This window comes from Magallana gigas, chromosome 10 (assembly GCF_963853765.1).
Source record: "Magallana gigas chromosome 10, xbMagGiga1.1, whole genome shotgun sequence".
Taxonomy (NCBI): Eukaryota; Metazoa; Mollusca; class Bivalvia; order Ostreida; family Ostreidae; genus Magallana; species Magallana gigas.
In genome coordinates, this window is record NC_088862.1 from 32,838,959 (window position 1) to 32,960,802 (window position 121,844).

Consider the following 121,844-nt stretch of genomic DNA (forward strand, 5'->3'; position numbering starts at 1 on the left):
GTAAACAATTTTATAGATAAAAATTAAAAGAAAATATATAATTTTTATCTCAAATCGTGTTTTTATCGTATCACATATGGAATCACATATCAACCTCAGTTCCCTTATAGAGTATTGGTTGTAAGAGTCTTTTTCTAGGAATCAAACTCTCAATTCTAATCTCAATTTCTAGCGCCTCTTTCAAGCCAGATTCCGTAATCCAAGGGCCATGTTCCAAGATCTCCCACATCCCATCTCATCAAAAATGTTCATGAAACTATTAATAAATGATACAGTTCCAGAGGCAAGACGTACTGGAAAACTACTGGCAAATAACTACTTGTTTTTTTTTTTTATAAAAAGCAATCTGTCTTACGAACTTGACTTAAACCTTCCATACCAAAAGTCGCCTAATGTTACATGTATCAGGTGTACAACTTGTCATTTGTTGACCAGACATCCTCACAAGAAATTCAAACAATTCTCCCTCCTTGAACCCAGTGGAGAAGACTTCCTTGCATCCAACTCCTTTATCCTCTTGTCCAAGACTTTAACTTTAACACTTATACTCCCTACCTAAAAAGGATTAAACAAGTTTATTCTCTGAAAGTGTCAACCTGAAATCCTAGTGATCCTTTTACACCCGCTATTTTACTTTATTACACGTGATCATGTTTTTCTTTGAAAATCTGAGTATCTGTTCAAAATAATCGTCTGTATACACTTAGGGAATAAATGTAATTTATTTATGGGGAATGGCTTGTCCCTTGTCATTTCAATTGGATTTGAATTTGCATTTAAATACTTTTTACGTTCTAAATATGTAATTAAATTGTCCTAAATTTCATTTTGAAACACGCATTAAGATTATTGGAAATAACTTCCATATACACACACACACACACACACACACACACACACACACACACATATATATATATATATATATATATATATATATATATATATATATATATATATATATATATATATATATATATATAAACAAAAGCAATAATGCCAATTGGTGTACGTGTCAGAGCAAGGGCGTCTTCCGCATTCTATTGATAGCCTGCGCAATGTGTGAGAATCATCAATCTGAACATCATTTAAACACCTTCAGATACTTAGCAATAATTAAAAACGATACCAAGTGCTGGTCAGTAAAGTACTGAAAGTACTGGAAAAAGATTAGCGAGCTGGTTTTCATAATGTTTGGAATACGTGCGTTAAGATTTCATTTTTGTGTTTTATGAAGTTTAAATATAAAGTTTTCAGTTAAAGTTTAAATTTGAATTTTTTATAGTGAAATTGTGGTCAACCCGGATGGATTTATATTGACTTTCTACCGAAATACTACCTAACATTCTCGAACTTATCTTGCATTTGATTTTTATTGTTAATTGTTATATCAATGTACTTAAATTTGATGAATTCCAAAGAAAGCACTATTTGTTATACTGTTTTAAATAAACGCCGAGTAAAAATTCAAAACGAATGACCAAAAATCAGCAAGATTTATATAAAAACGATATTTGGTATTCCAATGTAACCGAGTTTTGGAGTTCCAACGCAACAACTAGATAACGTGTGGAAGTTCCCAAATTGAAGTTTCTTGTAATACTAGTACTGTTTACATAGTAGATACTAAAGAAATCAAACTCAGACCGACATCACAAACTCTATTTTTTGCAAGTATTATACCGAAATGCGTATCATTTGTTACTCATTTCATAAGATGGGGACATGTTCTACCGGTGCAGACGTTAACATTTACCGGTGCAGACGCTATATTTATTCATTCTGGTCGTATTTTAGAGGGTAAAACATAGATGTTTGATAGGCTACTGAGTCATCACATGTAGCGGCTTATAAAAAACCTAAACTGCATATCAATTAATATTTTCTCCGTTAATGAAAACCTCGATGATTTGCGTACTTTAGTCATGTTTTATTTTCCGGATTTACGTATTATAATTTCATGATACAGGTACCAGCTCATATCATATTACATGTATACTAGTATTTTATGTGTTCGTATTTTCATTGAAATTTGCGGTTTTTGTGACGTTAATGCATTTGTAATATTATTATCGATATCCGTAGAGCATAAGTATGTTGAGAACAGTGGCATATATACTGTATATAAGCGGAGAAAAGAATATTCAGAGTGTATATATCATACAAAATTAACGTTATTTTTTTTTATTGAAAATCGGCTTCGATATACGCTATATACTGAACCTTGAATCTGAAAACACTTCTTTTTCAAAGAATTCAGAAATGATAATGGATGAATCACATGTAAGGATATAATGCAAGCATTTACATCTAAAAAGGTGTAAAGAAATAAATCCATTCGGTGTCAATTGTTTTTAAATAATAAATTCGCTGAAAATTAAATGGGTCATGCTTTATTAAAACAAAATTCATCATTAATCGGTAACAAGTTTTAAATTTACTCTATAATTTTTATTATGTCAATCATTATATAGTCAATAAAAAGACGGTTTAAACTAAGTTTGTGTCGAGTACAGCAAACGCTCAGGATAAACAAGTATTTCTTTGAAAGGAATGATTGGCATGTAATAACATTGGTCAGCTCTGTTGATGTAATGCTAAGCATTAAGCTTCATGCAATGATTCGACTAGAATCATTATGTATGTAACTGTATAAATGTTTTATTTTCAAGGCAAACGGATAAGAGTAACTTTTTTTAGTAATCTACCTATAACTAAATAGTTAAATGAAGTCGTCATTGCATAATAAATAAAGTATGACACGGTGCAATTGGTGTGCAAATTGTAAAATTTGTTTACCAAATGAATGTGTATTTTCTAGACTGTCTCAGGGAATATTTTAACAAAAACCTGTGAAACTTTCGTTTTCATATAATGGACGAAAATGTCTAAGGAACGCCTCTGTGTTTAAAAGGCTCAATGGTTAAGAAATAGACATGTTTGCTGTTTGTATGCTTTTATAATATGAATGTAAATCCGAATACATAGTAGAATTACGAAATTTTGATCAAATCTTTATGAATCAAATATTTTTGTAAAAATTCAATTAGTGGTTCAAATAACGTAAAATAATTTAATCACAAAATATGTGTCTGTAAATGATATCATGGCACTTTAATTAAAGACAATAGCAAACACAATTATTACGTTATAAAGCATGAACAATTAATAAAAATGTCCGCTTTTATTAAAACATAGTTAGGCGCTTGTTGACAATGAAGGATGTAATTAAGACTTAACATAAAACGATTGATCTCTTCAATAGTTACCACGAATATTACCCAACTTACAGCGCTATAGCAAAAGTATTCGCAATTTTTCAAAATGGCGGCCGTAAACAAGTATAAAACTATTAAAATTTATGTAAAACTGACTTACTTATCTCAATATATCGCGAGATGACCTTTGAATCTTTTAACGGCTCGGATCTGACGGGGAATTGATAGGTACAGGATTTTTTTTACGTGTTCAGTTTTGCCAAATGTCAAGTATATCATTAAAAAGTTCATATCGGTTAGTGATGTCTCAGGCAATGTTCTAGAGTAAGCGCCTCATTTTCAGCCAAATGTTTTCAATAATATTAATGTTCGGGGACTATGTCACCCATGTGATGGAGGAAATGATATTTGCCTGATATTCACATGTTATCCTGGCTCTGTGCACGGGTGCATTGTCATCTTGGAAAAGGTAAGGTTTATTAGAAAAATGTCTCGCTATATGTCAATATGCTTTTAAGCAGTCATGTTACCAAACACCATCATAAGTTATGTATTACCACACCATAACTGCAACTCGACGCTTACGAGGGGGACACATGCATTGATATAGATACGCCTCGTTTGTCTTTCTCCAGACATAAACTCTGTAATTTTCAACAATAACAACTTGACTTTCGTCAAAAAATGTTACTTTATTTCAAAGCTGTTCTACTGTTAATCGTCGTTTCTCTAACACTAAGATAATCGATTTTTTCGATTTACTTCACGAACAACCATGCGTTTTCGCACAACTTTTTGTTTATATCCCTGTTTTTTTTTTTTTTTTTTAGAAATCTCTGGACTGTCCATTTATGGACAGTTTCTGTACGAAAATGTTTTCCTTCGTTAAAATCCAGTGTGATGTCATTTAAGGTCCTGTACCTGTTACTTTTAACCACACGCATTATCCAGTTTTCAACTCTATGAGACAACTTTCGAGGTCTACCAACTCGATGTAACTGTTCTACACTTCACCGTTAGATATACTTATTCCAAACAGATGCAAATGGTAGATTCAATAACATTCAACAGCCGAACAATTTCACAAGTTTTGTGGGTTTTTTTCAATTTTCAAAGATACAATAAGTTTTTAACCTCATTGGTAAGTTCACCAGATTTTCGATCCATTGTTAAACTCTGTATGTTTACGATCACAAAGCAAGGTGCAGACGACAGTATATATGAAATAATTTCACTCTCTTCATAACGATTACTTAGTAAACAAATGAACGGAAAACTCTAATTTTTCGTAGATTTATGGTTCTTTTCCCAATCGAGACGCGCAAAGAAGGTTGACGCCATTTTGAAAAAATCGCGAGTACTTTTGCTATACCGCTTATGTCAGATTTTTGCATTATTGCATACAGATGATATTTTCTTGTTTCATACAAAATGGAACACTTTGCCTAGTTTGACGGTTTTGTGGAATAGATCCATTTGAGACCAGTGCATATTTAGTCAATAATGTTCAAATTAATTCAGAATCTACAGTAAAGATTGAGCCAGAAAGGATTGGAATCAGTCTACTTACAAGAGTTTTTGTTGTAATAATGTTTATGATAATTTGTTTTTATCTTACATAGAAATATCAGAGAACGAGATATAGACAGGAGCAATATTTAAAAAAAAACACTTGCTTACATAAAATGTCATGGTTTTTTTTTATAATTTAAAGACAATAACAAGCAGAATAGTGACGTTATTTAACACGACAAAATTGTTTTAGAGTGTTCAATTATTATGTAAACAATTATGCGATTTTTCACTAATTCAGTATATAAATCGGACTCGGAATAAAGATTAGAATCTGAATCTCAATCTCACTAGCATTTAGAAAAGAATTCAAATAAATTCCAATCTTCTCTCGAATTTTAAGGTTTTGCATACAAAATGATGACATTTTCTTGCAGACGAAATCACAAACTTTGCCGAGTTAATCATAAGAGAATTTTGGCAGAATATCGGGGTCAAACAGCTTCAGGTTACTGTATAACTATTGGCTAAACACAGAGGGGTTAAATATATAATAACTACTGTACACAGCCCTTTTTGACAATTTGAAGTAAATGGCAGAGGGCTTATGAACAATGAGGTGACATACACACGTATATAATGTACAAGTATATACATACACTTCATGAGATTTGAAGGTTCGGTATTGCTAAACAATTATGAACTATACTGTTTAAGCACCCCTTATGACTTTCTTTCCCTGTCTGTCAAGGAAAGAAGACAGATATCTTAAATTTTGTTTTATCAGTTATAAGAATTTCAAACATGAAAACAAAGAGTTCTAAATTTGCAACACAGTCATTTTAATATGAATTAAACTATATTGCTTAGCTCCCAAATATTTTTCGTTTTACAAAAATGTATGATATTTTCTAATTTAAAACCCGGAACTTTGTTTAAAGATCATTCATGCGTGTCTTTACGTTACCCGTTACCAGTATTTGTATACATGTATTTAATTATCTATGAACTCTATTATCGCTTTACATGTATATTTACGATAATAATTCGCTACAATGATGCATATATATTATTGAACTGGACAGCGTACACTGATAACAGTTAAAATCGTCAAAGGACTACAAAGGAGCTACCCCTCCAAAATATTCAACTCTCTCTCTCTCTCTCTCTCTCTCTCTCTCTCTCTCTCTCTCTCAGGGTAACTTGCAAAGAATGTTGCAGAATTTCCGCACTCATTTTCCACTTATTTTTTCCCTACCAATTACAAAACACGGTAATTTGTTTTAAATTTTCTAAAACAAGCCATTTGTCTATATACATGAATATATTTATTGTGTCAATGCTGAGTAAGAATTATTCACGTTTGTTATAATATTGCCCTCCACAAAGAAAAAACAAGCACCGTCGACGTCTAAACCAAGAATAATTGTCTTGCTTTACATTACCTTAGATTTACATTTCCAACTGTCTTTCTCTGTAATATCACCACGAAGTAATTTTTAAGTGAATAGCACAATAATTTAAAAAAGGGTGAGCAACACAAATGCTATAATTTATAGTATACGGAAAAATGGTATTCACTGCGCTGCGTAGTAATACATAGTATTTGCTCGATGAAAAAAAATCCTGGTTTTAAATGTCGTTTTTTGTGTAAAATTGGATATAATATAAATATAAGTAAACAATGCACGTTTGGGAAATACAGTTGTTTACATAACGGGGGCTTACAGGGGGTGACAGAGGCTTACAGTGGCACACAGGGTATGTGTCCAGGGGCTGACAGGGGATCGCAGGGTGTACAAGGAATGCGACAGTGGCTGGCAGGGGATTACAGAGTCTACATGGAAAGTGTACTGGGGCTGAAAGGGACTGCACAGGGGATGACAGGGAAAAGATTGGGGTGACAAGAAAATATGGGCTGATTTTCATACGGACAGGGGTTTTCAGAGCATGTAGTGTATACAAAAAACAGTGCGCCCGTTGTTCTGCATCTCCATCAAATCTTTTGTTTAAAAAAAATAGATACCAAAGCTTATACCAGCGAAAAAAAGTTAGGTACAAATTGTATGGATTTTAAACTCTTCTAACCTTTATTCATATATATATATAGATATATAGATTTCTCAAAATCTATGTCTACAAAAAGATACAGAAAGGATACTGATTCTTAGAAAGCGCTACTGAAATCAACCAAATGAAAGGTAGTATGGTAAAAAATAATAAAAACACAAACACAAATTAAGTTGAATGATGCTTCATAGCAATAACTTGTTTAAAAAAGGTGTATTAAATCTTTATGTTTAGGTAACTGTGATATCAAACCACGTTCTATTCTGTGATTAAAATGCAAAATGAAGACATTCAGTTCGAAGTCTAGGATTTTGTTTGACATTTCGGACGAATTAAATACACAGAGAATGCATAGAATTAAAATAGTATTGGACATATGAATCCGGATTTCATTTGGAGTCGTTTAAATTTGAATACATGGAACATATCTTATCATCAAATTAAACACTATAAAATAGGTAAAGAATATATATAAAGTCATTTAAGCTAATCTGGACTTTTTTTTTCACAACGAATGATAAACATACCTCTCGTTGGCACGGAGGTTAGCGCGATGGGAGTCATTGATGTATGAAGCAGGTGTGCCCGGAGAAAACCGTTGTGAACACTTACACTCATTACATTTTGTATTTCTTTCCACAATCTGAATCTAAAACACCTTCTTAATTTTTGTCATAAAAGATGCTTAAAAAAGTAAAATTCCGTTCATAATGATGCTTAATAGATAATGATGATGTCAATATTGAAAAAAGAGAACCTAAAATGATGTGAATGTTTTCAGTATTAAAATGATTCCAATGACATTACCACTGCCAAATCTTGTCATATAGAATAACGTTTTGTTTTTTTTACTTGCATGCACAAAATTATGATGGTGATTCCAAAAATAATCATAAACACACACAATACAAGAAAAAAATGCACTAAGTTAAGGTATTTAAAATAAAATCAATCTTTTAAGTATGGGTTTATCAAACGTACTCTAAACACCTACAATTGAGATATATATCTATAAAACAATACTAAACATGAAAAGAAGGTATTTCCGGAACCGTTACATTCGTGATTTGTGATCGTCTTTCGCGTCGCCGTAACCTAGAGACATATATTCATTACCAGACAAAAAGATACTGCTTGATAAGAATACTAGATATAGTAAAAATAGCTCAAGGGAAAGAATGTCCAGCAATTATCAAATATTTGGATAAGTAGCTGTTTGCAAAACCCTTGAAATTCAGGTAAGAGGACTGAGAGGGGGAACGTGTGGCAAGGACAAGAACTTTTATACGTAAGATACATACATCGTAATACTTGTAGCATGTGGATATTACATAGAAAGCTTATAACCTGTATATAACATATAAATGTAATCAGGGGTATATTAAACATTATAAATATGAATGAGAAATTCAACTTGTTTTACAGTTATGTCTTGGAAATGATATATGAATAAAAAACCCATATATTTACATTACACATATTTTTTGCATGTAACGTGTGTTGACAGCTACTGCAGTTATAACGCCGGAACACACACAGGATACTAAAAGGTTTAAATGTTGAGTTTCATTATGACATTACAATCGTTGAACGCTGCAACGTCACAAGAGAAAACCAAAGTTTACGTTTGTGGTTGTTACAGTGGCTTTTCCATTTATATTAACTTACCCTTAGTATAAAATAAGATTTTAAAGATATAAATCACAGCTGTAAACAAGGAAGAAAATAAAAAATATGCATATAAGCATTGAATCATTAAATTTTTGAAAAATAGGCCTCATAACTGCAGTGTTGTGCGCATACCAATTTTTATAACGCGCTAACGTTATTAGATTTGTATGCACATATCACTGCAGTTATGAGACTATATACAAATATAATGTTTCAATGCTTAAATGAACATTCGCTAATTTCACAATTTATAACTGCAGGTATATTATTATCTATACATACGTTTATGTTTGAATTTGCAAATTGTGTGGCAAAAAAAAATAAGTGCATCAAGTACCAAATTTATTTTAAGAATATGGAATCACTCTTTGAGTATTATGAGGCAATAATTTTTGTCAGACATGGTCAGATCCAATATAGCCCAACAGGATTTATAAAATATTTAATCGCGCCCCGGCCAAAAATATTCTTAAAAATATTTGAAGAATGATTTTTCTACTTATATTCAAATAAAATTTTCAGCAATTTTACAATTGAAAATTAAAATATTTACATTTTTATGTAATTTTTATTTCTTTTAGTCATGCATAGCCCGCTTGCCCGACGATACGTCATTTGAATTTATTGGTCTGTTCATTACAAAATTGATTCGTAGTGTTATCACTTACACTGACAGTAAAAAAAATTAAAAAGAATATTCATTATTAAAAAAAGAATTATATAAATCCTGTTAACATACACCACTTAAAACACCACTTTAATGTACTTTAGAGATGACAGCACAGTCAGTGTTACAAAGATGAGTGTTTAAAGAGTGAATTGTCGTTCTTTTTTTAGTTTTCTTATTAATAACATGTTTTAAAAACAAGACTCTGCATTTTGGACACATACAATGCCCATGAATTTCCATGAAATACTTTGCTGCGAGTTGAAGAAATGGGGATGGAATATATAACATTTGTTGCAAAATTCAAGGCAGCAACTGTTGAACTTCTTTTTACTAGACAGACATATATTTGTTTTTAGCCGCTTACAAAATTTGGTCGCTCTCTGACGCTTTGCCGACATTAAAAGCATGAGAGAGAGAGAGAGAGAGAGAGAGAGAGAGAGAGAGAGAGAGAGAGAGAGAGAAAGAGATTTCATTCTTTTTTACACAATATGCATAAAGACACACCAAAAGAGCCCAGCTTTCAGTACTTCAGTACTTTGATTCTATATGTACTAGTAAACCATTTTATGCATAAAAACTGAAAAAAGGATACATGTAATTCAATTTTTGTTTTGTTTAGGTCCCTTTAGATTTGTTATACGTTTCATCCCCTTTTTTTTACTTTATTACACGTGTTCATATTTTTTTTTAAAAACATAACGTGAATATTTGTACAAAATAAACGTTTACATTTAATAAATAAAGTTTATTTTAAAGGAATGGCTTCGCAGACCCTTGCAATTTCAATTGCATTTGAATTTGCATTTAAATACATTTTTAGCTTTAAACATTCAATAAAATTGTCCTAAAATTACATTTTGAAACAAATTTTTAGATTTTTGAAATCAACTTCCTTATAAATACATGTAATTGAACACAAAAGCAATAATGCCAATTAGTGTACGTGTCAGAGCAAGGACATCTCCAGTTGTATTTTATTGATAGCCTACACATTGTGTGTCAATCATCATCTGAACATCTTTTAATACTCAGCAATAATTGCAAACGACACAAAGGGCTTCTAATCAAAGTACCGATGTCATTTTTAAAAATCTAAAATCAATATTGATATACGCTTAATTCGGAACCTAGATTCTAGCAACACTTCTTTTTCAAAGACATCTGAAACAATAATGGATGAATCTCATGTAAGGAAATGATCAAAGTATTTACCTTTAAATATGTGTAAAGAAAAATTTCTCTTAAAATGTGTATTGTTTTAGAATGATAAATTCTCTGAAAATTAAATGGTTAATGCTTCATTAGTATCACAGAATGCATCGTAAAACAGTAACAATTTTGAAATATACTCTTTAATTTGGATAATGTACAGACCCTGAAACGTACTACTACACCAAAAAAGCGTGCGACTTTCGTGCGAGAAACGTTTCGTGTAAACCGTTTAGCGTTTCGTGTAAACCGTTTAGCGTTTCGTGTGAATCGTGAAGCGTTTCATGTAAACCGTTTAGCGTTTCGGGCAAAGCGTGCAGCGTTTCGGGCAAAGCGTGTAAATCGTTTCGGGCAAAGCGTGCGAGAACCGTGTGAAACGTTCATTAGATTTCATTCGGAACTCTCTGACAATTTAATTGTTTCAAAATAGCGCTCATGTTAAACATTACTTTAAACTGATTGGCAAAACTCCGTTGAGATATTCTCGTGAAAAAAATCTATAAGAAATAATATACTTATCTTTTTACAAAATTGAATTAATTTTAAACAAACAAAAGAAAAGTACGCATATTGAAAGAAGACTAGTTATAGAGACTATTCGGCTGTGTACAACGAGTACACATAACCTCGGACATCGGGTAAGACCTGCACCTGGCTGAACCTGTCAATCAAACTCTGTGTATTCGTTTTCATTGGATGGTCACGCGTCTCTTTTTTTGTCAATAGCCAATAGAAATTTAATGACTTCAAGGTAGTTTGAACTCAAAGTGTCACGTGTAAAGCACAAGCTGAAAAAGTTGTGTAAGACAAGTCAATGTCATTACTCTTCGATACCAAATGAATGTGAATTTTTGAAGCCCGTTTCAGAGAATATTTTTACAAAAACTGTGACGCATTTGTTTTCATATTATGGTCTAAGAAACGTCTTTGATGCGTCAAGGTCTGCAATCACGCAAACGGACGTGGACTGCAACCCGACCAAACAACATGTAATAATTCGAAAACTATATATGTAACAACTCGTGAAAGGTAAATCCTTATGTGCAAATGCAATTTATTTAAAATTGAATGCATTTATTTCTAACATGCAATTAAATGAGTCCAAAATAAATTGTGTAAACTCATGCAATTATTGTTGACTACTTTAGAGTTATTCATTGACTTTGTTACACCCATAACAGGACAATTATCTGGCCAACATCTGGCTTATTATATATTAATTTCCTTAAACATATTTATACTGCAGATAAGCAATAAATAAATGCTATTTTGTGTACGTGTCAGTGCAAGGAAGCATAGTCTACTTTTTATTCTAAACAACAAATTTTCAACTATTGCATACATTCAGCAATAGTTGCAAAATATATTGAGTGTAGATAGAAATGGAAAATAATGTAAAGATAACCAAAATTCATCTAATGTGGATTGGAATAATTTTTCAATATGGGTGTCTGAGTTCCATTGTTGCGTAAGTAAATCTATTTTCTTTTTAAATCGTTTACTAATTACAAAAGAAGTTTCTTAACATCCACATTTTATTCAATGTTTTAGAAAGAATGCAGACGAGTGTACTTTAGGCTATAAGTGGAACCAAATAATCAAGCAATGTATACGTGAGTACATTCATAAATAACAACTAATTTATTTCAAAGTTCAAAGTTGAAAATCAAATCATAAATTTGCTTTGATGAATACTTAGCTTTTCCACACGTTGTTTCCAGCCTGTCCTAGCGGATATCTTAGTAAAAACTGTGAAATAGAATGTCCGTTTCCATACTATGGACGGAACTGTATAAAGGAATGCAATTGTGATATCGAGGACTGCCATCATGTAAACGGCTGCAAATTAGTATCAGAGCAAACCAATCATTCAAGTATTTTAACAACAAACGAAAGGTAGATACATTTTTTAAAATTATGAATATGTTTGTCAGATGTTATATGTTTGCGGGTTTTTTTTTTTTTTTTTTGGGGGGGGGGGATTAAGATTAAGAAGTTATGACTATTTTACTATGCGAATATTGTATATCAATAACTTCAGTCAGTGATTTGAATTAAGGAAAATCACGGAAAATTGGTACAAAATATTTGTTGACAAAAAATGTAATGTTACTTCATAAATAAAAGACAATTACATGTATTATAACAAGCAGAATAGTGACGTTATTTAACACGACGAAATTGTTTGAGAGTGTTCAATTATTATATAGACTTTATCAAACAGTTACATGTTTTTTCAATAATTAGGTATATCAATCAGATTCAGAATAAAGATTTAAACCTCTAAGCATTTAGAAAAATTTCAATTTCCTTTCGACTTTTCATCTTTTGCGTACAAAATGATGGCATTTTCTTTCAGACGAAATCATACAATTTGCCGAGTTAATCATAAGTGGAGTTCGACAGAACAAAATTGCATTCGTAAGTGTAAATTGTTTTAACATTAGCTATCAATTGTCAATAAAGTTTTAATTTAATTTTTAGCCTTTTTTCAAAATTTTTAGCCTGTAATCCGGGAAACTTCGGAATAAACTGCGACTCAAAATGTCCGTCACTAAGTTATGGATTCAATTGTTTATCAAAATGCGACTGTAGGGAGCACCACTGTCACCATGTTTACGGATGTTCTCAAGCTTCTGGAGGTACATGTTTGCTTTAAAGCCTTACTTAATCAATTGCAACTTACGTTAAAAAAAATCATATGCATGTTTTTCTATTAAGTTTTATGTTGAAAGTGTGATCCCCAAAATGTATAAGTCTATTATTTTGATTTACTTAGATGTTTTCATGGACATTACATGTTACACATGTAAACCCATTTCATCGGCCATAGCAAAATGTCTTTGATGATTGTTTGCCTGCAAAATCCTTCAAACAATTGAATTCTCTAGCTTTGATAAATCAAATCCTTTTTTTTTTAATTTTACTGAAAAACGTGGAAGCATGATTGATTTTTTTTAGCTTAAAGTAAGCGTATATTATTACCTATGCACATTCACCACTTAAGTCTGTCCCGATATATCTATCCAGCACATTTGGTCGTTTTTTTTTATGAAAATATACATACATGTGAAAGAAGTGCAATTAAAATCGATGAAAGGGAAAAATTTTGAAGATATCTTCATTGACACATTATCACTTTTCAGCCAAAACAAATCCCGATTGATTTCTTACGGAGATTTACAATAGGAATTGTTTACATCTTTCCCTATTTGGAAGTCATTCGGAATACCTCGCACAATTTTCAACGTTATCATCCTAACTAATTCCCGTAAACATTACATTTTAGCCTTGTATTGAAACCTGCTTAGCTAACATTGGCGTTAAAGCTGAATAATATTGAAAATTGTTCATACTTTTGAATGGGCATCGTTTGACTCCTGAGGTATTTATTAATACTGAGCAATTAAGCATTGAATGTGAATTGAGGATATCTTGGGATAGAGTTTAATAGAGTATGAGTGTAAAACATTTTGCAATGTGTTTAATTTGCAGACACTGCATAAGTCGAAATAAGGCGTTGAACGTTTCTTCGTATTAATTTTGTAAAGATAGGTTGAATTATTTTAGAGAGACGTCATTTTTTCTTCTGATAATAATAAGTAATTACATATACACATTGTTACATAAATGTAATTAAATACAGGTAATGTAATAACGTATCGAGCCGACGTTAAATGAATGTATAACTATTCATGTCTCATATGAATGCAAGTTGTTTCACGCGGAAATACAGTGTTCCAGACAAACAGTAACGGAGAATTTGTCTAAAACCAAATTCTAATATAGAAACGTATGCTATCCCACACCTACTTTGACCAACTAAAAATAAACAGCTAAAACTATATCCTTTTCTCTTGGAAAAATAACATTTTGTTTGAATTATTAATCGTTTTAAATTCATGATTTTTGTGAAATTCAAACAAAATCTTCAGTGGGGAAAAAACTGTATTATTTACTAAATTTCATTTCCAAATAAATTGAAAATACAGGATAATATTAAAACTAATGATATAAACAATACTAATTACAAATGGTTCTATTTTTGCAATCTTAAATATATCCTTGTTATGATATTCGAAAAAGGAATGGGCGATTAAAATGGACTACAATGATAGCGGGATAAGTTTTAGAGTGTTTACAGTGAATATCTGTAGACATAAATTTTGTGTTGATACAATGCAATAAGCGCCTATTGTTTAAACATAAATAAATGTTTTCTACTTGATGAAATGCTTATATTGATAACAAATATCAAATTATATAGCAATGTGAATAAACGTAAGGTACAAAAAATATTGTTTTAAACACACTTTCATTTTTACATGCATATAGATTTCCTTTCCAGATTTAACGAGGCTCGATGGTCAGCAAATTAACCATAAAATCTGCCTTTAACTTTGACAAATGATACTGACAATGATATATGGTATTTTTGGCCATCAACATACCTTTTGTAAAGAAACAATCAAAATAACTAAGCTTACAATTATTTTTCCTATATCTTTGTACAGAGGTCTTCTTTTTAGGAGATTGGTACAGTTTAAAATCGCGACGACCTTCAAGCTTCCTCAAGACTTTGAAAGATATCTATAACAACTAATATCAAATCTTATTTTAGATTTTTCCAATGAGCTATCAACTATTAAATATGGGTATGGCACTACATTGTTACTTATCACTATTAAAAACAGCAAAAAATAATGATTAGATGGATAAAAAAAGCAATGGCTTTATATTCATGATTTTGCTATTTATGAAAAAAAATTAATAATTTCAAAACAATACTTCCAGATCAGTAGGATCAACTTTATCAACTCACATCGAGACAACAAGAAATATTCACGTTTTAGTGGTGAATAGAGAGACTCCAGATACGGTAGACGGACATAAAGATATTGAAATTAGACTGGAATCTAAAACAAAAATAAAGTCAGCCAGGATAGGAATAATTTTACTTTCAATGGTTTCTGTGGTCATAATACTGTTAATAATCTGTACTTATCCTCTTGAGAAATATCAGATCATGAAATACACCCAGAAAGAAGATCTTTGTGATATCTAAACGAAAGGTTGACCCAAATGCATAATTTAAATAACAATGTTTTTGTTGTGGTTCTGCGTAATATTGACTGATTAGTGATTTTAACAACATTGTAATGTGTCTAATTGTACAATTAGTCTTTTTCATTTCTCTCTTTGGTTATTGTTTTCATTATCTTTTTCAACTTTCTCCTTAATTATGTTCTAAAAGCGACCTTGGAGATAAGCAAATGAAATATGAAATGCACAACGGATACAGGTAAAACGTGCTGGTCCTGGTTTTCAGTAGAACAGTAAATTGGTCCACACTGCAAATATCCTGTGGATCATTGTTTGTCACGGACCAAATACAATTAAAATGCATTAAGTCTCAATGATGATTTAGTTTCGTATTATTTAATCTTATTGTTTGTTTTTATTTTTTCCTCCAAATCTTCGTTTTTATTATAATAAGTAGATAGTATTACATTGTCTTCACATTTTAGACCTTACATGAGAAAAACTTTCCCTCTTTTTAAGAGCATTATTTTCAGTTTATACAGCATGAATTAAAATTTTATAATGTTTGCAAAATTAAGATACATGTCATGGAAAAAGAAAAGAATCGGGTTGTTGTATATCGTGCATTTTATCTAATATGTATAAATGAATCTTGGTATGTCAAAAATGTTAAATGTTAAGTTGTTTTTAGAAATTGTGATCATGCCAAGACTCATTTCCCTTTGTGCAGCAAACACAAATTTGATTTAAAATGACTAGTTTCTTAACGTTTTAAACAGAAATATGTATGAACTTTTCTGATTTTAAATGAATAAAATGTTAAAAAATACAGTATGTGATGTAATGGTGTCAGCATAGGTATATATATGCTGAATACAAGGCCGAATTTAGCTTACATGTTTTATATTACAAACTAAATTTCTGTACTTCGTAGACACATGATGAATTAAAATGTAGCTGCAATATCATAATCAATGAGTCATTTTGTTCATAATAAATATATCGATATCCTGTTTTCAAGACAAATGATTTCCTGATTAATAAAATCTAGATTGGACCAAAAAAAATATTATTTTTTTAAAATATGATGATCATAAGAAACAATCAGATTAGAAAAAAAGCATCCTGGTCTCAAATGATTTATAGCTTCAATTTAATTTGAAATATAAGAAGGAAATGAAAAAAAAATCGTAAAAAATCCTTTCAAGGATTTGAATGATGAAGACGGAGAACAGGAACCTGATCTGATAGGTACAAAGCGGTATTCTTTATGACCTAAACATCTATTGCTTTTATTCAAGATCGCGAATTCAATTTTGAAGCTTGAATGTAATTTGCCCCGATAAACCAATCAATTTACAGCAAAAGGCACTGTTAATCATTTGTACAACTGATGGTTACAAGGCACTAGTATCTTTCAAACTTGCAAAATGGCATCTGGTTCATAGATTTAAAAATTAAGACTAGAACCAAATCATCCATTATTTACTAATAAGGAAACTGAAAATATATCACATATATTCTAATGATGACTATGTCTACAAAATCTGCAACGATTACTGGCAAACACATCAGGTAATCTTTAGTTTTAATGGATAACAAAGTGAACGACTCGCTACCACAAGACTTCGCACATGAGCATATATATATTTCTCTTTCCCAACAGATTTTGATTTGTAAAAACAAGTTGGTTTCTGTATGTTAAAATAATGTTGTTGTGTAAATATTTAGATTATTTGTCGAAAAAAAGTATGTACTATTCTTTTTTTTTTTTTTTTGCTTTAAATGCTTAAATGTACATAAAACTAAAGAAATGACTCGGAATATTAAAATACCTTTTTACTTCAAAAGCAATCGTTTGATTTTGATATTCTTAGCATAAACGTATCTTGATATTATACTGGTAACACGGTTTTGTGAAAACAAGTAAACTATAAGAGCGTGTATCATTGGTTATCATGTTTGTTAATTAAAGATAACTCAAATACTGTGGTGTCATCAATATTCGTTGAATACTAATTTTCGTGGATTCATACATGCATGTATATCTAAAAAAAAGCACCATTCTTCGGGGAAGTACATTAAGTTCGTAAAACGCAAATTATTGTAAAGAGGTATATCGCCTTTTTCCATTATTTCGATAGATTCAGGTACTTAGCTGTCGCAATATGAAACCTAGTTACATTGTACTGATTTTATTATGGTGTCTGTAGCAACTGATTTGTCATGAAAGCGGTAGTCTGTGTATAATATCAGTTGATATTCTGAACCGTTGTAGATTAAAGCAAAATGCATTTATTTGGATCTAAGCGTTAATAGAGTATATGTTTTGTGTTAAAGAATAAAAGTGTTTACACTGAGTGCCCCAATATTCAGACCGAATTAAAAAAGGATAATTTAAAATAAACCCAGAAGATAAGATACATGAAACTTAATCTCTCAATTCTTTAATTTTTCAATTTGTTGGAAAAAATATTTAGTACTTGCAGGATTAGATCCAGCGACCACAAAAAAAAAAAAAAAACGACCTCCGCGTTACCACAAGGCCATGCATCTTAATTTTTAGAAGATGCATTTTCAATAAATATGGCTATAAAAATAATTGCATTAAAAAGACACTAATTGAAATATTTGTCTATTTTTCATAACGAAGACCACGTTTAACCAAAACTAATTCAATGTTAACGTGTACCACAATACGTAGAACATTAATTTAATAATCTAATGTCCTATTTAATTATTACAACATACATTCAGTAAAGCAGTTAATATATGACGTTGTTCCTTACGTTTAATATCAACGTCATTAAATCTTTTTCTTCAAGTTGCTTACTAAACATTACATTGCGTGTAAACTGTTCCATGTCATTTAAACACGTTTTAGTACGAACTTTATTTGAAGAGTGTAGCATTATTGCTAAACAGTACCAATTTTTATTACTGATGTATATTATTCATCATTCATCATTTAGACAGGAAATGATAATTACATGTTGTTTCGAATTGATGACGCTACGTAAAAATGGTATTAAAATATTTTATCTAAAATTCAGATAAACATTCTTAAAGGGCATGATCACCATTTTTAGGTCAAAACATATTTTTCTGATTTTAGTGTTTACAATGCTTAAGTAAGGCGTTTTTAATATGCAACCAAAATTTGAGTGTTATTCGTTGAGTTATACGCAAGTTACAGAGCTCACAATTCCTTACTATGTAAACAATACCTTTGTTTACATTTTGAATGTTGAAGTGAAAAGTCCTAATTTAACCCTTAAATGAAAAAGTTAAACGTTATGAACTGTTTATTTATGATTAAGATGAATAAAGAAAAGAAAAAAATCAACTTCAAAAGATTTTTACTGGTATATTGAACCTATGTAAACAAAAACAGGGCACGAGCCTTGTTTACATAACCAAGAATTGTGAGCTCTGTATCTTGCTTATAAACTAATGACTGACAATCAAATTTCAACTGATCATTAGAAATGCAAATCTAATAAAGTATTGTAAATATTAAAAACAGAAAAATAGAATTTAACAAAAATCGTGACCATGCTCCTTTATACTATTATCAAAGAAGGAAATGTTTTCGCTGAAATGGCTTTTGTCATGGATTTAAAAAAAATCAAAATAGATGTACATCTCTTTGTTGCATGATTCACAATACAAATGTAAATTTATAGCTTGTGAATAAATTGTTAAAATGCAACAAGTCACATCTTTATTTTTCAAATGCCTTTTTTGAATTATATCACCGAAGAAAACATGGATATAAATATTGTGTTTATTTAAAATTGTTGAATTTTAATACTTTTCCATGCAAATTTCAGATTTATTCTTTATCAAAGATATAAGTAATGGCTTTTAAATTCTACAAAATCAAAATTTATTTTTCGCGTGACTTTTATGGTATATTTCCACATCAAATTTTAGATTGGTTTAATAATGTAAATAACACTGTAAGAAAGCATTTTTACGCCATTCTAGAATAGCGTCTGTGATGGGAATTTTAATTTTACAGCGTTTTCATGCTAAATTCAGTTTAAAACTTTGTCCTGACTTCTCACTGTCTGCTTATCATATCATTCAGTATACATGGACGACAAAAACTAGTTGTGGTGTAAAACTACACGAAAAAAAATTCTTAGTTTGCATTCGGTTTTCCTGCAAGATCTATACCAAACAGTAGAAAACAGGACTTAGCTTAGACACGTCTCATTGTTAGAATATTTGATTTCGTTAAGGTATCCTTACTTATACTAAAAATATATTCAGCAGTAGTAAAACGAATTTTAATTAATCACTGCATCAATGATGAGAAAAATAAAATAAAAAGTGCGCTTCTATTTTTTTTTCTGTGCTATAATAGACGGGGATACTTACTTATGAAAGTAAAATAGTATTGATTTAGCATTTAAATCGCCAACGACACAATGATGTCTTTTATTCAGTACATGTTCACTACGACACCTAATAAACTTGACGTAACTCATTTCCGAAAGCAGAGACGACTGTTTTTGTAATTAAGACACCTCATCAAGAAAACCAATTAATCTAGTATATCAATATTCCGGTAATCTGATCAAATGTATCTGTTAGTGTGTTCATAGAATTCGGATTAAAATTAAATCGCAGTAAATTTTTGCCTTATAAATACAAAACGTCAGATATTATTTTAGAACATTCTTCTGTCTTTTGATGTAATACATGATTGATCAAGGTAAGTTGCTGTTACATTAAGTAGTATAAAAACATAATACTGATATATATTTTCGAATAATCCAAAAATAGTGCAAACAGTTAACAGCATAGGAAATTCCTAAAACAAAAATATAATGTATAAAATCAATCAATTTAAGAATTGAACATTGTTTTTTTAATTTTGTCTTAGACATTTTTATCAATCGTTCTTTATGGAGGATTTCGTTTAACGAAATTTTCTGTTTAAAGTAGCCTTGTAAGCTAAAAACTCTTAATGATTATGTTTCCATATTTTATTTTCTAAAATTCTTAATTTAGGCATTTCTTAGTTTTTACTTAAATCTGATTTTCGGCGATGGCTTTCTGATTATCTCGCAATTGTGTGTAATGTAAATAGGAAAATGCACTGTATTGTTTATATACTTAGGGATGAATTGAAAATTGTTTAAAACAACGCGGGTATGATAAGACAACTCTCGGCGATCGGATGAGTAACAAGTATTTCTTTTAAAGGAATGATCGGCATGTGATAGCATTCGTTTGCTCTGTAAATTCAATGCAAAAGTATTTCAGTACATGCAATCATGATGTATACTTGTAAGAAATTTCGCAACTTTTTGTTGATTTCGGAAATAGCAAAGAATAAATAAACTGCACTTTTATTAGGCGGCGAATTGTACTCTCGAATAATATTCTTACGCATGTAAAAAAAATATACCTGATTAAAGGTCAAACGACACGTTCCTTGAGCATCTTTTTTGTATCTCCTCTTAATAAAGAGTTCCAATTAGAATTATCATTTGTATAATGATTTTTAAAATGATTAAAATGGATGTATGCCTATATGGCCGAGTGGTTAGAGCTGTGGCTGCTCTCTGCCAGGAGCGAAGGTTCTAGTGGTTGTGAGTTTTAAGCCCGGCCCAATGTAGTGAATTTCGCTGTGCTGTATTATTTTTTTTATATCAGCAATTCAAGTGTATTTTCAAGAAGGTTTTATAGGAAATTGCATTCTATAGTATTTTGAAAAAAAAGCCTGGTAAGGTATCCTATTTTTTTTGCAAGAATGCTTGTCAGAGTAGTAGTAAACCATTAACAAATTCCTGAAAATTGTTATATAAAATTACGGAACGTGTCATCTGACCTTAAATTCATTTTTTGTGTAACTGTATAAATTTTTTACTCTCACGGCAAACGCATTATAATTACGTCTTTAGAACTCTACATAGAATTAAAGATTTATATGAAGCTGTCATTGTGTATAGTAATTAAAGTAATGCAAGGCACAACGCGTGCACAAATAGTAAAATGTCCCGGATGCCTCATATGTACGATCACAAAAATTTGTCTGATCAACATGATATCATATTTTACTCAGGAACATGTCAATTCTAACTTTATCTCTAGTTTAAACTATAAAAAATACAGGCGTTTAATGTCACTAGAAACTTTTCTAACTAAACATAACTTTGATTTGTTAAATTACGTGCAATTATCATAGATGACATTACAGGCATGTTTAATAGAGATGATCAAAGTCTGAGAAAAATCATCGGAATGCAGTGTAAACAATGCCGAAAAAAGACTCATTTAATAAAGATACCAACGATTTAGATGAATATAAGTTAGAATATAGTCAGCATAACACAGACATGGGTATTTTGTTTTTCAAAGTGTGTTATAAAGTAAGAAAATTGACATTTATTTGGCTTGACCAGGCTTTCCTCTGTCAGTGTGTACAAAAAGGCAGAAGTGTAACACACCCCGTATATTATGAAAAATGAATTTAGCAAATATGCCCTAAGGTACATGAAAAATGCTGCAAGAATTCTGTGTTTTGTTGTTGTAAACACGTAGTATTTCAAATAAAATTGATGAAGTTGTGGGGGTCCGATAAATAAAAAACAATATTTATTTTATGCAATTAACAATAGGATTCTAGAAGTAATACTAATTAATTAACATGAACTAGTTGCTGATCAAATTATTGTATGATATATACCATTAAACTTAGAAGGATGTAAAACATCTGACAAAAATTTCCATCAACAATGCTTCCAAATGAAAGTAACACTACACAATATGAAAAAGAAATGTAACATTCTAGATCGATTCTCTTTAGAACATTGTTGTCAATATTATGAAATGTGCAATGGTAGAAAATCAACAATGCTTTTTCAACTTTCACCGCAATACGATACAAAACGTACATACATGTAAATGTGCGTTTCGTTTTCGCGGTTTTAGCTAAATTAATTAATTCGATCGGTCTAAACTTAGCAGACTGACAGGGCTTTGTGATTTAAAAAAGAATAAATAAAACGTGTATACTAGCCACCTTGTTTTAGTTTATCTATAAAAACATATAAACATAAAACTTATTTTAAAAGTTGACAAATATGGCAAAATTAGTTTCTATCACAGTCTTGCACCTTTTCAATATCAGGTCAGCACTATATTATGATCTTTTAGTTGTTCGCTAAAATTTTAGGTTTCATAGTCCTTTAAAAATAACACTTCTTCTAAGAAAAAGTTCAACGCGAAACATTGATGACAAATAACCTTCACAAACCCGTGTCTTTTTTACGACACATATGACATGTACTCATAGAATTAAGTGTGTAAATGATACATGTTTGCTCATTTATCTAATTGTAACGTATCTCTTGATTACGTTTTTAGATGCAGTTCACTATGGCGCCATCAATAGCAATATGCATGATATTTTTAAATCTCTACATATCTGCCGTAAAAGGATATGACTTAAACATCACCAATCTGATGCTTATATATATGAACATGTGCGGCGAGGAATATCTCTGTAACAAATGGCCCGGGATGGTGGGATACACGGTCAACCATTTGCATACCAAATGTCCGCCATGTTCTTGCGATGAAGAATGTACTAAAAACAGGACATGCTGCCCCGATGCCTTTTTCATGATGAAAAGAAAAAGACACGAAGTTTTCATCACACCATTTCTTTATCGGTCAATGACAGATGAAGGTTTATATGATACACATTACTCCATAATAACAGAATGTCCGTCGGAAACCCTGAAGACAAGCAAAGAGTTGTGTGAAATATTCTCTTATGAAAACCTTAAAAGGTTATTTCCAGTGACATCTATCAGGTCAAACTACACGTACATTAATCAGATGTGTGCCCTTTGTCATGGTGAAGACGAATCAGATCTTATTCGATGGCATTTAAGTTCGAGACCCACAAATGGTCTCCATATCTCCTTGATAAATATGATATCTTCCTTTCAATCTCTCTTTAATTTTTCAAAAATAGCGCATCACGTCTCTGTTCAATTTGTTCCTCCTGAAAGTATTTTGCCACATATTTACTCCGAATATTCTAGAGAGTATAAACAGGTCTCATGCCCAAGTTATTTAGATCCGGACATTCAGCGAGCATGTAGTGCTGCATATGTTAGACCGTATGGAGGTTACAGAAATATATTCTGCTATGTTTGCGATTTTTACGAGTATTTTAAGTATCATTCGTTTAAAGAGAAAATTATTGACACATGTAATGCAAACTTTGATTATTCAGGAAGTTTTCTTTCAATTCAAAATGCTTGCATGAAGAACCAACCGACCATTGTCACATATCCTTTCAAAAATATTTACTGTTATATATGCAGTACGAACAGAGACTTTACGAGAAATTTCAATGATATGGATTCTTCTTCGATGTGGCACTCTACAGAAAGTTTTTCTTTTTCTGTTCATGAATTGTCTAGAAAAACCTTTATCTGGGAACATCATTATTTATTTGATAACATAACGTTTAACCTAGATATTGTAATGGAACAAATTAATAATGTCAGTTTGACTGACGTGGAACAAAAACATAGAAGCAAATCTCAACACAACATTACGGATATCGTTTTTAAATTAGCCGCTGTGTTTCCAGATAGGATTTACAACAGGGACATTCTTCCGATATATATTCAAAATCATCCCCCTATGGAGTGCAATAACGAGTTGTCGTGTATTTTTGAGGGGCAATGTGATTGCTGTCTCGACACAGCTTTTACCCGTCCGGTAAGCTGTCTTGAAAATTTTGCCGAGGGGATAAAGACTGAATCGGTACCTATGGTTGTGAGCGACTGTCTTAATTTTACATCTTTCCATTCTGAAGATTTACACGTTAAGATTCGACACCTTTGCATAACAAACACCGGCCCTTTCCAATCAATCCCTGTTCAATCAAAAAATGTAACATTTAAAAATGTGTTTTGTTTCCTTTGTAACAGTAAATTTATAGAAAGAAACGGTCAGATATTCATGGAGGACTATCATATTGTTCCTTTTATTATTGTATGTAGTTCAATTTTACCGTATCACTACACGACAAACTTTTTTCGAATTCTTGAAATAGCAATGACATTACACTGTAATATTGCTTTAGATTTGCGTCAACTACCGGTATGCTACAAAATACATAATAAAAAATCACGATGTCTGTCGTCTTTACCTAGAGAAGACGACAACCATTGGGCCTGCAGAGTTACAAGCATGAGTTCTTTTACATGGATAGAAAGCTTAATATGGGACTTCTGTTTTGACTGTGCGCTCGAAAGACCAGTTCCTGTACATATCAACCAATGTTATGATTCCAGAGACTTAGAGGCGTGCAATTTGCTTCCCATGGTCACAAACCACCCACTAGTATCGCCTTACAAAAATATTTACTGTGCATCTTGTGCGTTGAATTGTTCTAACTGTTTTGGTAGAATAACACAGCCACAGCCCGAAATGTGCAAAATACCGAAAGGAGAGGGCTACAGTAAAATAGAAGAAAACTACAGGGACTTGTTTCTCCCAACAGTTTTCCAATTAAATCAACGTATTAAAGGACCGTTAACAGAGGTATCATCTGTTTTGTTCTCTTACATCTTAAAAAAATCACTATATGATAGTCATTATATTCATAAAAATATTGTTTTGTTTCAGTCCTTAAGCTATGGATGTTATCCGGGAAGGGTCTTAATTGACGACAATTGTGAACTTCTCCTTCCTGTTGCAGAGAACCTGAAATATGTATTGACCTTTTTGGTTGATGTCAAAGTGAACTCAGAAGATCACCCGGCTACATGGAGATCGGCTTTACGGGACTCGGCAAAATCACAAATGCAAGCTTATTTCGGAAAAGACATCATTTCATTTTTCTTCCTTCCAATTGATTTGTTTAAAGACCAAAGCACGTATTTTTCATGTTACTTGCATATGGAAGTAATCTATGTTCATGCATATGTTCGCAATGTAGTTGAGAACAATTTTACAAAAATTTCAGAGTCTCTACACTTTTCTGGTATTATTTTTAATCATACTAGTTATGAGATAAAAGGGATCAAATTGGTATCAACTAAACATGCTATAGAAAGGGCCTTAAATGTAAAAGACAATTTGTTTTTGGATGAACACAATCGGTTTTTGGAACACGCACGAATAAATTATGAAAGTACAATCGCAGCAATTAACATGATTCACGTCTCCAGCCTTCTCTTTTGTCGTCACCAAATACTATCTGATAATTTTGGCAAAGATTTTGTTTTCAGCACATTTCAGATTACTCATATTTCATCAAAATTATCATATGGTATTGGCGAGTTCGTTTTGCATTTCAATGGTAGGGTAGGGGTTTGTGAAGGTAAACCTTTTTTAAACCTTTTAAGTCAACACCTTAAACTGATGACTATAGTGTTTAATTGTTGTAGCATGTTTTTTCTATTCTTTCTTTTCTTGACCTACATGGTATTTCGAACATTGCAAACCTTACCTGGTCTTATTCTGATGAATGTCGTGATATCTTTGTTTTTTACACAACTTGTCTTTACCATTTCATTTCTTCTGGAAGTTCGTACATCAGCTTGCATAATCTTCGGAGTTCTTCTTCATTACTTTTGGCTAACCCTTTCTTGCAGTCAGTTCACCTGCTGTTTACATATGTGTCGAGTTTTTGGGCTATTCAGTACATCACAATTAGGATTTTCCATGAAAACATTCTATAATTATGTTGTTTTTACTCATTCAGTCCCAGTGTTACTTGTAGGATTGTCGATTGTGACAAACATTTACAGAAACAACAATATTGGTTACGGAATGACCGTTTGTTTCGTAGAAGATACTTATTCAAATCTGCTAACATTTATAATTCCTGTTGCGACTTCTTGCCTGGTAAACATCGTTCTATATGTTTCTACTGTTTGTACAATTATTTGTCGAAAACATATTCAAAAGTCTAAAGAGGACACATCCTATATCATAATTTCTCTTAAGCTGTTCTCAGTTACAGGAGGTATTTTTGTTTTCACAATTATTGACGCCTTCCTACATCTATCGGTTTTTTCCTTCATTACATCCATGATAACTTCCTTGCAAGGAGTCTTTATTTTCATTAGTTTCTTCACATCCCATCATGTTCTCTCTTTATTTAAAAAACAATGGAAAAGAAATAATACGAATTCTTCTTTGAAGCCAAATAGCTCTACTGCGAACTAATTGTATGTTACAAGAAGTGATTACACCAATCACAATCAGGTACTCTTAACGGCGCTGTATTCAAAACCCGGCTGGGTATAACTTACAATTCTATAAAACGTGATCGTGTGTGACGTAGTAGAGTCGAGCCATTTTCTCAGGTGTGTGGTTGTGTTGCAAGTGGGGCGCACGGTTTATCTACTAGCATGCCTATGTACATAGCTGCTTGACTTACTTCATAACACCGGCACGAAAAACAGACCGTGATGAATAATATACAGTGCATTCGATATGTATTCTTGTAATTGTTGTATATAAAGTTTAACTTTAACCTAATTCTAAATTTAGCTAGGCTAGCATTCACAAACAACTGTGTTGTTCACTCCAGTGTGACAGTGGCGAGAAAGTTAAGATACACCATTCTTATTTCTATTGATAACTTTAAACGTCTTTGTATTTGTATTTTTTGTCTTTTGAGAGAGAGAGAGAGAGAGAGAGAGAGAGAGAGAGAGAGAGAAAGAGAGAGAGAGAGAGTAGTTGTTAAGAAGGGAATTTAATTTGGGGAGTTTGAATTGAAGCTTTTAGTTTTTGAACGAGAGTGAGTGTGTAAGCGAGAATCAAAAAAGAATTGAAATTTGTAAATATTTTCTAATGATTTATTTTCATGTTATAAATTCAGTAATTGAAACTGTCTTCAGTGTTATTTTGAGATCACGGTAGAAGTAATATATAGTGAATGAAAAGATAACAGGATACAAATTTGCGATAGTTTTTTTCCATCTTGCTAAAGTTTGATTTTTTGAAGAGTTATTCTAAACATAAATATCCTTTTTCTAATATACTGGTAACATTGAATCTACAAAACTATGTGTATTGTACATTGTATTTTAATGTTTCCAAGCACATGACATCTAGCTGAAATTTGCTATGTTATTGGAATTTTTGTTGTTGCTTTATTTATTGTTTAAATTTGGTAAAAACGCTTTAAAGTGCGTATTGCTCAATTTCGTTGAAAGCTATTTAAGAATTGTTCCATGTATTCTTCTTTAATTTCCACGCTTTAGATAAAGAACATTGGTGTATAATTATTGTTTATATCAATGTGTTGTCATATTAAGGCTTGCCAAGTTTCTAGGTATGTGATTTTAATATATATGATTCACAATTATCCTTTGACTGAAGAACTTTATATCCAACGATTTTGGTTTACATTTATATCTGTTGTGCATCTGTAAGCAGATGGCTTGAATATTTAGTTGTGTATTACAAATTTATGTTATTGTAAAAATGTAATGTTCTTTGATAAAAACATCTTAAATTAGTTTTTTGTGTTTAATTATACAATACAAGCATATATTTAATCTACATCACTTAAAACAATTATTAAAAAAACATGATACGTTATAACTGAGTCTGTTCAAATCAAACTCCACTCTAGTAAAATACCATGACTGTTACACCATTGCGGTAGTCGAAGAACCTTAATATTTCTTATAGCATTGAACATATAAAGATCATTTAATTTTAATTTTTAAAGATAAAAGAGTGAAGGCTTAACAACCCTACCACCCCAAAAACACATATATGTTCATTTAAAAATGTGGTTTTATCAATATTCGTTAAATACCATTGTTCGTGGTATTTCGTTACATATATCCATGAGGCTGTAAATTTCATTGAAATAACAAAATTCGATTCGTACGAATATTACTGAAACCACAGTACTATTTACCCCAATACAGTTTACAATTAGAATATTACACTTACAATTTCTCAATTCTATGAAACTACATGTGCACTCAAATGAAATGGTAAAATATAGTTTTTGTAAAAGTGAATGAAAGTGGTATATAACAGGAAAACTGCATAATCTCTATTATATCAAATAGACTGTCATTCGATCGTAACATCTGACACATGCATTAGGTATTTCAATGCCACAAAGGGTGATTGGTCATTTCAAGTAAAACCTTACAGAGAATTTGCGTTGCTGAATCAGATAAAAGGCATGGAGTGTTTAACTATGATTTTCAATTTTTAAAAATGATTTAAATGTAATACCGAGGTCCTGATGAAAGCTAAAATCATATTGAATTCAATATGTACAGCTGTGTTTGAGGAAATAAGTAGATGCCCTGTGATATAATGTTAAACATCTGCCTGTGAAAAAACCTTTGTCAGGTATTTATTTCCGTCGAAGGCGGAAAACAGATACAGTATATTACTCTATTTTTATAATGGGAAGATTTAAAGTTCTTTGTCGATTAACTGTAAACTTCCTTACACTGCATAGTACATTTATGTCAGAGTTCATTATTTTAGTGATATTGGTAAAATATAAAACCAACGAAAAATTAAAAAAATATTTATATGAGCAGCAACATTTTCAATATTTGTTTTCAAATATCAATTTCAATTTTCTGGTTTTATTTTTGTTTTACTGCAATTGTTAATATAATTTGCTTAGTGAATGGATATTAATATTTCTAAAATCTTATGCTAAAAGACAAAAAATCATTCACTTTTAAGGATTTCAGAATTAACAATTTTTTTCATTATAGAACATTCATAAAAAAGGCGAATTTTGACATTTTTGCGCAATTGCTTAAAAATGCACCGGTATGTTTTTGTTCAGTAACTTAAAATAGAAAAGATTCAAATATTCAGATCTACTATACTGTTTTCAATAAAAGAATCGCCTCAATATAACAACTTTACCACAACACGTGTGTTGTTTATGTCATAATTGGGGTTGTTAGAAGCGGATTTCACAACAACTTTAATTTTTATTCAAATTTCCACATATGTACATGTAGATGATTAAATGACTAAAACTAAGCGTCACTTAAGCGCCTATGCATCTAATTACAAGGAAGATGATACCATGTTTATAGTCCTTATTTGACAATTTTCCAAGTTTTACCGGAATAATAATATTGCAGTTGTTTAGCTCATACTGGGACATGCAATAAACACATTCAGAAAAAGAGGCGCTATGTTTTGTAGTCTTTTAATAGTGCTGCCTCTTCTGGTCATACAACTCGTCAATATGACAGGGTAAGTATATATTCAAAAACTTTTAACCTATAATAGATGAACGCTTGCGATAAAATATATTAATTTTATGTATTAGTAGAATTGAGGGTAAATGCTTTGTGAATCACAAGTGGGATTCTGAAGAAGGACAATGCAAGCGTAAGTACTGCTTGTACCTACCCAAAAATCTCCTTCAAAAAAAAATTAAAAAAATGAAAACTTATAGCGCAAGCTATTATTGTGATAATTAATGCTAAAATTGTTTGTTTAACTTTATTTGTCAGCCTGTCCTCAAGGATATTTTGGATTCAATTGCACATCAAAATGCTTGATCCCATTTTATGGATTGAAATGTAAATCAAAATGTAATTGTACCCATGACAAGTGCCACCATATCCAAGGCTGTAATCAAATTCCAAGTGGTGAGTTTTATGGTCAAATTTGATAAAACTTGATCTTTCAATATATTGGACCTTTATTTAATGATTAATATTAATTAAGTTTAACATGGAATTTCCATTTGTTCGTGACAAAGAACAACTTAAAAATATGTTATTAAAAAAAGATTCTTCAAATGCCTATGAATAACGTATTTCATTGTCACTACAATAGTTGGAAACAGTTTATTACAGAATACTGATATTTTTTCATAATTAGTCGCTCTCTTCAATATTTGTTACATGTAAACTGATATTCAGTATCTATGATGAACTTTTGGATAGGAATTATCGGAGTGTTTTCATGAAAGAGTGAATATTTTCAAAAAATGAATGAATTATTTTCATGCATAATACTCAGCCCTTTTCTTAATGCCCAAGAGCCTAGTATAAGTTTAGATGCACCTCTTGAATGAGTGATCATGTTAAGATTAAGAAAAAATTAAGCTAATATACAGCAATTCTTATCAAGAGTGTTTCTATGTTCATGATCCAGAATCAGTATAAACATGAACTCCTAAATTCTCTAATATATATATATATATATATATATATATATATATATATATATATATATATATATATATATATATATATATATATATATATATATATATATATATATATTCTACGTTTTGCAGTTTTAGTTACAGACAGTAATGGCAGTACAGTAAAAAACGACACTAACATGAACGGCCAAAGTTTTACCACGGAAACAGAAAGTAAGTGGATGTGTCCCGTTATGTTTGGAGTTTTTGGATTAGCAGGGCTGTTGTTTTTCATTACTGTGATTTACATGTATAATTTTAAACATCAACAGATAAAATGCTTAGCTATTGCTGAGACCACTTAACATAATTATATTCCTGTAATTAATTCTTCTTTTAGGTTTGCAAAGATGTTTTTCCCTCAAATTATCAATATCTTCATAAAATTTACTAACATAAACAACTGAAAATATTGAAACAATTATCCGAAATAATTCCTAGAAGATTTTAAAATTTTGAAAATAATCTTAAAAATCCAATATTTGCATATCTGAATACAGAAAACATTAAATCAGTTTAGGCATATATCGATTCACTATTACTTTTATAAGACAGTTTGAATGGCCCTTTAAGGATCGCTGACACTTGGTATTGTTAGTTCGTTTCTGTGTTTGTGTGTGAGGGCATATTTTAAATTCAGTTTTCGTTATATACCTAGCTGTTTAAATATAGTCGTGAGTTAGGGGTAGTTTGAAAAAAATATACATGTACGTGTTTATGAATGCAATAATTTATGCTCTTGTGATTTTCGCCATTTTGTTAATGTCGAATGCATGACGTACGTGGATTTCTAACTGCGTTAACGTCAGCTTTTACGTATATATGTAATCTAATTTGTTTATTTCATAGTATACATTTATATTTTTATATATTTTTTTCTTCCTGTTACAAGTTATATACTTTTATAAACTTTTATAATTTTAAAAATGATTATTTTTTTTTCACACTGTTTCCTGTGTTTCAAATCAACAAATCAATTCATAATAAATATATTTACTCACTGCTCAGAATCTTGATGCTATTTTAAACAGAACGACATTGACAGTGTATACAATATTGTTTTATATCTTTATATTAAAACATGCTCATGTTTGTTTTCATGATTTCTATCTCTTCCCATCTCGGAGTTCTGGATGGCAACAGAGTTTGAGTTTAATTAAACCTGAATGGTGAGTAAACGCTGAACGATTGCTGAGCGCATAGTGAACGCACTGTGGACGCTTTAAGATCGGAGAGCACAAACAATGCAGAGCGGAGTGTTAAAATGAGCGGAGAACGCACAGTATGCAAACGATGAAGGCAAAGTGAGCGAACAGTGAAGGCAAAGTCAGCAAACAGTGAAGGCAAAGTGAGCGCACGCTGAGCGAATGCAAACATGGGAAAGTAGAACGTTTAGGGACTGTACATTTAGCTCTAACCCCAGTGCCCGATTAATAAGCAAACTGGTTATTGAAGCTGGTTTCACTCTGATTATATATCTGTGTCATTTCTCTTAATATGTTAATCGTTTCCAACTCCACAATGTGTGACTTATCAGTCTAAATGAAAAAAAAGAAATGTGTTTATTTCAGAAATACCAGGTGCTGAAGAATCATTTTGTTCTTATATATTTCTTTCCTGCACTGAAAGATCAATTCCAAGACACTATTTATTCTTGAAATTCAACAGATATTACATAAGAATCATACACAGAAGTCTTATCCAGTTTTCTGAAGAATTTTTGTTGATACTAAAATACTAAGACTTCTTTGTTTAAAATTAATAATGTTATTTAAAGTTACCTACCAAAATACATGTAAAACTTGTTGCACGCTCATTCATTTATAAAACATGTTTATATCATAATTCCTATGCATATTAACTAGAATCAGTATCTTAAATGCTTTGAAAAAAGCATTTTATTACAGAAAATTGGCGTTTTATAATTCAAAATATTGTCTAGGTCATTTAAAAACTATATTGTCTAATTTTTTTTTATAAATAGTGCCTGTTTGGGAGGATAACAGTTGAAATTGACACCCCGAGAAAACCATTGTCAACCGACGCGAAGCGGAGGTTGACAATGTTTTCTTAAGGGTGTCAATTGCAACTGTTATCCTCCCAAACAGGCACTATTTATTTCATTATACTGAATGTCTTAATCTTAGAGAAATTTTATTGCTTTTATGTAGAAATGACGTGAATTCTAGGCGAAGCGTATGCGCATAATTTACGCGCATATAAATGTTCGTTGTGTTACCCGTTACCTAGTGTGTTGCTAACACTGAGGGTAATAGAATGAATTATCATCTGCGTCTAAACCAATCAATATCTCCGGTAACGACAAAGAGCACACGACGGGTTTGATCGGTCAGCAAAGGACGCTCACTCCTCCATGGCACCTGATCCTACCTCTATCTTTTAAGAGGTCCGTGTTTCTCTGCTTTGAATGTGTTTTTCGTTTTATAGATTTTTGAGATGGTTAACAGTTTGTTATTGTCATTTTTTCATCCATTTATATTCTGCTTGATAACAATTTCATTTAGAAGATTGCATGGTAAACTAAGTTGGGATCAAATACTTATGAAAACTTAAATTTGTTAAATTTACTTCACATTCATCATAGTCCTTCCTTTTTCTTAAATTAAATAGCAGTTTGTGTTAAAGCTACATTTATTCATTAAGAATGGCTGAATCATCTTTTTCTACTTAAAATTAGACATTGCACCTTTTTATTATAAGACGTACATGAACTCTGGATGGTACAAATCATATGCTATTGTGAAATAAATATGCTTAAAGTGGTTCTTAAACATTATCGAGTTTACAAGAATATTCCGTTTTCAAATGATTTCTAGGTTTTCCTGATATAAAAGGCAGCAGAAGAAATACAATCCTGGTGTATAATGAAAAAGTGCAAAGTTCGTTTAAAAGGTACAGACAGGAAACAAAAGCAAGACATTTAGCAAAAAATGATAGTTCACTGCGTAAAGCAAAAAAATCTAATATTACTTTCATTTATTTTTGTGTGGAGTCTTTTGTTTTTGGTATTTTTTTCTCTGTCAGTAAATTGTATTTTAACTACATTAAAGTTCTTATATGAATCTTTTTTTTAGATCTTCAAGATGTGATTATACTCTGTCCCGAGTTTTTGTTTCCACCACATTTTGCTCGATCTTTCGATAATCATAAATACTTTTGTGCTCAAACTTCTTTCATCCATTAATATGAAAAATATCCAGATTATCTATTTTGAAAAACCCCCTCTACCGCTTCAGTTTTCAATACACATCCCAAAATAGAAAGCTTACGGAGATTTTGCATTACATCAGCCATTGATAAGCCATGATGATAACGTCAAACGAGTACTTCCGAATTGAGAAAAGATGTAAACATTTCCATTGAAAATCTCCGTAAGAAATTTGTTTTCGTTCCTGTGTACTTTTATGAGTGAAAAATGATAATTTTTCAATGAAGATATATTTGATATGTTCATTTACAGGTACGTGTATTTTTATTGAAAATCACCAAAACGTGTTGGAGGCAATAACTTGGGACAGACTATAGAATTTTATGCTTTGTGGAAGTTTGGATCATTCTTAGTAGTAAACAAATGCATGGACATATGTTTGATATTACTTACATGTATTTTGAATATGTTATACAATACAATATGGCGATGTTTTGACCACACATTAAGAAAGCACTCCAGTAGAACCCACAGGGAGAATATTAAAGATTACGCCAAAAACCTCTAACAGAGGATCAATATAGCAGAGATCGAAAAAAGAGAACAGGAATTTAAACTAAGTAAAGATTAATACGATTTAAACTAATGTGGTAAACTCTCTTCTCTTTTCCAAGTATTTTTAGACATTTGCCAATACTTTTGACAAATATGTTTCATCATAATAATTTTAAATTGTTATGAAAAATGGCATTAACAAACTTTTAACCATCTCAAAAATCCATAAAATGAAATAAAAATTTAAAGCAGAGCAACACGAACCACTAAAAGGATAGAGGTAGGATCAGGTGCCTATGAGGAGTGAGCATCCTCTGCTGACCTGATATACATGTACTATATTCCTTACTTATCAACATATTAAACTTTGAGAAAATAAGAAAGGGATTGTCTGACTATACAGTACAGAAGTCAATTATTGGACCATTTTTTTATACGTAACAAAAATGAAGTTTGTTTGTGCGAGGTAATATCAAGTTTTAAAAAACTTCACTCTCAACTGTCATTGCAAGGACCATTTATATAATATCATATAAAAATCTTATATAAAAAATGACATAACAATTACAAATTGATAAATTAAATGAAATAAAAGAAAACTAGAAAGTGAATGAATTTCCCAACCAAAAACCTTTTTATTGGCTAAAGTTGAGTTCTTCGTCATCACGTTAGGCTATGGTTAAGAAAAATTATCCAAAAACATGATAGAAGATAAACATATTTCAAATGCATATAGTTTCATTGATAGAGACCCTGTTGAAGTTATTACAGTACTAAATATACAAAAAAGAATAATAATACGAAAATATCTCGATAATTTTGGATACCTTTTTATAATGCGTCCCTTTCGAGCAGTCCCACATGCACTGAATTAACTTTTTAGTTTCTTAGAAAAAAAGGAACAATAAATGTATTTTCAAAAGACTTTTTTGCATTTTTATTTGATTACATTTAATTCACTCGTGAATTCACGCAAATGAATTTCGAAATATCTATGAAGACAATTATGCATTCGGTTAGCCTGCCGGATACAAAACAGCTGAAAAAGGGGACTTAACCTAGACATGTCTTACTTTACATTCAGTGGCTAAGATATCCTTGTAAATCATGAAAATGCTCTTGGGATTATAATAACAAATTTAACTGCATCACAATGCATCAATGCTGAAAAAAATTAAATGCGCGGTTTGTTTCTGTTTCATAAAAAAGGGTGTACTTTTACTAATGAAAATGAAATTGTATAACCTTTTTTAATCTAACAATCCGGAGTTTTCACAAAGACACCTAATTAATTTGATTGAACTCATTTTCAAAAGCAAACAAGGTTATTTTTTGTAGTTTGATACCTATGCAAGGAAACAAACGTAACTTGATGAAATTTATCTAATGATGAGTTCACAACACGAGTTAAAATAGAGTCGAAATAAATTTTGCCTTATAAATACAAAATGCCAAATATCAGAATAGAAAGATTTTCTGTCTTTTGATGTAATCAAGATTATTTGTTTTTATATCCAGTAGTATATATCAATTTTGAGACACTAGCTAGATCTGTACGAGTTAACCATTTGCTTATCCGGAAGCCCCTGCAAAACCCCATAGTTTCATTGAGTCTTAGCAGAAAGCACGTGTTGCCTTTTAGAGCAATTATATAGTAATTTGTGTTTTCAGCAAGTGTTAAATAGCATTCACCGTTTGCTATGGCCCCAAAACGCAAAGCAATGCCAGCAAAGCGTAAAGCACCCATAGGGACGCCAGCCCGAGCGCCAGGGAGAAAGGTTCCCCGCCATTCCAGAACAGGCCCCACTGCGGACCCGCCACAGGCCCCAGTGGAGGTTTGACCACCACCCTAGGCAATAATTAGTTAAATATCTGCGCGATATCAGAATAGCTGCCAGTCGTTCACATCACTGGTACAAATATGATGAACAATTCCGTCTGTGCAAGGTGTCCAACCCAGCTATGTCTTGGGTGTGATTTACATAATGAATTCTTGCTTCTTTATGTCACCAATCAATCATCTAATTTTATGTCACAGCAAGTTTCTGATTCTTAATTTCAACATCACAACAAACCTATTACACATGGGTCTTCTCAAATCTTAAAACAAGCTGATGTTAAACAAACCTGCAATACTTACAATAGGGGTAACTTCTGCCCTTTATTCCCTGGATGCCGCTTTAATTTATGCTTGCAGTCATTGCGGAGGTAAACATCCCAGAGTTATTTGTGCACGAAAATAAACATTTGTATACATCAGGACACACTCCCATAAAAATTTAGGCACTACAAAAACACTTACAAGGTTATGAAAATGCAAATTTCTTGCTCAATGGTTTTAGTTTTGGTTTCAGGATTCATTATCTGGGTCGTAGGAAGCTCGTAGGGAAGTCTGTATAAACATTTAACCATAGCACTTGAAAAATCAAGAAAGAGTTACAACTCAACAGAGTAGCTGGCCCTTTTCCACAACCCCCTTTTGTAAATCCAAATGTAAAACCAAATGCATTCTGATAATTTTGGCGAAGATTTTGTTTTCCGCACATTTCAGATTACTCATATTCCATCAGAAATATCAGGTGGTATTGGCGAGTTTGTTTTGCATTTCAATGGTAGAGTAGGGGTTTGTAAAGATAAACCTTTTTTAAACTTTTAAAGTCAACACCTTAAACTGATGACTATCGTGTTTAATTGTTGTAGCATGCTTTTTCTATTCTTTCTTTTCTTGACATACATGGTATTTCGAACAATGAACTATTGACGCCTTCTTACATCTATCGGTTTTTTCGTTCATTACATCCATGATAACTTCCTTGCAAGGACTCTTTATTTTCATTAGTTTCTTCACATCCCATCATGTTCTCTCTTTATTTAAAAAAACAATGGAAAAGAAATAATACGAATTCTTCTTGGAAACCAAATAGCTCTACTGCGAACTGATTGTAAGTTTCAAGTTCTGATAGTAATACAAAATGAATGTACGGATAAAAATTATATAAATTTGCTTTTGTTTTTAGGGTTGCCCCCCCCCCCCCATCTTTGCTAGAGAAATATCATTTATGTAAAAGCTATTCTATACATAGATATCATTTTTCTACAGATTACATAACGTAACATTTAGACTGGAATATCATACGTATTGTACATTGGTTTTTTTCCCCTAAATTTGCTGAAATTTGTGTAAGGAATGAGTTTTTTCTGGTTTTCAACCTGTCAAACGTAAATTTGATTAAATGTTCATTAAATCAAGATAAAAGGAAATTAAAATAGTATATTTTTTCCCTCTTTTACTATCATACAAGCATAGAAATAGAATCAATGTTTAGAATCTAACAATGACTACTATACATTTGTTGCGTAACGTTGGCGTAGAAAAATACCAAGTTTCGCAATTTAGAACTGCTGTAGATTAATGAGACTTTATAATAGGTAAAAATCAGAAATATTTTCATTTAAGAATAAAAAAAAATCAAAATATCTTCAAGATATAAGAACATTAGAAGAAATGCGGGCTAAGCAATATCAGTTTTAGTTTAAATATTTTTTTTTGATTAAGTAGTACAAGCTATAAATAGACATTTTGATTTTCAATCATTCCATAGAATCTTCATATCTTAAACAGATGTCTAGAAACGTGTGTTTTATTTGATGCACTCTAAATATCTTTTTTTTGGTAAACATAGCTAGGATAGCTTCTTTGTTATACGAAGAGCCAAAGTCGATTCCTAAAAAAAAAACACTTTGTTTTATTATAAACCATAAACCAATGACACGTATTTAATTTTCATTGTACATGCATTTGATTCATGATTATCCTCTGATGAAATCAATGTATGTCCATCAATGTCAGATTGCATTCATTACTGTTGTAGATATGTACGCAGACAACGCTCGTATTTGTTACTGTATTACAGTTTTATTTTACGCCATAATGTAATGTTACTTGTATATAATAAAAACATTTGAAATTAGAAGTTTTATTTGATTATAAATACGATCACAAAATAATCCTTTTTTCGAATTGAATTTGTACAGTTTTCGAGTAAATCAATTTGATACATGCATATTTTAATGCATATTTTATTTTACATCATTTTCAACTGTTATTAAGGTAACAATTGTACCCTTTTCTTATAATCTGGTAACACGCCATTGATGTTTATTATTAACTCCAACGGTAGTTGAAAACCCCTAAATTTCTTAATTGTTTTGAACAGTAAGGGACCAGTTCTCAACCTCCCTAAAAAAAGACAACCTACCCCCCCCCCCCCACTAACAAAAACAATAATCTTTTACAGTGTCGAACACATATATGTTATTTAATTTAATATGATTTTACGCCGTTTACGACCAAAGTATTATAACGTACGACTCCTTAATTCTAAAAAACTTTATGAGCAATCAAAGTAAATAGTAAAATCCAGTTTTTCTAAAAATGAATGAAAGTTGATTAACAGGAAAAAACTGATATTAAAGTATTTGATAATCACATACTTGTATATGAAATAAACTGCCATCTTATCGTACCATCTGATATATACACGTAAGCATTTCAATAGGTTTAGAAGTCATTCTAAAGGGAAATAATATATAATTTTATTAACAGACTGGGTTTTTTTTCCTATCTAAATCAGAAAGAAAAAACTGAAAGATAATCTGTGAATATTCTTTTTTTTTCTAGTTTCAAATGCTAATCTAAGGTCTTGATCAAAGTTGACGTTATATTGTGTTCATTATGAACAGCTGTGATTGAGGAAATCTGTAGCTGCCTTTTGTCAGTGTTCTGTGATATAACGTTAAATTTCTGCCTGTGACACCCCTTGTCCGGCACTTATTTCCGTCCGAAAGGGATGGCAAATAAAATTGTCGCTTAAACCGTAAATTTCCTTTTACGCTAATACCATTATCTGAACTTCTATATTAAGCAAATTGATTGTAATGTACAGTGCTTGATAATGCTGAACACGCTTTAACCATTTTGTATTGGTCGAAATCTTCAGCTGCGTAAGAAAACCATCCAGCCTGAATCACCAAAAAAAGTATTATAATCTTTTAAACGTACATTTATATCAAAATACGTTAATTCATTTTTTTTCTAAGCATGCAGCTTCAACAAAAAAAATAATAGAAAAATAAACAACAACGACGTTTTCACGTTTTTCTCAAATATCAACTTTGATTTTTGAAACTTGGCAGTTTTGTTGTTTATGTGATAATCGGAGTTCCTAAGATTACTTTAACAATAACTTGATGTATATCAATTTCCTATAAACACATTACGCATCCACTATATATTCAAGGAAGAATATTCACTGTATATAATGTTAATGAACGGGTTTTTTTTTCAAATTATACCGTAATGAGGATATTACTGATGTTTTAATCATTGACATGACATAGATACATTTTTGAAATGAGGCGCAATGTTTTGCATTCTTTTAATATTGCTGCTTTTCAATATGACAGGGTGAGTAAATTATTCAAATTATTTATAACAAATGAACACTTGCGAAAAGATATAGTAAATTTATTTATTAGTAGAATTGAGGGTAAATGTTATGCGGATCACAAGTGGGATTATGAAGAAGGAAAATGCACGCGTAAGTACTGTCTGTATTTACACAAAAAAGTCTTATTACTAAGAATTAATAGCGCAAATTATATTTGTAGAATAAATGCATTAATTGTTTGTTTTACTTTATATGTCAGCCTGTCTACGTGGATATTTTGGAATAAACTGTACATCTGAATGCCTGCCTCCATATTATGGATTCAAATGTACATTCAAATGTGACTGTTCCCATCACGACTGTCATCACATTCATGGCTGCATTCAAAAAGCAGGTGGTGAGTTTTATGGCCAAATTTGATAATATATATATATGTTCTTTCAATATATCAAACAATTTATTCATACATGATATTAATAAATTTTACGATGAAATTTAATCCTTAATTACAAAGACAGTTTAAACAGTGTGTTTTTTATATTATATTTTGTCTAATTGAAAATCGAAATACAAACCTTTAAAATGAATGCAATTTTTGATTGATTACAAATTATATTTTGATAGATTCTTCAAATGCCTATGGAAAACTTAAATCGTTGTCAATAACAACAAATGGAAACAACTACTTAGATGGTACTAAAATTTTCACAATTAATGTTAATCTCTTTATTATTTGTTACATGTAAAAAGACATTTTGTACATATATGAAGAATTTTTTTTTAAATAAAATGAAGTAAAGTTTTTCATGAACGGAAGAATATTAAAAGGCATGAATTATTGACATACCATTATATTCTGTACATTTCATGGCTTTGAAGGGCTAATAGTATAAGTATGAATCCAACTTTTGAATGAGGGGTCCTGCTAAGGTGTAGAAAAATTAAGAATCATTATTTTCCTATCCAAAGTTTATATTTGATCATTATCGAGAAACACTATTGAGATGAATTTATACTCTTTGTTAAGATATATACAAAATATATACAAACATATAAACAAAATTTTATGATAAACGCGATGACTTCACTTTTTTCATAGTCAACAGTCCTTATTTATGTAGCAAGATACCTGCATATGGTGTTTTGTCTTTCGGTAAATTCGAAACGCAAGAGCATGATCTTTATATGAACAATGTTTAAGGCGAGGCGAACTACAGACAAACAAGTTGATGAAACAGGACAATCAACAGTCTCGTTTGATTATCTTTTCGTAAGTTCTTTGGTCGATACAACGACCTTGTCAGCAAATACAATCCTATACTTGGTCGCCTGCTGACTGACGTTTTTCATTCTAATTGTTAGACCATAATTAATCACCCAATATTGTATGGACTTTTCGGAGTTTTTTCCCCCCGATAACGACAAAGAGCACACGACGGGTGTAACCTGTCAGCAGAGGATGCTCACTCTTCCTAAGCACTTGATTCTATCTCTATCATTTTTTTATTTTCGTGTTGCTCTGCTTTGAATTTGTATTTCGTTTAACAGATTTTTGAGGTGGCTGACGATTTAATTTTGTCATTTTTTTTATCGTATACCTATATCTATATTTTATACATAAATCTACACTTTTATTTTTAATTAAATCCAACGTTATGTGTATTCTCGTGAAATTGCTTTAATTATTCGTATATTAAGGTCATCAAGATTGTTTGACCTATCTTAATATGTATGATATTATATATTTATTAAACGATTTTAATTACAGATAGTAATGGAACTACAGTAAAAAAAGATGACAGCATCAACGACCAAACTCTTACTAGTGAAACAGAACGTTGGATGCGCCACGTTATGTTTGGAATTTTCGGATTAGCTGGACTGTTGCTTTTTGTTACAGTGATTTACATTTATAGTCTTAAACATCAGCAAATTAAACGCCCTGCTGTTGCTAAGACCCCTTAGCATAATCATGTCCTGGTAATGTTTGTTTCTTTTGGGGTTCATATTATAGATTATTTGTATACAACGAACGCTAGTTATTAATGTAAACCAAAGAAAACATTTCCTTGTCTTATATTGTCTTTCATTTATAAAGTATTTATAAAAAGCAAACAATGGAAGAAAAAAATATGGAAAAACCATGCCGAAATAAATCCCGGAAGATTATTTTTCGCAAAGCTAAAAAACATACATGTAAGTTTTGAAGCATTGTTTGCATATCTGAATACGGAAAACAAAATCAGTGTAGGCTTACATTGATAAACCATTATTGTGTGAATAGCCTTATTAACCGTTAAAAGATCGCTGTAATTTGATTTTGTTAGTTTGTATGTTTAGTATTGTGTATGTGTGAGGTATCTTTTTAAATTTAATTTATATTATATCTAACTTTTTTTATAAAGATATGACAAAGTGTGTGTTATTGAATGTAATTATTTATTCTCCGTGATCCTAACCACGCTTTTCTGATCACATTTTGTCTATCGTCCGTCTGTCCATCCGTCTGCCAATCTGTACGTACACTTTCACATATTTAATATCTTCTCCAGAAGCTCTGGCCTATTTCAACCAAACCTGGTACATTTGCAACGCACCATAAGGTGAAAGGGATTCAAAGTTGTTAAAATAAAGGACCACGCTTTTTTGCAAGGAGAGATAATCAGGAATTATTGAAAATTTTATTATAAAAACTTCAAAACTGTTTTCCCGAGAATCATTTGGCCAGAGAATTTTTATATGGAGGCAGTCTCAGCTAGTGAAGATTCAAAGTTGTAAAAACCATGATCACCGGGAGTTGTATGGGCCACAATGAGGGGTTTGAAGTTTTACATAGGAATATATAGAGTCAGACTTTAAAAATCTTCTCCGAAACTAATCAGCCAGGAAAGCTGAAAATTCAGTCGAAACATCCTAAGGTAAAGTAGGTTCAAGTTTGTTAAAATCATATTTACCGTTGTATGGAGGGGTCACAATTGGGGTTTGAATTTTTACATATGAAAATATAAAGTAAATCTTTCAAAGTCCTTAAAAAAACGAGTAAGCAAGGAAAGCTGAAACTTGTGTGGAAGCATCCTCAAGTAGAGTAGATTCAGGTTTGTTCAAATCATGATCCCCTGGGTAGTATTGGTTGACAAGGGGGCGGAGTGGAGGGGGGGGGGTTACTTGTGCATAGGAATACATAGAAAAAATATTTTAATATCTACTCAAAAACCGATTCTAGGAAGATTCAAGTTTGTTTAAATCATAAACAGCGGGGTTAAGATGAGGTAAAAACGGGGATCGGGGGTTGGGGAATTTTTTTACACAGGAATATAAAGAATTAATCTTCTTCTGAAATACCATTTGCCTAGAAAAGCTATAACCCAAGTGAAAGCAACCTTAGGTAATGTAGCATCAAATTCGATAAAATCAAATCTTGAGGAATAGGGTTGGGCAATTTTGCAGATCCAAATCAAAAAAGAAAAATATTTTAGTCCACAAACCATAAATATTAAAATATGAATGGTTTTACCTGTATGCAAGCATTTTGACATTTTGCTGATTCTTTAAAATGGTATGGAATTTAGCCCCGGGCGTTTCTTGGGCTTCACAAGGAGTTTAGAGTTTGAGGTAGGTTTATATCCCATATATAAACAATTGTTAACGATCTTCTTAAGATGCTCAACAATGCTCAACATGTGATATGACTATAAAATTACGCTGTTAATTTGTTCGCCATCAAGCTTTCATAGGGGTAGTGGTTTAAAAGCGGATGGCGTGCATATTTGGTACTTTATTACAGTTTCATCTTATTGTAGTTCTGTTGGAATTCACAAAGGTACTAATTGCGAGCGCAATTACCATTATTACCATTCAACAATTGTTTTTTCCAAACTAACGTTGACTCGTTATATCCTGGAGAACTTGAAATAAAGGAATACCACAGAATTTACGTCATTTGTTTCATATTTAGATATTTTACTGGGAAAATACATTATTGGTAACCTAACAACTTAACTTGATGACAAACGTGATGACTTCAAATTTCTTAATTATGTAGCAATATACCTACATAACCTGCATATGAAGCTTTTGTCTTTCCGTCTATTCGATACGCAAGAGCATGTCAACATGTACTGTATGTAAAATATTTAATAAAACAAAGTTTTATATTTTTATATGATATTTTCATTTGATTAAACAATGTCTTTATAAAAAAAAACTATCCTGATTCAAAAATAGATTTCACCTATATAGTAGTAACTCAGTTTGATATATGCATTTTACAATTAACCTCACTTAAAAAACCTTAAGTTACCATGTTAATATGTACGTCATAACAATAACAGAGTCTGTTCAAATCTACCTCTTCTCAGATAATACGCAAACTACGTTCACCTCTTTCGGCAAACGTAATAAATATTCTTGCTAGTTCTGAACATATTAATATCATCAAACAACCCTCTTCGAAAAACACCAAATAACAGAGGCTTATTCCCCAACATAAAATTCCTGTACTGTGTTAAACATAAAATTATATGTACATTAAATAGCACTTGATTGAATGCCGCTTAGGACCAGAGTAGTGTACTATACAACTCCTCAATTCTATAAAACATTAAATAGTAAATTTCAGTTTTTAGGTTTCCTGAGTCACTCAGGTGACCTATTGCAATTGGTCTTTTTCCGTCGTCGTGCATCGTGCATCTGTGCGTTAACAATTTTACTTTATTAATTTCTTCTTGAAAATTATAAGGCCAATTGTTACAATTTTTAATGTGAACCATCTCTTTGGTAAGAGGAATGTAAATTGTGAAATTTAATGGCTCTACCTCCCCCGGGGGCCACAGGCAGGTCAAAATATGCAAAAAGGCCATCTTTTCAAAAATCTTCTTCTCTTCTACCACACATCTGAGTAACAAACTGAATACATAGTTATGATGTCCATGAAGCCCTTTACCAAATTGTGATGTTCACGAACTCCTCTATCTAAATTGTGAAATCCAGGGCCACTGGCACCTGGTCAGGGGTTTAGGTTGTAGGGATTGGGGGGGCCCTATGGTCATATAGTGTTAATACACATAATGTTTAAAAATCTTCTCTACAGCCACAAAAAAACGGAATAAAAACCAACTGCATATTTAGAAAAAAATTATCCTGTCATTTTTAATAATATTTCATTTTACCTGCATGTAAGACAAGGGTTATGGCTGGTAAGATGGGGGGGGGGGGATGGAGGCGGGACTTGTGATATGTATTTGTGAATTATGTATATGTATTCCGCTTAGGAATTTCAATAAAAGAAATGAGTTTATTCTCATGCTTAGAGGAGAAAAAAAATGAAGCTGTCCATTTAAGTCATCGATATGATATTGTGAAAGCATGTGAAAAGTGTTCAGGGAAGAGGAATATGACAGTTAATGGAATAATTTTCCCTTGCTTCTTCATTATTGATTTATCTTCCTTTGCTTGAAAATAATTAGTAGTTTATCATCAAATATAATGTAATTAAGAAGTCGCATGATCAAAATAGTTATGATAGTATTTCAATCATTTAAAACAAAAACAGGGTTTTTTTTTTTTTATAAACAAGTAGAATCATTTATAGTTAAGTAACAAGAAGTATACTAGCCACCCTGTTTTAGTTTATCTATGAAAACATATAAACATAAAACCTATTCTGAAAATTAACATACCGGGAAAAAATACTTTGAATGGAAGCTGTGCACCTTTTTCAGTAGTACACTCTGCTACGAGATTAAGGCCTTGTGCCAAACTATAGGAATACGAGTCCTTTACAAAAGATTTCAGGCAGGGAGGTGGATGTCATTACAATTTTATAATTTTTTACTCCAAAATGAAACTCAATTAAATGCTTTTAGGAGACAATTTTGTGTATGGGCTATGGTACTCAGATGACTGTTAAGGCCTATTGGCCTCTTGTTTTTAAAAGTGAATTTAAGTGGATTTACAGGAACAAAATCATTTAAAAGACTTAAAAAATCATGTACTTGTTAATGAAATAAACTGTCCTCTCATCATACAATCTGACATACTTACTAAATAGTTTAATGCTACAAACGGTCTTTAGTCATTACATGGGTAACAATTAAGGACTATATTAACAGTTTGCTTTGATGAATCAGGAAAAAAAGTGAAAGATAGGCAGTGATTTTTTTTTTATTTCAAATGTAAATCTAAGGTCTTGATACAAGTTGACAGTATATTATGTTCATTATGAACAGCTGTGCTTGAGGAAATATGTAGATGCCTTTTGTCAGTGTTCTGTGATATAACGTTAAATTAAAGTTTTGTCTGTGAAATCTTTTGTCCGGCACTTATTTAAGTTCGAAGCGGAAAGCAGATGAAATTTATCTTTTTATCTTATTATGAGAAATTAAGATAATTGTAACTTCCTTAAGTGTAGTATGATATTTACATTCTCTGTGTATTTCCTCCAAAATTTAAAAAAAAAAACTGATTGTAATTAACAATTCTGAAGCTAACAAACTATAACAATATATACGAGGGTCAATCATAAAATACGAAGACAATTAGGCTGTCTATCATGAATTTTTCATAAAATTCATAACTTACAGATTATGTTATGCAACAACACATATTTTATTGATATACGAAGTTTAATTCCATTTGATAATCAAAGTACTGAAGTACTGACGGGAGTTGATTTTATCGATTATCATTTATTTTAAAATCAACTTATCTTGCATGGTATTTAGTTTATAGTCTCTACTTGAATTACGCATTTTTTATTATATGAATTTTTAGACTCTTCCGACAAGAATTTCGAGAAACCCATATCGATCTGAATCATGTTGTGTAATATTTAAAGATAGATTTCAAACTATGTATTAGTAATCGAAACGTATGGATCCAGGCAATATTGATATCGAACTCTAGTCTCGTTCAACCAGGCGCTCGGCTGTCTCCATTAATCTCCGACAAGCAAGAGAGCCTCTTAGCTTGTCGGAGATTTACGGAGACAGCCGAGCGTCTGGTTGAACGAGACTTTATTAAACTCAAGCGTAGGAACACATAAGACTACAAAAATATCTAAATTGTTCGTATTATATAAAATCTGACTATTTTCAAAGTGTATATAGATAAATTTCCTTGAAAAACAATGCTTCAGCATACATTACATCGAATTTTCCTATTATGTTCAAGAACTAAGTCTTGTCAGCGGTGATGATTTGTGCTTAGGTCCAAACACTGTTTCACTTTCGGTTTGCCAGAGTAACTGCATAGGAGAGTTGATTAAAATCAACTCCCAAAAAGGTATTTTTGTAACCCGATTTTAAAATCAACATGTTCTGTTACTACAGCGCACGGTTACGTTGAAAACACGACGCCAAGGTGACGCACGTACATTTAATAGAAATATCACCTTAGTCTGTTGTGCTCTTCACCAATCAATTTAATTCGGCACTATATCACTTGACGTCTAACTTGTTCACATTTGTTCAAAAATCATTAGTTTGTTCCTTAAACTTTTCTTATTTTTTACCGTATGTCTCTTCGTTTACAGTAAGAAAATCCCTAAATGTCAGATAACGTTTCTCTTTCGTTCTGTTTGATGTCCAAAATACAGTTGTCACAACCCCCACAAAACGTGTAAGAGTTAAACATGATTGTGAAAATAATTTTTTAATTATTTTTTCCACCATTGAGCATTTTTAAAGTTTTTATCGGCTTTTTCCCGAGTTAAATATATACTGTTTATATTTTTCGTTGCGCCGTGACGTCCGGCGACGTCAATGTTTAAAGTCAATTTTAAAAAGGACTATCTGTCTTTAGTTACTAACATCTGCTTAACAAATCTATGTATCCTGTCATTATTTGGTACATATAATATCATGACAATTCTAAATTTTAGGTTTCAATATTATTTAGTTTAAGCCCAATTAATGGAGATATTACTTTCAACAGTATACGGTTTATTGTTGACAGAACACTAAGTTTGACCGAGCGCCGTGACCTCGTTTTTGCAGGATTAGATTCTAAATTGTTCTTACAAATAAAGGAATATATTAACTTTTTTTTTATTTCAGATTGTTGGAAACAATTGTTTAATTATGTCTACAAAATTTAGTAGTTATATGACGTTAAATAATATAGCTATGGCAAAAGTCTTAGTATTTTTGATTGGCCCTCGTAGCTATCTAACTAGGGAAACTGACAGGGCTAAAAATCTACTTGCACTTACCAGTTTTTCTATAAGTCGAAACCTTCAGCAACATGAGAAAAATATCCCACATGAGTTATTAAAGAGAGTATTTCCTTATTAAAATGTGAATATATGTTATAAAATACTTTTATTTGCTTTTGTAAAAAATGAAAGCTACGAAAAACGAATACATTTAGATAAACACATCTTCAATTTTTTTTTTTTAAATATCAATTTTTATTTTTCCGATTAGTGTTTCGATTACATACTTGTAAATTTCATATCTACTTAAAAACTCCTTTATCTATAAAACAATGAAATTTTAGTAATTTTAAGGAATTTAGAAAAGATTTCTTTTAAAAAAAAAATGCCGTTTTGACATTTTTGCGAAATTGCTTAATGTATACCGGAATGTCTGTGTTTATTTCATTGAGATGGCTCGATCGGCGTTGCCATTTTTTAGCTTGTAATAATGTCCTTAAGAATAAGAGCTCGTACCAACCATTGTCATATTTCGGTGAACTCATTCCGGTCGGCAGATTCTAGATCTGGAAACGAAAAAGATTCAAATATTCAGTTCTATTATACAATTTTTTTTTATCTCAAGAACTGCCTTACCGTAACATTAGTACCACTGCATGCATGGTGTTTGTGTTGTATTTGGAGTTGTTTAGAGTACTTTAACCTTCCATGTATTTCAGTTTCCCACAAGTGTTCATGAAGGTTAAATGACTTATATCTCTAATCTACTATCTAGCATTTAATTACAAGGAAGAATATACCATGCTTAAACCTTCATAAACGTTTTTTAAAATTATATCGGAACAGTTTTATTTTATACTCGGACATGCAATCAACACACTTAGAAAAAGAGACGCGATGTTCTGCATTCTTTTAATAACACTGCTTCTTCTGATGGTACAATCTGCCAAAATGAATGCCTTTAGAGTGTGAGTAAATTATCCAAAAACTATGTAAGAATGTTATATCAGTGATTGCTTTCAGATTTCTTACTTAAATGTATTAGTAGAAATGCGAGTGACTGCTTTGCGGATCATATATGGGACGTTGAAGGAAAAAAATGCACTCGTAAGTATACTTGACATTTATAAAAATTATATTAGTTTGCGAAATTAAAACAGTCATTCTCAAAATGAAATACGCCATACATAATTTTTTTTCAGCCTGTCCTATAGGATATTTTGGGTTAAGCTGTACAACAAAATGTGTGTACCCATATTATGGTTTGAAATGTGCATTCAATTGTTCATGTCCTGAACGGAAATGTCATCATATTTACGGCTGCAACCAAGGACTAATCGGTGCGTTTTTTATTGTCTAAGAACTCATTAAAAATATATCGTTATGTATGTTTTGTATTGTTTAAAAATATGTATTTTTAAGCTTTTAACTTAATATCGTTCTCTTAAAAGAAAATATCATTAAAACTATGTACATCTAATCAGTTCAATTTTCAAAAAACTGTATATCTCTCATTTTTGATGTCCGTTATTCCTTTAAAGTAAACACATGATAAAGGTATCACATTTGACCGTGTGAGAATGTAACTTTGTATAAAAGAAAGGATACAGTGTTTCATTCTAAATTATCTTGTGTCTAGTTGGAGCTAAGATTCCCAACCATTAATTGGATATTAATTTTGTTTTTAGATACAACTATTAAAGATTCATCAATAACCTATGAAAATTCGACTACATTGTCTTATATAACTATTGGAAACAGCAAATTGAAAGGTAATAGCGAAGTTGTTAACAACTAACAAACTACATGTATTTCGATATTTGTTATCAACATTGTTATTTTTTTATTGTATATATAATATGCAGAGGCTTTGGTGTGCTCGTTAAAAAAAGAACAGATGCGTAAATATTTACATATTCCAGTGTGTTTGTCTGTGCTAACATTATTTTTTTTTTTGGTAACTTATGGTCAAATACAGTTAGTTAATGAAGCGTACTAATGGGACACAAGCGTAGTTCCCTTATTCGTCCGAAATTAAAGTAACGTAAAAATGCAAGTAATATAGTATTTGATTGAACAATAGCCGAATTAAATAAATATACATGTACATGTAAGTAATAAGGAACCATACTTTAAATGTTATCAAGTGATCGTATACGGTTGGGCGTGATCAAATATATCATAATACCTTTCGGACTTTATTGGATTTTATCACACGCCGGCCGTACTCGATACTTTCATAATATTCAAAAATCAATTCTTAATTCCGTAAATTGATTATGATCCATGAATCACTTTATCATTTTCGTTGTTCAAGGGTTTCGTAATAATTTAAGTTTCCAACTCGTAGATGAGGAAAACCCATAATGTTAACAAAAAACAAAATTTAAGCCGGGCAGCATACCTCAAATTCACAGTTTATCAATATACATTGGTTCTTGAACTCATGTTCATTGTCAAAATAACTTATCATATTCCCGTCTACTCTTCATCATATATACATAATTTTACATGGACCTTAAAAATAGGCTACACTAACGTACCAAGCTATGTTTTTATTTACAGAAAACGATGACCTTACAGTCAGCAAAGATAACAGCATCATCGGCCAAACTGTTACCATGGAAATAGAAAGTAAATGGACACGCCCCGTTCTGTATGGAATATTCGGGCTAGCCGGACTGTTGTTTTTCATTACACTGGTTTATATTTTTACACATGAACAAACTCAACGACCGACTGTTGTTGGGGTCCCTTAATTTACATATTAACCATATCCGATTAAGACAGCTACTTTTTGGGGGTTCTTTTTATTAATAAATTAATTGTATTTTTTGGACGCTAAATATCAATATAAACTAAAAACAAAGTTAACATGTTCTTTTCTCAAATTGCCTATAACTTCAAAAAATGAATTTTACGAAAAAAATAAACACTGGGGAAAAAAATGAAAAATAAAAAAGGACAAAACTATTCCCGGAACATTATATTTTGCAAAGCTAAAAAACTCAGTTATATAAGCATTCCCTAAAAACAATGTTTGCATATCTGAATTTTACTTAAACTATTTAAGAAAAAATATAAACATTTTGTAGAAATATTATCTAACTCTTTAAAGAATGCCGATTGCCGGATTTCGATTTTGGATTTTAAGTCGTTTTATGTAGATATGCGTTAAAGATAGCTTAATAAAATTTATGATAATTACCGCAATATTCTCTTGTCATTTCTGCCATTCTATCTACAAAACTGTTGGCATTCCCATTGATGCTCTATAACATATAAATCTCAATTAGTTTCATCAATGATGTGTGCGTACATAATTACCATATATTATTATTTTCAGAAAAAAGGACTTTTGAACAAATTTTGATTCGCACAAATGGAACAAAAGGAAATATATTAAATACATGTTAAGACACCAAATCATCATTTCAGTAATGTGATATCATTTTTCATATGAATTGATCCAACTGTATTGAAAAATACAAAGTAAATGTCGCTTATTACACTTTTACACTTTTAATAACCAAAAAAAAAAATAACTGATAGTTTTGCGAGTCAGTGTTCTGTTTTATTATAATTATAAGTATATGTACAATGAGGATATCATTTATGACGATTTATAGTGAATAGTGGTCTGTTAAACCGTACCATAACATGTTCGTTGAAATCTAAAAGCAGAAGTTCTTGTGTCGCGACGATAAATAATCTCCGTTTATGTTTTAGAAATTGCCAACATATGCCAAATATTGTAGAAAATGATTGTCGTCGTTATTTCGACACGGTAATTCCGACTTTAGAGAGTGTATTCCAAACATCCCGATTACAATTATAACATACTTTCTAAGTTAGCAAATAACTTGACTTGAAATAAAAATATACTCGAGGCCATTTTCAACTTTCAATGATAGCAGATTAATAGATGACCTTTATTTGATAAGAATGCATATATTTATGCATACCTGTATTTATTCTGTTAGTGTGGCGGCCTGGGTCAAAATTTCAGCAAGATATTTCACTTGTGGAGACAAGCACCAAATTTTGCAAGAAGATCCTTAAACATTACTCGATCAAAAAATATCGTTGGCCATTCAAGCTTTGGTCACTTTCAAGAAGGCCGCCTCTTATTTCAAAATTGCGTTTTTTTTCATAATGTTTTCATAATATTGTAAATATTTCACGGTAATATTTTTATTTTCTCTGAAAATATGAAGAAAAAATTGTTGTATGATATAATTTGAGGTTCATTCTATATGAACACTGCGCATGCGGTTAAAAACATGCTGCAGTTCAATTTTGAATGTACGTGATCTAATCATCTGTGCAGTTGCAGTTGCAAAGAGCTGTGCAAAATAATTCGGACTTGAAACATCTGCAATTTTCAGAAGAGCTAGTAAGTAGACGTCATTTTGGAGAGAATTAACGCGACCAAAATAGACTATCGGAAAAACATGACGGCATGATTTATTAACGTATCAATGCACTGGCTAGAAATGGTACTTTACCGCAATTGTCGAGAATCGGTCTTGGTCCAGTGTAGATGGCTTCACTCTGATTATATGTATTTTTTAAGTATGTTTATAGATTCTGACATCACATATAAGTGACGTTATATGAACGACAATAGTGAAAGTTGACATTTGATGATTGCTTATATGATTTCAATATCCCGGTCTAGACAAAAATATTTGCAAGCACTCAATAGTGCCCACAATAAATACTGAACAGATCTCAGATGTCGGACATTACATTTTATTCAGTCTTGCAAACGCTTATTGATAAGCAAGACTGATCATGGATTTCCGGCGATGCTGTGCATTCTTCTGTCTTTGCGTGTGCATGTATCATTCGTAGTGCTCATTTTTAAATATGTTTTTATCAAACTTTAAAAAATATGGATGTTAAAATGAATTGTATTTGAATGCATTTACTTACATCGATGGATCTTGAATTACATGCAGAAAAAAATAAATCAAATGGCTGAGTAGTGCTTAAAATGTATGTGTATTGCTTCAGATAAATTTAACACCATTTAAGCTTGAAAAGTCTGCACTATTCAGCATCAATGTATGACTTGGCGATGAAGTTTTGGGACAGAATGATAAGAACTTACTGATCAAAATAGCGTAGACAAGACACATAACTTAAAATCTGTTCATTTTAATTTCATTAGACTTCTATGTTTTCTTCAATGACCCTTTCACAAACAATACTGAAAAATTCAAATCTGTACCTTATCTGTTTCTTGAAAAAATTAATAATTAGTAACAACAAGTTTTGTCAGGCGGCGCAATGTGCGACGTCGAAAATGTCCAGTCTTTACGTTGTTGGTAAACCTCCACATCGTTAAGGATGAAATTTACGTTTTATTTCCGAAATGTCTTGAAAAAAAATATTTTCTTTGAACATGTACCATGAATGCACATTCAACATATATTTCTAGATTGTTTTTCCTAAGTATAAACAATCTAATGACTCCAAACTTGCCTTGTATTACTTGTTGTCTAACGTCCGTCTTATCAAAATGTGTCGGTTAGCATTTTAACGTCCAGTGAGTTTCTTTTTTTCAACTATTGTCATCATACTCGAACAAATATGTTCAATGTTGTTAAGCTACTTATTCACAAAACGCATTTTTTCTAATCAATTTTGTTACTTTTATTTACTTCAAAAGCCGCGTATGATTTGTTTCAAGGTCTATACAGAATTTTATCAGTTACTGCTGCGCCGCCATATACACTGACATCGTCATTTTATTACGAGTTAACTTTTCAACTTGTCACAAAACGCGCTATAAAATAATTAAAAGTTTTGTTAAAGCCAAAACATTTTCTGAGTAAATGATAAAATTATTATCAAACATAAATGTATGTTTTATATGTATTTTTTCACTGGAAAAGTACTTTTCCTAGCGATTTTTATTTCATTATGTTGATTTTTAACTTTTTTGACGTTGCGCCGCATGTCGAATTTCTGATCTAACATGCTTTCATTTCACTAATTTTATCTCAAGCAATATTTGATTTTATTAAATGCAAATTACTTGAACCCTATCTGGCACAAATTTCATCTTCATGTGTCTTCGATTAACTGAATAACGCCACTTGTCTACGTTATTTTGGGACAACCCTCGTAGATTCACAAATGTCTGTTTTTAGATATTAAAAGCTGTATTTGGGATTATTTGTACTCAAACTTAGGTACGTACACATTCATTTTGTTGCTTACTGTAGTTATTTGAAATGTATTTATAAGACTATTTACTGATGATGTCACTTCATTTTGAGCAAATTGAGTTATTTCCCTTTTCAGTTTGGCAGTTTATCAAAATTGATCAATGTGGCAGCGTTTGGCTTAAATCTGTGTTGCCTCAGATCAGATGCATTTTTTTTTGGCGTTATCTGTATTTACCTTGAAGAATGAATATGTTTCAATCTAAGATTGTCATTGTTTCCTGTTAACAACATTAGGGAGGGCATTGTCACGAATTCCTGTAACAGGTACGATAACTATTCTTAAGTGACATTATCAAAAGTAAATGTCTTGAGCACTATTCGGTTTCAATTATTTTGAATAAAAAAACCTTTCGGGAATTGTTTTTAACTCTTTAATTTAAGTTTTTTAACAGCTCTGATTCCACACAGTTTGAATTTATTCAGGTACAGATAACTGATCATGAGATATACGTTATTTGTAACAATATTGCAGTGTCCAATTTTCTCTAAATCTTCTTTATATCTAAAGAAATTCTGACTATTTAAGGTCAAGATCTAATAAATGAAAGGTGCCTACAGGTTTATAAAAATTAAGATATAAATTCTTTCAATGATGCTTCATAACAATAGCTTTGTCTCATAGGGTGTTCCGAGGCTAAAATGTTTGATAAACACAATGAAAAATCATGCTTTAAACTGTCATTTTCAATAAAATATGAAGGAATTGAGAAACAAATTTTGGAGTTTTGTCAAGTTTTGACATATAAAACTTATCTAGAATGCCCACAGTCTCCCAAAAATTAGATTTAAACAAGCTCTTGACCCCCTTTTTTAAATGATGTCAAATTGAATATCGGGATTACTTTTCCAATGATTTAACATAGAATGACAAGAAATTGTTTAATTTTCTACATAACAACTTTAAAGCCGTAAAGCACGGGGAAAAGATTCTTCAAATCAATTATGATGTCATAATAGTTCAAGCGCCAAAGAGACACTCTGAAATCATTTACTAGATCTTGACCTTTTTAGGCAGATTTCATTGGGTATAGTTTGCTGACACTCCTACCTCTTTAAAAAAAATCTAAATATTGTTCTGGATTTCCGATGGCACGGATATTATGAGATAAATTTTAGACCATCAAAAAGCTCAAAAACCACGCTTCTTCCATTTTATCCGGAAACTTTTTTATTAACATCAAAGTGATAACCTGTCCGGTTAAACATTCAATATCCGGAAATCTGCTCTGATAGAAAGAGACTGACGTACAGAACAATATTTTTGTTTAGAAATATAAATGTTTTAATTTCTACATCTTTAAACAGAGCTCTTCTTCATTTGGAGATTGATACAAAAATGGTCACGATAAAAACAACTGTCTTATAATGTTGATATACCCCAACCCTCCTGTTCGTGTTTCTGCATCATTTCCATTCATATTATGAAATTCAGTTGTGGATAACTTGATTGTTTGAAACTTTGTGTGCATTTTTTTTGGACAGCTTATATAAACATGTCTGAAGATTTTAGTGTCTCATTATGAACACATACAACAATATGGTAAACATCCGAAATACAAGGAAGCTAGAGGGAATAACTGCTGCACTGCTTGTTGCCATGGAGAGTTCACTGCTGCGCAGCTTGTTTCATAGGATAGATAACTGCTACACTGTGCATGTGTTTCCTGGGAGATAATTTTGATAAAGAGGAAGGCGGAAAAAAAAAGAAACAGTGAGAAGGCGAGATATTGGATTGATAAAAGGCGAATTGTTGTTGGTGATGATAAATAAAACGCAGTGCACAAAATGGATACTTAGCTTTGACCTAATGATTACCTTGTATCTGAAGAAAGGAGAGAAATTATCGAATATTTTTTTTTGTGTATATTGATTAATGTTATCAGAAATTGTATGTCCTAGCTTAGTGTGTGCTTTGCCTCTAAAAGAACTTTTTTCTTTAGAATTTTCTGTTATACAGTTCCTTTATCAAAGAATATATGACATGGGTAAATGTTATGCATATTGTCGAGTACAAATTCATTAACTAATAATACACCAATGCATTTTTGATTTTGTGTTAAATTTTGATAGGTTCAATTGTGTTTTAATGTTTTAATATATATAAATATAATTCATTACTTTTTTTATTTTTTAACATATTATTAATGTGTATGTTGTATAAAAGATGTGTATGATCTCTTGGTCAAATCATACGTATCTACTTTGCATTTTTACGATAAAAAATATGAAAAGTTCAAATATTTCACTCACTCATTTGCCTTCTTATTCCGATTGATTTGAAAAATTATATCAAATATTGTTATTGAATTATGTCCAGGTACAAAGTTGTGAAATTCATTTAAAAAAATCAATCTTCTAAACTTAATCCATGTATACATTATGTATATTTTCATTTGAAATATGTATGGGGTTATAGGTATAATACTAATGACTATTATGCTTCTTTTTTTGCTTTATAGAGCTTTTGTAAAGTAAAATACATTTGAACTTCAATTTCTTTGACATTTGTTTCTCAATTTATCAACTTGCTTATATCGAATTAGTTTGAGAGTTGAGTCAAACTATTATTCTTATGCATTTTGCCCTTAGTGTATTCATTTGTTTCATATTTCAATAATATACCTATACCCCATCGACTTATTTCCATACAACAATCATCATTATGATTTATTGACATTTTTTATTTGTTTTGAGAAATGCCAAAAAACAAATAAAGAAGAAGGTATAATTATTTTCTTTCAATATTTGCCGTAAGATTCAAAAGTTCATTAAATCTCACAAAAATACTCACATACTATCGTGAACATGTGTGTATATAAAGTACCAAGTTATAAACTTTTATCTTGTTTCAAAAAACAAGCATATTTTGATTATTTTCATAAGATTACACACATTGTACAGTCTTGTTTTTTTTTATTAAGTTGTGAAATGCATGTTCATTATGTATACCTGTGAAAAAAAAAATTAAAGAACAACGAGGACCTTAATGGTATGTTGTATTCACAGTGTGCACATAATGCCAAATACTATCATTAAGATTTACAAACATTAACTGCCAGCAGATGTTGTGCTTGCTATCTTTATAAAAAAAAAATAATCCAATATATCACGAAATGATTTTAACGGAAAACAAACCTTCCAATCAAAAGCCCACTTATCAATAAAAATAACCCACACAAAAGTTCTTTTCGCGTAAAAATTCGTCTGAACGACGTTTGTTTTTCTATTGCCATTTCCTGTACAGTTAAAACCACATGTAGAATATCTGGTAATACGATGTTCAAACTGCGAATCCTTCTGTAAAATGGCTCTTGAAGGAGAATTAACTGTGCAAAAAACTGATCAATTCCTCCTAAAATAATGTGAATCAATCCTATGACTATTATAGACATTGCTGCCACTGGTTCCACCTTTGAATCTTTCGCGCATAACCGGAAGACATTCCATGTCGAAAATAGCTCCGTTGTCGTGAAGAATAACTGGTGATATACTTGCTTATAGAATCCATCGTTCGTGTAGTTGAAATAAACCCAATATGAAAAATAATTCGGATAAATATCTAGAATGAATAGAAGCAACATCCTCCATCTTAAATTTCCCGCGCTGTACAGGTTAAGTAAACGCTTGAAAGCCTCGTATGCTACAATGATTGTTCCAAACGTCATTATCCATATGATTAGCGTGTCAAATGTGGCGTTGAAGTAAATGTGTTTGTAACCAGTTTTTCCTGGACTTTCATATGAGCCTAAAATTGTTTTCAAAAACAGAAACTTAATTGTATAACATGTAAATATGATGAAGCACATGTATACATTATAATAAAAACAATGACATATTACAGTGGAAATATTACAGTTGGCAATGGCTAAATTTTCGTGTGTTTTTTTTTTCTTTTACGAATTATTTACAACCCCATTAAAATAACTTTCATTTTCTTACATATTCGTCGTATAGATAAATTCACAAACTTAAGTCTAAAACACAAACATTTAGAGAATTGACAATCCACAAAATTAAACGATTCCACATTATTAGACCCGGAAAAGGGGGGGGGGGTTGTGCATGAGATGCATTAAAATTTTAGAATTACGTTTTTTATTTATATTTGCATGGAATATGTTGGATTGATCGTTTCGTTTTTTTTATAATAGTGAATTAAATTGTCAAAATATAGCGCTATCGTGTATACCTTCTTTTTTGGTATAGAAATATTAAAATATTATATGCATTTGTCTTTTGTTCTACAATTAGCTATTCGACAGTGCAATCTTACCTTTAAATACCGTATCAAAACAGGAACATGTACACGATGTCCTGTTTACGGGGGCCTTATTGGGGACCCAAAGCATTTTGTTCACAACACCTTGAATAGAATATAAGTAATATTATATTAATTAGAAGTTATAAAAGTAAAATGTAATGTCATATCCTAGGACGCATATATTACGTTCCTCTCTCTCTCTCTCTCTCTCTCTCTCTCTCTCTCTCTCTCTCTCTCTCTCTCTCTCTCTCTCTCTCTCTCTCTCTCTCTCTCTCTCGCATATTATATAAAAAGAATAAAAATAAATAGCCGTCCCCCTTCCTTTATATAAATGTATAGTGATGCATGAAGTTTGAATATTCCGGCTTTAACCAATTCACTAATTATATGATAATTATTTGTATAGTAATATTTCTGTAATTTTGTAAATTTTGAATTTACAACATGACACTGCTACTAACAGACCAAGATCGTTAGGTTGAAGTAATTGAAAGAAAATCCTGATAAGCTTGTGCGAATCTAGAATGGGGGACCTCTTGAAATTTCGAACTTATCAAATTTCCATAGTGAAATGACTAAAATCAGGCCTATAACCCCAACCTTAGGGCAAACAAAACTATCCCCCGTACCCAGTAAACAAAATAAATCAACATATAACTCCCCTCCGCCCTTCAACCTTTTGATATTTGTTAGATCCGCACGTGTAAAGTTTAACAAACAAACCAATATGAATGCATGGAATCAGGAACACAACGAGAGCGGCCATCCATTTCTGATAGTCCCCACACAATGGCGAGTTTCTCCAACCAGAAATGTCCGACATGATTTTTTCTTCATCGGAGGATTATTCAACACATCAATGGAGAATCCGGGGCGGCGGTCGATGAATGGTAAGACAAGGCCACTTTATACGTATCCTGTTTGATAATGAGCAGGATTTGATAACTGTCTACATTGTAGAGAGAGAGAGAGAGAGAGAGAGAGAGAGAGAGAGAGAGAGAGAGAGAGAGAGAGAGAGAGAGAGAGACTTTCACCGGTTTCGAATTTTCAATTTTTTACCAAATTTGACCCCAGAAAAATTATTTTTAACATTTTTGGACAGAAAAAATCCCCTGCGGGATTCGAACTCATAACTTACAGACTCGTAGTTAACGTTCTAATTCAATGCGCTAACGCCGAAAGGTAACAATATTTGGAAGGAAACCATTATAAAATTATACTTGGTTTTATTGTTTATTTTGATTGGAAGTACCTCACGATATGGAGTTGGTGTACTATGGAATGCCATAGCTGCCTTAAGGTCAATTTCATATTATATGAATTGGTATATTTTTTATATGCAATAGTAATATCATTATATGCAGTGCTAACATCATTATATGCAGTGCTAACATCATTATGTGCAGTGCTAACATCATTATATACTATTATTTCACCATTATATTCAGGGGTAAAATCTTTATATGAAGTGGTAACATCATTACGTTATGTCGTAAGATCATTATGTGCAGTAGTTTATTCATTATATGCTATGAATAAATCTTTATATGATATGATAAACTCATTTCATACAGAGCTTAACTCATAATTAACTATTGTTCAATCGTTATGTTATATGGTACACTCTTCATGTGCAGTTGCAAAATCCTTTTATGCAGTGCAACTTATTGACATTAGGTGATAAGTTCATTATATGCAGTACTAACATCATGTTATGGTGTATTAAAACCATTATGTATGGTGGTAAACCTTTATGTATTGTGGTGAAAGCTTTACATGCAATTTTTCTTAAAGTTAATTTGATTTTTAAGAAATAATTAAGAAATTGGTTGGTCTTAACCTCTTTTTATGGTTGTTTCATCCACTGTATAAAATTTAAGCTCACCGGGCATGCATTTTTGTATTTTAAATCCTACAAAGAAGGTGTTGCAGTTCCTGTGCTATTTTCCATAAAGCTTTTGCAGATATCTTCATATCATTTTTATAGGACCATTTTATACGCAGATCAATACAAAATTTTCGGAAGGGGGGGGGGGTGCGATGAATACTGAAGTTTGTCGAAGGGGTGGGGGGAGGTGGGTTCGAGGCAAATTTTTAGTAATTTTATGGAAATTTTAAGAAATTTTAATTTTTCTGGGGCGGGGTCCTCCCCGCGACCCACCACCACCCCCGTTCAAGACCCCCATGCATTAAACAAATTGTAAAATGGTTTCACTGAAAAATGTGACTGGTTTCATGGCATATCCGATTTTTGTTTCAAAGAGGCATATTTTTAAAGATTATAAACTTCGAAAAAAAAAACCGAAGTTAAAAAACGGTGTTTTAAATCATAGCAAACTTCATCGTGACTAGTATAGCCGAGTGGTTACGCAGGATGTCCGAATAATCACCGAGACTAACTGCTTGGTATTTTTTAAATTAATTTTTGAAAAGGTAATACCCCTTTCCGATGGTTTTGAAAATAAATGATGTCGGGATAAATAAGTTTCAAAACGCTTGTCATTGTAATATTTTACATGTGTGCTGATTTTTTCAACGTTACCGACTTTGTTCACATTATAAACATTTGTAGCTGCAAATTTGTAGCTCTCTGGTTGAAAAAATTCGGATAGACAAATTGTCTATCCGAATTTTTTCAACCAGAGAGCAACAGATCTGCAGCTTGTCTATCCGAATTTTTTCAACCAGAGAGCTACAGATCTGCAGCTAAAACATTTGCTGCTGAACGAGGAAGTAACGCATTAATCGATAAAGTTAATGTATTTTTTTTTTGTAAAATATGTCGTGTTCAAAATATATATACATATTGTTCGACATCGTTAAAAGCAAGCTGTGCAATAATGTATGAATCAGCAAAATACGTATAAGTTTGTTCCAAGCACCACGTTTATATGGATGCTATTAAAATTATTTTAAATAACAATCAAGAGCAAATTAACTCCTCAATTTAAACGTTTTTGAAGAGACAGAATTAGATTTATTAATTCAAAAAGCTCCAAAGAATTACATACATATTTAAAACACAATAGCAAGTAGATATCAAATTGTTCTATGTTAATATCAAGATACATAAAGTGATCTTCCTAACTGTATGCGCGGATCTAGAAGCAGAGGGGGGTATTACGTTTAAATTGAGGAGTTAATTTGCTCTTGATTGTTTATTATTGGTACATAGTGTACCATCTTAATGCACATGTGCTTGAGGACAGGACCATTACATGTACCCTCAACTCTACGGGATAGTTGTCTCTTTGTTTATAGACTTTGAAATTCCTGAAATGTGCATAACTCGTTGCCTTTTTAAGTATATGAAAATTATAGTAAAAAAAAACGATATTTTTAAAACAACACCCATACCTGCATTTAAAAATTTCTGATTCAAATAAAAAACGGTAGTTTTTGCTTCGTGGAAAAAATTAATCGCCCAATTGCAACCTACGAAACTCATTAACCTGTCTCTGCTTGCAAACAGTATGTAACTGATGAAATTCATTCTAGCTTTAGTTAATCAAAGTTACAATTACAGGTTACAAAACAAATCCATGTAATTTGTTGACAGTTTGCAAAAAATAGATGTAATACGTACCTGTTCTTCAATCGTATTTAACCCATCACAGCAATTTGACAGCAAATATAAGACCGTGTGTCATTTCAATGACATAAACAGCTAGATTTAAATGTTTGTATGTTGATACGGAAACAAGCAGATTTACTTGACCTCTATCTAGCGGAAACAGGATTGCATCTTATAAAATCACCCATTTCCCTTTGTCAGTGATGCATGAAAATTAAAATGTAAAATAAAAATTAAAAATGTTGCGCAAACATTGTGCAACATATTTGTATGCAATTTGCAGTGGGCTTTATTGCTTTTCTGCTGCCCGGCAGCGATACCTTATATGCATATATATTAATAGTGCATCAACCACGTAAGATTGCTATATATCTGACTCAATGTCAATTCAAGGTTACGCTGTTTTATTTGAAAATGTAAAGAAATCGGCGACAATGTTACATAGTGGTGGTTTCACTGCTAGGTAAGCATATACCGTGTCATTACTGGCACGTAGCATCGGGGGGGGGGGGGGGGGGGGCGCCCCCTTTTGAATTAACATGGAGCCCCCCCCCATTTTATTGGGCCATGTAAAAGGTTGAATTGAAATAAGAAAATAAACAGTGGAATTTTAATGAAAGATATACATTGTACTTGCCACCCGGCCTCCTTAAACTGATCAAGGATAACACACGGGATAAATGGAAGTTAATCAGGTAGAAATAAAACTGTGTATAGGCGTCGGAACCGGGGGGGGGGGGGGGGGGCTAGGGGGGGCTTACCCCCCCCCCCCCCACACTTTTTTGCAAAGTTATACCTAACCATTAGAAACATAGCATAATAGAGGGTTCAGCCCACCCACTATTTCTCGCAGGAAAGATTATTGTTCCTAAATTTACCTTGAAAGATTGAGAAGTTGGATTCGGAAGCATACTAGCCCCCCCCCCTCCCCCCTCCTACGGATTAGGAATTTTATGATTTTGGAAGAAAAAAATTTGGGTATATAATTTTTTTTTTCTCTTGGAAGTATAGGTATTGCCCCCCCTCCCCCCCCCCCCTCCCCACGGATTAGGATGTCCATGATTTTGGGAATTACTTTTTTCTCAATATTTCTGAGGATTAGTCTAGCCCCCCCCCCCCCCCCCCCCCACACACACACACACTTTCAATTTGCTTCCGACGCCAGTGCTGTGTATGCTGTGCCCCAGGTAAACTTCATCTGTTTTAGGGATTGGTGTAAGGGATAAACAAGTGATCCTTTCAAAGGAATGATCGGCATGTAATATCATTGTTCGGCTATGAAAATGTTAAATGCGAAAGCAATACGGTACATGCAATAAGCATTATGATTACACGGCCGTAGCGGAATGGAGGTAAATGAGGGGTATATTAAAGTTGGTTTTTTTTATGTCAGAGTGAAATCGCCAAATTTCCAGTTATGAAAAAATTAAATCACAGAAAATATCATAATATCTTGAAGATGACAACATAATGTTCAGTTCTGATCCATATTAAACCCACCAGCTCTCAACTTTCCAGCTGCTACCCTCCCCATACCTTTAGATAAACTATCCAGATTACAAGAAAATGCCCTCTGAAGAAAGAGCAAGACATTCAATTGAATCCCATTGATGTAGCTACAAAACCACACAATTCAAAAGACAATTTATGAGATAACCGAAAGATAAACTTTTATAGTCTTATACTGCAAAACATATACCTTTTGCCTAACTGCAAAATGAGTGCGCTACAATGGCACGCGGTTGTTGGTTTTGTTAACAGAATACATGTATCACCGGGGAAATTAAGGTGTTTCTATATATCCGGCGACAATAAAACTAAAATGCTCTAGATGGTAAAAAGCACTTTATTTGAAGTTTAGGTCGGTATGGGTGATTTCTGGGAATCCAAAAACAATCCGAAACCTAATTCCCCTCTCCCGACAATAGTGTATAACACAATATAAATAAGAATTGAAAACAATAGAAATTAGCACTTAAGCACGAGTGACACATGTCATAGAGTAAAACTTCAATATGAGTGAGTCAATTAAATCAAAGGTGAGGGTAAGAGTTAATAAAATAATTAAGCAATTATAACTGAAGTGAATTATTGTCTTGTACAAAGGGAAAGGTATATTTATGAATAGATAACAGTTACTCAAATTTCACTCCATGATAATTCCCTCGCGCTTCGAAAAATGAGACGTCCTCGTCTAAAAATCATCGGAATGATTTGTAGGGAATGTGCAGTCTGTATCTCAGCGTCGTTTGCTTAGGTCTTGGCCGGAATATGCAAAATGTGTTCTATATTGCGGAGATCCACAACTGCAACACGGCATTCTGGGCTGAACCATATTTAAAACGAACCTTTGTCGTCGGTCCCCACACCAGGAAAATATTCCTAGGATTCGAATGCAATAAATCGGTCGCTTAAAAGAACATATCAGCATAATGGCAAAGAAATCCACACACGAAACACACAGAACGAGAACAAGTGTTCGCAGGATGACGTCATCCCGCTCTTGTTACATGCTGGATGGAATCCAGGCGTAGAGTATGTCCGTGCAAGTCCTGGGATGTCCAAAACTCGAAAAGCAGCGACGTTGGTATATGGTCGTAAAAGGCGGTTGAATCTTCTGCTCTTGGGTTGTATTATCGGCGTTTGTTGATGCTCTTGGATAACTCGCTCGGTTGCTGGTACGCAGGATCTAACTGCTACAAAGTATATGTAGCAGTCCCGGGTAAAATACCCTTAGGATATCTCCACCAAACTATCACCGGGGAAATTAAGGTGTTTCTATATATCCGGCGACAATAAAACTAAAATGCTCTAGATGGTAAAAAGCACTTTATTTGAACTTTAGGTCGGTATGGGTGATTTCTGGGAATCCAAAAACTTCACCCGAACAATCCGAAACCTAATTCCCCTCTCCCGACAATAGTGTATAACACAATATAAATAAGAATTGAAAACAATAGAAATTAGCACTTAAGCACGAGTGACATATGTCATAGAGTAAAACTTCAATATGAGTGAGTCAATTAAATCAAAGGTGAGGGTAAGAGTTAATAAAATAATTAAGCAATTATAACTGAAGTGAATTATTGTCTTGTACAAAGGGAAAGGTATATTTATGAATAGATAACAGTTACTCAAATTTCACTCCATGATACATGCAGAGTAGGTTATGGATACGGTGTATGAATGATTTCTCTTAAATTTAATTAATGAAACAAATTATATTTGATTATTACTAGATGAATGAATAGACTGAGGACACTCAGGACAGGAAATAAAATATTTTAGATTTAGATAATCGGTCCCTTAAAACATACATAACTAACAAATGGCTGCTCTAAAAAGTGGTAATTTTGCGTCTTTCTTGTAAAAATTTTCAAGGGGGAGGTCCCCTTACCCCCAATCCCTTTAATGTGTGACCCCCTTCCGCACCTACCCCCACCCGAGCTACGCCCGTCACTGAAGCCTTCGGCTTCGATTGTTCCCTACACATATATATGGGGCACGCTACGCCCTTGGATTAATGTATATCGCACCGTTTTGTTGATTTCCGAAATAGCAAGGCATGAATAAATTTTACTATTAGTCGGCGATTGAATTTTTGATTTCTTATGCATGTAAAGAAAAATGTGATTTGAAGCAGTATGTATTGTACGCAACTGTATAGATGTTTTACTCTCAAGGCAAACGTATTAGAATACTAGTAATATTTTAGTCATCTACTTATGATTTTGTATGAAGCTGTCATTGCAGTGCAAGATGCAAATAGTAAAATTTGCCAGATGCTTCATATGTACACATCTGTGATCGGCCCGAACCGATCACAAAAATAAAAATCGTTGCCCGAAATTTTCCACACAATGACTTTATCGTTGACGATGACAATACACCAGTAAAGCGATCAAGATCTGTGCTAAATTACCAGACTGGGAATATGAATCGAGAAATGTTGTGGCCTGTCACATCACCGGATGCTAATATTATTAAAAAAATGTTGGTTATTGTTCAAAAGTCAGCTGAAATAATGCGCAAGGAAAATAAGAATGAACTAGAGCAAAGCTCGTTGCAAAGCAACGAGTGGGTCTTCCGTTAATGTCGAGAGAAAAGCTAGAAGTACCTGTAAGAAGCAGAGCTCTTAAGCCAATAACAAGAGTAACTAAAACAATAAGAAAAAAATCGAATAATTCTTGGTACGGCTTAACAAAATCCAAATGATTTTAAGTACGACTTAACAAAAACCTTTTGGATTTCAAGAATGTATTAACAAAATAAACCCGAATGTGTTCATGTACGACTTGACAGGATTATTTTTGGTACGAATTAATTTTACATTTAACTTAACGCTATTTTTTAAACCGAGAACGCGTAATCAAAATTTCCGGAAAAATCAAATTTTAACCCCCAATTTCTCTGTAGTTCATGGTCCGATTTTAAAACGAATTTCAGCGTTAGATTAAGCTTAAAAAGTTTTTTGTTTTTGCTTAATGAAAAATATCAAATTATCGCTTACAAAAAAGTTATCACAAAAGACTTACCAGCCCTTTTAGCCCCTTATTTTAGGGGCCAGCCCTTTTTTTATATATAAAATACAGGTATTGCAAATGTTAACATATTCTGTTCACATGTATTCACGAATTGTTAAACGTTTTCGAGATATCTGAACAGCTTTGTTTTAGGGGCCGAGCCTTGAACTCCTTATCGGGGTCACCAACAACAAATATTTAGTTGCCATATTCTTTAGAACATTATTCTCAACATTTTTGTTTCCTACATTGCTTTTCAAAATAGTTTTCCTTTTTCAGATATTAATGATCAATGTTTTGAACTTCTGGCCCCTTGAAACCCCTAATTACCTAAAATATGACTTAGGTATGGTACTGTAAAGATAAACAGCTGTACAGTGAATAATTTTGCTTCTATAATTAATAACAAACTTTTGTTAGTAAAGAGTTATTGTAAGAAGCTTTTAGAGCCCTCTTGGCCCCTAATTTAAGGGGCCAGCCCCTTATTCTTGAAATCAAATTAAAGGTATTGCAAATATAAACATATTTTGTTCAACAAGTGTTCACAAAGTGTCAACCGTTCTCGAGATATCTGTACAAATGTGTTTTAGGGGCCGACCCTTAAACTCCTTAATGGGGCCATCAACAAAAAATTGAAGATGACATATTGTACAGAACATTATTTTGAGCAACTTTTGTTCTATATTGCTTTTCAAAATGTTTCTCCTTTTTCCGATATAAATGATCAAAGTTTTGAACTTCTGGCCCCTTGAAACCCCTAATTACGTAATATATGACTTAGCTATGGTACTGTATAGATAAACAGATGTACATTAAACATTTTTGCTTCTATGATTAATAACAAATTATTGTTTAGTAAAAGGTAATTGTAAGAAGACTTTAGAGCCCCCCTGGCCCCTAATTGGAGGGGCCAGCCCCTTTTCCTTGATATCAAATTAAAGGTCTAGCAAAAATAAATATCTTTTGCATTACATTATTTAACAAAATATGTATACATCAAAAGATATTACAGAAAATGTTCTAAAATTTCGTGGAAAAATTTGGTGCTTATTTTCAGTTTCTGGCGAGCTTCGAAGCCTTGCACAATTTTCATAAGTGAAGGCAATAGGGTACATCTACATACATTTATCTACAATCCCTGAAAGTTTCAAGCTTTTATCTTGATTAGTTTCGGAGGAGATGCGTGGACAAAATGACCCTTAAAAATTTACAAAATCGTCAATTTCTGAAACCGGAAGTGACGTCATAAGTTCAAATTTTAATAACCTCGAGTATTTCCGATACCAAACAAGTTCTGAAAATTTCGTGGAAATCGGTTGAATAGTTTTTGAGATATAAGCCACAAAAAAAGTCAGAGGAAGAATAATAATAATGAAAAAGAATCCGAAGAAAAACAAAAGGGTCTTCCGTTGGAAACGGAAGACCCTAATAACGCAGCAGACATCGAACAAGAAATTCGGAGAATTTGGACCTTAAGAACATTCAAAAATTTCTAACATAACCCGCTAACGCGGGTTATGTATTTTTTCTGTAATCTCGCCACCTTCATATCCCTCATGAATCACCAAAGAGAGCATTTTATTGTTTGAATGATCCGCCACTGTATGATTTGCAAAGGACTTAATAATTCCTTTTATTTTAAGGAAATAGTCATTGATTGGTGATTAATTAGCAACACATAAACCCTTATGTCCGGAAAAAAAACTTATCAAAAAAACTTTTATTAATTTTTTTTTTCTGTGCAGGGATTTCATCTCTGTGCCTGGAAGAAACGTCTGAAAGTAGAACTGATGCGGCGAAAAGGTCATATACATATTGTATCTCCACTATTACATGTAATTTTCTCCTCTATATTAGGTAAAGTTGATTGTGATTTATAATAAAAAAAAATATTACACGAATCAGTTAAAAAGCAATCTGCTCGCGTTCGAATTTAATTTACTTTTAAAAAATACATTCCATTAATTAATAAAAACACACTGCTTTCAATTGCATTGTACTGGTCAACTCTAATTTAAATATATATATGTACCTTTGATAGATAATATTTAGTGTGCATCGTTTCTGATGTCTATTACAAATCTAACTTGTACTTTTAAGGTTGCGTTTTCATGGATTATTTTGTGATTGAACAGAATTTAGGCTGTATTCAGAGCTTCACAGACCGCCCAGACTTACGTTTGACTTTACGTAATCGTAGTAAAATTGTCCATATTCAATGTACATGTGTATGTAGAGGAATCAGTTGTTCCTTCACTCAAACGTACTGATCGAAAATATATGACTTGTATTATTAATGTTATTGATATTTACATTTCTCAGAGAGAGAGAGAGAGAGAGAGAGAGAGAGAGAGAGAGAGAGAGAGAGACAGAGAGAGAGAGAGAGACAGACAGAGAGAGAGAGAGAGAGAGAGATTAACAATAAAACAGGGGGTTTTTTGGGTGTGTGTTTTTTTCGAGCTATGAGGGTTGCTAACCTGCATTCATTAGACCAAAAATTAATGCTCATTTTTATGTTTTACAGAAAGGATTAAATGAGCACTTAGAGTTAGATAGAAGCCTTTATTATATATGATAAATACTTTATTTTCCCATTTTCTCGTCAATCATATTCATTTTATGTTTCATTTCTATCATTGTAATAATATATTTCATTTTGTATTGTCAAGCCCGCCTAAGCTATATCTCTTAAGTCTTAATAGTGGCAAACAGTTTAATTTCTAGTTATGGATAATGAAAATTTACCGGAAGTGATAATGTACGCCAATAATACAGACACTGTGGTCCAGTTTGAAAACAAATTCCGACATAGGCACTCGACATAGGCACTCGAAACAGAGCTTAAGATGGCTAGATGGTGATGGTCATGTGTAGACAATGTTAATCTCCTTAAGAAGGAAATCTGTGTATACGGATAAAGGAAACTTTTCAATTTCTAAAGCTAAAACATTCGGATTTTTTCTTTTTCTTTTTCTTTATTAAATGACAGTCTATGGCTTAAAAAATCTTTTGAAAAATAAACCGTATAGCTAATTTGTTGACCACTTAACCTTCTTCAGAGATATAAGATTCCCTTTTAGCCAATGACCAAACAGTTGAAAGTAAACACGAGAAGAAAGCTAATCTTGTTTTTATTTTTCTTTTTTTTTTCTTTTTTATAATTTTTTTTGGTTTATTTGGTGTTATCTAATGACTAGTATTTTGCAGTCAATTTATCGTAACCAGATAAAAATAAGCACTACCATCGTTTCAATCCATAGTTGACTGTGTCCTAGATTCTGATCAGAGAGAGCTGAATTGGTCTCATTTTTGTTAAGACACAAAAAGAGTTATCTATATGTTTTGCGTATGAGTACGATTAATTTCCATAATATCAAAACATTGTTATTGAGAAAAAAGGATTAGACAAAACGTAGAAAGCTTGTCAGCAGCGACAAAACTGGAAATATTATCCAAAAATCCAGGACAAAGGAAGTGCTAGATTGAAATGTATCGGATAAATATACACTGGTTTAAGCTGAAATTGCGATTGTTTTCTGATAAAAGGAAAACGTATTTTTAGACGAATTCGGTGTAAAATTAATTTTTTCTTCGTTTTGAATGCTTTGAACGTCTAGAGTTTCATATTCAATTCTTCAAATTTGTTACCGGAGTTAAGGTCAGAAATAATATAATTATACAATATTTTGATATTTCTTTTTTATATTTAGATAAATTGTCTTGTATTTTTTCCATATTGTAGAATGGACGGACTTACGTGTTTACATGGGTTCAAACTGAATATTGAATTCCAAAAATACATACGTAGGTATTTTTTTCTTTTCTAGAATAAAATACAATCGATTGCATAATTATAAGAATATGGACATGTCGTTTGTTTTACGGAAAACTTGATAAACGCTTTTCCAGTTTCCATCCATATAGGTAAGCCTTACTTGAATAAAGTATTTTTTTTTTGCATCTTAGGTCTATCTAGAACCCCCGATACCTTCTCGAAAACAGAAGAAATCCGTTTCGATGGAAACGTTTATACCGAGGCTCAAGAAGGGATATCAAGATCGATGTTTAAAATCGCTATAATTGTATTTTTTGCTTTTCTTTCCATTTTGTTAATTCTGTGTACATATCCCCGAGAAATGTGTTAAATGATTACTTCAATGAAAAGGATGGGCTCGACTATTTTTTGAATACATAAATTTCCTCAAGAAGAAGGGATATATGTAATTTCTGAAATTTTTAGATTTAAAAGAAAATACAGTTTCAGTCATGTATTGCCCTTTTTAAAATAGTTTATATGTATATTACATAGAGTACAGCTTTTATTTACACAAAAATATGCCAAAATTATATATATATATATATATATATATATATATATATATATATATATATATATATATATATATATATATAAAGTATCTCCTCATTAGACTTTCAAACGATAAATTTTGACGTCATAAAAGTGCAATTATCCATATTTTATTGAAACTTATCAGAGGACACAACTTTTCATGTGGTTTTTTTTTAAAGTAGGAAACTTTCTCTGCAGCTGTTCCGAACATTTGATTTTTATATTATAACATTTAATTATGCTATTTCAATCCATTATATTAAGGTTGCTTTATACACCTACAGTTTATTCCAATTTTCAATAGAAGACCACAAAACGTATACTTATCAAATATTAAAGTCATGATAGGGATACTATGGGCATTTTTAAAGAATATTTTATTGTTTTTTCGTGTTTTTGTAAAATAATTTTCAAAAAGTTAACTATTAATAAATTGAGAGAATTTTTTTTATCATATGATGGATATTTCCATCGGACATCTAAAAAAATATAACACTTCTTTACATTCAAAAATGTTATTATTGCAATTTTTTTAGTATTTCCCGAAAACATAATTTTTCATATTTTCTTACTCTGTTAACAAATCATTTGAGGAAGCTGCTTGATGTTTTGGGAAAATGTATTTTAATAAATGTGACATTAAAAATTGAATGAAAATCATTGCAAATAAAAACAAAAAATATTTTAAATTTTATTTGGTATGAAATTTCCTCAGGTAAGAGTTATCGTTCCTAAGTCCCAATGCCCGAACACCTTGGAGACTTTTCATTTCTGAGTTCAATGTTTTCACAAATATCATGTTGGAATGATAAATACATATTACATATTTCATTATAGGCCTATATAAGTGAATATATTCGCTTTAATGCAAAACTAAGTCAAATAAATAAAGGGGGAACTTCACTAATGGGTTTTTGTATATTTTCATTAAACTTAAATCACTTTTCAGTTTAAGGGTATATCATATTTGCATTTTTATATATTGAACTAGATTATACCTTCTTCTTTGTTTACCATCAAGCCTCCATAAAAATAACAATTTCATTTAAATGTTCCAGAAAAGACAACATTTTGTTTAAACTATCATATTTATGGTAATAGTAATTAATCTCATGGAATTTTATTTAGTTTATTTCCTTCCCATTTTGTTTTTAAATCATCAATACAATGGCAGGGAACCAATGCTAGTTAATAAATAGCATTGCACTTGCAATGGTTTTTTTTGTTATCTTGAACTGTATTCAGTTATATTGTACTTTTGCGTTTGTACGAGTATAAGTGTATACATACGAGGGTTGTTCGGAAATTATCGAGACAACTCGATTTTTTCTTTTTATAATTGAAGAATTTTGGTGAAAGTTGGCATAAACATTAAAGATACCCAACAAATAATTGAACAAAGTATTATTTAAAGAATATTTTGTTTACGACGGGAGATAAGCAAGTCGGTGGTCGGTGTATCCGGCGCAGACATGAAATAGGAGATTAAAAAAAATTAAACGTCTATTTTCTAGTGGTCCGTAGATTAACAGAAATCAAATTAAATAAGTTTTTTTTTCGCTAACTTTTGCGACTAACTTTTGATCAAGGTTGACGAATGTTCGAGTTGAAATACGGATATGGTACAAATACATTTACCAAGCAATAAAAATCTGACAACGACTTTGAATTGAATTTTGACGTCAAGACGGTGCAACAAATATACATCAAACTGAACTCAGTAGAAGACTTTTAAGGCCACGCAATTGCTGAAACAAAAACTATACGATGACAAATGATAAAAAGCTTCAGTTCATCGATTTTTTTTTTACTGTTAAACTAGAATTAAGACAAAGGGACTAAATATCAAGTACTTTTTACACACTAGCCCAACAGTTCTAAAATAGGTACAAAATGACTGCAGGCGACTTACTTGCACAGTTATTCGACTTTTGGGTAAAAATAACTTAACTTTTTTCCACAAATTTTTTCCACAAAAAATCACGAATGAGAGAAAATGTAAATGATGACACCTTATAATAAATAACAAAAAATGAGAAATAACGAACAATTCTTCTTATTTCTGTTCCTTTATAAGGTATTTAAATCACAGGAGCAATAGGAAACGTTAAAATGACGTCGCGAAAAGTTTGCGGTTGCGACGGGTCACTGGACAAAGGCACGTCGATCCGCTTAATTACCAGGAATGATCCAATAAGGCCATGGACAAGAAACTTTTCACATTGATATACTCTATCCTGATTTACGTTTTGGTGAAGTCTTAAGGGTTTATCTGTTTTACCTACATGTAAATCAATAAGAGGAAATGTTTCATTAATTTCCGAAAAACCCTCATGTATTACATGAAGAATGAGGTAGACCATGCATTTTCTTATTTTATTTTGGTTTTAAATTTAGAAGAGGTTTGTTATATTGTTAGATTAAAATGACAATCTATCTTTTGACAAAATTGTAACCTACATGTAGAAGAACAAGAGATACAAATCTAACTGAGGTAGTCTATTTTATTTTAATTAACACAATTTATAGAACGGGAATTTTCAAACTATACAATGTCAACAAAATGTTAAGTTGTGTCTGTTTAATTGTCAGCAATATCAATACAACGGTTTAAATATTAAAAAAAAAATGACAGTTTAACCTTCAAAAATTAACAATACACATTACTTCATTCACTAAATAGAAAATTAAGCGTCTTTCCACGATTTCGTCTGCTTGAGATCAACAATCTACTTTTATGGGAAGACTGGCTCTTCCAATTCCAGGAAAAATTATATTGAACATGTAGGCCTATTTACTTTTTACGATAACACTTCTGTTCAAATTTAGTAACGATGAGTTTTAAATTAACAGACGTATATGATCGGTCATCAGAAAAAACATCGTAAAGAAAACCCATGAGTAGTGCATCACCTCCTTCGGTGTATTCCAAGAGGCAGATATACCATTTAAGCACATCACTGATTATCTAGGTACTACAACATTATCCAAAGTCGCACGTACATGTACCTACAATTGTTTGTCGACCTATCAGCTAATTTCGTCCACAATCGCGTCTCCTTGCTTGGTTATGCCCAGTTGCATATATGCATATTCCAGCGATCTAAGTCACAATAAAATAAGTTACCGGTAAAACGAATCCTGCTCCTGAGTGAATAATATCACAAGCCATCGCCTGCATGTTCCATTCGTTTTCAATTCAGCAGGTTCAAATTTCAACTCTATATTTGTGTTAAATCTATTAAATTCAGTTCAGTTGCTCTACATCAGCTGAAGACTCATCTATTTTGAATATTGTTGCTGTTATTGTTTTGTAGTCATACGCATGGCTTCGTTTACATTATTTCATTTTTGATCAATACGCTTCATATTTAATGATTTGAAAATGTTTGATCAAATGATTTAGGGCCTTACAAATTCAAGAACTTTGTCAATGCCCTTTGATATCGAGGACGTTGTTCATTTAAGAAAAAAAACAGATCGAGTAAGGGTATTGTCTATAAAGAAAGCACATTATGTGTCAATGTTCTTGATTAGATTGATGTCTATCAATATTCCAAGATATCGTTATTAAGCTTAAACAGTATTCATAATATTAAATCATTGTAAGAGTTAGTATAAAGGAACCTGTTATAAAAAAATGGGCAAGTATTGAATATTTTGAAATAAGGACGAACAACATCAACAAATAATCCCGTCAATTAGTATTGATTTTGTTGATTTCTGATAGCATAAATGGTTGATTGAAAATACATTACTTTTAAAGGGGGCTAATTACTTGCAATTAGCAGAGATTTAGATGCTTAGTTACGCATTGGCGTTAAAGATGCTGAATCAGCAGCAATAAAAAAGAAACAAAACGAAAAATAGAATTTAACCATCAAAAACTGTAATTAAATTTGATGCAGCGCATATTATTAACTTGAAATGTCATTTCTACGTGATTACATGTATGGACATCTATGTTAAATGAGAACATGTAAAGAAGAAAAGTGAAATAAATTTTATCTAGAGAGTTTATCTCTGCCTTTATATGACACTTCCCTTTTGGCAATATTCTATTTACATGTAATGTGATCTATAAGCCACGTGCTTTGAAATAAACCTCAGCTTTTCTTTATAAGTACTCTCCATTATACTGCAATATTGAGCTTTGATCATCCTAAATGACCTCGATTTAGAAATGTATCTTCCCTTAATGGATTTTATAAGACATGCATTGCCCTAAATCCACAATATGAAAAATAATTGAGCCTTAACTTTTATCAATTTTAGAAAGAGGGTCCTTTGACGAAGTCGTTTAATCATAGTGATTAAGAAAATATTTACAAAAGACTTTATTATCACACTCCGCTAATGAGTACTTTGAAGATAAGTTAAGCTCAGAATTTATATAATAGGTCAACATGCTTTTTGGCTAAGATGGTTTAAAGAATGTCGTCATAAAATCTCACAGAACCCAATTGATCGTAAAATTATCAATTTATAATCTTCCGGCAATGGCTTTATGTTTTGCAAATAAAACCACTAATGACTTTGCAAAAGAAATAACAACATTGATCAAAACAGCCGAGAGTAGAGTTTTTTCGAGATTTATTATTCAAGTGTTCTATTTGTTTAAAAAAAAAAAGAAGGTATTATAGGATAAATTTCTACAAAATATCAAATGACATCGGTATGTTTATGAAAAGCTTACATGGTAGGAGCAAGACAGAAGCAATCAGAAATTTAATTTATCACAGCGTGTACATCTTCAATGAAATATAACAATAATGTATTATCTACGGATTTTTCCATTTACCCAACTACGACAAAAAGCACACTGCAGGTGTGACTGGTCAGCAGAGGATTCTAACTCCTCGATGGCAACTGACCCTACCCCTAGTTGTTTAAGAGGTCCGTGTTTGCTCTGGTCCTGTTTTGTATTTTTTCTTTGGAATTTTGATTTAGACCACTGTTCGTTATCACCACATGTCATGCGGTAAAACATCAGGGATTTTTCTCTTTAATGAATAAAAAAGGACATTTTAATATATGATACCCATCTTATGTCTCTGAAGTACACAAAGGGCATATGCATCTTGGTGTTTTCCTGTTAGAACCATGGTGCAGCAGCATGCTGGAATTCCATGTCTACACACTGTTGGTCTTGGCAGACCGTCGAAGTAAAAGCTCAGTGCGGTCACTGTTGATATGTATTTCCATTTATTCAAAACTTTAATAAGGTTCATAAGCAATGTTTGTACGATAAAGGATACAATTGTATATTGAATTACTTTTAAATGACTTTTAAATGTTTCTATGCAATATTTAAAACATTCTTATGTGAGCCTTAAATGAGAGAGAGAGAGAGAGAGAGAGAGAGAGAGAGAGAGAGAGAGAGAGAGAGAGTTGAAACGCAGGAGAAGAAGTATATAGCGCAGAGGATTATATATTACATCTTATATGCGTTGTGCAAAAGCTACAGTTTGCGTGCATTTTATTTCAAACAAGAAAACAGGATCGAATAACCCTTGCATGACCCGTTTACTTTAAAATTGATTAATGAAAATCAATGAAAAAATATGATTATCAAGGTATGGAGGAATTAAGCGTCTGTAAAATGGGCAGCAAAGATACCACCGGATTAAAATTTATACGTTATTTCAATTCTGAAAGAACAAAGTGTTTTTACTGGCTATTTTACTTTTTCTTCCGGAAATGGATGACTCCATCGTACCTATCTATGCTGTGTTTCTTCTTGTGACGCAGTGTATACATACTGGTAGTTAAGTATATTTTAACATACACGTTTTTGTTCGTGTAACGCTGTACTCGACCGTTATTTTAAAATTTGGCTAATGCAAAAAAATCAATTTTACCATAAAAATAAGTAGGCCGTAAAAGTTTGAAAAATTGTCTTTGTTTTAATGGTTTTGAGAAGGATGTAAAAATAATGCCAAGATTTTATGGCATTTACTGCCAGATTAAAGACCCTATTAGAATGGGCTGATTGCAATAAGATCGTAATTTGAAATCATGTTATATGTATAAATACTGTGTGTTTCAAAGGACTTCCAGCTGTTTACAATTGCTAAAATTGTTTTCTTCGAAATCCGAACTAGTTTCGACATTTTAAAACGGTTAAAGATTCAAATTGAAGATAATGAAAAGAAGAGCATTTGTAGATATAAGTCAGATTTACTTTCTTATATCGCTTACTCTAGTGTTAGCACAAAGAGACAAAATGACTATAGGAGTTTTTATGACTGATACTTCATTACCTTTTGGAATTCACCAAAGTGGACCGGCGGTCGAATTAGGCCTTCGAAAACTGAAAGACTTTGTTGGAGAAGCCATGGACGTAGAAATCATCCAGTATGTCTCACCTCACGGAATGGAGTGTGATCCCACCAAGACTGGTCTGTTTGGTAAGACTGCAGCAGAGATGTATCACCTGAAGAACGTAACCGCAATCATTGGACCAAGTAAGTAACTATTTTTCATCTTGCTTTTAGATCGTGTAAGTAGATTTCAAATTACGTCATAAGAGGATTTATAATTTTTACACCTTTCACAATTAAATTACTGTGGTTTCATTAATTTGTGTGGGTGTCAATTTTCGTGGATTTTCTGAAAACCACAGTTTCAAGGATACGTAAATTCGTGGCCAATGATCCTATATAAATACAAACTGTTAATTGAAATTGAACTTCAATGAACATTTAATTTTGTGGATCAACTTAACAACGAAATCCACGAAAATTGGTATTCAACGAATATTGATGAAACCACAGTAGATCTGTTTATCTTAAAAAAAGGAATGGTTTTTGCTAAACTTAAATTTTAATTCTTTCCAATATAAAACAAGTATTGTAATACACCATCCTCAATATCACGTGTTATATTCATAGCGTGCAGTTTATCAGCGGAATTTATTGGACGAATGGCCGCAGAATGGAACATGCCAATATTTGGAAGTAGTGGGTCGTCTGGGGCTTTCGAAAACAAACGCGTTTTCAGGACACTGACTAAAATGGCGTTTGACTATAACGAACTTTCTGTGTTTTATTTAAATGTATTTTCGCACTTTAATTGGACGGATTTCACAGTTATGTATGAAGGGAACGCGACACGAGTATCACCAACAGTTAACCTCCATAACACTGGCTTAGCTGAAACATTTCATAGGAAAATATTAGCAGCTGGATTAAAATCCACCCTTCTGGAATTTTCCTCCCAAACAGAGCATGGATATCAAGATGCTCTAGAAGAGGCGAACAAAACATCGCGAAGTAATATTTACAAAGCTGTTTATTTTTTTTTTCCACTTTTTTGATATTGCATACAGGGTAATTTTCGTCCCATATAATATTCGCCCTTATACAATTGCAAACAGTTTCATCCCGTGTTAAATTCGCCCAAATGCAACCCTAAGAAACATTTGAATTCGCCCAGTCTTAAATTTGCCCGCTTACAATGAGGGTGAATGGGGGCGAAAATTTAATGAGGGCGAATATTTACCTGTTTATAGAAGTGTTTATAGAATTAAATATAACACAGTAAAAAGGATCTTAAAAACTACACAAATTGATTGTATGTCAGTTTCCTATTTTAGTAAAAGATATACTTGCAGTATTTGTCTTAGATAAGTGTCTGAGAGAGAGAGAGAGAGAGAGAGAGAGAGAGAGAGAGAGAGAGAGAGAGAGAGAGAGAGAGAGAGAGAGAGAGAGAGAGGGGTATTTGCATGTAGTTCGGTGACTTATACTTCCTGGATTTTGTGTAGTCTTCCTGGTTGTGTCTGACAGCGTGGCATTGCGTGGGATGATGTTGAAGGCCAGCTCTATGGGAATGACCGAGGGGGACTATGCATTCTTTGTTTTCTTTTTCTATAATGGTTACGTCAACGGAAGGATCACGTGGAATATGGGGGATCAGGACGACCAGGTTTAGATAACATATTTTTTATTTTTAAAATTATGAATATTTCTTTTTATGTTAAAAGCATTCAATGCAAACTATTACAGACATTAATCTCTTCTTTTCTTGAATTTAATTTCGATTTGCATTTTATTTTTAAGGGCTTTCAGTTAAAGACAGTCAAAATATATTAATTCATTCAAGTCAATGTACACTTTTTTAAAAGTGTATGTGTAAGGTATATGCAAATCACCTTCTATAGGGATGGATGGTCAAACCCATATTTAGTCGACTATATTGATCCCCTTTAGAAGAAAAGCTCTATATCAGGATATAGGAAGTACTGTGGAATCATTAGAATTCGTGGTGGCTCAATTTTCGTGGTATTCGTGGGTAGCACTCGCCCCCGAATTTACATCCTCAACGAATACTTATCATAAAAGATTTAGTTGACCATCTGAAACTTAAAGCTGACGTTTCCACGAATTTACATCCGAACGAAAATGCCAAAAAAATCCCAACCATCCTCGAAAATTGGCCCCTACGAAATTAAATGATTCCACAGTATAATCGAATTCTAAAGCTTAAATAAAAGATTTTTTTCCTTACCATCTAAAAGTTTATAGCCTAAAAGATCATCGCTAAAAGTTTAAGAAAGATCTTATTGTTAAATTGTTGACCACCAAACCCCCTTGATATGTACTCCCATATTTTACATGAATGTTATTCTAATAAAATTGATGTGTCATATTTGAATTGACAACTTTTACGTCAAATGTTTTGCAGACAGTTAGAAAAGCGTTTGAGTCTGTCTTTCTGATTGGTTTGTATCAATCAGAAACAAAAGAGTATAAAGAGTTTGCGATGGAAATAAAACGGAAGTCCTTTGAGGAGTACAATATGGATATATTTGACCAAGATGTGAGTTGAAACGCGTCTATTTACATTTATTGAATACAATCAATAAATGTTAACACATTTTTCATTTTCTGTATGCAATAAAATGATTAACACGATTCTTAGCATTCGATGTACATGTTGTTATTTTAAAATGCATAGTGTTACATTGTCATCAGGAATTTTGTCCAATAAATGATACAATGTAAACAATTTAAACAATGCTTTTTTTTCAGCCGAATCCACACGCAATGGTATTCTACGAAGCTTTAGTGCTGTATGGAGAAGTTGTCATGGAAACTGTTCAAGATGGAATTGATTTTAGAGACGGTTTAAATATAGTCAGAAGATTAAAGAACAGGACATTTGATGGTAGAGAAACCTTTTCTGTTATTTTCATTTATGCTTAAGTATTTGATTATTATTAACATAATTAATATCAATATTCTTAATGGTTTCATTATCATTTAGTAATAGATACATATTTGATTTGTTCTAGATCACTCGAATATGCAGTCGAAACATTATTATTCTCATTTCAAGTTTATGATGTTCATGGGTTATTTCTTCATCAGTTGAACATTTTTCGGTAGTAAAATTGCGCTAGGGAATCAAACAAACAAGTTTCAAAGATTTGCTTAAGGAAGGAGTCTTTTCTGGTTTTCGACTTGTCAAACGTAAATTTGATTATTTGTTCATTAAATCAAGATGAAAGGAAATTAAAATAGTATATTTTTCTTTCTTTTTTACTATCATACAAGTTGGCATAGAAAAATGTAATCAATGTTTAGAATGGAACAAGGACTATATTTTTGGCGCAATATTGGCGTAGGAAAATATCACATGTTGCGCAATTCAGAATTGATGCAGATTACATATATATAATGAGTCTGTTTTAGCATTTTAAAAACAATAACAATAATGTTGGATTTTTTTTTACTAATGTGAACTAATAATATGATACTTGGGTTTCAGAATATGTTTTTAAAATATGATTTGCCTATCAAATAACATTTTTATAAGCTTTTTAAAGCGCCCATTCTATACATTGATTTTTGTGAAAAAATCACTAAAATCAGTTTTTCTCTCTTATGAAACGGTCAATATATTAGCTTTTCTGTCAATTTATATCTTTATATTAAGTCTTCATAATGCATAAAAATTAGAAATATTTTATTATTTGAAGCATAAAAAAATAATCAAAATTTCTTCAAAATTTAAGAAAATTAGAGGAAATGCGGGCTAAGCAATATCAATTTTAGTATAAATATTTATTCCAATTTAGTAGTATAAGCTAATAGACACTCTCATAATCTATGATTTCATTGAAGATTTGAATCTTCAAATCTTAAACAAATGTCTACAGAACTATAAAGAGCTACCCTTATTTTTATCTGTATTTACGTTGAGGAAAAGGGAGTGACCTTGACCTGACCTTTATCCGAAAACAAAAAGGTCAAATTTAATTAAACTGATAGAATCATTAAATAATATGATTCGTTTGACTGTGTCAAAATTTCATGCATTTCTTATTATAAGAAGTATGTTTGATAATAAAATAGCATTCAACACGATTACTGTAATCATACCACAGGAATTCAAATGTGCCTTTGACCCCTAAATTGTAGGCATCAACGGTGATCTATTCATCAATGCCGTTGGTGATCGAGTTATCAATTGGATGATCATGGATTTGAACCCTTTCATTGGAGAATTTGTCGTACGTTTTATAAAATTAACTGTATATGAGGAAATGTGTCTTAAATACAATAAGTATGACATTCACGAATGATGCAAGTTTGTGAACTCAGATAAAAGCAATGTTTAGTACCTGAAAAAAAAGTGACAAACAGACAAATTAAGTATAATAATAATGATATGGCATTTCCTTTGTATTTTCACTTGTTAGAAAGGGATTTAACATACTCTTTTGCGTTTTGATGTAACATAAAACTTTGCAAATTTATTTATTTTTTTATTTTTGGCTTCTGTATCTTAACTAAAGCTCGAATTATAGTACATGCTAAGTATATTGACACAATACCAATTGTTGACTGTAGCCTGTAGGTTACGGCGGGTCGTCTCTTGCATTCCATCTCAGTAATTCCAATACAATTCATTGGCCTAACGACAAAGGACCTCCGATAAACAAACCTCGATGTGGATTTACTGGGGCTGATTGCTACGTCATCGAAGGTCCGGTATTTATTCCTTTTTTTTGTTTCTTTTTTTCTTTTCTTTCTTTTTTCAGATTATTTAGTTCTTTTAAATCTAATATCAACACTGTTAACGCTGTTAACCAAATAGGTATACTATTTCTTTGTGCTTTGCCTCGCCATCTATGAGTTTTATCAACCCGATACATTTCTGCAGTCAGTCATTAACAAATCTAATAAGTGTGTTGTTTCCCCCAGGACTATTAAGTGACATATCTTTTCACAAAAAGCGATGATCTACTTCATCTACGCAAACCCATGCATACAAATTTCCTGAAATCTCGTCCAATTTAAGTTATTTAAACTTTTCAAAACTCTTAATCTAACTTTTCAAATACTCTTTGAAAATCTCAGTCATGTTTATTTACGATGTTTTGTTGCTATTCAATTCGAAACGTTTCCCCCCTTTCCTGTACAGCGATTTGAGCAAATTCCGACGCTGTTATTTTGCTATGCTCTGGACACAACAAAGTGACTTCAATATTCCAAGGGCAACCACTCTAATTTAAAAAAAATTCAGGTGGCAACTACTCCAAATAAAGAACTTATGACATGCGGCTGATGTATTTAATATTCTACTACAGTTATTGCCAAGATCAAAGAGATGAAAGTACAACTTCAAACCGTAAAAAGTTTAAAAACCATGTCAATTTCACGTCTTAGTTCCAGTCAAAACGATGTGTATTGCCTCTAATGTTTATTCTTAAGAGATCAATGCGGCTGTTCCTAGGACCTCCCTAGCACATTTGTATTGTGTGTTTTTACATAAAATATATAACGTGTAGTAGTGATAATCGTATTAAATTGCCCTTAAAATATTAGAAATATGATTCAAAAATATTTTATGAATAAGTGAAAAGTATTAAAAATCCAACGAAAAATTCTGTCTTCAGCAGATGTTTCCTTTGATCGATACACATGTAAACATTACTAACAAAACCGTTGGGGTTACACGGAACAGCCGTCAAAATGACTAGATCGTAGAAAAACTGGGCTGTTAGTAGAATAGAAATAACGTTCTTGTTATCGTGAATGTTGCAGGATAACCTCCTCGGTCTCAAAATGTTGTTTGGAACATCAAATATCTCGACCTCAGAGGTTATTCTGCAACATTCACAAAAACTCGTACTTTATTTCTTAAAAATGAAATTTCGAAATGAGTAGAAGAATGATGGCCATATTGAGATACATGAGGCAGTCAGTTGGTAAGTTTAATACCTGTTAAATGAAAGTGTGACAATTCTGTCTGAGGGAAAACAAAGAATAATATGATGAGAATGTACTGCTGAATATAATATATCAAACTGTTTTATTATACTCTGATGTTAAATACTGAAATCTGATTGGCTTAGACGTAGTTGATAATCCGTTTTGTTATGCTTTCATGTTAAATACTGAATTGTTAGATGCGTGTAAATGATGCACATACGGTTCGCCGTAAATTCGCGTTCTTTCTATATATAAGCAGTAAAATGTTCTCTAATATTGAGATATTTAGTATAACAAAACAAATAGTGCATGTTTGGGAGGATAACAGTTGAAGTTGGCACCCCACAAAAACCATTGTCAACCTAAGCTTCGCGTCGGTTAACAATGGTGTTCTCGCGGTCTCAATTTCAACTGTTACCCTCTCATACATACACTATTCATATAATATATCATGCTATCTTTTATATCATGATTTGCTATGTATCATTGACTCGTCTTATCTATTATAGATAACAAATTCTTCATGGTATTATCCATTGTGCTGGCGGTGTTGATTCTAGCCATCTGCAATATAGTTTTACTTGTGTATAGGTTTGTATTCTGTTGAATATCCCTTTCCTACCTAAGTGGTTAGCTAAATTTTATGATCGTATTTGAAAGTTTGATTTCAGATTTGAAAAACCATTCAAGGTGGCACTAATGTTGACGATATTTAAAGAACTAATTCGTCAACTCTGTAACACATGCTGTATTTTTTACCATAATTCTAACAGAGGAAAGATAAATAAAGATGTGCATGATCTTGTATCATAACTAGTTAAAAGTGTTGTAAACAGCAAGCTAACATGATATTGAAAACAATTAACAAATGTGAGATGGAAAATTTTTGAATACATTTGTAGGAAAATGAAGAGAGACGCCGAAATGTTGAGTAATTGGTGGAAAATACCCTGGGAAGAAATAGCATGGCTGTCTCAGTGTCATAGTAGATATTCCCTTTTGTGTTTTTCTGAAGGAAAGGTACGGGTTAACGTTAAATTTGTTTGCAGAAAAAATGCTATGGAAACTGAGAGAGAGAGAGAGAGAGAGAGAGAGAGAGAGAGAGAGAGAGAGAGACAGACAGACAGACAGACAGACAGACGGGGACATACTACTGACAAATACTGACTGGGACCGAAGTGATCTCTAATAACTACTATGGGATTGGGAATGTGTTTTGTACATCATTTCCTTACTTTTGGCTTTTTAATGTTTATCCAAGTATTATTGTAAGGTTTGTGATTTATAAAATGCACATGTTTCTTCAATTGATATATCATGTGGATCACAGCACTACACATTCTATTAAAAAAATTACATAACTAAAACTTCAATTTTCGCTTTGATCAAGATCCAATAGTAAAACCTTCGAAAAAATTATGTGTCTACTATATAGAAGTTTATGTTTCTCTAATATTAAAACATACACCAACTGGCTAAAGGTGCCATCAATTAAGCTCTACGAGATCACTATACACATTTTTTTTACAAGCACGCTTTTTATAGTTTTCAACCCACAAAATATCAATCCTTTTTACAAGTAAAATCTTTCAACGCAGTAACACCTTGAAATGATTTTGACGAACGTTTTGATTAAAAAGAAAAGATTTTTGTGCAACAAATGTAAATGAAACTGTATAAGAATATTTTATCTGGTATTTGTTTTAAAGCTGGTATGTTTTAATGCTATTGTTATTGTAATTGAAAGCTTAAGTCCAAATCTGAAGAGATGAGCTTAAAAACAATGGCTGTGGATCAGAAGGTTGCATCATATCAGGTATTCTCTCGATATTGAAATATGAAAGCCCGTAGTTTTCATTAATCATATTCCTGTTTTATTGAGGGGTTTTTTTTTTTACATTCAACACGTTTCTCTCTCCTATGATTTATTCAAAACAATTGATAATGAAAAAAAAGTTTTATGTCTGTTTTTGATTTTAAGATATTCAACTAACAGTTGCATTACTTTTTAATAACGCTATACTATTCATTTCCCCCTGAAAATAAGAAAATAACTTCTTAAACTGTTATAACTTTTCTTGGCCCAATACAACTGACTAGTTTTTTTTTAATGAATATCTCCTTAGCAACAAATCCATTCACTTCAGCCTAAGATTCTTAGAAAGGAGATGCATCAAAATTTACGAGTATTCCTTTTTTTTCAACCGTTTAGAAGTATATAGATATATTTTTTTCAATGTAATCCCCAATAAGATATTATGTTTCTGTGTTTACTAATCGATTACTTCAGAGTTGAAAATAAACGATACAGACGTGTCTATCGTCTATTGATATCTAAAAGCAATGCGTATTATTTCTGTGTATACATTTTTTAAATGCTTTTCATTTTCAGGGTTCCAAAGTGTATTTACAAAAATTCAACAAAAGACAAAGACCATCATGTCGCTCATTTTATATGGAATTGTCTCAGGTAATACATGTAGAAATTTACAGTATATCCCATGACATTTTTTATGGAATTAGCTTAGATAGTTGATATTCATAGGATCTCTCATGGTATTTTTTTGGAATTAGCTCAGGTAATATACACATATAGATTTAGAAGATATGTAGGTATTTTTATGTAATGACTTCTGATTTCACTCTAATAAGTTGTGACGTGTTTTGTGATTAGCATCGGCCGATCATAGCTGTGTTTTTACTGATTTTTAAGCTCGAAGGCACCAACTGTTTTTATATTACATACAATGTTATTTATTACTAACGTTTAAGTTACGAAGGCACCAATTGTATATAATACATAGGATGTCATTTGTGATATATAAGTTACGAGACACCAATTGTATATATTATATAGGATGTTATTTGTTACTGATTTTTAAGTTACGAAGGTATCAATTGCATACAATTATTATATAGGTTGTTATTTATTACTGATTTTTAAGTTACGAAGCATCACTTTAACAATTATTATATAGGTTGTTATTAGGGCCCCGCAAGGATTTGCAGGTGCCCTATAGTAATCACTCTGTTCGTCCGTCCTTCTGTTCGTCCGTCTGTCACTCTTCCATCTACAAATTTCCTGTTTTTTTCTAATAACTTTTTTTATGGTTGCCCAATCAAGTTCAAATTTGGTATGGTGGTTCAGTAGGCAGAAATACATATTTTGATGCTAAGTTTGGTTCTCTATGTCTTCTGGTTTGGAGCTGGGGTGGTGGGGTAGATTCCTAACTATGCATAAGAATGAATGGGCAAAGAGAGATAACTGCTGAGAATGAATGGGCAAAGAGAAATAACTGCTGAGAATGTACATGGAAGGCTGTGCAATATTTGTCCTTTGGGATTGTCTGCAAATGATCTTTGTTTTTAAGTTATATAAGGTCAATTTTGAATGATGTGTAGTATTGTTTATATATTCTTTGAAATATTGATTTGAAATATAATATTCATATTTTATTTTGGTTAAAATACCGTACACAATGATAATTCTATTGAATTCTAAAATCAAGATATATATTTGTCACTATTTTATTTTTTAATTATTTATTTTATTTTTTCTGCCTTAATGCTGTTAATTTTAACAGGTAATCAGATAATAACCCCATTCTGTCATTTCTGAAAAAAAATCTTATTATAAATTTAGAAGAAAAGAATGAGAGAGCAGAACAATTAATCCCCTGTGATTAATTATCTTGCCTGCTGCAGAAAAATTTAGAGGCTTATCTCTATCTGTCATATCGAGATTAATGAACACCTTTTTCTGCACTGATGTTTGTTTTGAAGCAAATACAACTATCATACCATGAGCTGCACCCTAATATTTTCACCCCTCAGTTTAAAGGATGGTATTTGATAAAGAATATATTTCATTCTAGTCCAAATACTTATATTCTGTAAAATATAAAAAAAAAATATATGAATTACAATAAATTAAAAAAAATAATAAGAAATTATTAGATATCAGTTTTTTTATCCTTTTTTTTTTTTCTTTTTTAATGGATGTTTTGGTGTTGTTGTTGTTTTTGGTTGCTATGTTTATATTAAAGGAAACATAGGAATTAGTACCTGAAAATGTTCTTCTGTAAGTCCTAATTAAATTCAATAAATGGATGAGAGCAGGATAATTAATCCCCTGAGATTATTTATCTTGTCTGTTTCAGAAAATCTAAGGTCTGTCTTTATCTGTTATATGTATTACCATACACATGTGTCTGCAAGTGATGTTTGTTTGAAGTTGAGGCAAAGCATTGGTATCAATTTTTTGTTTTTTTAACAAATTTATTTCATCCCATGTTTACCCCCTTTATCTTGTGGATATGACTCATTGGATATTTTTTGATATCCCACAGTTGTGACTTTACAATGGGATTTGCGTAGGCATAATGAAGTAAAATAATGTGGAGTTTTATAAACAGTGTAAACATTGATTGTGGTGTATGAAACATGGGATAAATAGAATCTCATATGATTTGTAGTATAATATGATTTTTATCCAACTTGTGTGTTTTATCCCCTCACTAAGGCTCAAGAAAAAACACTTTAATTGTTGGATGAAAATCATATCCAACTACAAATCACGAGATCCTATATATTCCAGTTCTTTACATCTTCTGCCGGGCATTTATTTTTCATCATTGTTAATATAAAGAGGATGGAATTTTCAAAGGTTTTTTCACTTCTCTATATTAATTGTCATAGCAGAGCCCTTCTTGACTGGTAAGGTTTCTAGTTTATTACTGATTTTTAAGTTACAGAGGCATCAATTGTATACAGTTATTATAAAAGGTTGTTATTTATTACTGATTTTTAAGTTACGAGACACCAATTGTATATATTATATTAGATGTTATTTATTACTGATTTTTAAGTTACGAAGCATCACTTGTCCGAACCTGACCAAATTTCTGGGGCTAACTGAGCACGAGTCAAGTCTGTACTCAGTCACTGAGTTCTGTCCACGCGGAGACCTCAGGGTAAGGGTGACTAAGAATTATATGTCATATACATGTAATAAAATCATCGATAAAACCTCAAACAGCGCAACTTTAAAATGAATAAGCGTTTTTTATGACAAATGTAAAATTTGTTGCTTCATAGAATGTTTTATATGATTTCTTCTCTTTATCTTTAATGAAAATAAAATTGTTTTCCAGAGTATGAGGTTTAATACCTAAAAATGGTTCGAAAAAAGAAAAATTAAACAGTTAAGGTCTTGTTTCATGTAACAGTTAAAAGGACTAATGTATGCTCGGATACTATTTACAATTTTATTCAACCGCAGTTTTCATTTTTAGGATATTCTGAGCAATGATTCATTTGTATTAAATAGGGAGTTCAGCATTTCATTAATTCGCGATATAATACAGGTAAGATTGATTTTTTTCATTGAAATTTCTTTTTAATTGGTTATTTTCTTTACGAATAAAATGTAGAAGCCTACAAAGAGAAGGATACAAATTTTGATAATATGCGGATAATTTACTTAAAAGTGAAAAAAAATTACCTTTTGTAAATATTTTTATTGCCTTTAATCATTTATAATTTATTTAAATTTTAGAAATTGTTTGAAATTTTCCTTTATAACTATTATAGAATTTCCTTACCATCAGTTAAGAACATATTTCACACTTTATCAGGCCATGGATTATCTCCATTCTTCTAACGTACAGTTCCATGGCCACCTTCATAGTCGTAACTGTGTCATCGACAGCAGATTCGTCCTCAAAGTAACCAACTTTGGTTTACAGTCTTTGAAAGACCATCATATTGATTTACATAGTGAAAGTAAGAGCTGGATGTAATTGGTTTTATGAAGGCATAAAAACATTTCATCAACATTTAGTGTGATAATATACGATACATCAAGGAGACTGGATGGTCAACATATACTGTACTGATCAGACAAGACCTAAAAGAAAGTAAAACCCAACTAAACTTCGGGTTTACCTTCTGTGTTTACTTTGGGTTTACTCCGGGTTTACTTTGTGGAAATTTTAGACCACTCGGGGTTTACTTTGGATTTGCTTGATGTTTACTTTGGGTTTACTCAAGAACTGCTTTTGTATGTATTGAGGTGTAAAGCAAACCCGTCTTTTATCTTACCATCTTACTGCCTATAATTCCTGCCCCTTGTATATTCCGAATACACATGTAGAGTCTGTTGTCAGCGGTATACTTCTGATCGGGGTTTACTCTCTGGATTTACTTTGGGTTTACTCTGGATCCACTCTGGTAAACCCGAAGTAAACCCAGAGTAAACACAGAAAGTAAACCCAGGGTTTAGTTGGGGCTTACTTTCTGTTATGTTGGGTCTGATCGGTACTGTATTTTAGAAATTTAGACATTGTTTTAACAGCCATACACTTTTGTAAAGATAAGTTCTTAATAATAAAGCTTTTGAACAATTTTATCTATCTTTCTACAAAGATCTTCTTCTAAATAAGTTTCGTGTAAAAATAGCACCGATCATCCATTCCTCTTAATGCGCAGATAATAACGATCGTGCTTTCTTTTTGTACAAGAATGTCTGTGGATGGCCCCCGAGCTTCTCCGGAAATCGACGACTACTTCCGATCATTTGGAAATGCAATGCGCGGACGTTTACAGTTTTGGTATTATCATGTATGAAGTGTTGTCTAGAAAGGAGCCATTTGAAGATGACAAAGAATTCTTAACTTTGGAAGGTAATTTTCAAACATTTTTAATATAACCATAATATTATTTTAAAATGTTTTTGACAAAAGAGAATTTTTTCATTAATACGGTTTGTTGTTTTCGTGAGTAGGCATTATTTGAATGATTGATTACATTGAATTCACTCATACGTCAGGATTTTTAATTAAGTTGAGCAAATATGTAGTCTTTTTGTTAATTTGAGCAAGTCATGTTTAACGATTAAAAAAAGTTTTTCATAGCAAAATATTCAGACTTAAATATTCAGACTTAATTTTGCATAAAGATAATGGTTTATTATCTCCAACGTAAGTAAAAAATGTTTTAAATCCGTACACTTAATAAACAATTGAAATAACGATGCGATGTTTTTGATTTCCCAAAATGTTTTAATAATTCAGATCTTAATATTGTCACGAACTGTTCTACATTGCAGAGATCGTGATGAAAGTGGAAATCGTCGACGATGTCCAGTTCCGGCCCCGATTAAACATGGTGGGCATTGACACGGATGTCGTCGGACTAATGAAGTACTGCTGGGAAGAAGACCCAAACTGCAGGCCCACTTTTCAGTTCCTGCGAAAAGAATCTCGCAAGTTACAATGGTAAAATGTAATTTTTTTGTGAAAGCTACATGTAGCTATATATGTATTAAAATTCGGTTGAAATATAGAGAGCTAAATGACCAAGACCATTTGTTGAATATATTATTCTCTTTGTAAAGAAAGGATTTGTATAAATATATAAGAATAAATGTTAGAATTTTAAAACTGATATATTTATCTTTTTTCTCAACTGAACTATAAATTGTGGACAAAAATATAGTATCTAGAATTTAAAGGTAGAACCTTTGGATAATTTGTTGACCACGATATAATATGATTCCTTTGTGAGTTTTTTTTTTTCATTTAAGGGATAAATCTGGAGAGAAACTGTTAGATAATTTGCTGTCTCGTATGGAAGAGTATGCCAATAACCTTGAGGATCTAGTGGAAGATCGAACGCAGAGCTTGATCATTGAGAAAAAGAAGTCAGATGAACTCCTCTACCAGGTTTTGCCAAGGTATAATGCAACCTAATTAACAGTCTCTCACTTGTGTTTGTGGCTGCCTTTAAAGCTAAATGTAGACATCCGTTTCATATTTTGATATCTTCAACGTATCATTTCAAAGTGTCATTTATATTAACCATTCGATAGTGGGTATTGAAATTGTTGTCTGTATTCACAGAACACTGCACGCGATGTAAGCAAAAACTATGTTTTACCAGACGGGCTTTGCTCATATATTTTGATATTCTGGTATCTTGATAATAATATCTGAGTAAAAATAATGGTACAGGAGCGTGGCGGACAAACTGAAGACTGGATGCACGGTGGAGCCAGAGGCGTACACGTGCGTAACGATCTACTTCAGTGACATTGTGGGCTTCACCAGCCTGTCCTCACAGAGTACCCCCATGCAGGTCACGTGCTTTGTTCAATTTTTGTTTTTTTAATTGCAGTAAAAAGAATTATTTAAAAATCAATTATAATAAGAGTTTGATTTACTTAAAATCAATAATAATAAAAATTTCACATTATCAAAAGTGTAGCAATATATACATTCAGATACATTAACTTACTTGTTTGTGTTTTTAGGTGATTGACCTTCTAAATGATCTCTACATTTGCTTCGACAAAATCATTGAACACTTTGACGTCTACAAGGTAAACAATTTCCAGACTTACTTACAACATGTCATTTTGTCGAAATATATGCTATGTTAATGTCATAAATACAATTTATTATACTTTCATGTTAAATACTGAAATCTGATTGGTTTTGACGCAGTTAATAATCCGTTTTATTACCCTCAGCGTTAGAAACAGACTTAGCAACGGGTAGCACAACGAATTGTTACATGCGCGTACGGTTCGCCGTGAAATTAACGTCATTTCTATATAAACGCAGTAAAAAAAAACTCTAAAATTAAGACATTCAGTATAATGAAATAAATAGTGCCTGTTTGGGAGGATAAAAGTTGAAATTGACACCCCTCGAAAACCATTGTCAACGTCGGCTTTGCGTCGGTTGGCAATGGTTTCCTCGGGGTGTCAATTTCAACTGTTACACTCCCAAACAGGCTCTATTTATATATTGTTAAACTTTCATGTTAAATACTGAAATCTGATTGGTTCAAACGCAGTTCATAATCCGTTTTGTTACCCTCAACGTTAGCAACGCACTTAGCAACGGGTAACATTACAAATTGTTACATGCGCGAAAATAATGCGCGTACGGTTCGCTGTAGAATTCACGTTATTCCTATATAAAAGCAGTAACATTTTCTTAAAAATTAAGACATTCAGTATAACAAAATAAATTTTGCCTGTTTGGGAGGATAAAAGTTGAAATTGACACCCCTCGAAAACCATTGTCATCCTCCGCTTCGGGTCGGTTGACAATGGTTTTCTCGGGGTGTCAATTTCAACTGTAACCCTCCCAAACAGGCACTATTTATATAATGTCACAGTGAGTAGATATAATTGAAATGTGATTTATATTAGTCAAAGGTACAGGTATGATTGGGTTTTCGTATTTTAGGTTAGAGTTGAACAAAAATGCAGTATTATCTATTTTATATAAATTATATATTAAAACATGCAAAAATTACACTGGTTATTAATCACCACATACACAAATCTAAAATTGCCCCCCCCCCCCAAAAAAAAAAGAAGAAGAAAAAAAAAGATTTTTAAAGATTCACTTTATTTTCGAAAATTTGCAACTTGCTAAAAAATTAATTTACGAAATGTCTTTCTTAAATTTTAAATAAATCATTAATGTATTTAAAATTTTAAAAAAACACAACACTTTATTTGTATTTTCAGGTTGAGACAATCGGCGACGCGTACATGGTAGTTTCCGGTCTACCAACGAGAAATGGTGACCAACACGTAGTGGAAATAGCCGGGATGTCGTGTTCTATCCTAGAGAGCGTTAAGAATTTTAAAATCAAGCACAAGCCGGATCATCCCTTATGTGCCAGGATTGGAATGCACTCTGGTTAGTATAGTGTTAATTGTAGTGGTGTTATTTTGTAATCATTTTTAAATTAATCTATTTTAAGATAGATCGGTATACCGTGTCTGATTCTCCATTAGGAAGCACAAAATCGCATGACAAATTCACTTACAGATTTGTTTAACTGTTAGATATAAATAATTGCAGATCTTTAATTCACACAAGAATCTGTCTGCCACCGATCATGGGTTCGATTCCTGTAAGATTCTGTAAGATGCATTGTTTTAGGATGATTTTTGTTTTATTTTTTGTATTACCCTAAAATCAAAATTTTATTTTCAACAGATTTTATCAACTAAATTCATACTTATTTTTCTAGCAATTTCTTACAAAGTAAAATCTGATATAAATCTAGGAATAGGAATCTATAAATGGCACCCGAAGATTCACATAATATTACACAACCTGTTGAAATCTGCTGTTTGATAGGTCCAGTCTGCGCAGGCGTAGTGGGTCAGAAGATGCCGAGGTACTGCCTGTTTGGTGACACTGTAAACACGGCCTCACGGATGGAGTCCAGCGGAGAACGTAAGTCCAGTGTTGTCGGTAATTTCATCATGTTGAACATGTCGCTTTTCGATCCAGCTTAGAATATTTTTTTCAGCAGAATGAATTATATAAGGAATAAGGAATCGTTTTTGAGTATTATGAGGAGATAATTTCGGTCATGGCGTTATCAAATCCAAAAGAGCCCGACGGGCTTCATGATAGATTTGATCACGCCCCGACCGAAATTATCACCTCATAATATTCAAAGAATGATTCCCTATTACACTGTACTTATATTTATATAATTTTAAGCCATCGTATGATTAAATATTTAAATATAAATAAGCAAAGCCACTGGCGCCACAATTTGGTGTCATTCGTATTATGGGTTTTATAGTACAAAATCGATACGTAGTGTTATCACAGGCAAAGACACTGGAAAATGTTAATATATACTTTTTAATTGTATTTTAATGATGTTATGCGCTACGAGCTGTTTTTGTCCTTTTTTAATCTAATTTATCCACTGCCAGCTGAAAAACTAAAATTTTCAGGATTTTCAGTCGAATGTATCTGTATGATATATTAAAGTGTACATATTTCAATAATGTCATGAGTTTACAATTGTCCGTCTTACTTTCTCGGTCTATGTCAACATGTCCAAAAATGAATTAAACCGCAAAGAAATTTCATTCGGTTAAGACTTTTTTAAAGTATTTACATCTTACAAAGAAACGTACATGTTTATTGTATAGTGACAAGAAAGCATAAGCATCCGTCGAATGAGAAGTTGAATTTAAATATGTGATTCTACATCCTTGCAGTTTATTTCCTAAACTCTATAACTAAGACTGTACCTACATCTAAGCTGTATTCTGTTTTGTTAAACTTTCATGTTAAACACTGAAATCTGATTGGTTTAGACGCAGTTGATAATCCGTTCTATTACCCTCAGCGTTAGCAACACACTTATCAACGGGTTACACAACGAATTGTTACATGCATGCGCGTAAATTATGCGCGTACGGTTAGTCGTAGAACTCACGTCATTTCTATATAAAAGCAATATAAAAATTCTCAAAAATTAAGACAGTCAGTATAATAAAATAAATAGTGCCTCTTTGAGAGGATAGCAGTTGAAACTGACACTCCTCGAAAACCATTGTCAACCTCCTCTTCGCGTCAGTTAACAATGGTTTCCTCGGGGTGTCAATTTCAACTGCCTCCCAAACAGGCACTGTTTAAATATTGTTGCATTGCTTTTTAGCTCACCTGAGCTGAAAGCTCAAGTGGGCTATTCTGATCACATTTTGTCCGTCGTCCGTCTGTCCGTCTGTCTGTCCGTCCGTCCGTCTGTAAATTTTTTACATTTTAAACTTCTTCTCTAAAACCGCTTATCCAATTTCAACCAAATTTGGCACAAAGCATCCTTATGGGAAGGCGAATATAAATTGCAGAAATAAAAGTCCGATCTGTGTTCAAAGCGGAGAAAACCTTGAAACTGTAGGAAAGGGTGGTGTATTTTTAAAAATCTTCTTCTCAAGAACTACCGAGTTCAATTCAACGTAGTTTAGCATAAATTATCCTTATGGGAAGGAAAATATAAATTGCAAAATTAAGTGCTAATTCTGTTTCAAATCTGAGTTATTACGAAAATTATAATAAAGGAAAGGCGTGTTTCAATCAGTTTAATAGCTTCGGGCTCGGCATACGGTAAAATGGGTAGACAAGACTTGGCCTGAGCAAAACAAAAGATTGGCAGGTATTAATCTGCCAATCTCATTAAAATTTCGGGATATTTGATGGACCAGTATATTTGTATTCGCTGTAAATATTGCTGCAAAATAATGCGTATTTGGAATTGACGATTGCCGATCTGCCCCGGCTTTTATTTTGCCACGGCCCGGGTTTGCATACCCATTTTACCAAGACTCGTATTCCATACTTCTAAAACGAGGTTCTTTGTTTAAAGCAGCCATGACATTATACGAAAAATGGTCGATCTGACTATGATGAATTTGCTTGCTATGCAACCGTTCACGTATGAAGGGAAATTTTTGAAACATGCAAAATATATTGGTGCCGATTTCGTGAAGTAAATTAAGGCAAAATATTTCAATGCGTTGACAGTTTTCACACATGACGTTGGTGTTAGCTTGTTCTGATTTTCGTTTCGTTTTTATTATTTATGCTTTGTAACCTGGGAACTATCGTCTGTATTTCGTGATTTTTACGTATCAAATCAAACAGAGACTTCGGTAAATCAAACAATTAACTGTTTACCTGCGCAAATTAAGCAAAATCTGATGTAGGGATACTGAAATACAATTCATTCTATCGGTAATTTGGCATTATCTTTTGCGTAATGGTAGATTAATGCAATCGGTTTTGTTGAGATGCTCGGCATTTTCTCGAGTTTATTCAGTTTAAATAGAGTTTGATATCGCTGACGGAAATATGTAGGTATATACATAGATATATATGATTCATTTTGAAAAAAATAAATTGTGTTCTTTATTTGTTATAGTGCATGTTTCTTGTGTTTAATTGTTTACAATTTCTATTTACTAACCATATTTGAGTGTTAAGCTTCGAATTATAAGCAAGATGCAGAGATTTGCTCACAATTCTATGTTTGTACACAGATCTTAAAAGCTAAAGATTAAAAAAGTAAAAAAATTGTCAATATTTATTACGAAAATTTTCAAAGTCTGTTATTCCAGAAACCAACTTATTGAATTGTAAACTTAACCTTTTTAGCTCAACTGGGGGTGGGGCCCCAATGGGGGGTCGAAGTTTAACAAATGAATATATAGAGTAAATCTTAAAAAATCTTCTTCTCAGAAACTAATCGGCCAGGAAAGCTGACACTTGTGTGGAAGCATCCTCAGGTAGTGTAGATTCAAAGTTGTGAAAATCATGACCCCCGGGGGTAGGGTGGGGCCACAATGGGGGATCGAAGTTTAACATAGGAATATATACAGTAAATCTTAAAAAATCTTCTTCTCAGAAACTAATCCGCTGGCAAAGCTGGAACTTGTGTGGAAGCATCCTCAGGTAGTGTAGATTCAAAGTTGTGAAAAAAATTATCCCCAGGGGTAGGGTGGGGCCACAATGGGGGGGGGGTCAAAGTTTAACAAAGGAATATATAGGGTAAATCTTTAAAAATCTTCTCAGAAACTAATCAGCCATTCTTTATAATTGTTAAGACTTTGGCACCAGGACAATTCTTTGGCCTCACGAGAAGGTTCAGAGTTTGATGTACGTTTATATCCCATATATAAACTATTGTTAGGGATCTTTTTGAGAACTGCAATACTCAACATATGATATGACTATAAAATCATCCTGTTAGAAAAGGGACTAATGATTATAAACATAAGAATATCCAGGGGAAAATGGATTTTATTTATACAGGATCGACATGTATTATTGTACATTGTCCAGATAGTTTGTATTATGACTCCATTGAGCTGATTTTATCAAACCTATTGTTCCTCAGGTGAGCGATGTGGCCCATGGGCCTCTTGTTGTTATTTTAGCAATGAAAATACATACCAGTGAAAGTACTTGCAACCTTCTGAAAACTCACCAGGACTTTTTGCTTGAAGAACGAGGAGAAATACAAATAAAGGCAAGTCGGTCCTGATTTGATTAGATATGTTCTATTCGTGTCATATAACTACATCATTAAATATCGTTTGTGATTTTAAGTTAGATGCATCTATTGTCATTTGAATTGATAAATGTTGCTTAAACATTCGTATATTTTATTAAAGTTTATTCTATTTTCAGGGGAAGGGCATGATGAGAACGTACTGGTTGTCCCGACAAGCTTAAAACTGTCACAGAGCCTACTAGTCACGGTCTTAACGTTGCCAACACTTCCTCAATTAATACCAGAACTTCAATTTTCAAAAATTTGAATATTCACGAATAACCTGTTGCGTCATTTTTCGACTTATACACCCCTAACCCCCCCCCCCTTTCAAGATGCGTCATTATTCGACTTATACACCCCCAATGCACTGATGTGACTGACGCAACTGTATACAGCATCACCTTACTTGTATTTTTTACGTGTTTTGACACGTTTTTTTATTTATTATTATTACCCACTGTTACGCATTGTATTTATATTATCTTTTTTATTTAATATTGATTATTAATGTTGTAAACTTGTATTTGTAAGAATAGTTTAAGTAAAAAATTAAAAAAGTAGAATAATAACATGTGTTTTGTTTACACGATTAAAAGATAGAATGTTTCTTTTTTGCGTCGATAAAAAGCTTTACATGTAAAAATAAATCATTTTAACAATAATACAGTCACGCTCAAATATATCACAGCAAGCATAAAAGATGCGTCGAAAATCTAATTTAAATTTGCAGAGTACATTTACATGCACAGGTGATAAAGTTGTGCTTGTAACTCATTTGATTACATTAATAAGTTAATATCTTGTTTAAAGGGGCATGGTCACGATTTTGGTCAAAATTTATTTTCCCGTTTTAATTTTTTGAATGTTTACAATGCTTTAGTAAGGCATTAATTTCTAATAGTCAACCAAATCGTTATTTAAGCTAGATACAGAACTCCCATTTCTTAGTTATTTAAAGAAAAAGCTTAGGTGATGTTTTTGTTTACATTATGAGTGCATTAAAGTCTCCTTTGACGTACAGGGTGTATCAAAAACTGAAATAGGGCTGCACAAACCGGTTATTTAACAAATGTGTGAAATAAACCAAATATAATCTAACCAAATTCTGACAAGAAAACATTTTCCGCTTGAACACACAAAATACACAGGGTAATCAGCGATAGTCTAGACGGCTGGGGGGGGGGGGGCGTACTAAGTCTTTGCGGCTAACTGATCACCCTTATGACGAGTCATTGTGGTACACATTTATGGTACTGCTGTAGCATGTGTAGAACGGACCCTAAACCTTGCTTGTATGCTTGTACATTGCAAGCAATAATTATTTTATAATCTTAATATTTAATTGAACGAATTTATAGCCACAGGGTGATTAAAAATGCATTGATCCAATATTCATTTTAATTTATTGATATATAATGTACTAATTCAAATATCATTTTCATCGTCATCTATAAACCTAGTGAATTACAGATCACTAGAATTTTCTACGATTCCACATATATTTCATTCATATTCATCCTGAAACTGATACACTTCACCCCCCATGCAGACAACCGAGAGAAAGGAAGAGTATATCTCCTTCTCCAAAATATATCATCGATTTCAGTATACTGCAGTAGTGATATAAAACATCTGTCATTTCGGTAAGTTCGTTTACCGCAGTTGCTTATAGTTATCTGTTGAAATAATTAATAAGCATTTAAACATGAATTAATCGTATTCAAACATCTTAAAATATATAAAGTTTAATGCGTAAATCTAAGCTGTGTGAATGTGTATTATATTTTATTCATTTCTGTAATAATTAGTGTTACAGATCACCATAAATTCTATACATTGATAAATATATCCTTAACAAAAGCACTTTATTTAATGTCAGAAAGGAGGGGTGTTGGAAAAATATATGGAGAATTTTGACGAAACATATTTAAAAAATGGGTATATATATACATGTATTTGTTTACTTGTTGTTGTTTTTTTTCAGATATTGGACAAAAGCAATTATGTATTTATTTATAAATGTATTTTTGAGGATATGCTATATGTTGTATATTTATTCAAATGAAGAAAAATATCAACCTAACAAAGAGAGACAAATCTCAATGCAAATGAAAGATCCGGCGCGAGTGGACAAGTGATCCGCGGTCGGTTCGTGATCTTCTACATGTACCTTATCACGGGTTCATGTTTCATATTTTGCACGGACACAACTATATTTTATTATGTTTTCAACTATTATATTGGTTTAAGATGAAAAGATAAGTTTATTTTACTTGTACATTTGATTAAGAACTGATGTATACGATAGCGTACAAGGTAGTTTAAAAATCAAATCAAATTATAATCAAAGTTCCATGCAGGCTTGGGGTAATGCTAAATGTAATGGTAAGGCATTGCAATGCATTACATGTTTTCAAAGTAATGCTAGTAATGTGTAATGCCTCAAAATTAGCATTACAAGTAATGCTAATGTAATGCATTACTTTTCAAAATCTAGTGTAATGCTGGCATTACATGGCGTTACTTTGCATTACTATGCATATTTATGCATGTTCACTTTTAAAAATGTGATGAATAAATGAATAGTTGAAATTGAATTTGATTAAATTTATTTTTAAAGAAGAAAGAAATAATTCTAATAAAGAAAAAAATGTTTTAATTGTACATGTCTTATTAAAAAAGGTTTTTAAAATTCATTTTTGAATTGTTTATATTACTAAAAATAACAGCACAATTTCATAACATTTTAAAGAGTGTTGTTATTAAGAGTTTTTATTCATTTAAACAATTTACTCCAATTAGTTTGCACTTCAATAAGAAATGTGTCAACAACACACTATGCCCCCAGGATAATCTAAGTATCAAAACAATCTATTGTTATAAGAAGTGCTAAATACCCCAATCCCCTTCCCTTCGCTATGTCACAATAGAATAGGAGACAGACATGCACCTTTAAAAGCTTCATTGCTCTAGTTAAAATAATAGAATTTTTTTTTTCTATTACAATTGGTAAATCATAATTTCAGTATTATATATATATATATCTATTATATCTCACAATATCTTATATGATGTAAACATATATGAAAGCTGTATGTTGTTCTCCATAGCGAGAGTGCACGCTCTGCAGAGACTCTGAAGCCTACTGGCTTCGCATTTTGCGTGCCTCGCATATGTTTATAAATGTTATTATGTTTAATGCTGATGAGCTTATTGCTCAAAGTTGAAATAAATAATAAATAATAAAAGCAAAATAAATGCACTGTCCATCCATGATGAAAATCAATATCACTTCCAATATTATATATTTATTTAGTATAGGCCGGAAGATGGATGCATTTAAAAGATGAACCCTTTATAAAATTATAAAGATTTGTGTAATCTGGGGATATATCTAAATTTAGCTTTTAAAAACCGCAACATTATTTCATAAATTGTTTTTTGTTACGCATGTTATCCTGTGTCTCTATTTCATATCTGATATTGTATCATGCCAAATGTCTATAAATATCATTTTACTTATGTAATATGTTTGTTCATAGTGCCACAATATGATTATATATTGAGCAAATAAAGAATGACTCTTGTTTATTCATTAAATTTGAACCTGATACTGAGCATGAAGCTGTAGATATGTTAAAGAGTGTTGTATATTTGAAACATTTGCAAAAACTCTTTATTAGCTTTACTTTTAAAAAAAAAGTAATGGTAATGGTAATGCATTACTTTACTCATGTAATGGTAATGGTAATTTAATGCCCAAATTCATGAAGTAATGGTAATGTAATGCATTACTTTACAATGTAATTTGCCCCAAGCCTGGTTCCATGTTACATGTTTGCGGTAGGTGCTAGCACGATAAAAGAATGTCCTGAGTTGAGACATTCAATGATTATTTAAAAGAATATTCACATGAGTTTTCAACAACTTTAGATTAGATTCTATCAGTCACATATTAATCACTTCTGTAGTTTTTCTACATGTTCGTTTCATTGTGGAAGCGAACTCATTGCTGCCCCCCCCCCTTCCTCCCGCCCCGCTGACAGGAGCTCGCGCTGTATTTTTTTTTTATTGCGAAACGATATCAAGATCTGTCGAAAATCATTTTTGGTGGCTTCTTCTTATGTGTAACATTTTGTTTCACTTTCCCACCCGTTTTGTTTATTCGGTCAGTCTGTGTTAATTCAATCGCCACGTGCGACCGAGAACCTTGGGTCGCTTTAGCGCACACAACTCAGAACATAAAAATTATATAGCACCGGGTCATCAATTGTTATGTAATTAAGTAACAGTTTGAATGGTGCATTTACTACATAAAATAATAAATTAAAAAATCATCCAGAAAAAATGTTACCGTAACTCAATAGTCAATACCAAAAATAAAATCCGTATGATTACAAACTGAAATCGGTTTTCCAGTATTCGGCGGGATTTGATTTTTCTTCTAACATTAGTATTTTTATTGGTTTCAGAGAATACGATGTAAAAATACAAACAGTAAATAAATCTGATATTATTTACATTGATGATGTTGAAAAATATTTAAAATTAAATTAGTCACATTCGTTAGAAAACAATGTTATACAAACATCCGATAAGTTTTTCCTATGTCGTATCATTCGCGTTAATAAATATGTTCCGTACATATTCATGTAACTCAGAAAAATTCAATTTTGGATTTTTTTTTCTCAAAGTAATTTAACATTATATTGAAAAGAACAAGAAATAAAAATGATTTAAATTTTTGACTCAATCTTCGTATATATTACCGGCGCTCCTTACATGTATAACGGCGTACAGTGTATATATACATTATCATGATCTATTTGAATAAGTACCATAGGTAAAGATTCCCATAATAATTAATTGCATGACTGTGTACATTGTAGGCAAATCCCTGTGCAATTCCAATTAATTACGATGGGAATCTTTACCTATAGTACTTATTCAAATAGATCATGATAATGTATATATACACTGTAGGCCGAACATTTTTACCGGGTGGTAAATCTCAGGTGAGGGCGGGGCTTAATTATTAGAGGTGTGAAAGCCTCTGGGGCTTGCAGTCTACCTGTGGTCGTGAACGTTGCTAATCGGTATACACAGGAAGCAAATTAATACACATGAAATAAAGAATTAGTCAGAATTGGTCTTAGTTTAAATATCTTATTGTTCTAAAGACCATACGAAGCGATTTTATACGGAAATGATATGTGTCGTCCGAATTTTCTCTAAGCACACGTGTGTAAAGCACAATTGAAAAAATGCAGTAAATTAATTCTGCTATAAAAGTATAACTCAGTACACTGTGTTAAGCACTTGACATTATTTAAAAAGTTAATTTTAATAATTATAATAGTATAATAGTATAAGAAAACCATACGATCAGTAAGAATGTGGAATGTAAAGACAGCCTTATACGTCGACAATTAATGGAGTTCGTTTTCCATGGAGTGACGTTTACATGCACCAACTTCTTAACAGTAAATATAGCTTTAGTAGCATATTGTACGTTTGTTATAAAAAGAAAATTTTATATGTTTTGGAGCTGTCCATGCATTTTCGTGGAATTTATTAGGTCACACACATTCAACATAATTCAAATATAAATTGTGCGTATTTTCAATCACTGAATAATTATTTTTCATAATCAATTTTAATACTGGTAATGTTTAAAAATCAATTTTCAATTCCCCCCTTTAATATATGACGGAAGATATCAAAGATAACGTTGTTAATTGCTAGTAAACAGAAATCCGCGGACCCGGCAAGATCACGCTCGGACGATCACGTCAATCAAACTGGGTGCTATTGTTTCAAACTTGATTGACAAGCGGCATCATTTTTAAGTTTGTACAGGTAAAAAAGGGGGCGTTTGTAAAATGTTCGGCCTTTAAACTAAGACCAATTCTGACTAATTCTTTATTTCCTGTGTATTAATTTGCTTCCTGTGTATAGCGCTTAGCAACGTTCACGACCACAGGTAGACTGCAAGCCCCGGAGGCTTTCACACCTCTAATAATTAAGCCCCGCCCTCACCTGAGATTTACCACCCGGTAAAAATGTTCGACCTTTAATTACTTCTAAGACCTCTTGTTTTCCGTTAACAGTGGTTCAAATAATTAGAATAATTACTTGTTTTCTTTCTATGTTTACATTTAATTTTGTTCAAATAATTAATCAATTTTTTATCATTTAAAGTGTGTGCTTCATCAAATACTGATTCCGATTACCTTGAAGTCATTAATTTTTCCATTGGCTATTGACAAAAAAAAAAAGAGACGCTTGACCATCCAATGAAAACAAATACACAGAGTTTGATTGACAGGTTCAGCCAGGTGCAGGTCTCACCCGATGTGTGCCGCTTGTACAAAGCCGAATGGTCTCAGTAAGAGTTTGTTCTGCTTTGAACTTCCGGCAGCTCATATATGTGTCACATTTTTAATTTGTAAACAATTAGGTAAATAATCGTGCAAATGGCAAATAACAACTTCACGCACTGATAGAAAATTTATTTCTGTTTTATAATTACCTAGCTTTTTCTAAAAATTATTAGATACTGGCAAATATTCGTTACCGGTAAAACGACTGTACCAGTACTGAAACATCGTATAAAAACATCATATATACATGAACTCTGTAACTAGTCGCCTTTTAATACATATACCTTTCTTTTGTTTGTTAAAAATAAATTCAATTTTGTAAAAAGATTAATAGAATCATTCATTATTACGAGTGTGGGATAGTGAAATTCCACCGAGGGGACAAGATTCACAGTCTAGGACGAGGCTTTGCCGAGTCCTAGACCGTGAATCTTGGCCCCGAGGTGAAATTTCACTATCCCACACGAGTATATAATGAATGATTATTTTTCTCGCATTATATTACCTTAAAAAATGATGTTTGACAACTTTCTGTTATGACGTTCAAAAGATTACTTTCAGTTTATCCCTCCACGTGCTTCAAATAGTGCAAGTCAAAATGAGAGCATACGACAGTTTTTTAAATTAAAAATAGATAAGTTGTAATTTATAAAGCAACACAATTACTTAATGGATAATCTCAATGCACCATTTTGCATTTCCCTACAGCAGACAACGTTTATTTACGTTTTAAAACGGCGTAGTAATACACAGTGTAAGACAGAAAAATCTCACACTGCTGTCTCACACCGGACAAACCGATCTCACACCGGTGATAATGCGAGAAAAGTATATCATTTCTTCTAGATTTTTTTTTTCATGAAAATACCTACAAAAGAGTTTTGCCAATCACAGACAGTTTAAAGTACATGAAATGTAAAACACGGGCGCCATTTTGAAACAAATTGTCAGAGAGTTCAGAATGAAATCTGATGAACGTTTCACATGGTTCTCGCACGCTTTGCTCAAAACGATTTACACGCTTTGTCCGAAACGCTAAACGGTTTACACGAAACGCTGAACACGATTCACACGAAACGCTCAACGGTTAACACGAAACGTTTCTCGCACGTACGTCACACGCTTTTTTGGTGTAGCAGTATATTTCAGGGTCTGTAAATTTTGTCAGCACGCTACAATTCTAAATTGCACATTGTCTTCAAAAATTTAGAAATATTTAAATAAAGAAGTTATCTTAGAGAAAAGGTTACGTGTTTTGTAAACGGGTTCGGTTGAGAGAAAAAAAACCCACAATTCCTGACATGACACATGAGTACATACTGTTTATAACAATGCTTGCTACCCTCTGAAAATTTAACTCGCCAATATATACCTCATTTTTAAAATAATGTTTGTTACGATTACATAAACTGTGTGCGACAAATAGTTTTCCCTAAACATTTTCTTGTTTTCTTTTTCAAAACACGTTTTATATGCAGGCTTTCAATCACAACACGTTTTAATAACAAAAGCAGAACTGAAAGTTTAGTAATTATAATCGTTTGACACCATATCACATTTATTTTTAACTCGCAGCAACAACGGAAGACCTACTCGTTGGTTTGCCACGAGCTCTAGTTTGCATATGATTTTGTATGAAGCTGTCATTGCATATTGCAAAGTAATAAAGTAGTGCAAGGCACAATAGTAAATTTGCAACATGCTTCATATTTACACATCTGTGGTCGGTCCAAACCGATCACAACAATAAAACCGTTGCCCGAAATTTTCCACAGAATGACTTTATCGTGGAAGATGACACTGCACCAGTAAAGCGATCAAGATCCGTGCTAAATTACCAGACTGAAAATGTTGTCGCCTGTCACATCACTGGATGTTAATATTATTTAAAACTGTTAGTTATTGTTCAAAAGTCAGCTGATATAATGCGGAAGGAAAATAAGAATGAATAACGCAGCAGACATCGAACAAGAAATTCGGAGAATTTGGACCTTTAGATCATTCAAAAAATTTTTTTACATAACCCGCTAACGCGGGTTATGTATTTGTTCTGCAATCTCGCCACCTTCATGAATCACCAAAGAGAGCATTTTATTGTTTGAATGATCTGCCCCTGTATGATTTGCAAAGGACTTAATAATTCCTTTTATTTTATGGAAATAGTCATTGGTTGGTGATTATTTAGCAACACAGAAACCCTTATGTCCGGAAAAAAAACTTATCAAAAAAACTTGTAATTTTTTATTGTGCAGGGATTTCATCTCTGTGCCTGGAAGAAACGTCTGGAAGTAGAACTGATGCGGCGAAAAAGTCATATACATATTGTATCTCCACTATTACATGTAATTTTATCCTCTATATTATGTAAAATTGATTGTGATTTATAATAAAAAATATTACACGAATCAGTTAAAAAGCAATCTGCTCGCGTTCGAATTTAATTTACTTTTAAAAAATACATTCCATTAATAAAAAAAAAAACCACTGCTTTCAATTGCATTGTACTGGTCAACTCTAATTTAAATATATATGTATGTACCTTTGATAGATAATATTTAGTATGTTTACATCGTTTCTGATGTCTATTACAAATCCAACTTGTACTTTAAGGTTGCGTTTTCATGGATTATTTTGTGATTGACCAGAATTTAGGCTGTATTCAGAGCTTCACAGACCGCTCAGACTAACGTTTGACTTTACGTAATCGTAGTAAAATTGTCCATATGCAATGTGTATGTAGAGGAATCGGTTGTTCCTTCTCTCAAACGTACTGATCGAAAATATATGACTTTTATTATTAATGTTATTAGTGTTATTAATATTTACATTTCTAGTTTTAAAAAAGTTCCAGAGAGAGAGAGAGAGAGAGAGAGAGAGAGAGAGAGAGAGAGAGGTAAATATTAACAATAAAACGGGTTTTTTGGGGTGTGGTTTTTTTTCGAGCTATGAGGGTTGCTAACCTGCATTCATAAGACACCAAAATTTAATGCTCATTTTTATGTTTTACAGAAAGGATTAAATGAGCACTTAGAGTTAGATAGAAGCCTTTATTATATATGATAAATACTTTATTTTCCCATTTTCTCGTCAATCCGTTCTTTAATGTATATTCTTTCAAGAACTGAGATATACGCTGAACATCTGTGAGGCTGAGTGCATGTTTAGGGGTTTTCCCAGTGTTTCCATGAATCCTAGGTTTTAGGCCATCTTTATCCAGAGATGCAGCTATGCTGTTAATCTTGAATTTCCCTATGCCATGGCAAAAAAGAAAAGTATCTCGACATACTTGCTGACCAGCAAAATAGTACCTTTGTGCTACTCTTTCTCTCTCTTTTGTGTTTTGCTTTTTACTTGTAGACTGGGGCCAGTATATATGTACTAGATTTCCTGTGTGCGGCAAGTTGAACTTTCACTGTTAGATCTAATTCCTCACTTGACATTTCCTGACACTGTTGTCTGTATTCTATCAAGTGGTCGAATTCGATTGTTGTACTACATGGGGAACCATACAATTTACTGCAACCGCATGTTTTTGTTTTGAATACACCGACAAAATTAACTTCGTCTTGGTCGACAGTTCTGTATTCGAATTCGTGTTGATAATCTGAATTACATGTAGAATCTGAATAATTACCGACACTGATGTCTGTAGTCTCGCTGTCCTCTTCCTCGTCTTCGGACGATGACAATGGCACAAACTCGGTATGATTTCCGAAGTATAAATCATTCAAAGATGTGATTTCATCGATGAAAGGTTCATCTTGGTGACAAATTATTTCGCCGGGCACTTCACTGGCTCTGCTTGACTGGCTCATAATGAATATTTTATCATTCTCCTCTACTTCAGCGTAGCTGTCCACGTTCGTCTGCGGGACTTCCCGCCGATTGTTTATATTGGTTATACTTTCGTTTTTACTACGTCCGATAACTCCGACAAGAAAATACGGGATGTCATTCGTGTATACCACTGTTTCCCTTATATTGTATATACCTAAATGTTTTAAACGACGTTTTTCCCCCAAAACTTTAATTATAATGGAATTTGACTATTGAGCATGAATTTTGTTAAGGACAATGGAAAAACCCGGAATACTTGTAACGTTACAATTTGGCTTTCACTATCAATCGAATACACATTAAATATATCAAAAGTTAAATTACTCTTGTCGTAAAATTCAATTTCTTTGTGTAACACAGATTTAAAATTGTCTTTATTGTATTCATAGTTAGTTTATTGATTAAAATCGACGTAGTTCTGTATGGAAATCATTTCAAAAATGTACAAAACGATTATGGGAAATGTGTCATTCTAAAAAAAAAAAACGCGACGTGATTGACGTTGTGTTTTAGCGCCGTTTTCTCGATTATGACGTAAACTCAACAAGCCTGTTTTTGTCGTGGCGACTCATATATTCATTTTATGTTTCATTTCTATCATTAAGGTTTTCCGCTCTCAGCGGAAAACCTTACTATTATTCTGAAAAATTTTCAAATATCTTATTTTTTTTTTCTTCTAGACGCCAACTTTGATCCTTAATATCTCGCTCGTTTGTTCACCGATTGTTTTGAAATTTTCAGGACTGATAACATGCCGCGTGATGTTGCATATTTGAGTTGAGGAAAATCCCTATCTGGTTTTGAGTTATTCCCCTTTTAGTAAAATTTAACAACTTCTTTTGTCCTGGGGGTTTAGCTTTAACGATGACTGGCAGAGTCTCAAAGATGGGCTGGTTTGGAAGCTTATACATTGAATTTGTGCGAGATATATTTTATTTATTATTTAAATGCAATTAAAATGGGTGGTATAGATGTTGAAACAAAGGTAAGAAAAAAAATCAAAAAAATTCGCGTATTTTCCGTGTTAGTTTTCTACCTGATAAAAATTTGTTATAACATGTATTTTAAAAGTTCTTGGTCTAACCCAGACCTTTCATTCGGTATACCGAAAAAGGGGCTGGCCCTTATAATTAGGGAGTTAGAGGCGTCCAAAGTTTCTTGTCAATAACTTAAAAAGGAATAAACATTTCTAATGCATTATTGAAGCAAAGTTGTAAAGAAATTAATTTTGAATCCTTCTATAGTATTCAATTTAATGTTTTCGTAATTTATAGTCAGTATTTGCAGAAACAATTGTTGTCAGTTCGGTCTATTTTTTGTGGGGGTGCGCACGTTTATGAGGTTATGAAAGGGCTTCTTGTAATGCACTGATACATGTAGCGCGCAAAAATAATTCCACATAAAATTTCCAAATGTTTTTATACATATGTACATTTTCATTTCATATAGATAAACCTCTTCGACCTTATTTTTGTTGTTTGTTTCATAACTGTGCCCCTGTCTATATTTAGATGCATTACGACACTCAGGTAACCGATCGATAGGAGAGTCGCTAGCTGTATTCAGGCCGTCGCCTAGACGACAGTGCATGTGCTTGTAGAGCTGGACGTACACGATTAACGCCCCACTGTGTTACTGTAACAGAGACATTTGAATTGTTTTAGTACTGGGAGATGTGTTAATAAAATGGTTCCAATGCATGGTAATTAAACTCAACTTTTCTACAATACGTATACACGGCCGTCATATAAAGCACAATGTGTATTACTGACATGACAATGTACGCTGGCAATTTGCGATGGATATAATATAATTATCATCGTGGAGACGATTTTAAAAAGTGAACTTAATATTCGTATACGATAATATTTGAATCCAAAGCCGCTAGTTTTAAGTTACGGTTATTAGGGATATTAATTATGACTTGCCCCGCGTTTTAGGTTTTTTACTTGCAAAACATCTACAAACGAAAATACCAAACAACCTTCAGCAGCAACTTATAAATTATTTATTCCATACACAATTCTAAAGAGGTAATTAAATAAATTTTATAAATGCTTTATACTTGTATTCGCTATCTTCCATGGAAAAAAGTGGCATGGAAAAAATGTTGTTCAATGTTCATCAAATACGCTGCAGCCTTAGCAATCGAAAATAATTAACAAACTGTATATTGATAGATTGACATATCAACAAACATTCAGACCCACAATGTGTTTTTTTACAAGTTCTATAAAATGTAGACTCAATGACTGAATTCTTTACCGTTTTCCGTCTGGGTTATTTTGAATCACGTGTGTACATTATGTGTTGCCATATAGATGAACACTTTAAGTGTTTAATTTTTAAAAGAAATTGTGTACATGCAGAGCAATGCAATGCTAGGACAATAAAATTCCAACAATGTATATGGTGAGGCCGGTCAGACTGATACTGGTTCTGCTTGTTCTTCAAATAGCGAATGTAAGACGAAGTGTTTGGGTGTTATATTTTAAACAAATATAAGTATGGCTTTCTTAAAAGCTTGCATTACTCAACAAAGTATTTTATTGGAATCATTCTTAGTTACCTTAGCTGCATATATGTATCGCTCGGTCTGTATCCCGGAAAAATTGACTACCATCCGAAATTTTTCATACAAGGTCTACAGACTTGCAGCTAACATTACCTTTAAAAATACATTTTAGAATTTGCCGCTGTTTATAAATTCATTAAAAAGACGCGCAGAATCAAGTGGTAATTTGTCGTTTGATATAGGATTTATGACGTCAATTTATATTGTTTTCATTGAAATTATTTCATTATTTCAAGTTTGTGGGTGGAATGAAATCAGTTTCACATGTTATATGACATTAAGATGTCCTCTCCCCACTTTTTCTGGAAGCAACTATTTTTATAAAATTTACATAAAAAAATTGAATTATCATGGAGTTGCCCCCCCCCCCCCCCATTTTGGTAGCATGTAAAAAAAATGGTATCAAAATCATGAAATTATGAGTGAAATTTTGGAAAATTCAATTTTTTTTTTATTTTTTTGCTTGTCAAGATTTGTTGGATGAGTTGCCCCCCCCCCACACTTTCAAAAACGATGCTACGTGCTTGGAAATTACTCATTTCTTTATTCCCCTCTTTAATAAACAAAACAAACTAACAAACATAACCGATCCAGATAAATATAATTACATGTATCAAAAATAAACTTAAAAAACAAACTACACATTCATCCTTCACTCACAATATTGCCTTTTCGATATTTGTCATCGTTGTAGAACCGTGAAACAATCTGTTAAGTAGGTGCTTGCACGAAAAAGAACCCCTTGCTGATCTACATTTTCATTAACGCATACAAAGGAAAAATATATTTTGATTGAATTTCTTTTGATGTAAAAAAAAAAAAAAAAAGAGAAGAAATTGGTTCTCAGTCTCTCTTTATGCCTGTTTGTTAGCGGTTAATCCAAGTTCATTTTGAATATCCTTTTGTAATTTAAAAAATGCGATTTAAATTTTTTTCATGCAATATTTCGGATAAAGCTATGAAGAGTTGTTTCTTGAAATTTTATTAGACCATAAAATTGTAAAATGCTAACATTGAAAATTGAGCCCGATTTCTTCCTTTTTTTTAAGGTAAAACTTTATTGATTTAAAAAATGATTCTTTGAGACAAACAAATTGACATGCAATAAGAGTTTGACAATCTCTATCCGCAGGTATGTAGCTTTTAGTCAGAAAAAGAATCGGATTGACGACCTAGGACACAGATCGTCCATCCGAATTTCTTGAAAATTGCCATTATTTTCGTACGCGGACGCAATACTCACCGAGACTAAGTGGTTCGTATCTTAAGTTTTAAGTTTTAACTGCTTTGAAAGGTAATATTGGTTTTCTGATAATTATGAACATGAATAATTAAATAAAAATGGTTAAAATTACAGTAAAATTACCGGCATCGGTCTTCTCCGTGCGCGGATCTAGAAGGGGAAGGGTTCCAGACCCCCCTCCCCCCAGCGAAATTTCTTTCAATTACATGTACATTATAAACTTACCAAATATGCCTCGGACATCCCTTGGCAAACTCAAATACCCGTCTGACTTTTCAACCCCCACCCCGGAAAAATTTTCTGATCCGCGCATGTTCCCCCTCCTCGAAATACAAAATTATTCTTCAAAACCCCTTGTAAAATTTCCAGGATCTCCGCATATATACTAAAAGATTCATTGGCGCTTGCGTTCGATAACAATGCGTGTAAAACGTTTGACAATGGTCTTTTTATCTTCGTACCGGTCATAACCACAGTCCCACTCTGTGATTAAATGCTGCGAATCAAACTAGAGACAACGTGTTAAGATTTGTATTTGCTTATAAACATGTAGTATCATCGTGCAAAATGCACTGTTTAATTATAATTTTTTTTTTTTACTTTACTTGTAAAATTCAACATCTGTTTCGTAATTTTTTCTCAGTTTATTTCTTACATACAGTAGTTACTTTTTTATTTTATTAGTGATTGACACTTTTCAGACTTTATATGTGATTTCAAAGAGACAGAGTGTCATGTCTCAAGGACTGTCAATCTCTTAAAACAACATTGTGTAATTATCAGATTTTCATTTCTTTGACATCAAAGACTCATTGAGTTTATTTAATTATTTTATATCTGTGAACCTTTCACTCAGCTTACTTATATCATTACCTGTCAATTTATACTCATTGTTAAGATTCTTATAAATAGTTATGTACAATTGTCAATGCGCAGTCTGGAATACGGCGGCCAGCCCCGGCCACGTCCGACTCTCCCAGAATCTTGAGTCCGGAGGCCACTTCTGGCCATATCCGACTTGTTTGTAACATGTCTGTCTGTTAAATTGTTATAATGTTGCCATCGTTGAGTCTCGTCCAATAATGTGGAATCCTGCATCAATTGCCTGTTTATTTCTCTGGAACTGTTTACTGGTGGACCTTCGGGAATACGGCAAACCTTCCCTTCGTTTTAGCTTACGGCCCACAGCGCGCCCCAACCTTTTACCTTATACACTTTACGCCAACATTCCCTCACCCGGTTCGTACTGCACACGACCGATGCAGATCCAGACGAATTCTCTATCACCATAAAATCTACGAGGTCACAGAAATATAATACTTTGTTTCTCAGTGTTTACACATCTAATATTGTACTATGGTCAGCTATCAATTTTTGTAATGCGTCACAAGTATGACGCAGCTTCGACGGAAAACCTAATCGTTGCTTGCAACGAGCTCGTCTCTAGTTGTAATAATATATTTCATTTTGTATTATCAAGCCCTCCTAAGCTATAACTCTTAAGTCTTAAAAGTGGCAAACAGTTTAATTTCTAGTTATGGATATTGAAAATTTACCGAAAGTGATAATGTACGCCAATAATACAGACACTGTGGTCCAGTTTGAAAACAAATTCCGACATAGGCACTCGACATAGGCACTCGAAACAGAGCTTAAGATGGCTAGATGGTGATGGTCATTTGTAGACAATGTTAATCTCCTTAAAAAGGAAATTTGTGCACTGGTACTGAACCAGTTTTCGGCTAAGACCAGTTATCGGCTAAACTGTGAGTTCGGGTTTACAGCATGCGACAATCCAAGATTTTTAAATTCAGTCGTCTGTTTCGAATAAAGAAAAAAACGCTTGGTTGAGAACTTTCTTGAATATGTTTTATACATGAACTTAACCGATCATTGTTTACCGCTGATTTACATCTTTGCACTTTCAGCAATAGGGGAAGTGACGTAATAAGTTAACAATAGAATATTACCTCTTTGTGATACGTTATTATATCCCTTCTTTGATATGACATATAATATCAATACATAAAACATCTATAAACAAAAGGAATTCACTAATTTCCCAGAGGTTTATAGCACAGTTGAACGCCTGATGGCACAATTATGTATTGAATAGTCTAGGATTTTGTGTATTACCGTATAATAATAAACGAATAATTTTATGTGTTTTGTTTATGTATCAAAACCCCTACGACCTTTAGTCTTATCCCACATCGGGCATAATTCAAAATACATTTAGCAGATTATAAAATCAACATGTACAGGGATTTTACTAAGTTATTACCACGAAGCCGATAACTGGTACTGTAACAGTAAATTGTAAAAACTAGGCAAATGCGGGGCGTGCTAAAAAGCACAAAACAAGATGTTTTGGTTTTTAAATAATGATATAATCTAACATATTGATAAAGAAGGAGTTCGCTATTCAACATATATCACGTTTTATCCAAAAATATCAAGAAATAAGGAAATACGAGAAGAAAACGTTGAATTTTAACCGATAACTGGTACAGTGCCAGTATACGGATAAAGGAAACTTTTCAATTTCTAAAGCTAAAACATTCGGATTTTTTCTTTTTCTTTACTAAATGACAGTCTATGGCTTAAAAAATCTTTCAAAAAAATAAACCGTATAGCTAATTTGTTGACCACTTAACCTTCTTCAGAGATATAAGATTCCATTTTAGCCAATGACCAAACAGTTTAAAGTAAACAAGAGAAGAAAGCTAATCTTTTTTTTTTCTTTTTTTAATAATTTTTTTTGGTTTATTTGGTGTTATCTAATGACTAGTATTTTGCAGTCAATTTATCGTAACCAGATAAAAATAAGCACTACCATCGTTTCAATCCATAGTTGACTGTGTCCTAGATTCTGATCACAGAGAGCTGAATTGGTCTCATTTTTGTTAAGATACAAAAGGAGTATATGTTTCTGCGTATCACACCCAGTACGATGAATTTCCATAATATCAAATCATTGTTATTGAGAAAAAAGGATTATACAAAACGTAGAAAGCTTTCAGCAGCGACAAAACTAGAAAAAAATTATCCACAAATCTAGGACAAAGGAAGTGCTCGGTTGAAATATATTTGATAAATATTCACTGGTTTAAGCTGAAACTGCAATTGTTTTCTGATAAAAGGAAAACGTATTTTTAGACGAATTCTGTGTAAAATTAATTTTTTCTTCGTTTCGAATGCTTTGAACGAGCTTAATATTCAATTCTTCAAATTTGTTACCGGAGTTAAGGTCAGAAATAACATAAAACAATATGTTGATATAATTTCTTTTTTATATATTTGGATAAATTGTCTTGTATTTTTTCCATGTTGTAGAATGGATGGGCTTACGTGTTTACATGGATTCAAATTGAATACTGAATTCCAAAAATACATACGTAGGTATTTTTTTTCTTTTCTAGAATAAAATACAATCGATTGCATAATTACAAGAATACGAACATGTCGTTTGTTTTACGGAAAACTTGATCAATGCTATTCCAGTTTCCATCCATATAGGTAAGCATTACTTGAATAAAGTATATATTTTTTTTTGCATCTTAGGTCTATCGAGAACACCCGATACCTTCTCGAAAACAGAAGAAATCCGTCTCCATGGAAATGTTTATACCGAGGCTCAAGAAGGGATACCGAGATCGATGTTTAAAATCGCTATAATTGTATTTTTCGGTTTTCTTTCCATTTTGTTAATTCTGTGTACATATCCACGAAAGATGTGTTAAATGATTACTTCAAAGAATTGGTTGGGCTTGACTATATTGTGAATACATAAATTTCCTCAAGAAGGAGGTATATAATATGTAATTTGCCGATGAATATTTGTAGAAAAGTACTATCAAACTACATTTACCAGTAAAAACGGTGACTTTATGTCGTAGCCCAATAATTCCCTTCACTGAATATCTGCCTGCCATGCCCATGTAAATTCATTTATTGGGTGAATTAGGACAATTCACCGACAAGTTGCAAGATTTGAACCATCCATCCAGAACTAACGGAAGTGATGGTTTAACGCAAGTAAGATAACTCCGCTCGTAAACAGAGCAATTGCATTTAAACTTTGGAAAAAAATACAATTCATTAGGCGTATGAATTGTAATCAATCTGCGAAGAGATGAAAACTTTTTTATCGTCTTGGGTACTGGAAAATCTAAAAGAAGGCACTCATACTGATTGTATTACAATGGAAGACATAAAAGAGAAAATAGAAAAAAATCAATGTCACGAGTAATCTTTCTTGCGATAAACCCTTACTTCCGTTGATTCTAGATGGACGAAGATAGCAACCTTCTTGTATTATATACAAAAAAATTTGTTTTAGGTAATTTTGGGCAATGAATGAATAATTTAGATTAGAAATATGTCCTAAAAGGATAATTTAATAAATAAAATAATAAATAAAGTCCCGGGGTCTATATACTGGGGGGAGGGGGGTCGTCCTGTCTTCAAGCACCTGTTGTCAATAATGGACAAATATCCGAGATTTGTTACTTTTATCCTTCATACTTCATAGAAAGCGGTTTTTTTAAAACATGATTTTTATTGCGTTTATCAACAATTTAAATCCCGGTACACCCTATGAAACAAAGATATTGTTATGAAGCATCATTAAAAGAATTTATATCTTGAATTTCATAAACCTGTAGACACCTTTCATTTACTAGATCTTGACCTTAATGAAACTTATCAGAGGACACAACTTTTCATGTAGGTTTTTTTAAGTAGGAAACTTTACCCGCGGCTTTGCAAACATTAGATTTTTTATATTATGATATTTAATTATGCGATTTCAATCCATTATATTAAAGTTTACATACACGTTTTCAGGAAGGGTGTTTGCATATTTCCATAAAATTTAAATCACTTTTCATTTTTAGGGTATATCATATTGGCATGTTTATATATTAAAAAAGATTATACCTTCTTCTTTGTTAACCATCAAGCCTCCATAAAAATAGCAATTTCATTTCAATGTTTCAGGAAAAACAACATTTTGTTTAAACTATCATATTTTTGGTAATTATTCTCATGGAAATTATTTCTAGTTTATTTCCTTCCCATTTTGTTTTTAAATCATCAATACAATGGCAGTGAACCAATGTTGGTTAATAAATAGCGTTACACTTGCAATGATTCTTTTGATCTTGAACTGTATCTAATTATATTGTACTTTTGCGTTTGAATACGTACGAGGGTTGTTCGGAAATTATTGAGACAACTCAATTTTTTCTTTTTATACTTGAAGAATTTTGTTCAAAGGTGGCATAAACATTAAAGATACTCAACACATTATTAAACAAAGTAATGTTTAAAGAACGTTTTGTTTACGACGGGATATAAGCAAGTCGAGGTATTCGTAGAATTACAGTTAATGAAAAAAATAATCAAATTAATTATGTTAACTTTTTTTCGCTATTTTTTTTCGAATAACTTTTGTTCAAATTTGACGAATGTACGAGTTGAAATACGGATATAGTACAAATAAATTTACCAAGCAATAGAAATCTGACAACGACTAACATTGAATTTTGACGTCAAGACGGTGCAACAAATATACATCAAACTGATGGAGATCTCAGTAAAAGACTTCTAAGGCCATGCAATTGCTTAAACAAATATTATACGATGACAAGGGATAAAAAGCTTGATAACGACTTTACATTGAATTTTGAACAACAAATAGTATACATCAAACTGGTGGAGATCTCAGAAGAAGACGCTAAAGGCCACGCATTTGCTTAAACAAAAACTTTACGATGACAAGGGATAAAGAGCTTCAGTCCATCTTATTTTTTTCACTGATTGTTAAACTAGAATTAAGACAAAGGGACTAAAATATCAAGTACTTTTTGCAGAAGAACAAGAGATACAAATTTAACTGAGGTAGTCTATTCATTTTATTTAACACAATTTATAGAACGGGAATTTTTAAACTATACATATGTCAACAAAATGCTAAGTTGTGTTTGTTTGATTGTCAGCAATATCAATACAACGTTATGAATATAAAAAAAAATAAACTTTAACCTTCAAAAATTAACAATACACATTATTTCATTCCCTAAATAGAAAATTAAGCGTCTTTCCACGATTTCGTCTGCTTGAGATCAACAATCAACTTTTATGGTAAGGCTAGCTGTTCAAATTCCAGGAAAAAGTATATTACATGTAGGCCTATTTACTTTTACGGTAGCACTGCTGTTCAAATTTAGTAACGATGAGTTTTAAATTAACAGACGTATATGTTCGGTCATTAGAAAAAGCATCGTAAAGCAAAGCTATGAGGAATGCATCAACTCCTTCGGTGTATTCCAAGCTTCAAAATTCAACTCTCTTTTTGTGTTAAATTCAACTCAGTTGCTCTACATCAGCCGAAGTCTCATTCATTTTGAATATTGCTGCTGTTATTGTTTTGTAATCGTACGCATCGCTTCGTTTACATTATTTCTTTTTTTATCAATACGCTTCATATTTAATGATTTGAAAATGTTTGATTAAATGATGAAAAATGGATTTAATAATTTTTCTATTGCCCGACGTATATTTTACGGGAACAATTGACCGGAAAGGGTTTTAAATCAATATGCGTTTCACATAAGAATTTTATTTTTACATTCTTGATTGGTCATTTTTCTATCTATTCCTCACGCTAAAAAAACAAAAGAATTTTATTTCCTTTGCCCAGCCTAGCTTTTAAGACCATTTATCTTGCCAAACTTTATCTAAATAAATATGTATCTTCTTTTTGTAATATAAAGTTGCTAGATTAAATGTTTTGTAGGGATAAACTTTATTTATGAAATATTTAACAATGAAACATTAATTTTACTTATGACGCTGAAAATCCAAAAAGAAAATAATTTAAATCTTTGAAACAAAACCACAATATTTTTTAGTGTACTTTTTGTACTGCATAGCCAGACGGTGAAGTGTCAGTTTTGTTAAATATCTTCAGAGAGTGTAAAAGATATGGAAGAGAGTGCTTTTTAGTCGAATATACCGGTGTGAGATTGCAAGTCATGGTTATCCAAAGAAAAACGTTCTAAATGTGGATAAAAATGTTACCTATAAAACAGTTATTTCCAATTATTAACATTATAAATGTTTATGAACAAAATCTCATTAAGAAATTATCAAAATTAATTAAGGTACCTCCCTTCACCTAGACTTACACCTTTTAAGACAGTAATCACAAGATGACGCGGTTTCAATGTTTTGTTAAACAGTTTCTATCAATAGATTAGATCATACCTTGGAGGTTAAAGTATCGGGGTCATGAGTTCAAGAGAATTTAAATGTTTTGGTAGGTATGCTTGTTCTTTTTGTATAATTTTTGAAGGACGTAATTGATGTTGAAATACGAGTTTTAAGGTATCATAAATTCAAGAACTTTGCCAATGACCTTAGATTTCAACAAAACGTTACATAAAATTGATTCATAAAAGATACCAATTTTTGCAGCAAAGTTAAGGTTTATCTAAAAAGAAAGTGTAATTTTCATTTATTTTTTGCCTTTAGAAATTCGGATACTACATTGATGAAAAGCGATATCAATTTTAAGGGCTTACAAATTGAAGGATTTAGTCAATGCCCTTTGATATCGAGGAAGTCGTTCATTTAAGAAAAGAAACAGATCGAGTTAGAGTATTGTGTATAAAAAAAAGAACATTATGTATCAATGTTCTTGATTCGATTGATGTCTATTAAAGTTCCAAGATATCATTAATCAGCTTTAACATTATTCATAATATCAAATCATTTGAGAGGTTGTACAAAGGAACTTGTTAAAAAAAATGGGCAGGTATTGAATATTTTGAAATAAGGACAAACAACATTACTAAATAATCTTGTCAATTACTATTGATATTGTTGATTTCTGGTACCATAAATGGTTGTTTGAAAATACATTACTTTTAAAGGGGGCTAATTACTTGCAATTAGCAGAGATTTAGATGCTTAGTTATGCATTGGCGTTAAAGATGCTAAATCAGCAGCAATAAAAATGAAACAAAACGAAAAATAGAATTTAACCATCAAAAACTGTAATTAAATTTGATGCAGTGCATATTATTAACTTCAGATTTCATTTCTACGTGATTACATTTATGGAAATATATGTTAAATGAGAACATGTAAAGAAGAAAAGTGATATAAATTTTATCTAGAGAGTTTATCTCTGCCTTTATATGACACTTGCCTTTCGGCAATATTCTATTTAATGTGATCTATAAGCCACGTGATTTGAAATAAACTTCAGCTCTTTTTTATAAATACTTTCCATTATACTGTAATATTGAGCTTTGATCATCGTAAATGACCTCGATTTGGAAATGTATCTTCCTTTAATGGATTTTATAGGACATGGCATTGCATTGCCCTAAATCCACAATATGAAAAATAATTGAGCATTTACCTTTATCAATTTGACAAAGTCGTTTAATCACAGTGATTAAGAAAATATTTACAAAAGACTTTATTATCATACTCCGCTAATGAGTACTTTGAAGCTAAGTAAAGCTCAGAGTTTATATGATACGTCAACATGCTTTTTAGCTATGATGGTTTAAAGAATGTCGTCATAAAATCTCACAGAACCCAATTGATCGTAAAATTATCAATTTATAATCTTCCGGCAATGGCTTAATGTTTTGCAAGTAAAACCACTAATGACTTTGCAAAAGAAATAACAACATTGATCAAAACAGCCGAAAGTAGAGTTTTCTCGACATTTATTATGTGTTCTATTTGTTTTTAAAAAAAGTATTATAGGATAAATATCTACAAAACATGAAATGACATCGGTATGTTTATGAAAAGCTTACATGATAGGAGCAAAATAGACGCAATTAGAAATAAATTTTATCACAGCGTGAATATCTTCAATGAAATATAACAATAATGCGGATTTTTCCATTTACCAAACTACGACAAAAGCACACTGCGGGTGTGACTGGTCAACAGAGGATTCTAACTCCTCCATGGCAACTGACCCTACCCCTAGTTGTTTAAGAGGTCCGTGTTTGCTCTGGTCTGCTTCGTATTTTTTCTTTGGACTTTTGATTTAGACCACTGTTCGTTGTCACCACATGTCATGCGGTAAAACATCAGGGATTTATCTCTTTTATGAATAAAAAGGACATTTTAATATATGATACCCATCTTATGTCTATGAAGTACACAAAGGGCATATGCATCTTGGTGTTTTCCTGTTAGAACCATGGTGCAGCAGCATGCTGGAATTCCATGTCTACACACTGTTGGTCTTGGCAGACCGTCGAAGTAAAAGCTCAATGCAGTCACTGTTGATATGTATTTCCATATATCCAAAACTTTAATAAGGTTCATAAGCAGTGTTGTGCGTAAAGGATACAATTGTATATTGAAATACTTTTAACATTCTTATGTGAGCAGAGAGAGAGAGAGAGAGAGAGAGAGAGAGAGAGAGAGAGAGAGAGAGAGAGAGAGAGAGAGAGAGAGAGAGAGAGAGAGAGTTGAAACGCAGGAGAAGAAGTATATAGCGCATAGGATTATATATTACATCGGATATGTGTTGTGTAAAATCTACAATTTGCGTGCATGTTATTTCAAACAACAAAGCAGGATCAAATAGCCCTTGCATAACCCGTTTACTTTAAAATTAATTTATGAAAATCAACAAGTTGCTGTCCTTTAAAAAAGGACTACAATACGTGGACCATTTGTATGTGTTTCCAACGAAAAAGTGAAAGCCTTAAGATTATCAGAGATTCCACCGACTCTAGCCCTCTGCTTTTAACCACTAAATTTGTACGTTGTATTACGTATACATACATGTATGTATAGCCCTGACTTTTTATCTCAGAATTTAAAGGATTCATACTTCTAAAATAACTATAATCCATCATCTATGAATGAAGTTTGCATGTACAGTATAAGGCATCCGGTGAATTCTACTATTTGCGCACAAATTACGATTCGCACTACTTTGTTAACTTTGCAGTGACAGCTTTGTGTAAATTAAAAATTTCATATTCATATGATGCATTTTTCTTGAGATTTAAACTTTTATACAGTGACATAATTATTCAATCATACTTAAATGCTTAAACAATTTAATCGGGAAGTTCTCTAGCCTCGCCTACTATAAAAGTAAAGTTAAGTTACTTGAGTATTCGGAAAACAACAAAACATTGCAAATTATGCTATTTGATGCATGTTGTAGTTTTGGCATAATATTAACTTATTTCATAATACTGATAGTTCATATCACATGCCAATCATTTTTAAAGGAATACTTTGTTTCTGTACTGTTTACCGACAACTTTACAATTACAGCGCCTTTGAACTTATGTGTGCATATGGCACGGAATCCCGATCCCGATTCAGATAAACGTGTGCTAGCCTGGTTCCCTGAGCTACCCATTACGCACAGGAACCAGGCTAGCTCATGCGCAGGCTGAATTTTCCCCATAGCATCCGGTTTAACCTCGCTTATATATTTTCTGCGTGGACCTCAGGGTCCACGCAATGAAAATATGATCATCAAGGTATGGAGGAATTAAGCGCCTGTAAAATGGGCAGCAAAGATACCATCGGATTAAAATTTACACGTTATTTCAATTCTGAAAGAACAAAGTGTTTTCACTGGGTTTTAACTTTTTCTTCCGGAAATGGATGACTCCACCGTACCTATCTATGCTATGTTTCTTCTTGTGACGCAGTGTATACATACTGGTAGTTAAGTATACTTTAACATACACGTTTTTGTTTGTGTAACACTGTACTCGACCGTCATTTTAAAATTTGGCTAATGC

The 121,844-nt window shown here is 32.1% G+C and overlaps 1 protein-coding gene and 4 long non-coding RNA genes across 9 annotated transcripts; 4 read left to right on the plus strand and 1 right to left on the minus strand.

Moving 5' to 3' along the window:
• The first annotated feature begins 11,635 nt into the window (after positions 1 to 11,635).
• LOC109619353 (uncharacterized) lies at positions 11,636 to 13,201 on the plus strand. The gene is made up of 5 exons (XR_010709904.1): positions 11,636 to 11,818; positions 11,902 to 11,963; positions 12,072 to 12,246; positions 12,710 to 12,771; positions 12,855 to 13,201. It is a non-coding gene; the product is annotated as an uncharacterized lncRNA (long non-coding RNA).
• Positions 13,202 to 29,539: 16,338 nt separating this feature from the next.
• On the plus strand, positions 29,540 to 31,570 carry LOC136272528 (uncharacterized). Of its 2 annotated transcripts, none has more exons than XR_010710531.1 (4): positions 29,540 to 29,646; positions 29,723 to 29,784; positions 29,910 to 30,047; positions 30,710 to 31,570. It is a non-coding gene; the product is annotated as an uncharacterized lncRNA (long non-coding RNA). The 2 variants fall into 2 exon arrangements; XR_010710532.1 differs by having other exon boundaries at positions 29,726 to 29,784.
• A 17,202-nt stretch (positions 31,571 to 48,772) lies between these two features.
• Positions 48,773 to 50,720, plus strand: LOC105333018 (uncharacterized). The gene is made up of 5 exons (XR_010710101.1): positions 48,773 to 48,904; positions 48,982 to 49,043; positions 49,139 to 49,276; positions 49,625 to 49,708; positions 50,502 to 50,720. It is a non-coding gene; the product is annotated as an uncharacterized lncRNA (long non-coding RNA).
• Positions 50,721 to 57,155: 6,435 nt separating this feature from the next.
• Positions 57,156 to 62,694, minus strand: LOC117684064 (uncharacterized). Of its 3 annotated transcripts, none has more exons than XR_004597931.2 (4): positions 62,637 to 62,694; positions 59,160 to 59,353; positions 58,449 to 58,538; positions 57,156 to 57,920 (listed from the first exon to the last, which is right to left on the minus strand). It is a non-coding gene; the product is annotated as an uncharacterized lncRNA (long non-coding RNA). The 3 variants fall into 3 exon arrangements; XR_004597930.2 differs by lacking the exon at positions 62,637 to 62,694 and adding an exon at positions 62,023 to 62,227; XR_004597932.2 differs by lacking the exon at positions 62,637 to 62,694 and adding an exon at positions 59,575 to 59,593.
• A 14,265-nt stretch (positions 62,695 to 76,959) lies between these two features.
• On the plus strand, positions 76,960 to 97,416 carry LOC105333054 (atrial natriuretic peptide receptor 1). 2 transcript variants are annotated; one of them, XM_066073429.1, is made up of 23 exons: positions 76,960 to 77,351; positions 77,778 to 78,158; positions 78,650 to 78,810; positions 79,570 to 79,704; positions 79,917 to 80,052; positions 81,309 to 81,400; positions 81,741 to 81,876; positions 83,615 to 83,696; positions 84,008 to 84,125; positions 84,853 to 84,921; positions 85,498 to 85,575; positions 87,974 to 88,078; positions 88,400 to 88,471; positions 88,742 to 88,889; positions 89,627 to 89,788; positions 90,214 to 90,382; positions 90,691 to 90,840; positions 91,118 to 91,241; positions 91,417 to 91,485; positions 92,650 to 92,824; positions 93,272 to 93,370; positions 96,874 to 96,965; positions 97,127 to 97,416. In XM_066073429.1, exons 1-23 carry the CDS (start codon positions 77,030 to 77,032, stop codon positions 97,169 to 97,171), a joined length of 3,120 nt encoding a protein of 1,039 aa, XP_065929501.1. In that variant the 5' UTR covers positions 76,960 to 77,029; the 3' UTR covers positions 97,172 to 97,416. The 2 variants fall into 2 exon arrangements, with proteins under 2 accessions (XP_065929501.1, XP_065929502.1); XM_066073430.1 differs by having other exon boundaries at positions 88,775 to 88,889.
• Positions 97,417 to 121,844: the final 24,428 nt, after the last annotated feature.

What these genes read in the sequence shown, in the direction of transcription:
- LOC105333054 (XM_066073429.1), top strand. Translation starts at nt 77,030, where the DNA reads ATGAAAAGAAGAGCATTTGTAGATATAAGTCAGATTTACTTTCTTATA. An exon ending in TGGATATATTTGACCAAGAT is followed by an intron (nt 79,705 to 79,916) that starts GTGAGTTGAAAC and finishes CTTTTTTTTCAG; the next exon opens with CCGAATCCACACGCAATGGT. An exon ending in GTCCACGCGGAGACCTCAGG is followed by an intron (nt 88,079 to 88,399) that starts GTAAGGGTGACT and finishes TTTCATTTTTAG; the next exon opens with GATATTCTGAGCAATGATTC.